This window comes from Enoplosus armatus, chromosome 19, assembly GCF_043641665.1.
Source record: "Enoplosus armatus isolate fEnoArm2 chromosome 19, fEnoArm2.hap1, whole genome shotgun sequence".
NCBI lineage: Eukaryota > Metazoa > Chordata > Actinopteri > Centrarchiformes > Enoplosidae > Enoplosus > Enoplosus armatus.
The window spans coordinates 10,220,602-10,329,635 of NC_092198.1; the positions used below are offsets into that span (position 1 = coordinate 10,220,602).

At 42.1% G+C, this 109,034-nt stretch overlaps 7 protein-coding genes across 8 annotated transcripts; 3 read left to right on the forward strand and 4 right to left on the reverse strand.

Annotated features, from left to right (window-relative positions):
* Window positions 1-7,190: 7,190 nt before the first annotated feature.
* On the reverse strand, window positions 7,191-11,309 carry LOC139301933 (alpha-N-acetylgalactosaminidase-like). The gene is made up of 9 exons (XM_070925453.1): window positions 11,196-11,309; window positions 10,517-10,673; window positions 10,010-10,150; window positions 9,375-9,586; window positions 9,185-9,279; window positions 8,932-9,093; window positions 8,346-8,543; window positions 8,106-8,246; window positions 7,191-7,515 (listed from the first exon to the last, which is right to left on the reverse strand). The coding sequence occupies exons 2-9, from the start codon at window positions 10,669-10,671 to the stop codon at window positions 7,309-7,311; spliced, it is 1,311 nt and encodes a 436-aa protein (XP_070781554.1). The 5' UTR covers window positions 10,672-10,673; window positions 11,196-11,309; the 3' UTR covers window positions 7,191-7,308.
* Window positions 11,310-12,813: 1,504 nt separating this feature from the next.
* LOC139302105 (alpha-N-acetylgalactosaminidase-like) lies at window positions 12,814-16,109 on the reverse strand. Its single transcript, XM_070925695.1, has 8 exons — window positions 15,955-16,109; window positions 15,537-15,677; window positions 14,678-14,889; window positions 14,489-14,583; window positions 14,200-14,361; window positions 13,412-13,609; window positions 13,100-13,240; window positions 12,814-12,939 (listed from the first exon to the last, which is right to left on the reverse strand). Exons 1-8 carry the CDS (start codon window positions 16,107-16,109, stop codon window positions 12,814-12,816), a joined length of 1,230 nt encoding a protein of 409 aa, XP_070781796.1.
* A 5,435-nt stretch (window positions 16,110-21,544) lies between these two features.
* On the forward strand, window positions 21,545-30,800 carry adcy3b (adenylate cyclase 3b). The gene is made up of 20 exons (XM_070925281.1): window positions 21,545-22,225; window positions 22,809-22,958; window positions 23,931-24,067; window positions 24,185-24,296; window positions 24,552-24,679; window positions 24,967-25,125; window positions 25,214-25,373; window positions 25,549-25,656; window positions 25,890-25,966; window positions 26,155-26,316; window positions 26,466-26,553; window positions 26,901-27,017; window positions 27,829-28,100; window positions 28,262-28,343; window positions 28,589-28,747; window positions 29,142-29,288; window positions 29,440-29,556; window positions 29,690-29,816; window positions 29,915-30,039; window positions 30,178-30,800. Exons 1-20 carry the CDS (start codon window positions 21,545-21,547, stop codon window positions 30,358-30,360), a joined length of 3,291 nt encoding a protein of 1,096 aa, XP_070781382.1. The 3' UTR covers window positions 30,361-30,800.
* Window positions 30,801-32,445: 1,645 nt separating this feature from the next.
* wdr26b (WD repeat domain 26b) lies at window positions 32,446-46,274 on the forward strand. Its single transcript, XM_070925892.1, has 14 exons — window positions 32,446-33,056; window positions 35,096-35,195; window positions 36,759-36,815; window positions 38,521-38,657; window positions 39,631-39,728; window positions 39,839-39,995; window positions 40,378-40,516; window positions 40,766-40,906; window positions 41,320-41,439; window positions 42,158-42,303; window positions 42,668-42,746; window positions 42,859-42,988; window positions 43,391-43,585; window positions 43,837-46,274. The coding sequence occupies exons 1-14, from the start codon at window positions 32,752-32,754 to the stop codon at window positions 43,860-43,862; spliced, it is 1,830 nt and encodes a 609-aa protein (XP_070781993.1). The 5' UTR covers window positions 32,446-32,751; the 3' UTR covers window positions 43,863-46,274.
* Window positions 46,275-48,653: 2,379 nt separating this feature from the next.
* On the forward strand, window positions 48,654-58,157 carry fez2b (fasciculation and elongation protein zeta 2b). Its single transcript, XM_070926319.1, has 10 exons — window positions 48,654-48,980; window positions 52,845-52,953; window positions 53,222-53,338; window positions 54,231-54,372; window positions 55,210-55,337; window positions 55,830-55,979; window positions 56,245-56,325; window positions 56,860-56,935; window positions 57,060-57,125; window positions 58,141-58,157. The coding sequence occupies exons 1-10, from the start codon at window positions 48,673-48,675 to the stop codon at window positions 58,155-58,157; spliced, it is 1,194 nt and encodes a 397-aa protein (XP_070782420.1). The 5' UTR covers window positions 48,654-48,672.
* A 12,057-nt stretch (window positions 58,158-70,214) lies between these two features.
* Window positions 70,215-90,664, reverse strand: LOC139301853 (estrogen-related receptor gamma-like). Of its 2 annotated transcripts, XM_070925333.1 has the most exons (9): window positions 90,342-90,664; window positions 84,884-85,135; window positions 84,589-84,746; window positions 83,326-83,442; window positions 81,192-81,203; window positions 77,352-77,462; window positions 76,574-76,756; window positions 72,414-72,683; window positions 70,215-72,100 (listed from the first exon to the last, which is right to left on the reverse strand). In XM_070925333.1, the coding sequence occupies exons 1-9, from the start codon at window positions 90,395-90,397 to the stop codon at window positions 71,856-71,858; spliced, it is 1,404 nt and encodes a 467-aa protein (XP_070781434.1). In that variant the 5' UTR covers window positions 90,398-90,664; the 3' UTR covers window positions 70,215-71,855. The 2 variants fall into 2 exon arrangements, with proteins under 2 accessions (XP_070781434.1, XP_070781433.1); XM_070925332.1 differs by lacking the exon at window positions 81,192-81,203.
* Window positions 90,665-99,666: 9,002 nt separating this feature from the next.
* On the reverse strand, window positions 99,667-108,589 carry gpatch2 (G patch domain containing 2). The gene is made up of 11 exons (XM_070925828.1): window positions 108,480-108,589; window positions 107,397-107,640; window positions 106,395-106,707; window positions 106,157-106,343; window positions 105,594-105,658; window positions 105,125-105,322; window positions 104,381-104,501; window positions 103,721-103,760; window positions 103,474-103,538; window positions 103,180-103,268; window positions 99,667-101,515 (listed from the first exon to the last, which is right to left on the reverse strand). Exons 1-11 carry the CDS (start codon window positions 108,527-108,529, stop codon window positions 101,346-101,348), a joined length of 1,542 nt encoding a protein of 513 aa, XP_070781929.1. The 5' UTR covers window positions 108,530-108,589; the 3' UTR covers window positions 99,667-101,345.
* Window positions 108,590-109,034: the final 445 nt, after the last annotated feature.

Genomic DNA, 109,034 nt, shown 5'->3' on the forward strand with positions numbered 1-109,034 from the left:
TTTCACATAGTGCTACCATGAGTCATTTACAATGCCGTACGTGACAATGTTCACACATAACTACGACTTGGCCCAAAATCTCCCCTGACACTGTGACACAGAGTAGAGGACTTTTACGTCACAGTTTTGACAAGCAGATCTTTTCTTCGCCACGCACAAAGCCTCAACTGTGCTCATAATTGGACTGAAAGAACAGCTGCTCACATGTCAGCTCCAACACTGTGAACCACGCTGACTGGTGAAAAAGGCCCTGTGCTGCAGGTGGCAGCGAGGTCCCAGTGTGGATGCGAGCTCAACGGCACAGGTGGGCTCCCTGGTGCAGGTGCACATCAGCCCCAGTAGAGCCAGAAGGACTCTGGTCAGGCTCTGCCAGTACAGCAGGTGCTTTCTGCACCCTGAACTCTGTTTCTCACCAACACTGCAAGTCAGTGATTATGACATAGATTGTGGTTGTGGACTTCAGGCAGTAACCTCTTCTTCTTTCTGCTTCTGTCTCTTCACTGTCCAAAGCGTTAAAAGACATCTCTCTTTATATCTTTTCAGATGTCTTCATATAGACTTACACAACAGGGGACTAAGACCACACACTAATATGCACACACAAGTACACACACACACTCCATTAGACTAAACTGTGCCCAGTCCCCAGAGTTAATGTTTAGACGCACTATGCCTGCTGAGATATACGCAGCAGGCGGCGGGGACGCTGGGCTGAAGGTCAGCCCTACATGTGCTGTTTGATCTTTTCCAGCCAACAGCGAGCCAAATGACATGGATTTAAGAACGTCGGGGGGGGGGGGGTTGGCAAGGCAGCACAGTCCTCACAAACTATGACTGACCTACCTGACACAACGTTTTTACATAAAAGAGACACAATCACCTCAGGAGAAGTAGGTCGATGAGAGAGTGTGTGTGTGAGAGAGGGACAGACAGAGGGAAGCTGACTGGTAGACAGGCAGCATAAGACAGGCTGGGATGTATCCAAAAGAACAGGATATTCAGGATATTTGTTTAATAGCAGTTTGTGTAATTAAGTAATAAAGTCGTCATTATGGTGAGATGCAATTCATATTAACCCGATGTTCCACCTTTAGGAATATTTTGTCCTCTTCTCTAAAAATATGCAGTGAAGCAGTTAAGAGTGTACTGATCATTAAACAATGACTTCACAGTGGAACATCATGTATTTTAGTCTATTTTAATAAAACAATTATAAGGAAAAATTTTAAGGAACATTTTCGAATGTTCCTTAAATTGCTAACTTTTGCACTGTAGCTGCTAACTGCAGTCATCTTATAGTCAATGTAATGTGACTATGAGACATTTAAAAATCATAAAGAATGAATAAACTAGACTAAGGCCTTGTTTATTATGCTCATGCAAGACACTGTGACGCAGGCCTCCGCCAATGTCATGTGAGCTACGAGCTAGCACAGAGGCGTTTGTGCTTAACACGCTATCCGTATTCTACGAAACGCCAGGAGGTTTCCTCACAGCAGCTCTGTGAGGCTGTAGTTAGGCTCAGTTGTGCTTTGAGCTAAAGGCTAACATTAGCATGCTAACATGCTCACAATAACAATGCTAACAAGCTGATGTTTAGCAGGCATACTGGTCACCATGTTCACCATCTTAGTTTAGAGTGTTAACATGCTAACATTTGCGTATTAGCATTAAACACAAAGTGCATCTGAGGTTGATGGGAATAATTTAGCAGTTGTCAGAAACCAAAATATTGGACAAATTGAAATTTTGACCTCATGGTGTCGCAAGAGGAAAAGTCAGGGGATCAACAAAATAATTACAATTCATCCTCTGGGAACCATTAACGTCTGTACAAACTTTTAGCATGCTAGCATGGCAAATAATATAGTAAAACAGCCACTGTGGTTTAGCAGGACTTGTGGTTTAGCGTCTGCTAAAAGGAGCAGCAATCCAACCATGGTGATTCTTTGGGGTAACTGAAGTTATCATTGACAAGCTATGACCTCCTCTTCAGGACACCTTTACTTAGAGACAGGCACAGTTAATCACAGTGCTACTATACGAATAAGTGACAGATTGACAGGCAGGTAGGCAAAAGGGATCTCGGTGACAGCCTGACGAGCTGAGAGTGAAGAGATGACAGTAATGACAGCCGGTAAGCAGAATGATCCAGTTGTATAAAAAAAGAGAACGTGTAAATGCTGATAGACACAAACAAAAATAGCACAGAAAAGCATGCACATGTGTATTCACGGATCAGACTGAAGGTTATTAGAGGCATTGTTGACCGATCACGTCTCTATTTTTATGGGCCACCCCCACACATGACTCCTTTTTGCAGACTAATCTTGTCAGTCAAAGTTTCTACAGCATCATGTTGTGTTTCGTTATGAGGCTTTACCCAAAAATAGATGCATTATCAGCAGCGGCTCAAATGGCATCATGTTACCTACAAAATTGTTGCTGTGTGAACGCATATCAAATATCTGCTGGAAATCTGACAAGTAGTTTCTATTAGCGTGAACCTCACCACATGCACACACACACACGTACGCACACACACACACACACACACACACACATGCATACCGGCAAAACACACTTGCCAAAGATCTCCACCTGCTCTTTCCAGTCCCTATCCAACCATTCTCCTTGTAGCCGATTCGGGCCAAATCCTGCTGCTGTGTTGGCTGTGCTCTGCTCCAGCCAGTGAAAGGGAAGATGGGGTTTTGTTCTGCTGCCCACAAAGGCTTCAGGATCTGACACAGAAACCTCAGACAGGGAATAAACTGGAACAGACGAATACAGTGAGGGTGACCACACACACTCTCACAGATGTACAGTATGTCTGCAGGATGGTAAATGTGGTCACAGTAACCTGTGGGATCTAGGATATAGAGGATTTGTCTGTGCAGGAGAGGAGAGAGTGAAATGCAAAGAATATAGAGAAAATGAGACCAGGCTGAGTGTGTGTGCAAAGTATCTGCCTGAGTGTGTATGAGAGAGAGAGAGAGAGAGAGAGAGAGAGAGAGAGAGAGAGAGAGAGCAGTATTGGCTGCAGTCTCTGACTTTGACCCACGCAGGCTGCCAGTAAGCAGGCAGCTGACAGCCTGGCCAGTTGCCATGCGAACCCAACGCCTCGGCAACGTGCAGTCTGCCTCGTACACAGCAGCGTCGTGGAAACAGTTACCAGGCGCGTCTGTTTTACTGAGTCAACAGCAGCCACTGGTGGACAAATCCAGACATTCATTCATAAAAATCACGACCGCAGAAGTTAAGTGGCTACAGACATCAAAAACTGCTTGTTCATGAAAAGATTTTGCTCTGACGTAAGATGAGACGAGACATAGATGAATCAGTAACTTTCACAGTATTCCTTCACACTTGCGGACATAACCCATTTTTGCCATCATGCACATGTATTTCCACAATTCCCTGGCTATACATGTCTTATACACTATCAGATATATCCACACATCCTCACTCCAGCTGAAACAACAGCATCTCCATACAGCCAGCAGGACATCCTCTGCTGTGACAGCCTATAGAGCACAACAGTACAGAACAACCTCTACCAGACATCCAGAGTCCAAACCCGAATCAATTTAATGCCCCAGTACTTTTGGATTAAAGGAGAGATCACAAAGTGAGTCTGCAACAAGCACAGTGTCCTTTGCTTTATGGGTCACAGAGTCCAACAGAAGAGAGAAGTGTGTAATGTAAGCCATTGTGGCCAGAGGAGGGGTGTCTGGCCTTTGCCTAATGCGTGAGTGAGTAAAAGAAGAAGGGAAAAGACGTCAAAGCGGGCCTGCAACAGAGAAGTGTTAAGTAATACCTGTTAAGTAATACCTTGCAGACCTTCCATGTTTGCTTGAAACTAAACGTGGGTGTCCAGTCTGGACCGCTGCAGGAAGTCTCCACAGACAGGAAATGACAAATCAATGCTTAATGTAACTACAAACTGACTTCCAGACAGTAAAGTGTGAGTGAAGCAAGCAGGAGCAAGTGTCATATCATTCAAATGGTGCAGTGAGTTAAGACCAGAATCTTTGACCTGTTGCCCCTTTGACCTCTTTCAAGCACCTAAATGTTTTATTAGATTTTATAAGTATGTAAAGGAAAATCATGTGATATTCAATAGTATTTGGGTTTAAAAGTTTTAAGATTTGAATGGCTATGGGGGTCAAACAGCAACATATCATTACAGAGGGGTTAGATGACAGTGTGTAACACCTTTTCTGCTTCGGATCAGACCTTGGGATGGTGATGTCATCAGTCAGCAACCAGCCATGCAGTCAGGCAGCACTGGAGTGTGTGATGATGTCACCAGGATGAGCTGCAGAGCACAGTGTGTTTGTCTGTGCATGCAAGAAATCGTGCTACTAACATGCTCACGAGACTCAAATGCAGCTGCATGCGAAAGATTTTCCTGCAAAACTGCAGTTTTTGTGGCAATGAACAAACAGGAATGGAAAGACACCAAGGCAGACTCAAAAGAGACACAACTCAATTACTCTTCTTTTTCTGTGGCAGCAGCTTTGGGGTTTTGAGTGTGTGTGGCCTCCTTTGAGACCATCCATATATTCTGACCTATATGTGAAGCCCTGTGTGCATCCCATCCACCCCAGTGCCGCTGTGACTGTTCGATCCCCCCCTCATCTGGGTTGGATTTTAGCGGCGTGAGGCAGAGAGTGTGACTAGCAGCGTGACAACAACGTGTGTTTTGAAGGGGGGATCAACCCCTGAATCAGGGGCGTGCTGGTGTTGCTGTTGGGGGGGGGGGGGTACAAAGACAAGAGTGGCAACTGCGCCTCTCTGCAGCTGTGGGCCTACGTGAGCATCAGCAGGAACACTCTCACTCCTCGTCTCACCCCCCTCCCTCACTCGTTCCCTTACGCTCTCTCATCTCTCACAGTCCCCCCCTTCCTTTGCTCATTTGCAGCTTCTAATAGACTTCTGACAGCCCCCCACCCCCCTTCCTCAAATCCTTCTTGCACTGTTCTCTCCTTTTCTCTATCATAACTCCCTCACTTCTCTCCCACGTCATGTTCCCAAACGGCGGGACAGTGAGAGATGTGTCGTGTTTGGCCTGCCAACCGATATCTGAGACGTCTGAAAGGGATAGAAAGGAAGGCAAAGATCCTCTTTCCCACACACACACACAGACACACACACACACACACACACACACACACAGCCGATCTGGCCTGAAATGACCTAGAAGGGGTGTGTGTGTGTGTGTGTGTGTGTGTGTGTCATGCAAAGCAAGTTTACCCATGTCAAGCGTACGCACATGCAGTAGCATGCATGCCAATGCACACACTCATGTGACTACTCCAGTATCTTGAGACTGTGTGCAAACACAGGGCTTTAAGGCCAAGGTCGGAGGTGATACTATGCACAAGATTTAGTAGAAGGAGACAAGGAGGAGGAGGAGAAGGAGGTGGAGGAGGGGAAAAGGGAGGAATGAAGATGAGGCATAATTAATGAAGAATGAATAGGTGATGGATAAAGGATAGAAGAGAGGAATGAAGGACAGAATAAATTACAAAAAGTTTAAACACTGTTGTGCATGTGTGAAAATGGGAGGTGATGTCAGAGGAGGGCAAATCATAACAGAGAGATAAAGGACTGAGCCGAATGGGCTGACTGTCCTTGTGCTCTTCAGCAGGTGCATTTTTTGGCAGTGGATGGGCTGGGAGGCCCGCATTGACACGTCCTTACAGCCTGAAGAGCAGCGCTGACCTCTACTGGCTCAATGTGGATGTGCACCTGTGGCTAAATGATTAGGCTTCCCCGTCTCTGTCTTTATTTTCTGTGCGTTAGGCTAACTAATCTGTGAGTTGCGTTTCTGCTCACTCTGTGTACAAAATCATTCTGTATCTTTGCCTGAAGAATACATAATCAGCCACTCCTCACATGGCATCATGCCTAACAGGCTGCTACAATAAATCGTCAAGTTATTGTGATGAAAAGGCCATTTATTCTAAAACAAATGAACAGTGCTAAGACCTAAAGAATAAAGCTGAAATTGGTGAGGATAGTAGTATTGTACTTCCTACAGTTAAAACACAGCAAAGGTGCACTTCTGAAAGGATCTGCAGCTGTGTGTTGATTAATAATAAATGTGTCTGAGACAGAATCAAGACTTACTTAAGTGGGAAGTGAAAGCTAAAAGTGAATAACATCCTATTACCATGAACCTGGAATGTTATTAGAAGCTGAACTGAAACCATTTCGGTCACATACTAATAAACTGCTGAAACTGCAGTATATTCATGTGTTTGTATGAACTGTACGAGCCTCAACTGTCTCTGAAGTAGACTCAACAGGATCCTTCTGTGTTGTTGGGCCTTTATTGCCAGGTTTTTGGGTTAAGGCCACTTCAGCAACACATGTATTTGTCCGTAGTAGGAGTGCTAACGTGGCATGTGATCACAGATGGGAGACTTTCTTGCAAGAGTGCAATAGCAGCACAGTGTTGCTCTGTGTATACATTTATTTTTTTATAAAACCCTGAAAAATAAAAGTGATCCGAGAACAGTGTTTTTAGTCTGATGAGGTCATTCTAGATCAACATGGCCTTTTGTCTAATGAGCACTGCAGCACCTAAATTACTCCAAACATAATGAAACACCAACTTTTGCCTGATTGAAAAGTGAAACTCATCATTTATTTCAGTGAAGACAAAAACACAAAATTCAATGAATCATTTCTTATAAAATCCTCCATTTCCAAGTTCATTACAGTTATCCTTAAACAACCCAGAATTTAAATGGTCATGGCCTTTATCATTCTTCCTTGTGCTTTTTTGGAACAGCTTAAAAACAGAGTATCCTGCTTCCTTAAAAGGAGAGACTTCTGAGTTGTAGTGCTGATCTATGATCAGTTTATCAGCTTTGGCGATCTCAACTGAGATAGTAAAATCAATCATCAGCTCTCATGCACTGTGAAGTACAGACTCACTTTATATGTGTCCCAAATCATTGCATTTCTCACTATAATATGAAGTGTGCTTTGTTTTGAACCATTTCACTTCATCAATATTGATGCAGCAAGTGCAGAATTTGAGAGAAGGATCGCATAAAGAATTTCAGATTAGTGACATGTCCTGATGCAAAATTAGCTTGAGCCCCCTGAGCTTGCAGTGATTTCATTACCTGGAATAGATTGTGCCACGTTTTTAAGATAACACAATTTAGAACTAGTCATCGGCACTTCATGGTTAAGTCGAGAAACAAGTCATTTGAGCACCTGACAATGCACGTGCACTGAGGAAGAAACAGTGACGTGATTATACCATGATAAAGTTCAATCAGTGAGCTGTCAGAGGAAGACACGAGGAATTGTGTTTTCATCATCATCATCATTGTAGGCTGATCCCTGAAGTCTGCCACCTCTATAGAACTTGTGGAGATTCAGTTTGGCGGGCGCAGAGACGTACCACATGACCACACCTGTGGGGTTCACTGACACCACAAAGTCAGTAGAGTCTTTGAGCATCATGGTCTTCTCAGTGAAGACATCAAACAGCTGAGGGAGAGTAGAAAGAGAAAATGTGACCTCTCCTGCCATATTCACGTGGTTAGCAAACTCCAAAATACAACAGTTATTATTAATCATGTGGGTCCAGTGCCACAAATCAATTCAGCCTAGAGAGGTGCTTCAAGTGTTGTGATCTTTGGAGATAGCAATGGCCAAAAGAAGAGAAGAGAAGAGACACCGTTAGGTCTGCTACTAGTTGTATAATTTCCCCCCGGGGATCAATAAAGTATATCTGATTCTGATTCTGATACTAGGCCTGGGCAGACAGTCAGTATTACAGATTACAGAAACAGTGTTTAAAATGACTGGGACAGGACGGACGTCACATAACATAATTGCATAATGATTTACATACATTCCAGCTGAGCTTTATATTGTTTGAAAGATAGTGTCAGGGTGTATTCCATCATGTTTAAAAAGTGACAGCCTATCTAAAAAGATGGAATTCCAAGGACAGCACAGTATTCTTTTAGCCAGATGAGCAATTTAATTTAATCATCTCTGGTCCACTCCCGGTGGGGAGTGGACCAGAAATGATAGACTGCCTGTCTGAGTCTAGAAGACTTCTAAAGACATACCTTGTAGCTGCCGGTGGTGTAATTGAGTTTGCTGAGGGAAGTCAGGTAGCGGTATGGCATGTCATTACGACGACTGAAGAATACCAATGCACTGGCATTGTTTGACAGCGGGCGCCAGAACACTTCAATGCCACTCTTCTCCTGGTAGAAAGAAATGGACGAGAAAATGTGAATAAATGACACGAAGAATGAGAAGACTGTATATATGAGGGGAAAAAAACAATTACAAAAGTGTGTCACCTTTACAATGCGTCTTCCCTGGATGCCCATGGGGTCCTGGTTGATGCTGATGGCCATTTTGTTCTGCAGGATGCTGCGGGCCCCACTGCTGATGGTGCGCAGGTCATTGGACATGAAAAGAGGAGCAGCCATGATGGCCCACAGAGCCATCTGAGACCGAGACTGCTCCATGCTGAGGCCAAAGTCTCCAACAACCAGCTGTGGAGGTCAAAATCACACAATCAAGGAAAATGAAATTTCAATTTCAATGAAGAGATAGTCAAGATAAACCAAATATTTTCTGCATTTCGGCAGTCAAAATGGGTTCTAGTATTAACTGAGGGTCCTAGTCTAGCTCAGTCTCCAGTAAATGTCCAAATTATACTTTTATCTATTAACTTTATAACATTTTATGAAATTAGTTTGCTTGTCTGTCCGTAATGAGGTCCTTGGCCATATGCTCAAGGATTATTGTCAATGACAAAGACAGTGAGTCCCTTTTCTTTAACTTGTAGCATTGATGCTTCCTAACATTACGGACAGACCATACAGTAAACATATGTAAATATGTGAATTTAGCATCAGTTATTATGTCAGTTTAACAAACCATATCAGGGTCGTTCCACCTTCCAGGTCCGGCTGCAGGTGTCAGGACATCCTGGTTCTCAAAGAACCAGTCAATAATGTTCAGGACACTGTCCCAAGAGTCCTGGATGTCGCCATAGTTACGCCACAGGTTGCAGATCTCGCCCAACTGAGTGTAGTTTACCTGAAAACACAAAATCACATGATGAAAAAGTAAAAATATTAACTGTGGACTGAAAGTAGATAATATGAACTTTAAGACATGCTGATTATACCTTAGGTGGCAGGCCACCCTGGTAGGCAGGCCAACTGCAGGAGTAGCCAATGGGACGGCCTGTAGCGTTTAAAGCCTTTGACATGAGAGGGTAACCTTTCCAAGAGAAACAAGGGGAAGAAGAGTCAAACAAGACCAAGTCAGCAACACCTCAATAACCACAATGTAATAGTCTCTTGTTCCTCTCTTACCCTGCTCTTGCTCTGTGGCATTAGAATAACAGCCGTCAAATTTAAACATGTCCACCTCCCAATCGGCAAAGGTCTGAGCGTCTATCTCGATCTTGTCCAGCGTGGTGCCGGGGTAGCCCCCACACGTGTGTGTGCCCATGTCCCCATAGATCCCCAGCTTGAGACCCCTGTCGTGCATGTAGCGTGACAGTTTAGGGATGCCTCCTGGGAACCTGAGGAAGAGTAGGGATAAAGGGCAGTTAGTACAGTTCACCATATGTGTGCACTCAAACAGTGAATAACAGTAAATCAGAAAAGCCTGCAGTTGTTTAGTTAAGATAATAACCGTAGTATGATTTTTTTTTATTTGTTCAGCACTCTTTTCACTTCCGCCTACCAGGGAAGTCATATAATGTCGATGCTGCATATAAACCAGTATACACGGCACACTAGCGAAGGTACTACTGTTTTTTGTTGGTCACATGATTTCATGACTGTCACATTGTAATGTAATGTGACAATTGCTTAACGGTTTTATTGACTAACAGGTTTAGAAGTTACAGTTTAGTGTTTGCACTGAGGAACAATAGCTTCTTTGAGTGTGTGTGTGTGTGTGTCGGCCTTTGTGAGCATTCAGTATATACTGCACCTTTTACCTTTTAGGATCAGGCTGCAGCCGTCCCTTCTCGTCTCTCTCCATGGAGGACCAGCAGTCATCTATGTTCACATAGACGTAGCCAAGTTCCCTCCAGCCGTCCTCCGAGAGTCTGTCTGCCATGTCGATGAACAGATTCTCACTGGAAGAAGGACAGAAATCTCTCATTGGAAGGCGGACTAAAGAGCCAACACATCTGAGAAGCAAGTATTTGTATACAACAGATCTGATTCAGACTCGGTATTGGAAATATTAGATATTGAATAGGATTATTTTTTACAGGTGAGACATCGCATGAAGGGCATGTTCATAGTGGCTTGTTCCAATGGTGCAATGTTATTATTTGACACATTGAGGTGTACCAGCTTAATGCTTTAACAGAATTTAATTGAATCTTAATAATTAATTCCTGTAACAGCAAAATCCACCCCAAGACTAGACAAAACTTCTTTTAAATAACACCTGCTGAAAAGCTTGAGTGAGTAATATCCATGTTGTGTTGGCTTGCCTGATGCAGTTCTTGGGGTCGTGTTCACAGTCAATGTCACAGCGGAATCGCTCCCATGCCAACCAGCCCATGGGAGGGGTCCTCATCACTCCGTTGTCGAGGGCGAAGGTGGCCGCGGAGAGCGCAGAGGCAAGTAGAAGCAGCGGCAAATGCATTCCTGCAAAAGGTAAAAGCTGTTAAGTTGAATCAGACGTCTGTTCTGTGTGCTGGACGACACAAGGTGCTCGGACTGTGCACAAGGTTACAGCCACTGCACTGTATACTCAGAGCAACGAATGACAGGCATCTCTCACACGCATGCACCTCCTGAGTCTCACCTGACTGGGTGTGTCCTCACTGAGAGGACTGAACAACCTGCCAGGTGACTTCTCCCATCACACAGTCTTAAAGTGTCAGCTGACTAAATCAAACCCCAGCACTTATTACACACAGGACATGAAGTTCTTACAACATGGCACCTACAATACATGTGGAAATAAGCATGCATTACCAGAAAGCATCACATTAAACCCATCTTCTTCTGCTGGAACATGTATATTGGTAATTCCTGGTACTAAACCATTGTAATCCTAAACTAAAACATTAAAAACAAAAAGGGAATCAACATTTTATTTTGTCAGCCAGTGTTTTCTGGTGTACATCCACACATATAACACCGTGCAAAGACAAACGTACTTACTGAAGTCCAGCTCTCAGTTATGGGAAGAAAGATGAAAGTCTCCTCGGCTCCGAGTCTCTGCTCTTACCTTGCCTCCGCTCACTCTTTCGAATAAATCCCGTGATAGACACCTCTCTGACCGACTGTCAGGAAACACTCTGAGCTTCGGGGGCGTCACGTGACATAGCGCCTCAGTCAGCTGACCTCAGAGCAGGAAGGAAGCTGGAGGGGAAAGACCCGGGCCGTGTACCATTATTTATTTTTTACTCACCTCAGCTCCTTCCCTCCACTCACTCCTTTACCTACTTTGTCCTTGCAAATAACTTTCAATTACAACAATGAATGACAGAGAGCTAGCATTAGCATTAGCATTTGTCATGATCTGAAAAAAAGACATTGTGCTACCACTTTTTGATAATTCACCATTTATAATGGGTTGATAAGCTGTATGACCTTATTGATGGTTGATAAATCATTTACTAATGCTTTATATATCAGTTATAAACCATTCATAAAATACACTTTTGGGATGCCAGGTTGTGGAAAATCCTCCTCCAGCATGACACTTTGCATGTCTTTATTTAGCTCTTCATCAGTTATTAAGTATGCAGGTTATAAATGTTAGTAAGTCATCTATAAAAGGGTCCCATGTTTCTCACTTTCTTATAAGTCATCTCATTTGAAAATATGTTAGTAATTAATGAAAGGACGTGGGTTTCTCAATTTCTAATAAGCCATCTGCAAAATTAGTCACCTATAAATGTTAAGAAACCTTTAATAAAGGGTTGTACAATCCATCAAGTCTGCAGTTAAAAGTGCTGATTATTGTCTATAAGGGGTCTTCCTCATGAATATCCCTAACAACTTTAAGGGACAGCTATAAAAGTGTAATTGTTGAGAATTTTCCACAACCAGGCAACCCAAAAGTTGTTTTTATTATTGGTTTATAACTTATCTATAAAGCATCAGTGAATTATTAACCAAGCAATTAATTACACCTTGTAAACAATCTAAAAATGGGTCATTAGAAAACCACAACATTTTTACTTTCATCCTCAGTTTTGTACATAAAAGCTGGAGTATGTGGCGGTATTGCACTTCTCACTGTAAAACAGTATTCATGATAAAAGTACAACCAATTTAAGCAATAGTGTGTTATTATGAAAAGTATTATTATAAATGTGGCTGGTACATAACATTAAACCAAGTTATCACTGCTGCTCATTAGTGATGATTTCAATGATTAAAAAATAATGAAAACAGTTGCCTGATTGAAAAAGTGAACATTATTTATTCATTCTTTCATATGAAAACGAGGAACAGCAATCTTAAAAAAACCCAACAATTATTTAATTTAACACTTTACATGTGCCCAAAATCCCTTTAGACAACGACGTGTGCTTTCTTTTGGACCCTTTCACTTGAATATTGATACAAGTGCAGAATTCAAGCAAAGGGTCAGAGCTTTGTCCTTTGAGCACCTGATATACTGCATGTGTGAGGTCACAGTAAACGCATGAAAAGCCACTGCACTAAGGCAGAAACAGTGATGTAATGAGATGATGAAATTCAATTAGCGAGCATTCAGAGGACATGAGGCGCCATCAGCAGCTCCCTGAAGTTTGCCACCTTTATAAGACTAGCGGAGCTTCAGTTTAGTGGGCACAGAGACGTACCACATGACCACACCTGTGGGGTTCACCGACACAACAATGTCAGCAGAGTCTTTCAGCATCATGGTCTTGTCAGTGAAGACGTTTAAGATCTGAGGGAGAGTAGAAAGAAAAGTGATTCTCCTGCTACATTTATGCATTTGGTTAGCAAACGCCAACACAAGTCAAGTATTATTATATGTATATTCAGTTGATCAAATCTGTAGTAAAAGTGCAACAAGTCAGTTCAGCAAACAGATGATTAAGACATGCCTTGTAGCTGCCAGTGATGTAACTGAGTTTGCTGAGGGAAGTCTTGTAGCGGTATGGCATGTCATTACGACGACTGAAGAATACCAATGCACTGGCATTGTTTGACAGCGGGCGCCAGAACACTTCAATGCCACTCTTCTCCTGGCAGAAAGAAATGGACGAGAAAATGTGAATGACAAATAAGACTGTATATGATAAAAAAAGAAAAAAGAAAAAAAAGAATTAAACCCAAAAGTCAAAGCCAGTTCATTTCTGTTTTGTTTATCATAAGAACTCGCAAGAAGGTGGAAGATCCATGCAAAAGTGTGTCACCTTTACAATGCGTCTTCCCTGGATGCCCATGGGGTCCTGGTTGATGCTGATGGCCATTTTGTTCTGCAGAATGCTGTGGGCCCAACTGCTGATGGTACGCAGGTCATCGGACATGAAAAGAGGAGCAGCCATAATGGCCCACAGAGCCATCTGAGTCCGAGACTGCTCCATGCTGAGGCCAAAGTCTCCAATAATCAGCTGTGGAGGTCAAAATCACAAGCAAGGAAGATTAAATCCGAGTACAATTTTATACCAAACCTTTAAGACTAGCCGCCGTGTCCCAAATCTGTACTACATTAGTATACAAAACACTTTACCATTTTATACCAACAGGAAGTTACACAAAATGTCCGATGTTGGATGTCAAACTGCAACGTTGAAATGTCACTGCTCCCAAAAAAATGTTCAATTTAATATACAGTCTTGTCTGCTCTCAGTATACTTTCCAGTGTGAACACACTGGATACTTAAACTTGCTTAGAATCAGCGTAGTATGGATTCGGGACACAAGAAAAACAGCTCAGGCTGATGGGAATGTCATGACTGTTCAAGAAGATCTACAAGTCTAGTTTACTCTCCAATACTGAATTACACTTTATTCTTAAACTTCAAGTTATCATTGATACCTAATGTTTATTTGGATATCCGTCAGTAAGATTCTTTACTGTTGAAAAATGCTGGACAAGCCTTTTTCCTTTCACCGTTAATGCTTCCTAACCTTACAGACACCATATAGTAAATGATAGAGTAAATGCGTGAATAAAGAAAAAGGGGAAGTCGTTACACACCATATCAGGGTCATTCCACCTTCCTGGGCCGGCTACAGGTATCAGGACATCCTGGTTCTCAAAGAACCAGTCAATAATTTCTAGGACACTGTTCCAAGAGTCCTTGATGTCGTAGTAGTTGCGCCACAGGTTGCAGATCTCCCCCAATTGAGTGTAGTTTACCTGAAAACAAAATCAGTTTCACATGGTGCAAGCTAAAGTGTGAATTTTAAGAGAATCTATTACAGTTAGGTTTCAGTTCAAAAACAAAAACTTAAGCCATCAAAAGTTTCAGGCATCCTGATTATACCTTAGGTGGCAGGCTATCCTGGTAGACTGGCCAACTGCAGGAGTAGCCAATGGGACGGCCCGTAGCGTTTAAAGCCTTTGACATGAGAGGGTAACCTGTCCAAGAGAAGAACACAAGACAAGAGTCAAAACAAGTCCAAGTCAGCAACATCTCAATAACTACAATCTTAAAGTTTGTCCTTCCCCCTACCCTGCTCTTGTTCTGTGGCATTAGAGTGACATCCATCAAATTTTAACATGTCCACCTCCCAGTCAGCGAAGGTCTGAGCGTCTATCTCGATCTTGTCCAGCGTGGTGCCGGGGTAGCCTTCACAGGTGTGTGCGCCCATGTCCCCGTAGATCCCCAGCTTGAGACCCCTGTCGTGCATGTAGCGTGCCAGTTTAGGGATGCCTCCTGGGAACCTGAGGAAGAGTGAGGGAAAATGATAAATGAAAAGGCACCGGTCAGAGGTCAATTTATCGCCTATATTGTGCTGATGCTGCATATAATATACCCACGGCTACTACCACTGTAACATTAATCACTGTTTTATTGACTTTAGCTGAGAAGTTTCATTTAAATGTGTTTGCACTGAGAAACAGGTTCTGTATGTCCACACTAAGATTTGTTGTAAGTAAATATAAAGTAATAAAGTACATTTACACATCTTCTTCCCCCCACCCTCTGCCCAGACTAAAACAGTCTAGTCCAAAAATAGAGCTTTTCAAAACGGTTTCCAGAATGTAAATCTTAAAAATGCCAGCTTGGTGTTTAAGTGGGTACAGGGAAAACTGAGCTTTTGCAAAACAATGACGTAAGCTGCCCAGTGAGGGTCAGGGACTTTGTGCCAGTAAAGTTAAAAACCTTTAGTCACTTCCTACTTTCTCTGATCGGTCATTTTAAAAATGTAAATATAGCCAAGAGATTTATTTTTGTTCAGGTGTTTTACTGTGGACATAAGTCTCTACTAAAAATACCTGGAAATGGGCGCATGTCATTTTCCCACGAAAGTGGTGTCCTATAAACTAGACATTGTAGTGCACACGTGGTCTGTGTGGTTTCAGTCTACCTCTTCGGGTCAGGCTGCAGCTGTCCCTTCTCGTCTCTCTCCATGGAGGACCAGCAGTCATCTATGTTCACATAGACGTATCCAAGTTCCCTCCAGCCGTCCTCTGAGAGTCTGTCTGCCATGTCAGTAAACAGATTCTCACTGGAAGGACAGAAACACATTTGGTCATATAGATAAGCATTTTGCAGAATGTGGTCTTTGATTTATACCAAAAGCTCATATTGCATGAGTTGAACGTGGGTAGACTGGTAAATTTGCTTTTCAGCTCAGTTGCCTCTTCACCGCAGCAGTCCGGTACGACGCCCTCATACACTAGACTGTTCTTGTTTTACATACCCTTTTTCCAAATAAACTGTATGATTTAAAAAGGGAAGCTTTAGTTATATTACAGTGTGTGACACACAACATTTTGTCTTGCCTGATGCAGTTGTTGGGATCATTGTCACAGTCCGTGTTGCAGCGGAATCGTTCCCATGCCAACCAGCCCATGGGAGGGGTCCTCATCAGTCCATTGTCAAGGGCGAAGGTGACCACGAAGAGCGCAGAGGCAAACACAAGCACCACCAAATGCATTCCTGCAGAGGAAAAACACAGGCGGCTGAGCCAATCAGTGCTCGTGTTCGGTTACACCTCAGACAAGATGATGTGGGAAAAATTAATGAAGATGTAATTTTACCATTTCTGTGTATTTAAGTCCTCCATGACCTGCAGCAAAATCACTTAACCACATCCTTTGTTAATGCGTTTTCTTTAAAGCTGCCAAGTAAATACTGACAATATACAGTATATTGTCAGTGACAGACAATATTTGCATTTGCAGCTCTCAGTACAAAAAGAAAAGAAGTGTCAAACCACAGTACTCTACAGACACTTTTGCTGAACTGTATATGAATGAGCAGCTAGTGGGAAAGCAAAAACATTCAAAGTTTTAAGTTTTCTCCGGTGTCAAAGTGATCCAGTGATGGTTGTCTGTACATTCATGGGGACACTGCATGCAGGAACCGCTACCCAATTCGGCACACTTTGAATGGTGTCAATCTAACCAAAACGTAAACATGCAGTTTACACAGATGTCTGTGTAAACCCTGGTCCAGGAGATTAAATTAGCATTAAGCCTGAAGGCTGCGCCACCAGACCATGAAAGGATGTCTTACTTGAACCCCGGTGACCTCAACTAACTTTCCGCAGTCGCTTCACTCGTCTTCCGCAGCGATGCTCGCTCGCGCACACTCGCCGCGTGGTTAAGTCGGGGGGTTGGGGGGGGGGGCCGTTACACCAACTCTTCTGCACTGTTTCTATTCAGCAGTTTTCCCCTGATAGGCTTATATTAGCTAAGACCCGCCTTGAGGCTCGGACACCAATGACTGACAAATGACCATCAGCGGGTGCTTCTCATTTGTTTTAATTGGGTCCATCCCAATTCCCTTAATTGCATCCACGTTTTCCTGTTTCACCTCCAGCAGCGGTGGAAGAAATACTCAGATCATTTAGGCTTACTTAAATAAAAGGACCAATGCAACATTGTAAACATACTCCATTACAGGTAAAAATCCTGCATTAAAAATCATACTCTAGTAAAAGTAAAGTATTATCAGCAAAATTGACATACAGTATAACCCTATTATTTATACTCTATTCATAAAAAAACAGTGCAATACATACATATACATGGTTGTATTGGTTGAGGTAGAGCTAGTTTAAACTACTTTATATAGTACTTACCACTTCCAGAGGGTCACAAGAGAAATATGAGGGGTCGTGAGAAACAAAAACAAAGTTCTGCCACACAAATTTGTATGTCTGCTAAGTATACGTTGGGCGTGATGTAACGAACCTGTCAAACGACCATGCAGACGTCAATCCTTTATGTAAATTCCTGGAGGAACTCCAACAGAGATCATCTAGCAGAGTCCAGCAGAGTCCAGCAGGAGGCGCACTAAGACTAGAAAAAGTCAAGTTATTTCAACCATTGCAAACGGTTTAACTAGTCATACTATAAACTTGCATTCAGTTTTTATGACAATTAAAATGGAACACAAGAAAAATATACTTAAAGTACCAAAAGTAAGAGTACTCATTATGCAGACTGGCTCATTTCAGAATGAGGGAATGTACATTACATGATTGTATTATAATTATTGATGCATTAATATGTACATCACTGTGGGGTAACATAATATTTAATTTGTTGATTATATTTTTAATCTGCAAAGTAACTAGTAACTTAAGTTATCAAAGAAATGTAGAAATGTAGTTTGCCCATAAGTGGAATAGATGCATAAAGTAGCATAAAATGGTAACACTCAAGTAAAGTACAAGTACCTCAAAATTATACTTAAGTACAGTACTTGTCCTTAGTTACTTTCCACCACTGTATATAACCTTAAAGAATAGGTCACACCCCTACTCTTATGTTTTTTTCTGGTTGGTTCAGCACACTGTGGGTTAAAGGTGACATCAAGCAGGAAAAGGTGGAGCCTACGAGCTGGATGCACAGGCAGCCACAAGCAGCCATGGCAGAAACAAGCCTTGGTAAGATGTTTTCAGTGATACACTGCAATAAAATGTCCAGAGAAAAACTAAAGTTGAGATTTTGAACACATCATGAGATAGCAGCTGCTGTCACGTGATGGCCAGAGGACTCAGAGTTGATATCTGAACAGGGTCTTCAAGCTGCAGCCATGTCACAGAGTTGCTGTTGTTTGCTGTTATACCTAATACTAACCAGAGTACAGACAGAGCGGAAATAACTATCTTTTGCAGGGAATCAACTTGCACTGACACAGATATGTAGATTTGAAGACGGTCTGTTGAAATGTTTGCTGTTCTTTCGTAGTTCAGACAGACTTCCTGGTTTTAAGTTTCAGCATGGATCCATTCAAGTGGTTTCACTTTCCTCTTAAAGTGACAGGAGCAATTCACAGTAGTCATGTGGTGGAAGTATTCTGATCCTTTACTTAATAAAAGTAGCAATACCACAATATAAAAGTACTCCATTACAAATAAAATCCCTCCATTCAAAATTCAAGCTTTATATTTTATCATTTGATCATGTGTTTTGTTTGAAAAATCTTAATTTACAAAATATTTAATAACTATAGCTGTCAGATACAAGTAGTGGAGTGTAAGTGTACAATATTTCCATCTGAAATGTAGAGGAGTAGAAATGTAAAGAAGCACAGAATGGAAATACACTTTTAGTTCCTAGTATACTACATAACTACATAATAATATAATAATTATAATAATGTTTATTTATATAAACATTTATATAAAAATCGATTACACATTTATTAAAGTGCTTTCCAAAGGTCAGGAATAAGGAAATAAGATAGTTCAAGTGAAAAATTCAAGGTCAAATAGTAAAAACAAAGAAGAAAATTAAATAATACTCAATCATCAAGCTCCAAAAACACTGCATCCTACATTTCCCATAATGCAACTCCGTACTATCTTTTGTTACATGTGTTTTTATCCCTCCCAGGTGTTTTGGGTACGATGAAGACTGTCCTACAAAGTGCAGCAGCGGGTTTTGCGTTTGGAGAAGCTGCATTATTTGCAATTGAGCCCTCGCTGACTGAAGATGGCGTCCTGCTGACCGCTGCGACTCGGGCGGCTGGCCGAGCCGGTTCCACGGGTGTCGGGGTGGTGACGGCATGCCTCGTGTTTACCTCAGCGCTCATTTCTCTGGGAAGTGGTTTCCTCCTCGCTGCCGTGGTAATGAAGCTGTGGACCAAAGTTGGAATAGGGCTGCCGTGGTTAGTGGAGGCCACAACAGGAGCCTCCATTGTGGTGGGCGCTGTCAGTACTGGAGTGTTAGCGGGCATCCTTCCACCATGGATCTACATGGCTGCCCAGGGCACTCTGGTCCTTATAGTCTACTCATACTCCAATATTAACGACATGACCACGGCTTTGTTGATCGTCTTCACCACTCTCTACCTCAGTGTCGTGTATGGGAGAATGGGTGCCATGGTTGGACTCTTCGTCATGGGATTGACCATCTCTGTGCTTTGTGCCCTTCAAAAGGCTCTGACAGAGAGGGTGACACAAAGATCAAAATCTCAAACCAGGTGCCAACTTTTGGAGAGGATATTCTTCTACTCTGTTTTTGTGGGGATACTGGGATTTTCAGTTGGTTTAGGGGCAGGTGAAGCAGGAGAAGGGTCTGAAGCAGAGGTGGTTTTGATGCTGCAGTCGGTCCTCTGGGTGGCGTTTCTGTCTGCGGGGCTGCTGGGAGCTGGTCTGGGAACAGTGACCACTGTCGGGCTGGGGCCAGAGGTGGCTGGAAAGGTCTCTGTGGGAGCTGCTATAATATCATCAGTTGCCCAGAGAGCCATTCTGCAATCGAGCTCTTCTCTGGGGAGCCGAAGCAGCATGGGGGGAACGTTAGGAGCAGCTACAGCTGCGGGGGTGTCAGTCGGAGCTGCAAGTGTTGCAGCAAAGCAGGCGTTCAGGTCTCAAAATTCAGCTTTAGCAGTTTTAGGTTCAGTGGTTGTTGGTGCAATTCTGGCAACACAAGGTGTAGCACTTAAAGCAACTCTGCTGACAACATCAGAACTTATAACAATCTCCCTTGTTGCAGTAGGGGCATTTGTTCTGGGTGCACCAAAGAGCCCGTTCCACACTCAGGTGAATCTACAAAGGGGCCCTCTCACGGGGCCAGAGCTAATAAAAGGAATCGGCATGGAGACGGTCACCGCAGCAGCAGCACCCATTGGAGCTGGGGCACTTGGGGCCGCAGTGTTGGGCACCGCAGCTCTGGGGAGACTGGGGACTGTGGGAGTTCTGGTGGCTGTATTGTTGGCTTTGGGAAGTGCTCTTAGCGGCATGATAGGAAAATCACCACCAACAACAAGTGCACACAGAGACTGACTGACCCAAGTTTACATCTTGTGCTGGTCACCAGAGTGTCTGAGCACTATAGAAGGACTATTACTGTGTGCATTTGCATGTGTGTGTATGTGAGTAAATAGATGTTCGCATTATTGTAAGTCTACGCTGACATAAAAGTGTTTGGTTTTTTTTACAAAAAAAGCACATCTCTTTATTGACCCAACCTGACAGTTGTGTCATAAATATGTATTATTGTGGCTACAGAGTGTAGAATAAAATGGGTAATGAACACTAACCAAGCCGGTGTTTGTGTATTTAATCACTGAAATATTGACATCTTATTATTCTCTGAGGAAATGTAGTACTGATTACTGTAAAACACAGCTGTTTGACATTTTGCAGAGTAGCTTTAATGATCCCTTTCCCTTTTCCTCACCTCTTCACACCACCATTGCCACATTTCCCAAGACATGACTGCATGCTGGCAGTTACTTTGGTTTCATCTTAGCAACAGTAACAGAGGGCTGTTTAGAGAGGAGGGGGAGGAGAGCGAAGCACAGAATGATATCAGAAGACCGAAGAGCATCTTAGAGAAGAGTCTGTTGTGCATGATTAAGGGAAATATGGATTTATACATCAAAATATGTTGTCCTTCTGGCTATATATGCTCATATTGCCCTCTCTGAAAAGATGATATGTTGCATGCAAAAGGATGTCCACCTGTGGCTCAGGGTTTTGTTGGTCTGCCATGGCAGTGCGCAGGACTTCAGCAGGAAGAAAGAGGTTGGAAGAAGTTTTTCCACTGAAACAGCCGGGGGACAAAGCAGCAGACTGTGAGAATCTAATATACTTTTAATGAATTTAATGGCATATTAAAATGAAGAAACATGGTAATAATTTCAAAAGTTAAGCGAGTTTCCATGGTGGATATAGCCAATGGTGACACTAGTCTTTGAAACAGCTATAATTGTTACTTGACATCATGGGATGGAGTTGTTTTCTTCTCTGAAATGCACAAAATCTAAAGTTTGACAATGTAATTATCTCCCAGAAAGTAGCACAAAGATGGGACGCATCACAACTTCCTCATGGATTTTGGCAGTCTGTGCACTTCAGGAATAATCTCACAGTATTACTTCATGAACCGAGAGGATCACCTTTATTAAACCAGCATGTCTGTGAACCGGGTCCACGCAACAGGCACGGAGCAGTCTGCAGAGTACTCAGTGGAGTATTCGGTGCAGGTCCCCAGTGAGCCAAGTCATGGAGCGGGTCGGACGCGCGAGGTGACCGTGCTGCAGTCGAACTGCTGCCGCTGCCTGCCGCGCGCCGTGCGCCTCTCCTTTACGCCGGAGTCGCTGGAGAGGCTTTACCAGAGCTACTTCCGCCGACAGAGACAAGAGAACCTGCTGCTGATGGCGATGTTTGCTGCTCTTTTCAACAGCTTCATCATCATCATGTGCGCGGTGGTGTTCACTCGGGACAAACTGGCTATGGTGGTGGTCGCGGCTGTGGGGCTGGCTGCGGACGTTGTGCTGTACGCGCTGTGCCGGCTACAGAAGCTCCCCGCGTCGGCAGTCTCACGCGGAGCAGTACCCTACATACTGTGGCTGATGATCACCGTGCACGTTTTGTGTTACATGGGTCTGAACTACGAGCGCTTCCCTCAAGCCAGTGACTCAGTGGGCTGGCAGGCCTTTTTCAGTTTCTCCAGCTTCCTGACACTGCCGCTGAACCTGGTGCCGCTGCTCCTGCTCACGGCCCTCTCCTGCGGGATACACACCCTTGTGCTGGGGGTGACTGTGGCTCAAAGGTTTGAGGATAACCTGCAGGGGCCCATGCTGGTGAGACAGGTAAATGTGGCCCTCAGTAAAGTGATGAAAGACAAAGCACCTGCAACTTGAAGAAAATTATAGATAATAATATGGCTACACAGGTGGAGGTGTGTTGGCCTTGTGTCACACAAAAAGTTCTTTGATTTTGTGCACAAAATGTGTTTTGTCCATGTAACCTATATCACTACGATATAATGAAAGTGAAATTTGTCACAATTATTATTACATTTATTTGGTAATGATATTTTAATTACACTACAATTAGTCCAAATTAATTGCCTTAATTTTGTGGCAAAAGTAGAGTGTGAAATAGAGACAAAAAAGAGAAGAGTAGATTTTGATGGACCAATTTTTACTTGCACTAGCTAAATTAGTCACTGATTGTGGGTTGCTTTTTTTTCAACTTTTCCACTCCATAGGACCCATCTTGAGGATGGGAATAATATGAGTCCCTCATGGCTCCAAATGTTGAATGATCCTGTGCATGAACTGAGAATTACAGATGATGGTTACAAAGTGACAGTATGAGGAAACTAACCACCACACATATACACACACACAAACACAAACATACACACACATCCTCTGTCCATCTCTTCAGCTCCTAGCCAACGTGATGCTGTACCTGTGCGCAGCCACAGTGGGTGTGATGTCGTACTACATGGCGGACAGGAAGTACAGGACAGCTTTCTTGGAGGCTCGTCAGTCACTAGAGGTCAAACTCACGCTGGAGGAGCAGAGCACCCAGCAGGTAAGTGGATCACACACACACACACACACAATCACATGTATACTTACTTGCTTAATGAGATAATACATTTTCTTATTTGGGGCAAACACACACATACACACTAACACACAAACACACCTGTGAGGTAGAACACCCTGTGCTTCCTAATTACAGCGTGTTTTGCTCAGCTCAGGACTAATAGGTTGATTAGAGAGACTGTTGTTTTCACCAGTGGAGCCACCGTCAGGGACCTGACTCAATACGGTCAGATGAAGCTCTGTGACAACCAGCAGGACCTCTGCCAAAATTATGGGAGGATATGAATTTAAAATAAGTATTTTTATTGTATTTGATTTGCCCCTTTATTGCTCTTAGTTCCCTTTTGTGTTAACCTCTTAACCTCATCTTCATTCTACTACATACGTTACCATTGTATATCCTTTAGTATTGCTTTTCCTAGTATTGTATTGTTTATGCAGCTACCCTGCTCTTTCACTGTAATTACAATGTTGTTTATGGTCCATTGTCTTCATTGACGAGCATGTAGGCTTTCAAATATCAGTGCAATCAAATTGTGAATAAACTGGCAATGATACGGAGTTCCTGCAGAGCCAGTGTGTGCTATTATTTATTTCTTCTCATGCCACAAAGGTTGTGTGTGAGAGTTGTTTAAATAGGGGTGGAAAAGATGGTGAATAGTGGTGACATGTTGATGGAGAAACAGAAACAAACAGAGAAAGAAAGCAGATATAGAATTCCCAAAGTGCCTGTTCAGTGGGGCTTTTGGTAGAAGACATGCAAACCCAGCCAACCAGAACACATCTGACCAGTTGACAGGATCTCTTGAGGCCTGCTAGGATGTGTTTACTGCCTCAGTCATGCTGTGCGCACACACATTCACATAGGGACAATTAACTTCTTTTTATATATATATATATGTGCCATTACTGAACATGACAAAACTCACTTTCCTCCACCTGTGTCTCCATATAGGAGGAACTGTTACTGTCCATCCTGCCCAAACACATCGCCGATGAGATGCTGCAGGGCATGAAGAACCAGGCCAATCAGAACGAGGTCCAGCAGCAGCAGTTCAACACCATGTACATGTACCGCCATGAAAACGTCAGGTCAGGATCACAAAATCAAGAGTTTTCGAAGCTTTTCGAGTCATGATGATCATTGTCCCTGGAAGCTTTTTACAGCTTGTTAAACGTTACATTGCGACCTTTTCGTTTCTGTTCCAGTATCCTGTTTGCTGACATAGTGGGCTTCACCCAGCTGTCCTCAGCCTGTAGCGCCCAGGAGCTTGTGAAGCTGCTTAATGAACTGTTTGCCCGCTTCGATAAACTGGCAGCAGTGAGTGTCTGTTTTCCTTCGTCTCTGTTGTAGTTTACTGGGTTTTTACTCCATGTGCTTGTTTCTCTTCCTCTATCAAAAGGCAACACACCCTAACTCAGATGTACTGTACGGTATATTGTTGGTAGGAGTACTGGTAATATTTTCAATGGTTTTATATTTAGAATTCTTTCTTTTGTGCTATTGCCAATGTTTTCCTTTGCTAGATTTTATTTAAATATGCACCATTTCTCTTGCTCTGGCCTCATCCTGCAGCAATATCACCAACTGAGGATTAAAATCCTCGGAGACTGTTACTATTGCATCTGTGGTCTTCCTGACTTCAGAGAGGACCATGCCGCCTGCTCCATAATGATGGGTATAGCCATGGTGGAAGCCATCTCGTAAGTAGTGATTTCACTCTCGCAATTGAGAAAAATACAAGACACAAAAACTTACTCACCTGAAGAAGAGCACAGAGAGAAAACAGGTATGTTCATGGGTGAGGGGAAAGGATAGTGACAGTGTAGTGGTGACAGTCAGCTTATTTGTGTAGCTTGTGTTTAGGACAACAGGGAATCACAATAAAGAAAGATATATAAGTTCACACAAGAAAAGGTATGAATGAAAGGAAGAAGTGAAGACAATAGAGGAGGACGGTGGGCCTCAATCTCTTTCCCTCTTGCTGCAGGTATGTGCGAGAGAAAACTAAAACCGAAGTGGACATGCGTGTGGGCGTTCACACTGGCACCGTGCTGGGAGGAGTGCTCGGCCAGAAGAGGTGGCAGTTTGATGTCTGGTCCACAGATGTCACCGTAGCCAACAAGATGGAGTCCGGAGGGATTCCTGGGTAAGAGAACAATACTTTGTTTCACTGTTATGGTGAGCAAGCAAATTCTTTCATGCATTTTATTTTAAGAGGTCTGCATGCTACACAGGAGGGTGCATATTTCCCAGACCACCAAGGACAGCCTGCACGGAGAATTTGAACTGGAGCCGGGGGATGGCGGAGAGAGGTGCGAGTACCTGCTGGAGAAAGGCATCGACACTTACTTGGTTCTTGTGCCTAAACAGGTGGCAAATGCACTCAGTGGAAATGTGAGTGACTTGTGTCTCATTTTATTTATCAAAAACATTGTTTCTTTCAGGCCATGAGTTAACTGACATATCTAGATTTTCCTTAGTAGCTGAAATTATTAAGTTTCAACAGTTTTTCTTTACATGTTTATTTATATCTCATTAACAGATGTTTGTCCTGCTTGTCCTCCCTCAGAAACCAGGCACATTGTCCAACAGAAATTCAAACCAGTTGATCAACACTACAGCAACCAATGGGAACGCAGCCTCACCCCAATCCACGCCCACTGAATCTAAACAGGAGGTGAATTGTGATAAAGGTCTATATTCACTGTCAACCATAAACCTGGGTCCAAAGTAAACTTCTGCTTCACAGATTCACGTCTTCATATCTATGCGTATATAGATACCCATGCATAGAAACACACACATAATCCTCAGTACCATTAAATGCACAGACAGTCTTTGAAAAATCTCACAAGTGCACTTGATAATCTTACCCATCTAAACTCTCTTTCGTCTTGCTGACAACCTCAGAGGAACAAGATGGTTGAGGAGCAAGTGATCAACAGACGACTGCAGCAGGAGCTGCAGGAGAGAGAAACTCAGCAAATGTAAGAAAATGAGACAAATAAAAACTGTTATTTCAGAGTTAGAGGGATAACATGAAAGTCCTCAATCATTCCATCACCCACCTTAAAGGCTTTTTTGCTTCCGTCTTGTATCCTTCGTTTCGTCTGTCCTTTTGAGCCCTCATGAAAGTATTTTTTCCCTTTGCCATATCTCTCTGTGTTCCTCCCAGAATGAAGGATCATCAGATCAACCCCGCGTCCTTGCGTTTTGTGGACGGGAAGTTGGAGGAGCACTACTCCTCAGAGAAGGAGAAGCGGAGCGGAGCGGCCTTCTGCTGCTGCATCATAGTGCTCTTCTTCATTACAGCAATGGAGGTGTTCGTAGACCCACTGTGAGTTCACACACGTTTGTCTTACCACTTCTTGTAAAATGCATTTAATACACACTTTAACACTGTGAATTCACACATGAACCAATAAAAACGTTACATAAAAATGTTGGAGCAAGAAATTGACTGAGGATGTGTTGTTCTCGTTGTAGGTTGGCTGTGAATTACGTGACTCTCGCGATAGGAGAGGTATTGTTGCTTATCCTCGCAGTGTGTTCCCTGGCTGCCATCTTCCCCAGGGTGAGAAAACAAAATGAGTATCCATGGCTGTGGTGATGGGAAACACAATCTATTGAACAATGTCTTTGATCAGAGCTTTCCAACCTTTTCGGCTCACGACCTTTAACAACCAAACTTTCACCCACTCTAACACAGAGAAATTGTTATTTTCAATTTTCAATGAGTCAAATTTTGCTGATTTCTGAAATTTAATTTGTGACACAAGACTGATAAAATCTCATGAAGTATATAGAGACGCTACATGAAGTCTAATTTCCCCACGGGGATCAATGAAGTATTTCTGGTTCTGATTCTGAAGTAAAACGCTTTTTATGGGGGGATAATGACATCAATATTTCTTCTCACAGATGTTCTCCGAGAGGTTGGTGTCTTTCTCCATGTGGATTGATCGCACACGGTGGGCGAGAAACACATGGGCCATGGCAGCAATATTTGTTCTTACCATGGCTGTGATTGCTGACATGGTATGACTGCAAAACACTGTGACACAACTCTGATACATTGCACGTGTGTGTGTTAGGGGTGGGCGATATGGCTAATAGTTTCTCTGAGTATATGTAATTTTATAACACAAAAGCACATTTATTGACAAAATAACTAAATACCTGAAAGATCAAGTTACTTCATCCTGTTAATCGAATGCTACCATCACAGTATATATTCTCATAACACCCGACCCGACTGTGTGTGCGTCTCTCCATTTGCGTGTTTCCACTTTGTCCTCATCAAACTATCACTGCCTTTTATGTGTCTGACTACATGTTCCCAGTGGGGTCCATTAGTTGTCTGTCTCACTGCCTGCTGGCTCATTTGTCACGGCCCCACAGGAGCAGCCTGTTACACACACTGCTGCCTTCAAGATCTGACAGGAATAGAGGACGCTAAAGTGAACATTCATTTTTTTTTTTGTCTTAGCTGTCATGTGGAGGTAACAGTCACACTTGGAAAAAATGCTTAAATTATTGTATTTTACTATTCCTATTGTTGCTACAGTAACATATAGTCCATACAGAATATTTAATGTAGCTAAATAATAAGCAATATGACACAACTGTGTTCACTAAATGCACAGTTGTAAATATACATTTTCATCTGAAAGCAAGGATTTGAACTCCATGTTCTCCAATGTGTTTGTGGCGCCTGTATTTATAGACAATGAATCCCATTTCCCACACTTACGAGAAAGGTCGCACATCACGTCTTAGCCATGAATACTGGGCTACATGACAGGTGTTTACTGAAAATGACTCATGCCCTTCATCCCTGATGTTGCAGCTGAGCTGTGTCCCGCCGTCCCTCCGAGTCTTCAACAGCACCTCTGGCCCCGTGCTGGAGTCACTCGGTGACAGAGGCTGCGCTGAGAATCCGAAGCACTACAGCTTCATGGCTGTGATGTCACTCATCGCCACGGCCATGTTGGTACAGGTCAGCCACCTGATCAAACTGGGACTCATGGTGCTGGTCGTCACAGCAACAGGAGCTGTTAATATCTACAGCTGGCAGGACATATATGACCTGTATGACTATATACAGTTTGCTTCATACAGGTGAGAAAAACTGAACAATGAACAGTGTAATTTTATTGAAAATTCATAAATAAAGTGTGATAAGCCAATAGAGAAGGATTCTGCTATCTGCTATGTTGTTTTTGTTGTTTATAAAATACAGTTTATAAGTCCAGTGGACATACTCTGCCTTCTGTTTCCAGAACATCCATAGTGCCATCCAAGTACCTCATGACCATGATGATCATTGTCATGATGATTGGCTTCTACTTCTATGCCCGCCATGTGAGTCACCTCCTCATGCACACCCACACTTTATTACCTTAAAGTGCCTTGTAAGTCAGCACCTACAGAGGAAAGCTTCCTGTAACAGGGCAAAGCAATTATCAAATTCTTCTTCTCTCCAAATAACTTACTTACTTATATATGTAATTATAATTTCCACCCGGGATCAATAAAGTATTTCTGATTCTGATTACTTAGTTAATCTTAATATTATATGACTTTCATTCCTTCTGTGGTGTGTGCAGTTGGAGTGTCAGTCCAGGAAGCTGTTCCTATGGAAGATTGGCGTGCACGACCAGAAGGAGAGGGTGTTTGAGATGAGACGCTGGAACGAAGCGCTAGTCACCAACATGCTGCCGGAGCATGTGGCCAAACACTTCCTGGGCTCAAAGAAGAGAGATGAGGTACAGTTGCAGTGTCTAGATGGGTGTTTTGGGTGCAGTGAGAATAGAAGAAAACAACGTAATGACGAGTAATGTCAGGAAGGAGCAGGAGAATGATGCTATTGAAAAGCCTTTCATGCTTACACCTTCATCATGGAAATAACTGGTCAAAAGCAACTTAATATAACTTTGTTAATTGCGTCATTGAATGAAGGTACCTTGATTGCATTTCAGTTCACTGCATATCAGTGCCATCTTGTGGTCTATTTCATAATTACATATTAGTCCTCTGGTGTATTCGAATAATCAGTGATGATGAGCTGTTTGATAAAGAAAACTTTTATCAAAGGAAGAAATGAGCCAAATAAAATCAGAGCACAGTAACATCAAGTCATTTGTCATATGTCATCCGTAGGAGCTGTACAGCCAGTCGTACGGTGAAATAGGTGTGATGTTTGCTTCCATCCCCAACTTCTCTGATTTCTACACTGAAGAAAGCATCAACAATGGAGGCATTGAGTGTCTCAGGATTCTCAATGAGATCATCTCAGACTTTGACAGCGTGAGTCCCAGCAGTGTTTGCACAGCTGGTCGTATGTACATATAGATAGATAGATAGATAGATAGATGTGACATCATGGTGTGAACAACCCGCAGAGATTTTAAATGCCCACGTCTCCCCTTGACTAACTGATGTCCGCTTTCCCCGCTAGTTACTAGACAGGGATGAGTTCCGCTGCATCACTAAGATCAAGACAATAGGAAGCACCTACATGGCCGCCTCAGGACTCACCCCAGAGAGCAACACAAACGAATACAGCAACCGCAAGGTGCGATACTTTAACGTATTTTATATCTTATAAATGTACCTTGTACAAGTATCAGGTGTGTCACCATTTTATCCTAATGGGTGCTGCATATGGTGATGGTAGTAACTGTGAAAGTTGTGCTGTTTTTCCACAGCCAGAGGACCAGTCACTGATTGAACGCTGGCAGCACCTCGCTGACCTGGCAGACTTCGCCTTGGCTATGAAAGTCACCCTCAACAACCTCAACAAACAGTCCTTCAACAACTTCATGCTCCGAATCGGTTAGTGTATGTGTGTGTGTGTGCGTGTGTGTGTGTGCCTGTCTTGTGTGCACATTTGCAAGCGTGTATGTTCATGTTTCCATGTTGATGCCCTTCAGGTCTGAATAAAGGGGGAGTTTTGGCTGGAGTGATTGGGGCTCGTAAACCTCACTATGACATTTGGGGCAACACAGTCAATGTAGCCAGCAGAATGGAGTCCACCGGAGTGATGGGAAACATCCAGGTAGCACAAACACAAAAGCAGAACACACTTGAATGTCTCCTGTTATTACTCTCTTTTTCTTATTTCATGCTCATTTTCAACTACTGATGCCTGATTTTCTCCATCTTCTTCAAATGTTATGTCCTGCTCCTCCCTCAGGTGGTGGAGGACTGCTATGACATCCTGAAGGGGTATGGCTTTCGCTTTATCCGAAGAGGGCCCATATTTGTCAAGGGGAAAGGGGAGCTGCTAACATTCTTTATGAAAGGAAAAGACAAACCCAGTAGCAATGGCGGTCCCGTGACCACTGCCCTTCCACACCAAGTTGGAGAGCTTCCTTGACTGTGTTTGCCCAGTAAAAAGCCATTAACACAAGGATAAGCCTGGGCAGAATGTCCATTTCTCTCATATACACAGTTTATTTATGTAGATGTTTTTCATATGCTCTGTAGCAATGTAAAGCATATGGAAGTAGACCAACACAACAAAATAATACTATTGTGAGCATTAAAAGTGTGAAATACCAATTCACCCACAAAGGAATGTAAGAAGAGAAACTGATTCTGTATAGTTGTACATAATTCAGGAATACAGTTGACAATCACACAGAGCTCCTGCGTTACAGTTTTTATCACTTTGCACTTGATTCATAGAGTGCTATCCGAATTAAAAGCTTGGAACAGACATATTAATCCCTTTCCTTTGTTGTTTTACCTTGAGCTCAGGTTTTGTAAAAAAAAATAAAATAAATCACACTGTATTTATACTGTGTTAATAAAAGATGTTTGCACTACATTTTTGCACATGCAGCTTTTATGGGGAGGGGTCTTGTTTTGCTTAGATAAATACTAGAGAGAAGGTTTAAAGGCCCTTGACATCCACACAAGTCAATCAATTATTTTGACTGATTAGACTTATGCTCAGGGTGAAGGTGAGCAGAGCTATATGGTCACCAAATTCAACGAACCAATAGGAGTGGAAAGTTGTCCCACCTTGGTTATGACAGCAGCATAGTCTGTCCACAACCTCACAGTCTTGAGAATCGAGTGGGGATTTCATTTTATAGTTGCTAATTATTTCCAGATATTTCAAATAAATTCCAATTTATATTTTACATAATGATGCCAGCTTCACTGTTTTGTAGTAAAAATAAGAATGAATTATCTATGCTAAATGTTAGCATGTCAGAATGCTAATGTTATTATGTTTCCATGCTAAAGGTATGAACTGTTACAAGATATTTTTAATTCATACATTTAGTCTAGTAATTAGATCTAACAACAGTGATGTAATTATGAATACAATGGACATTTCTCTGGCCACTTGTTACTTGTTTATTCATTCATTCAGTGATTAATTCAATCATTGTTGGGAAAAATAGGCTTTGATTGATCAGTTACAGGCACAGTCTGTGTTTTAAATGTCTACAAGAGCAAGGCCCCACTACAAAAAAAATCATAGCAGTTGAAACCTGACTCTTGTGCAGGCTGGTTCACTAGAATGGCTTACTAGGACACTTGATGGAACTGAGCCATCTATAATGTTGCACCTGTGCTTTTCCTGCTGAGACAAGTCAGCATGTCTGATGTGGTCTATTTCTGTTGTATTTTTTTGTATATTAATAATTTGCTGAATGAAAATAATCATGGTGATGGTGATTTTTAAGGTTGTTAAAAGTGACTGGAAGGAATATATAGATGAAGGTGGTATATACTAATGTGGTGACATATGTGTGACATATTGTGTGTGTGTGTGTGTGTGTGTGTGTGTGTGTGATTTATGTTTTTATGTGAGTTTTATGGTTAGTGTTTTAAAGAGGCGTTCAAAGTAGTATATTTCTCAAAATATAATAATCATCCTTACTCTCTATGATATATTTAAATGTGGACTGGTAAGGACAACCTATTGCTACTTTTATTTTATTTTTCTGTTTACATAATTGTGTATCTAATATTTTCCGTTTAGTGGTCAAGTTAAGTCAACTTTAGCCTAAATAAAAAACCTTCTGCCAACATTTTACTATATTTTTGGAGATAATTAATTTTGGGCTACGTGATTTGTTGAGATTTATTGAGCTGTTTAGTTGGAAATGTAAAATCTAGACACCTGTGGAAAGTCATGCGGTTCAAACATTATGCTAATTTGGAATTCCGGATTTATTCAAGTGAAGTCTCTGGAAACATTCAAATGAATTTTAATGTGATGTGTTATTGTTGTCAGTTGATTATTATGCTAACTAGGTTCTCATGCGCAACCCATGGATTATAATTCTACCCGGAAGCCTGGTAGTGTAGGAATTTCCGGTTACGTCAGGGCGTCAGGACTCCATTAGAGCTGCAGCTGTTTTGAGAGAAACAACAACAAAAACGGGCTAACTGACAGCGCTTCCATAGTGACAGTCCGCTCTGAGCCCGACAACGAGGCCTCAAACCTGGAAGCTTAACCTTCATTTCCCACCCGGAGCTCCGCCGGCTTCTAACCACGGCCGCTCTCGGTGAGGAAACTCTGGCCTCCGCTTCCTCCTCCTCCGACTCGGACACCGGCGGAGCGTCGCCGCCCCCGCGGAAGAAGCACCGAGCCTCGGCGGCGGAGGGAGCAGGAGAGCCCGGGGCTTCAGCAGTTGTAACAGGCCTGTCCGGAGTTGTCTTAGGACTTGCTACACACTCTCCACACTCTCAAGCCACTTCTGCCATCCACTTTAACCGAAGTGTAGTCAACAACCTCAGCAGCAGCATGCAGGCAAACGGAGCAGGACAGGGACAAGAATCCTCAGAGCTCTCCTGCCTTAACAGCGCACAAAACGGGGAGTCATCCTCGGCCGGTGGAACCCACTCCAATGGGCTTCTCTCCAGCACAGACAACGGGAATAGTGTTGGTACCAGTAACGGGTCTGCAACCGCGCCCGGTACGGGGACTTCGGCTGCTTCTACGGCTTCGAGCTCGGAGGTCGGCTCGTTGAAAAAGAAAAAACGACTTTCGCAGGCGGAGGAAGATGTCATACGATTAATAGGGCAACATCTCCACGGACTAGGGCTGAAGTAAGTTTATTCAAAGTCGAGGAAAAACCCACAAAAGCATCTAACGTTAGCGTTGAACATATGAAGTGTAATCTATATTACTGGCGTTTCGCGTGAATCTGCTACATAGCAGCTGGTAAAAGCGCTATTAGTGCGCTTGACAGACACAAACATGGGGGGATGGGGTAGTTAGCCTGTGAGCTCGGCAGTTGGTAGAAAGAAGGGGTCCATCTTGCACAATAACAGTTAGCTTGATTGCTAACAGCACTAGCCTGCGCTGAGGTGGTGTGTCCTGACATTAAACCTTCATACAGACATAAAACACAGTCAAACATTTGGCTGCTTTACAAGTCTGTCGTGAGATGAAGTATGTTTTAGATGCTAATACCGCCATGATGCGTTCATTAACCTTATAGATTTCGCACTGAATAAAATGCATTACATCATCCAACGTTAGTAACGTTTATTTCGAGATCCGCTGACTTGTTATGGTTTGCAGAGCAGAAAATCAATGTCATGGGAATGGAGCAACTTGATTTAGCTTCTTAATTAAGTATACAAGCAGGATTAGGGAGTTTGCAGTGTACATTTTGCGTTTCAAGACTATTACGAAAAAAGAATGCGGAGGAAATGTTAATGTGCGGGTTGTCAACGTAGGTTTTCGCCAGGATGGTTGGTGGTTTTCATCATTTTCCAGCCTGGCTGCCTCGGGAAAAATAACATGGTTTTTGCAAGACCGTGTAGGAGGAACATTAATAGGTCGGCCACACTGTAATAACTATCGTGGTTATGAAAACTGCCCTGGTTATTTTAGTATTCCGAGTGCAACCTTTGCACGTCTTGAGCTGTCATTTCGAGCCAGTCTGTTTATTTATCAAATTAATCACAATTTTATACAGCTACCTCATGAACATGATAACTTTCTTTGTATGTTAATGTCTTTATTTTTGTCTGGGCAATTTGTCAACAGTCGGTCTCAAACAGTGACGTGCATATATTATAGGGCATGTATTTATTTAAAGACAGCAGTCAATACCGTGGGCGACAGTTGGTCCTGAACTGAACAGAATCGGTTGCTTTCATGGCGGCTGAAGAATGCGCTTTCTACCAGCTGTGTTAGATGGAAGCGCTGTGTTTGAATCTAATTATAGCATAGTGGGCTTTTCAAGAAATGTATGTCTCCTCTTTTCCAAATTGGCTGTGGTAGCCTCTGTTGGATAGCTAGACATCCGCAGATCTCTGGTATCCAGCTGAGGAAGTGCAGCTGCCATTACAAGGCATTATAAAAGATAGCCTAACATCGCAATGTTTACAAAGAGGGTGGGTCAGGGGGGATACATGGCATTGCCTGGTATGAAACAGAGCCCCTACGTTTCAGCTGGGGAAATGCAAGAGAAATCAGTATAGCAGCCAGCTGGATGAGAGGCTCAACACAGAGCTGCTGCGCCACTCCATTGATACCTGAGAATGATGTCATCATGCTGAAGGTGTCAGCCACCCCCATCCCACAACCCACTTTCATGATCGCACACACACGCATCTCAGCAGACCTGTTTGTGGTGGTGGTGGTGGTAGTGGAGGAGTGCGTTTAGCAGAGAGGTGGTGTTTGGACAGATGGTCATGGGTCATGGTTGACAGGCTGAGAGGATGATGTCAACCGCAGTGGAAGCTCGCTTCATGTTAGCGAACCTCACACAGTCCACAAACAATGCTCTGCTGACACAACTGCTCTGGGCTGGCCTCCTCCAGACATTGATGGCCATGAAATTGCCTGCATCCTATTGTCAGCCAATGACGTTAATGTTGTCCCTGTGCTAATATTATTGTTGCAGATCTCCCACTTACATATTTGCTATCCTTGTGAACATGGTGAAATGCTATAAGTGATTAGATAATCAAGAAAAGTTGAAACAGCCTAGAAATGCCAATTTTTCAACAACATACTCTGATTTGTCATTATTAATACATTTTAAAGTTGTCCTCTCCTTTCTTTTATTCCATCTGTCTTGTGTCTATATGTCCGACTAACTTTGTCTCTCTCTCTTTCTGTGTGTCTGTAGTCAGACAGTGGACCTGCTGATGCAGGAATCAGGCTGCAGACTGGAACACTCCTCAGCTACCAAGTTCCGCAACCATGTCATGGAGGGGGAGTGGGACAAGGTTGGTCTTGGGTTACCATGGTTACATAATAGCAAGCACTTTGATAGACAGGGAATTGGTGACCTTCCTAGTGATCTGTTGTCCGTATTAGTGCTGCAACTGACTATTTTCACAATTAATCGCAAAAGCAGCAAATCCTTACATTTAAGAAGCTGGAACCAGCAAATGTTTGACATTTTTTCTTAAAAAAATGACAAACGATTAATTGATTATCAAAATAGTTGGCAATTAATGTTCTTTTGATGGACTAATCGATTAAGCAACTAATCTAGTCCATATTGTGCTGTAAGATGAAGAGCTTGTATGGTCAAGACACCAGCAGACATATAAATTTACGGATCATCTCATTTGACTTATTGCAAATATGATTCCTGTTAGAAATTGTTGAAGAAAGCATAAGCAAAGTGCTGAAAGCAGTATGCATTTGGGCTGCAGTTGCAGAAGCTCAGCAAATTATTTGTTACATATCGTAAAAGTCTTATACACATTCCTGACAAGTACCAATTAAACGCTCTTCTAGACCAATAGATCTTGCTATTAGGCTGTTATTTGACTGTGGAACTGGCAATTTTAGGGCACACTCTAACTATAACCGTCAAGCACAGAATTCATGTATTTTGTGTCATGGATTGTATTTGTCAGGGCAATATTTCATCTGCTTAAAATGATTAAATATTGAGAGCTCAGGGAAAATCTGACTTCTGGTGGTTGAGAAGAATGTTTGGTCAGTCAACTGGTCTTGAATTTTTAAGAGTAAATGGTAAAATAAAACTGCTCATTACTATTATGCCTACTGCAAAGTCTAGCAAATCATTTTCTGTCATTTTTATAACAAAATAACAAGGAACATGCCCCATTATGTACTCATTGTTATATTAAAATATCAAACTGAAGGTTCATCAGAACACCAAAAGCATGCCAGAGCATTACTGCCGGATGTTGAGGGCTCCATTAGGCCCGGTAATGTGGAATTTGAAAACATTAGGTTTATATTAGCACATTTTATGGAGTTTTCATGTAATTTGTTTTTAAATCACACTCAGCGGTATTACCCTGTTCTCACTGCTAACTAACTCACCGTTTTAGAGCTGAGGCTTATAGAAGCACACATCTTATTAAAAATGGCCTTGTGAATCTTCTGGAACCGATGTCAGAACTGCAGGATGGGAAAAAAAACACCAGCCTTGAGCCAAATGGTGGCACATTTTTGGATGTGGTAGGTTTGTACTCTCTACAAGCCAATCTGCAAACCAGCCACTCATTTGACTTTTGTTTTGATTCCAGAAGTCTAGTTTTTTCTACTGGCAAATAGTAAAAGAGGCCTGTATTTTTTGAGAGACATAAATGTGTTATGTTGTTTTTTACAGATATGATCGCAGCATGTAGACATCAGCTTCATTGTTAAAGCCTCAGTTTACTCATCTTAAACAAGAAAGTGACTATAAGATCTGTGTTACTGCTTATATGATTAGTTTTTTTTTGTGTGCACGCATGGAAACTGCTGAGCTAACCATTTCTCTCTCTGTCTCTCCCCTCCATCACCCTCCCTTTGTTTTGATCCAGGCTGAGAATGATCTCAATGAGCTGAGAGCACTGATGCATTCTCCCAATGCTATTGTGGTAAGCTCCCCTTTCCCAGACCTGAACTGGGCTGAATGACAGCCAGTCAGTTAGGAGGCACGACTGAAGGTTCTCGAATGGTACCTTTTTTTTTTTTAAAATGCAGGTTTGCATTGCAATGCAGGCTCTTGTTGTGGAACACTGAAAGCTAAAATGTTCTGGATGACTAATGGAACCCACATTATATTTAGGGTATGGGTGCATGATTCTGTTGTTTTTAAGCAAAATGTGAGTCGACTTTGCAAGCATGATTTTTTTTTCTTGGTCTTTTAGTTTGTGGTTAGATTGATTAAAACTAATAGGCACATTTTTGTTGATTTGATGTATGTATTTCATAAAACTAGAGCTCTACTGATTGGCGGGGCTTGCTGATATGAGCTGATATTAGGCTGTTGCAGATATATCGTATTGGTGTGTATGGCAGTAGATAGACAACAAGAAATTACACTACAAAAAATAGTTTAGTAACAGTTCTTCATTATTAACACTTGGGAGTTTATTAAAAAACAAAACAAAAAAAACAACTAGATAGATAGATAGATATGTTCATTTATGGTACGTGTTTATGTAAAACAAAAATGCTTATTAGCCAATATAGCTCAGATATCAATGTCAGATTTAAAAGATAGTTTAATTCAGATGTTACTGCAGTATAACCATAGCTGTGTTAAGGAATAATGGATGGTGGAAAGATGGCTTCAGGGGCATCCTTGGAATAAACGTAAATATAACATTTTTCAAAAAACTTGAAATTGGCAGTTTGATTGATGTCTGTAAGTCTTCTTGGATTATTTCTTGTTAATAGAAAATGATAAAAGTACATGTATTGTATACTAGCCATATGGTACACTGTGAAGATTTGTATGATAGTGCATACTTTACAGTATGGAAATGGGAAATGGGACTTAGCTCCGGCTAATTAGCTCCAGCTAGCTTGCAAATTAGCAGACAAGATGAGCTTCAAAAATGGTCCCGCGTGTCTCAGCCAACTGCCATTACCAGTTGAGTTATTGAGATAATGGCTGTAGCTGTTGATTTTCAGCTGTATGTGCAATGTGGGTAGCCATTTTAGATCTTGAGTTGTTGCAGGTTAGTGTTGTCATTTTCAACGTGACTTTCACTGCGGCCCTAGAAGGCAGTTACCTCATTTGACAGGCCTAGTTGGGAAGTTAGGAGATGTCTGTGTGGGTGGATGTTTTCTTGAATTTATGTGTAGTAGGTTTAACTGTGCTTGCACCGGTTGTCAGAGCTGCAGCTCCTACTGCATACCTCAGATAAGACAGAGACTCTTAGAAGCGACTGGTAAACACTTGCCAGTGGTCAGTATGAAGGAAGTAGGCTATTGATGTTGATTACCATATGTCTTTGGCACATCTATGAATATGTTCTGATAATGAAAACATATGCAATATGCTACCACCATTTTGAGTTTTAATGACATAGATTTCATATGGGGATCTCTTTTTATATATATATGGTGGTTTATTTGTACGGGCTGCACCCCTAGAAATGTTAAGCTTTTTATGCCCTTCTATAGTCATGCAGACCAGCTGCTGTTGGCTCAGTGGTTGAAATCGCTTGCTATCAATGTCAAAGGGAAACCTGACGCAGTAGTTTAAGAATATTTGTCATTCTTTTCTTTCGGTCTCTTTTCAGTTTTTATAAAGTATCTCCTCCGTGCCTGTGTCTCTCTTCTTCTCCTCAGCGTATGAAATTCCTGCTGCTGCAGCAGAAGTACCTCGAGTATCTGGAGGATGGCAAAGTCCTGGAGGCTCTACAGGTGCTCCGGGGAGAGCTGACGCCACTCAAGTACAACACAGATCGCATCCACGTACTTAGCGGGTACAGTTACAAATCTAATATTGCATCTGTCCCTTAGCAGTCATCAGACAGTTCACCCCGTCTACACAAATACACACCTACAAACAGCTATATACCCATTTAGTTCTGTAATTAATTATTTAAGTAGTCTTCAATGTTGTCACACAGCTACGGTTTATCAAGTTACACAATAAATTGTAGGGTAGGATGCCTCTTTTTTTGTAGAGATGTGTATTTATCTTGAATAGTCAAGGAAAGTGTGACTATTGACAGTAATAATGAGGCCTTTAAACTAGTTTCAGTTATCACCCCTGATGTTTTTAGTCTTGTGGATTGCTTTCACTGCATGTTAAAAATCAGTGGCTTAGATTAATATTCCTCAATGATCTTGAGTTTGTTATTAATTTGGTTCATTACTATAAATGCCATAAATTTCTTCTGACATACAGTTCAAGAGTGTCAGTAGTTATAGGATCATTTAATCAATGGTCCGATCAATGCATAGTGCCCATGTTCTCAGCAAACACACTCCTCTGATCCATTACCTAATCAGTTAGTGTGCATTGACCACTCAACACTGCCTGCAAGCCTGTTTGGCTTAACAGTCACTCAATCAACAGAATCATTTATTGATCTGTCACTTGTCTTAGCTCAATCAGTTGGCTGTGTCCAAATGTGTCCTTGGCTGTCCATTCGTTCCTCAAACAATACCTGTGTTTCCTCATTTTAGGTTCTACAGCATATTATATTTCTCACATCACAAGTTTCATTCAACAGTTGTTTTTCTTTTGCATTAAATCTGTACTGTAATGGGTTTAGTAATAGTAGGAACTGAAGTGACCCTAATTGTCACGGATTCCCACCATACTTATCGCTATTTTGTGACAGGTATAACTATTTTGGGTTGTATTTTTATTGTACTGCTCTTACTTGTATGTTATTATTTCTTGTGTATGTTGTTTTGCTTGAGCCGTGTGCTTGTGTCTTCCTGCAGGTACCTAATGTGTAGCCATGCTGAGGATCTGAGGGCCAAGGCAGAGTGGGAGGGCAAGGGCACCGCCTCCCGCTGCCGACTGCTGGACAAACTACAGAGTGAGGAGACTATGTCTATACAGTGACCATGTAGAGCTAACACACATATTGCAAGACTACAACGCTACTACACGCATAACCCATATGCTGCTTTTATCTCTCTCTTGTAGCATACCTGCCACCTTCTGTGATGCTGCCCCCTCGGCGGCTGCAGACCCTGCTGCGGCAAGCAGTGGAGCTGCAGAGGGACCGCTGCCTCTATCACAACACCAAGCTGGATAGTAGTCTGGACTCGGTCTCTCTCCTCCTCGATCATGTCTGCAGCAGGTTGGTGCTACACAGCTAGCATGCTGCTCAAGCCCCTCGAGGCTCGAGAGTTATATATATAGTTGTGATATTTAAGTATCATTTGACCTGTTGTTATTGTAGATCTATAATGTTGAGGCAGAGGCACTGAAAGTCTTGCTTTGTGTTTCCAAGTCTCAACTCATTTACCCTCTTTTTATGTCTTGCCCCTGAGCATCTTACTATCCTACTGTGGCTGCACTACTCTTGTTTTTACCGTATTTTCTCCCTCCTATCCTTGCCCTATATTATATATTTGATTTGACTGTGTGATTGGAACATGTTGAGATATAGACAATATGAGGTAAGATTTGCTGACTTACACAACAAAGATTTTAACCTTTGGTCTTTCTCCATGTCACAGGAAGCAGTTCCCATGTTACACCCAACAGATCCTGACAGAACACTGTAATGAAGTGTGGTTTTGCAAATTCTCAAATGACGGCACCAAACTAGCCACCGGCTCCAAAGACACTACTGTCATAATTTGGCAAGTGGACCCGGTGAGTGTGAAAAATGCCTAAATAAACGCATGCTACCTTTTTTTTTATGATTTAGTCCACAGCTAAAATGACCCTGCAGGAAAGTAGCGGTCAGGGCTTTTACATTTGCAGGCTTGGCATTTTTTAACATGTATCTTACAGTCACTACTTTCATGCTAAACCCTTATGTGCATATTTTAAGCATATAAACACATGTAGCTCTGTGAGGCACTTTTGTGTTTTGATGTCTTCATCCTATCTATTGTGTAGGAGAGCCACCAGCTGAAGCTGCTGCGGACCCTGGAGGGTCATGCATACGGTGTCTCCTACTTAGCCTGGAGTCCCGATGACACCTACCTGATCGCCTGTGGACCTGACGACTGCTCTGAGCTGTGGCTCTGGAATGTTCAGGTGACATTTCCACTTGCAAGCTTCAGACCCCACCGTTTTTAGCTTTAGCTTATAATCCCATACGTGTGAGGCCTCTTAACCAGCTGTTTCCATATGCCAGCTCCTGTTTTTGCATGTGAACATGATGAAAATTTGTACAAAAGCCTTGATCAGTGATGTCAAAGACTTGCGATGTCGCATTCAAATTCAGTAAACAAGTGGGAAAGAAATCATCTCCCATAGATACTGTGTAGGCTGTGTGTACTCAATGACCTCTCCTCTGCTCTCATCTCTTCCCCTCCCCTTTCTTTTCTCTCTATTCACCCCTCCCCCACTCTTACTTAATGTTTCTTTTCGCTGTCTCCCTCCCCCCCTATTTTTCTCATCCTCCTCTGTTTTTCCACTATCTCTGTGCCATTCCCTTTGGTGACCAGACGGGGGAGCTGCGGACCAAAATGTCCCAGTCCCATGAAGACAGTCTGACCAGTGTGGCCTGGAACCCCGATGGCAAACGCTTTGTGACTGGAGGACAGAGGGGACAGTTTTATCAATGTGTAAGTGAATGGATAGTTTTTCCGCTTTATGATAATAAACCGTAAATTAACAGTATTACAGTATTGTTTTCATGCTTTATTTGTCCATTTTCCTCTCAAGAATGATGTATCTTCTCTGTAATCATTATCTGTATTCAGTCAATTCTGAATGCCTGGTGTGTTTGAAGGTGAAAGAGGTTTTGCAGGGGAGGGGGTTAAAGAAAAGGGAGAAGTACGTGAATCATGGTATAAGTATAGCAGCTGTTGTGTTGCGCTGACCTTAAACAGGCAGCTTAAAGATAACTGATTTTCCAGCCATGAACCAGATGAACCCATAAAGATGTGTCACATTTTGTTGGGAAGATGGTTTATGTGTCTATCTATGTGTGTTGAGCAGGTCTGTGTGTGGTTGATAATGTATGTAAATGTTAGTATGTTTAGAAATGAAAATTTGAACTTATTTCACATTTATTTATTTCAGACATTTTAAAAAGCTGTCAAACTGCAGAAGTGGCTCAGAAATAAGTAGAGTAGAAATGCCAAAATGTACAGCTATTTAATTGGTGTTGTGTGTGACAAACCATATTATTCTAAAATAGATAAGCCTATATTTGCCAGTAATCCACTATCAAATCACATGTTGAGAGGAAGGAAAACATTCAGTATCCTCTTGTTAAATGAGGTTGCTATGCTCTACTATGCTTAGTGACTATGATGGGTCTGCTGTCTGTGTTGTCAGGACCTGGACGGTAACTTGTTGGACTCCTGGGAGGGCGTGAGAGTGCAGTGCCTGTGGTGCCTGAGTGATGGCAGAGCAGTGCTGGCCTCGGACACCCACCAACGTATCCGGGGGTACAACTTTGAGGACCTTACAGACAGAAACATGTATGTGTCAGACCTAATAGTCCCTGTGCTTGTTTGACATCTCCCTGACCTGTGTGGGTGTGCAGGGCCTTTTAATGTTGTTGTAGCTGTCATATTGTTAATACATACAGTGCTACTCAGAGGTTTGGGCCCACTTCAGGTTTAGTAGATATGTATGTACTGTACTTTCAGTGGAGTTAATGTTTTCTTGTAGCACAACAAATTGTGCAATAAGTCAAGGTCTGTCCAAATGTTTGCATACTATTGAATTGTTAGTATCATGTCCTCAAGATACCAAGATTTTCATATCAGCTAAATCTTTGTATATTTGCATTGTTCAATACGGTGCCTGACTGCCTGCGTGTTGTTCACATGTCCATTACAGAGTTCAGGAGGACCACCCTATCATGTCTTTTACTGTTTCAAAGAACGGAAGATTAGCTTTGTTAAATGTAGCAACTCAGGTGAGCTTTTTGTGACCAACTCCACCATTATCCATGTCAGTTTATTTGCTGAGAAATACTATGCAGGACGTTTTCAGTAGTTACAGGTTGTTCTTCTGCAACCTTTTTGTAGGGAGTACACCTGTGGGACCTTCAGGACCGGGTGTTGGTGAGGAAGTACCAAGGTGTGACCCAGGGCTTCTACACCATCCACTCCTGCTTTGGAGGACACAACGAAGACTTCATTGCCAGTGGCAGCGAAGGTACAGTCAGAGAGCACTGCAGAGTCAAATATGAGTGGTAATAATACCATGGCTGTTGTTCTTGTGATTAACTGTAGTACTTAGACTGCCCCCTGGCCTGCACTGTAAGCCTTCTCTCAGTGTGGCGTGATATGGTGCAGATTTATGGTGATCTGAGTAATATCTTTACTTCCTGTTGTGCAGGATCACTGCTGATTTAGTGCAGTTGTGTTGACTCATATAAACAGACTTGACAGAAATCCTGCTTTGGCAGTGATTGTTCAGTGACTGGCTTTTCTCTGTCTTCCATATTTGTGCTCTAATCTTTAACAATTATCCGTGTGTTCTCATATTTCCTTTTGTGTACTGAATATATTTCCCACCACCTGTTTCGTTGCCTTCGTCTTCATCCCTTCTCCACAGACCACAAAGTGTACATCTGGCATCGGCGCGGTGAACTTCCCATTGCTGAGCTAACAGGCCACACACGCACCGTTAACTGTGTGAGCTGGAACCCGGCCATCCCAGGACTTATGGCTTCCGCCTCAGATGATGGCACAGTGCGTGTCTGGGGTCCTGCGCCCTTCCTTGACACACAAGAGGCGGACGGACTCAACGGTAATAGCCATATTTGCAAATATATTTATTTGTTCTCTTCATATTTTACAGATTAAGAGAACAAAGATTTTTCTGTTGCTGGTCCCTAGTATTGTTACTGCTTAGTTTCTACTACTTATTTAGTCATTGCAGCTTTATGTTGACTATTTAAAACTTGTTATGTAAAGAGTTAGGGGAGAGCGTTGAATGTTCTTGAATTACAAGGTGTTACATCTCTATATTTAACTGATCTCTTTTTGTTTTTTCCTCAGAGAACTGCAGTAACATGGACAGTTGATGGTCACTGTATGGACCAGATGACATCTCTCTTTAACAACAATCCAAGAATCCCACAATAAAACAAAATCCAAACGGGCGATTAAAATCTAACACCGACCCTAAAGCAACAAACCGAAGCCACCAAGACAAAAGAGAAAAACAAAAGTGAGAAAAAATTGTCTCCTGACTGGCCTAGACAAAATGGTGGAGTTGATGACGGACAGTCTGAAAATTCAGGTCCTCATCCACAACCTGATCCTGACCCAGAGGAAAACCAGTCAGTACCAGCGGGATACGACCGCCATCCACTGGTGAGCTGTAACAGCTGTTCTCCTCCTCCAACTGACCCTTCTTCCCCCATCTCGCTGTGTGGTCATTGGCCATGCCAGGTCCTCTCAGAGTTTCCCTGGAAACCAACTTCCACCTTGAGCTTGGAGCACATCAAGTCCCTGTGATGCCTCCAGAGAGACACCGCAGACCAGCCGTCTACTCATTGGACTACATCTGTCTGCCTGTTTGTCTCTCATATTACCTGTATAATGTCTCCATGGACACAGGTGGGGTGTTGTTGGGGGAGGATGGTGCATAGGGGGGATATAGCAACTCTTCTGTATGTATTTTCTCCTCTTCCCCACTCTCTTGCTATATTCTTCGCATTCGATCTGCTGGACAAAGGCTGAAAACCCACCATAAAAAAACGCTGACCGACCAGCTGACAAAGAACACACAAAAAAGGCTATGCTAAATGTCGGATTTTTTTTATGATAGTCATAGCGTAATTCTCATTTAAGAGGTGAATCTTAGCTCAAGTAGTTCCCGTGGAAAGCTTTTGCGTGAAGATTCCACTTTCTGTTTCTTGACATTAGGAAAACAAACTTTTTATTCCTTAATTTAACTTCTAACAAGGACAGTTGCTGTAATGTTTCCAACTGACAGCCCCCCCCAAACCCCCTCTGTCAAGCTAGCTACCGCACAACTCCATTACATCTGCCTAAGGGGGGAAGGACAGAGGGATTCACAGGTCACACATCAACGGTGAGGGGGTCAGACGTTGGTGCGGTGGGGTTTCCTCTGTCAGGACATGTACTATGACCTTTCTCAAAAGACATGCTTTCAGATGTGAAAGAGTTCAAGTGCAACTCGGATTGCACGCCAGTGACTGCTGTCCCTCCTCTGTGTGTGTGTGTGTGTGTGTGTGTGTGTGTGTGTGTGTGGTTGTGTGTGTGTGAGAGTGAGTAAGTGAGAGAGCGGTTATGCATGCACACATTAGTGTGAGAGTTGACATTTGTGGGTGCAGGCTTAATTGGTGAGTGTTTTTGTATGTGTGCTCAATTCACACCAGCAGAAGACCCCCCCCCCTTCCCTTCCCTTCCCCTATGCTCCTAATCCCATAGTAAAATTGTAAAGAGGATTTTAAACCAATTCTAAGTTATCCAAAGCCCCATAGGGACCTCTATCTGTGGAACAAAGAATACTTGAGAGCCATTTTGTAAAAGAAAACCTTTTCTTTAATCTGGGGCTTTAATTTTTACATTAGAATTTTTTTCTCCTTACCATGTGGCATTCAAACAGCACTGAGTTATTGGCAGTGAATCAACTTTGTGGGGAAAAGAAAAGGAAATAAAAAAAAAACAAAATAGCAATTTGAATGAGGCATGTTTCAAGAAGCTGTAAAGTGTTGTGTTATTAGCAAAGGGTCATTTCATATGAGAAGTTAAATGATTGTAATTATTGGATGAGTAGTTAGCACGGGAAAAGGCACCAATAACCAGATCCACTCTCTGAGCCCACGGTGTTAGGGAGGCACTCCTAACACACACACACACACACAAAATGCCTTCCTGTTCATACAGTTGCACACAACCCTTCAGTATGTCTGACACCCCACCCCCTCTCCTCCACTGCACTTTGAGTGCTCTCTTGCACCTACTGCAACGGCATTAAATCCATAAGGTTCTCATAGCCTTATGGTCACACTTGCCGTTCTGATGGCTTAATAGGTTACATTGGCAAAGACTCAAAACCCTAACAGGAGAATGCTAAAGGAATTGAGCCCTCACTATGCCTCTATGCACCCAAAATCAGTGACTGATTATCTATAGACATTATAAAACTGAACCTCGCAGATGTAAGGCATAGCAGCCTCATCTCGAGGGCACCACTCTCGGAGCTTAGAGAGAATTCAGCATTAACACCCCCTTTTGCTCTCCAGCCAAGTTATTCAGTGGTCAGTGCACCATTCAAAGCTTTCTTCCTCCCTTTTTTCAGGGTATGTAATGACTATTTGCTACAAACTGATATACAGTAAAACATGTTTAAAATCAGTGCTTTTCTGTCTGTTTTTATTGAACTTTTTTGTTACTTCAGTTTTTTGTTGACATTATATCATTTTTGGTTGACCTCTATCCCTGTATGATCATATTAAAATATAACCAGACATTTGGAGTCCTCTTTTTTTTTGGTAGTCTTTATAACCCCGGTTATCTTTCTTTTGTATTTTTTTTTTTTTTTTTTTTTTTTTGTTTCTTTGTATTCATTTTATCTACCACTACTATTACAAATGAATATGCACAGTAACACCCATGCCAATTGGAGTGGGAAGAGTTTTTAGGAAGTGTGTTACCTACAATCAAATCAGGTTTGAACTATCCACCCCTCGCCTTTTAAGAGTTTCCTCCATGTGAAAATCTACTTTATCGCATGTCTGTGTAATTGACCGAAAGCTCTCTCGGTGTGCCATTGTTGATCGGCGGTTGTCACTTACCCTTATCAAAGCCAAATCACGTGAGGCACACTGGTGTTTTCTCTAGGTTACGTGTGTCATGGTCTAATATGTACACTCTGGAAACCTCTATCTCAACTCCTGGATTGCAGAATGGACTCCTCCTCCCACACCAACATTATTTCAGAAGACTCGAGGCAGATCGTACACACTAAGAACCCAAATAAGAGTTTCAGTAAAGCCCATCATTCACCTGCTGGTGGCAAATGCTATGTCTGTATGCAACCTGGTGTCTACTCTTCTTTTGTCTGAGTTTACCGAGGGAGTTGTTTCTGATTTAACTATGTCTTATTTCTCTCTCAGAGGTGATGGTGGTGGTGCTGGGTAGGGGCTGGGTGGGGAATACTAAGGGCTTACTGTAGCATCTCTAAGCTTCTTGGGCTAGGGCGGGAAGGGGTGATGTGTGGCTTTGCGTTCAATGTGTTATTTACAAAAGTGATTGTACTGTTTTGTATTGTTGTGTAGGAAAAGTGTTATGTATGCATATTTTCAATAAAGCATTCAGGGTTTTGAAAAAAAAAATAAAACAGGCCCATGGAAGTTTGATGGGGCAAGAGATTGTGACGGCCCCGAGAACAAAGTTACAGACACCCAGAAAACTCATCTCTCCCACCCTTTAACACAGAAAGGGGATCCAGGTTGGACCTGAATCACTGCTTTTGGCAAAGCATGTGTCACAGGGTCTGTTGTGGAAAACACTGGTTTGAACTTCTGTCAAAATTCTACTTTGTATTCAGTCATTTATTTCTTGAAAGCAATGTCTGGAGCCAGGCCATCTGGTGAGAGGCTATCTTCAATGCCATTAGGAATAATAACAACAATTGCCAATAAAGTGACGTTATTTTGAGTAAGCCTTGTCGTTGGCTGTACGTTTCTATACAAAATTTGCCATTTACTTTAGGAAGTAGGTGCACAAGGCATGGGTGCTGGTAAAATGTGTGAGAATATCTTCTTTGGGATTCCAATGTGTTCAATATTAAAAATATAAATGAATTATGAACTAAATAATCATATGAATATAGACAATATATAATAAAACCATAAAATTGTGAAATAATCCAACACAATTTGGTTGTTGCTTTGCAGACAACATAACTGGCTCTGCCCTGTCTGTCTTGATTGACAGATAACGGCTTTGTGGTGACAAGTGGTATTATGAAATAAATATAAAAGAAGAACTTGGAAAAGGGACCTTCTGAAATAAAGATTGCTGGATTGAAATAAAAATGACCTGCCATAAACTCTGTTATTGGGGGGGGGAGTGAAATAACATTTCATAATAACGAGATGGATTTTTAAAATGCACTGGATTATTTCACTATTTCATGATTATATTATATTAAATATTTTGTGTCTATTAATTCATACGATTTTTTTTATTCCATTCCATTTATTTAAATTAGACCACTGTGGGTCTATCTGGAACATCAGACTCACTGCATCACCTGGTGTATGTTTCTAAGTCTAGACGACAAAAACTAAACATTTAGCCAAATATTAAATTTACTGCAAATAAAAGATGAAAATAAAATAATAATAAATACAAAGGCTTGGTTAACCTTAAACATTTACACTTCACTCAGATCTGACTATTGCAGGTACGGGTATAGTGAATGGTGAGCTGGAAAACTTTCAAATTAGCCACAAAAATCAGGTGATCCAACTTCAAATCCTGCTGCAGTTTATTCCACCTGAGTGGAGTAAAACATTCAGTAAAAAAGGCCTTTTTACTGAGCTCTAGGCTGTGTTGAATAAAGGACACTCCTGACATGTAGGAAAGCATTTTGCCTTAATGAATATGCAGTTAGAGTGCAGGTCTCAGTGATATAAACATCATATCCAATGTAGAATAATGGATGATATGGGTTTGTTTTGCTCCATCTGAAGGGGGAGGGGCGTCTAAACTGACGTCATCCTGCTCCGCCCACCCCCCTCTCTCTGTCTCTCTCGCCCTCTCCGCCTCACCGTCTGGTCCAGTGTCTAGAAGCCGAAAACAGAGCAGCATTCAGGGGTCTAACTGGCTGTCAACCGAGCTCCTACGGCAGTCATGGCAGCGCCGTTAGCCCACTTCGACGAGGACTGGCAGGACTTTAACGAATTCAAGCCGTCCTCGGCGTCGGCCGAGCAGCTGGACCAACTGAACTCCAATGTGGGCGATTCGTCGTCGGGCCTAGACGATTTCTCAGACCTGGACAACAGTTTCTCCGGGGAGATCTGCAGCTTCAAATCGATGGAGGACCTCGTCCATGACTTCGACGAGAAGCTGACAGTGTGTTTCCGAAACTACAACACCGCGACGGAAAACATAGCCCCCATCAAACCCATCACAGAGGATAACCACTTGAAAGATGACGAGTGAGTGGGCATTTTATGCGGGTTTTTATTTACGCTAACTTTTAATCTCTTAGCTAGCTAGCCACTTTAGCCTCACCAGGCTAACCTAATGTTGATGCTACCCAGTGAGGGAATGTTAGCTTAGCTGCAATCAGTGTCGTCCAAAGTTTATCCAGCTAGTGCATGTTTGTTAAACGAGATTATACTTTCTGTCGTATTATAACAAAATGTGTTCCATCTGTTTCATTATTTTCAATTTACACTCTTGAATTTAAGTTGACATTCAGAAGAGGAGAAGCAGCAATACGTTATAGTGTCGCAAATGACAAATACATTAGATTAACATATTTTGAGTGTTTGGTCTTTGAAGGGACGAGTCAAAAGTTTGTATTTTTCTGCGTTAGTGATGTTGCTTGTGTTTGTTTGTGTGTGTGTGTGTGTGAGAGGGAGAGAGAGGGGAGCGATCATGCCACGTTACCAATACTTCATTTCATGCTAGATTGGTTGATTCTAGCTATTAAACCACTGATCCATAAAGTGTTATTTAGAGGAAGTGAGTGAGTGGCTGCTGACCCCTGCTCACTTGCTCTTTATCCTGTATTTAAATGACCTTGATCATACAAGACAAAACATTTTGGATTTTTCCCTTGACATTTAGGAGCCCCACTGTTCCCTTTTACTGCAAACAGATACAGCATGTCATGTTTCCTACATGTAATCGTTACTTTCTGAAAAGTTACACTGTCGGCATCCGTCCTTACCACCTTAACAGCCCCTATCTCAGTCGGAGGTCCTCTCAGCTGTTGTATCTCATACACATTCAAATGTCACAACTACACATTCACATGACAACATGTTATTGCTTCCCAGCAGCTAGTCGCATCAATCCCACACATCACTGTAACTGCAGAGCTGTGTAGGCTGCAGAAATCACCCTCCTCTTGCCTTCTGCCTTCTTTTTCTGCATGTAACATTGCAACACTGTGACACTGTTAGATATAATCACATAATGTATGTTTGTATTATGTGCCTCCCCTGCTTTACCAAAAGGGAACATAGTCATGCATGCACATGCCCACACAAAAGTGTTGCTTCTCCTGAATCTTGGACCTAACTGAACTAGGACTTGAATATTAAGTTTGTCACCTTAGACAGTGTTGCCCTATGTTATCACTCATTGTGTAATTGGTTAACAATATAGACCTATATTGTATACCAATATATTTCATTAACAGGGTTGAAAAGTATACAGTTTTTGAAAGCATAATGATGGCAGACGCCACCAAAAATGTCAGTCGTCATCAGTATAACACACACTTTAAAAAGCAGTGGTTTAGGGCTGCAACTAACATTTTTTTATTTGAGCTTTTTTCTGTTTATGTAGCTTTTTCTTGCTTTATGTTATTGTAAATTGAATATCTTTAGGTTTTGGACTGTTGGACTAAACAAGACATTTTGTCAAGACGTCATCTTGGACTCTTGGGAATTGCAATATCCAATTTTTTCACATTTCATAGACCAAATGAATGAGTAAACGAGATTTGCAACAGTTGCAGTGCTAATTGGCTAACCTGCTGATTATTTTCTCGATTGATGGATTCATTGTTTATTGGTCTCTGAAATATATTCAAACTGCTTTCTTTGTTCATCCAACATTCAAAAACCAAAGGATATTCAGTTTACTGTCACATCTGACAAAGAAAGCAGCACTTTTCACATCTGGAACTAGTGTTTGTTGGGTATTTTTGCTTGAAAAGTGATTTTAACGACTAATCCTTTATCAAAATTGTTGCCAATTACTCGTTTCAGGTGTATGAACTAGCTAGTGTATTAACATCATGCTAGCTAATTAATATTGAATCTAATATTTGATCAATATCTAGCAGGTTACGTCACAGATATCAGCCAGTCACTTGGACATGAGAGCTGAGGACTTGTGACTGGACTCAAACAAGGACATTGAGCTTTTAGTTGGACATTTTGTAACTTATCTGCGACTTTGCCGCACACTGACAGTCGTAAATGCAGTAGTGGAGAGCTCCTAACAGCAAAGAGTAGGAACAGTCTTGCATTTAATGGTGCTCTAAATGTTTATGGGAATGTAGGAAGGCTGGTCAGACAGGGAAAGAAGCATGTGTGTTTGTTGTAGGTAAAGAAAACAGAGGAAGGAGGGAATAGAATAATTGGACAGCAGCCTGGCGAAGCCCAAAGAGCAGTGCCAGGCTCAGTGAGAGTCTTTTCTGGATGACTGCACTTTGCAGGACGTGCCTAGGCGCTTAACAAGTTCTCCAGCAAGACCATGGCTGAGACGAACAATGGGGATGACAGGGAGGAAATGTGTGTGTATGTGTATGTGTGTGGCTTTCGGTGAGATTGAGAAATTGAGAAAAAATGTGCTTGTGCTAAAGCCAAGTCGTGCATGTGGATTATATGTGTGCTCGTGTATGCAAGATAAAACAACATCCGCATAAATATATTCAAGCAAGCAACTGTGACAAATTGGCACAGTGTTGAAGTAGAAACAAGACAATTGGTCCCTTGAAATCTAGACTGGCCTCGTTTTTTAAATGTAAATGCTGTCGGTGAAACGGAAGCTAATGGTGTGTTTTGGCTTTCACGTGCCCGAGACAGTGTCTTAGCTTGAGGCACAACAAATATTTCCTGACAGCCTTTGCCCTATTTAGAATAACCCCTCAACCCCCCCACCCCCCACCCCACTCTCCAAGCTGTGCATGAGCACTTCAGGGAGAAACATCCAAGTTACATAAACACTTTTCTCTGTGTGTGTGTGTGTGTGTGTGTGTGTGTGTGTGTGTGTGTGTGTGTGTGTGAGTGAAAGAAAGAGAGAGAGAGAGGGTATGACGATGCAGAGCTACTCTGACACATGGGTTCACAGCATCCATCCTCGCACTGCTCGCAGCAGTTGGGGCCAGGAATAAAAACACAGTCACTTGCATGTGCGCTTGAATTTTATGTTTCGCTGCACCGATTCAATTTTCTGTCACAGTGTTTGAAAACCTGCATAATGCCTACGATTGTTAGTTTTGTTTCCAACGGGGACCACATGAAAGTGCAGTTTTATTTAGTATTCATGACATTGCATTCACACCTTTTTAATGAAGTCTCCTGAATAAAACACCTACGCAGCATCATGTGTAGAGCTTTACTAACATTGGATGTTTTGTGTCGATACCAACATTTGGCAAAAAAAAAATTCAAGGATCCCTCAAATCTGGTAACCAGTACATTTAAAAAAAAAAAAAGATGTTGGATTTGAGTTGAACAGTAAACTTTGTTTATTGACTCTGCGCCACCATCTGCTCGGCCGTGAAATGTTCTCTGCCAACTTGCACGCTGCAGAGAATTGTAAACAGTGTGTTGGTGTAATGATGACACTGTTTCTAAATCAACCAATATGTTGTCAGCAAACTTTAAAAAAAAAAAGGTCTAATGATCTGAACACACAGTTCTTACATTGTGAGTTTACCATATTCCATATGGACTGCCTGACCTCTGCTTTAAGGTTGAACCATCGTATATGCGTCAATGTTTTTCACCAGGGAATGTTTACTGGGGGTAAATGATGTTTGACTAAGTTGCTGTTGCATTCATTAGAGGTTACAGGCAGCTGCTGTTAGACGCAGCAGCAGGAACACAGTGAGCTGGTGAGGGGGTGGACAGACAGCAGGACGTACTGTAATACTGCCAAGTAATGCTGCATCACAGTAAAAAGAGAAGGAAACAGGGTTTGTCTTATCTACTGAGTTGAAAACTCTTTACTTCCGTCCTTCACTCACAACTTTATTCTGTTTCTCATAACATCATTATTATTATTATTATTCTCCTGTCCTAGTGAAATCATGAACCCCTCTTGCTTCCCTCCAGGGTGTGGAACGCTCTGACAGATAATTATGGCAACGTGATGGCCGTGGACTGGAAGACATCGCACACTCGCTCCCTACACCTGCCCACCCTCAACCTCACTGAGCTCGAGGTACCACAGAGACACACACAAACACACACACAGTTGTTGGTCTAGCGTAATATTTGAAGCACACAGTAAATACACAGGCTACATTTCCTTAATCCTGCTCTGTTGTTGAAATGTCACCTTGCAGGAGAAGAGCCGAGACACAAATGTAAGCAGTTTGCTCCCCTGCCTTCAATCTGCTTAACCACCTGTTTTGTAGTCTCATCCAAGACGTCTCTGTTTCTTTCTCTCCTTCACAAATCTTTCCCCTCCCTCCCCCCACGATGGACAGAAGTTGGACAACCAGTCTCTGGATCTGTCAGACGACGAGGAGCTGAGGGAGCAGATGGATATGCACTCCATCATCGTCTCCTGCATCAACGATGAGCCTCTCTTCACAGCTGAGCAGGTAACTTTTCACGCTCACAGCGGTGTGTGTTGCTCGGTTCTTTTGGAGCCTGTTCTTTGGAAAACTCTTAAAATGTGAACACAGCAGTATGTTGATATATCACAGTTTACATCAGTGTTTTTCCTAATGTTGTAGGATGTTCGGGCGCTAGGAGCGGCCAAGTAAAGAAGTTATAAATCAAAAGTCTGCACTGCAAATTCTATATTTTACGGGAAGCTGCTTTGTTTCCTGTGTTTGGGTCTTTTCATATCTGCAACATACTCACATAATATGCAAATTACTGGTTCGTATTAGGTCATCCTGTTTGTTCACTAATGTTTTCTGCACTCAGCATGTCATAATGTTGTGAACAGTTGCATACACACACAAATACACACAAACGTCAGGTTCTGGTCAGGATATTTCTTCCCGGGATGCTTTTATAAATCTCGTGATGATCTAAAATAGTTTTCAGAGGAGCGAACTACAAACAGACTGATGTAAGTAGAACCAAAATAGCTGAGCTACTTGAAACTGTTGTATCTCTAAACATCTGATAATTTAACAGCATTACAACAGACTCTTGTGCTGAAGTGTCACACATACATTTGGCTTGACCGCATCCGTCCCTGATATTATTTTATGCGTCTTACACAAATATCGGCAGTGGCGAGACACGCAGGTCAGACTGGGAACAAACCTTCACCTGCCATGCTGCTCTGTTGTTTGTTAAAACCAAACAAATGACTTTGATCTTTACATTAACGTGGAACTCTGGCAGGGGAGCAAGTAGCTTACCAGACACCAAACATAATAATATTAGACAGGAAAACACTGTTTCCCTGTGTCAACTGCAATACCAGCTGGAAACACTGCGTCATGTTTGTGTCTGTTTTCTGGGGTTGTTGTTTAGGTGATAGAGGAGATCGAGGAGATGATGCAGGAGTCTCCAGACCCAGAGGACGATGAGAGCCCCTCACAGTCCGACCTGTCCATGCTCTCTCAGGACCTCCACGCCCTGAAACGCTCCGGCTCCAACACCAGCTACGAGGACAGTGAGTGCCACTGTGCTCTGGGTTACATTTACAACAAGAGAATGGATAACATAAAGCTTTTAATGGCGTTGTGCTCAGCCCCCTTGTGAGACAGCAGTGCTTTCTCACACTCCACTGCCATTCGACAGTTATCTCAATCACTTAATGAGGTGTGATCAGTCGCACAGTCTGGCACATGAAGAAACAGCCACACAGACATGCGCACATTCTTATGTAATGTGCAACAAATACAAACAGACAGCAATTACGTTGTTCCTACATGTTATATAATCAACAGCATATATTTGGCTTGAACACAAGTTTTGGTGCAGACTGGTGCAGACTGTTTGCCGTGAGGCTATAGATTTAGTTTTAGATATCTGCATATATTAACTACAGTATGTGGTGTGTTTTGCATAATGAGTGTCACAAAGTGTGACTGAGCTGGTTACTCTCACTTTAAATTCACATCACTTCCATCTTTGATCTTTGCCTTTTATACCTTAGGATGCACTTCATTATAATGTCTTTACCGTTGGCATTATAATAAAAGTACATTGCATTTTAAATGTACTTTAGAGTTACAAACGTCAAAGAAAGCTCTTGTGTATTATAACACAAGACTGGGTCTGGATGCGAACATTTTGTCGTGAATGGATGATACATTTCTGTCTCTCTGATTGTGATCTTGTATATTCAACATTATAATATTTTGTATTTCATTCAGTCAAAATGAGTTAAGTGTCAAACCACCATCCTCTCATGCTCAACAGATCTGCCATGCTTTCACACAACAAATACATAAGTATACTCTACGTCACTTTACTTCTTCCTAATCTGTCTGCACTCCATCCTCAGGGCTGCGTCAGCTGTCTGTGTCTGAGCTGACCGAGACTCTGGAGGAAGTGGAGACGGCCATTCGCCGCTACAGCGAAGAGCTGATCCAGGCTCTGGCCCTGCGAGATGAACTGGATTATGAAAAGGAGGTACTTTGATTTCTTTTCTTTTTCTCTTGTTTTTTCCTCAGCATTACCACAACAAGGCAACAACACAAACTGCATTTGTTTTTCCAAAAATAACCAAATTGTTAAGTAGACTGATAATAATTCCACAGTAATACTTGGTTGTGAAGAAGCTTTTAAATGTTAGAAACTTGATTTGAAGAAAAGCATTTGAACATCTGTTGTGCAGTGAGAACAGACTGCAGCGCTCACATCGTTCTGTAGTCCGGTGACAGAGAGAGAAAGAGAGATGGCAGTGAATCGCTAGCAGTTTTATTTTTACAATTAAATTTGCTTCAATGTCATGACTCTCTCAGTGTGTTTTTAACAGCAGATAAAAATAGACTACATGTATAAATAATACAAAGTAATATAATAAATAATAATAAAGTAATACAAAAAATAAATAACACTTGGATCCTAAAAACCAACATGAATAAAAGAGTTTTCTATTAAAAAAAACAAACAAAAAAACAGGTGAAGAACAGCTTCATCTCGCTGCTGATCGACGTGCAGAACAGACAGAAGGAGCACCGCGAGCTGCTGCGGAAGAAGAAGAAAATCAGAAGTACGACTACAACTGGGCCCAACGGCCAGAGGACGGCCAGCACGCACATACCAGGCACGGTGAGTCATGTGGTGGTGCAGTGTGGGAGGCATAAGCAAAGACAAACACACTGTATGCATGATTATAATGACGATCAGTGAAATGGACACACACACACACACACTCTCTTCCTCACATTATACACAGAAATGCATGATGACAGATCGTTTGCATGCTTTCATACTAGCACCGAGGGTTTGTGCTTTTTCCTTCTTTCCCTTAATGCAGAGGCCTCCTTATCTGTCTTTACTCTCTGTTCTTCCTCCTTCCTCTCACTTCGTGTAGCTCCTCACTCTGGAGGGACTCTCCAATGTCATTCAAAATGGCCTCCGTCAAACTTTTGGCAACACAGGAGGGGACAAACAGGTGCCCCTGCTCTTTCTTTCGACTCACATCCTTTTCCTTTGCAGATATTTTTCTGTCCTTTTTTGTTTTCCCTTTTTACCACCGCCATGTTTGTTTCCTTCTCAACAGCCACCTCTGGCATTTATTTAGCATTTATTTATTCTGTTTTCTCTGGTGGTTGATTTTAATTGTGTCTTTTGCTTTATTTCAGTCGTGCTTTATCCCCTTGTTATTTATTTCATTTTATTTTATCATATTCTACAGCTTTTACGGCCATCTCATCATTTTTTTGGTTTTAAGCCAAGAAGACACTGTTGCATAATCATCATAAACATTTACATTTACTGTATTAAGTCTCTTGACAGGTTGAAACCAACTACCTGTTCCACACAAGCCTGCGCTTACTTTTCATATGTTCTCATGTCAACATCATATTTTATCACCATCTTACAACACTGAAGCTTTTTTTAAGATTAAAGTAGAAGGCAGTAATTGATTTTTATTGTATTTGTGTGTGTTTTTTCATTGTGTCTTACATGATCTTCTCTGTTTCAGTACCTGACCACAGTAATCCCGTATGAGAAGAAAGCTGGCTCCCCATCAGTAGAAGACCTCCAGATCCTCACAAAGAGTGAGTGCACCAACACCCTCACAGAAACACAACAGCTGGACTGTAATGACAAAATTCAATGTGGTAATCTCTGCAGCTAGTTCCAGTGTTAATGTTTTCAAAAGTGCTGCTCTCTCCCCGCTAGTCCTCCACGCCATGAGGGATGACAGCGAGAAGGTGCCTGCCCTGCTAACAGACTACATTCTCAAAGGTAAACACACAGCCGTCAGTTTTAACTGCTTCTCCACACATTTGGTGTCAGTGATGAAAAGCTGAGCAACTTAAGTCATTTCAAGCTGTAAAAAAAAAAAAACTCAAAGCGATGAAAATGGTTCTAACAGCATCTCAAAAGTGACTTATATTTAGAGATGGGTGTCACAGCCAGGTGAGGTTTGTTTGTGTCGGTTCCACATCAGACATCCTGCCCCCTGTTGCTTGAGAGAGGAAGTACAAATTCATTCAAATTCCAGAGAAGCTGATGGTAGAAAGACAGGATGCCATAGAGAAAAGAAAACTGTAGCACTCGGCACAAACATGAATTAAAGGGAGGGGGAAATGCCTTTCTTGCCACCCTTCACTGTTGACCTGTACCTTCCTTGTCTTTCGTCTGTGCTGCATTGTCCTTTGGGTAGCTCTGGTATGAGAGCAGTGGAAACTTGAGGTTTGTGAGGCACTGACACATTAATACAGATTCTTCACCTCCAGCCTTTCTCTTCTGAGCCCCGTCAAACGCCCTCTCTCTCTCTCTCTCTCTCTCTCTCTCTCTCTCTCTCTCTCTCTCTCTCTCTCTCTCTCTCTCTCTCTCTCTCTCTCTCTCTCTCTCTCTCTCTCTCTCTCTCTCTCTCTCTCTCTCTCTCTCTCTCTCTCTCTCTCTCTCTCTCTCTCTCTCTTTCTTTCTTTCTCTCAGTACGTCTTTGTAGTATCACTATCTTCCCCCCTCCTCCACAGCAGCAGCCCTCCCTCACTCGCTCTTCGCTGTAGTGCCTATCGCGCTGTGCGGCTGCACTACACCTGCCCTGAAACACATGAACACACTCATGCACATGATTCCCCTCTACTGCCAGCTTGTAGTAGCAGCTGTCTGCTTCTCACCTGTTTTTTCTTCTCTCTCCTCTCACCCCACATTCTCCCCTCTAGTAGTTGCTCTTCCATCATTTACAGCTCTCCTTCATGTGCCACGGTGGGTATCAAAACAGCATTGAACTGATCTGCTCTTGTCTCCACAGTTCTGTGTCCCACGTAAAGCTAAAGGCGAGCCTCCTGTTTCCAGAACCATTCTGTGGACCATCACAAGAGGGTTCTGGTAATCCAGGAAGAACCTCCATAATGGATTAAAAATCCAACTCTTCCTTCCTTACCTATTTTTCAACACATAGACTTTCTTTCCTCGTGGCATTTTTTTTAACTCTGCCACTGTTATTGCTCCTAAGATTTTAACTCTATATATAACTCCTCAGTCTGTATAGTTCTTCTCATTTGTAATGTTTTAACTTTTTAATGCCTGAGTGCTACGGCCCTGTTATATCCTGACTGCATGATGACTTGTCTATGGATGCCAGTAATCAGTATTAGTCTAAACACCTCCCCTCCTGATGGAGGAATGGAGAAGGGTCAGCGTGTATTTCATTCATCAGCAGGCCCGTGTGAGGGAGATGCAGTTCAATCTGTCTTTTTTGTGAAATGCATTTGCATCCCTGTAGTTCCTGCCTGATGGGGGGGGGGAACAAATCCTGGCTGAATCTCTGAATCTCAAAGTGCCAGGCTGGTCGTGGTACCGAGCATAAATCCTGTTTTTCCTGTCTGGAAACCTTTGCTTTTTTTGTTGATTGATTGCATATAATAATGTCTTGGGGTTGAAAACTCTGCTTGCTTAAGGATCAAAGAGCAAACCCTTTAATTTGAATCCCAAATCATAGACTCACCTGTCTTTGCATGTTGGTTTTGGGTTCATGCTCAATATTTGCAGTTAGCTGAATGTTAAAATGAAATATTTTGTATACGATTTAAGAGAAATTGCACAGTTTTGGGAACTTTTTACTTTTTTGAAAAAGGGAAAAAAGTGTAATGACTTGAGAAAGTAATAGCTGGATGAACAAACTTATAAAGCATATTTTTTTGGAGAAGGGGTTGTTTTTAGTGAGATTAGGGACTTGCCAGTTTTGCAACCACATTTCAACATCGTTTTGTAAATGCTGTCCTTTGACCTCTGAGCCCTCGAGTAGGAACCGCCACCCCCGACAACTTTATCACTTCCCCAGGAGTCGTCTTTACGCGAGTCTGCAAATACCTCGTATATTTTCATCAGTAGAGAATGACTGAACTGGTCATATCATTAGATAAATAGTGGAGTTAAGATTATGTTAAGTTTGATAACCGTGTAGTTAAGCTTCTATCATAAGTTGTGGGGTTTCTCTCTATCTGTTAACCCTTTAACTGTCGTGTAACTTTTGTGGTAGCACTTTAGTCTGTCAGTGATCTGGTCATGTAGTAGTGGAATATATAGTGGATGTACCTTAAGAGTACATCATACTAGATTAGCGTTAGATGAAGCTTAGAAGCTTAAACTAGTGGTGCCAAAAGCACGTCAACATGAAGACTTGTTGTCATGCGTCCTGTTTCATCTGTTTAGCTTATTGGTCATCGTTAGCGTTTAAACAACCTTAAAGGGGCACTCCACTGATTCAACACATTACAGTCAGTTTGCACGGCATGAGAAATACTGCTCCGCCTGTGAAAACATTTGTTTAATGTCTTCTCTGGAGCAGCTTTGTCAAAGTTGAGAATGTAACCCTGATGATGTCATCAGCGTTAGGGTCAAGTTGCGTTATGGGAATTGTAGGATCCAGTGTTTTTGGAGCTTGCCCCACAACAGAGACGAAAAGTAATTGTATCTCAGCCTCTGCCTCATTGATTTTGACATTGAATGCGTCTCTTACAAGTCTCCCAACTTCATGGTAGTACAATACTAAATCACTGGAGCACCCCTTTAAAACCATGTACCTCCAATCTAACACTGCACACCATCAGCAAGTTGGTACTCTAACGTTCAGATCACCAGCTACTACAGGTGCACCACACACTGTCGGATCAGGTCTAGTCTAGCTCTCAGGTACGATCACCAGTGTTAGTAGTTTAAAATCTCGTCCCGAAAGGTACTGACATTCCTGAGTCTTTGTATGTTTCTGGCAACATTTTTATCAGCTAGACTTACACTTGCTGCACTTTTATCTTCTCCCACAAAAGTCTCTCTAAATACTCGGACGAGCAAGTGGAGGTGATCGTGGTAGCCTCTTGACTAAATCAGGGTAGCATTATAGTTGTTGTGATTTGTTGAAACACAGTTTAATGTTTAAAGTCTTAGACTCTGCTAATAGTAGTACGTGTAGCTAGCAATTAAAGGCTGCAGTAGCATCCGTTTGGTGTAGCAGTATATTGACAATAGCGTAGAGGCAGTTGTAACATCTAGTGGCAAACTTTGGTTTATTAGAAAATCAATGGTTAATATGTAAGAGAAGGTGAGACTCTCTTGAAAAAAGGAATTTACTTTTATTGGTTCATTTTTTAAGCATGTCTCTCATGCATGTGGCCAGAATTAAAAAGACACAGGAAGATGATGAGGGGTGTGATAAAGTTCATGGATGTTGGGGAAGATTGCACAAAGGGTTGCTTAAATTCGAGGGGTCCATTTTATTCTTTTGTAAAAGGAAGACAAAAGCTTGTAGTGCTATATTTAACTATTTATATGTAACTGATTCTACTGTTCCCAGCTTTCACAGCCTAGCATGTGCTACGTGCACTTTACTGCTGCAAACACATTTCTAATGATTAGTTTGTTTATGGACATATTAACATCACACTAAAGGGACAAGTGCATGTTGCAGTGGAATGCAGAAAAACTCAATTCATTTAAACTGTTAAAAAGATATCAAAAGGGCAAAGTTAAACTTGTGGCAGTGAAACACATGAGCCATCTGAAGAAAAAACATCCCTCAATTGATTATAATCTTACAAAAGCTTAAATGAAAATGACCAACTGTGTGAATCTTTTGTTTTATAATGAAATGGCAGTCGGACGTTACTGGAGGATCTCGTCTCAGGCCAGAGCCCCTCGTCTGGTCTCTTGTTAGCAGACATATCAGTGTAACTACAATTTAGAGATTTATATTTATATATATATATACAACGAAACAAGCAACAGGAAAAGAGGCTGCCTTTGTAAATGCCTGATGATTTTTGTACATTAAACCAACTCCTTTTTGTTTTTAATGCAATATAATTCCCCGGTTTGGGGTTTTGTGTTTACTGTCTCATGTGGTACTGCAGTACAGTATATTAATTTATTATGTAAATGTTCATTTTGTAACCATATTATTGACTGTAATGGTACAAGTGTTTTGTGCCCACATTGCATTGCAACTCATTTCAAATAAATTAATATGTGACGACTTTTATGTGGTTTCGGCTGACTGTGAGGTGTGTGTGTGTGTGTGTATGTGTGTAAATTGTGAAATGCATTATTTTATCACAGTTTTATTCTGTACTCACAAACGGATCATGCATATCAAAAAGAAACATTGTCGCTGTCCTGTAAAAAAAAAAACTGCCAAACAAACCTTTTGTGAGCTAAAAGAAAGGCCTGTTTTTTGCTTTGTGAAAAATTCAAATAACACACTGGGTTTTATTATGAATCATTTATCTTAGGAAGCGAGACATTGTCTCAACCTATAAAGGCGTACTCAATCCTGCAGAAACAAAAAACTAGTAGTTTAAAAGTTACTTCTTGATAGTTGCTCTGATATATTTCCCTCTCTGTTCATAACAAACACGTTAATATGAAAGTGTCTTAACTACCGAATATTTGAATAATTCAAAAACTGTTTGCTTGATTGTCGAGGTCAAACTACTGCATTGAGGACAATGAGGCCTGAAGCTGGTTGCATGAATCATTTGCTGGATTTAATGGAAACTATGAGCCAGTAAAGTAGCAACCAACCAGTCCCTGTCCCCATTTTTAAAACTATTTTCATATAAAACAGTACAAATCAATATTGAATTCAATCTGGTTTTTGTGTACTACATAATCTCACCGTAATTTATTATCCTCATCGTTCAGATTTGGGCAAAATATCTTAAAATACAAGAATAGAAGACAGGAGGGAAGACAGTCTGTTTTGTGCATGGTCCTCTAATGTCCAACTTAGTGGCACCTACAAACTGCATCCACCAGACTGAATAAAGTTTCCTTGAATTCACCCGACAGACAGTGCAAGTTTTGCTTATTCCATTAACCAAAAGGCAAAAGTTTCCAGTCATGGAGAACTGATTGAAAATGTGTCTGTAAAAAAAAAAAAAAAAAAAGTATGCCTCTTACAAAAGTACTGGGTCTAAAGGGAATAATATAGACTAAAGCTGAAACAGATAACTTCGTTCTGTTGCATCACCATACAGCTATCTTTGGTTTCTTTTGTCTTTTTCTCCATGTGTTGAGTCTGTATTCAATTTTAATGTTCAGCATATCCTTTCAGACTTCATGCTTCCCACTCAAAATGTATCTTGTCCAGTTGTGTTTCAGTGTCAGGGCTGTGACATTCCCACTTCCTTTCCTCTCCTAGCTGCCACAGTTATTCCAGTGATCTCGTCAGCTCTGAACCGGCTACAGTGTCACTTTAACGAGTCAGGACTTCAGACGAAACAAGGTGGGTTTTTATGTGAGCGAGTGGCCTTGCTTGTCAAAGTGTTAAACATCCAGGGCCAGTGGTCCTGTCAGGTTAGAATAAAAAAGGTCATCCCTCAGGTCACAGGTTGGTGTCAGTGAACATGGTGTGCTCCTTCCTCACGGTGCTGAAACCTTTGATGGTGTCAACAAATTCCTCGTCGTCCATAAACTGGAAGGGAGGAGAACAGCTTGTTAAAACGAGGATACAGGACTCAAGTGAAGTGTTTTGGCTTGTTTAAATAGCTCCGTCTGCATCTGTGTAAATGTCCAAGTGTGTTAATGTGTAGTTGTCTCACCTACGTGTTGGTGCACAGCTGTGAAAATGTGTGCAATGCTTGTGCTAGATGTTAATAAGACACAATCTTTTCTCAATGCCTTGAAACAATAGCCGACAGTTCATCTCTGTGATGCCAGAGTGGTCTGAACAGGTTCAGCATACGTTTTTGGGGTCTCTCACCATCCCACTGTCATGGCCTGAGATGTTCGGGTCCCACGCCTCGTCGTCTCCTGTGAGGGACTTCCCATCCAGCACCTGGCTGACACTGCGCCTCAGGGAGTTCACGCTGAGGATCCCCAACTCACCCTGCGGTGGGGCCTCGTCGACGGGCTCACATTTAGCTTCCAGCACTTCCTGGCGGGAGGGGAGGGAGAAAGATGTTTATGCCATGCACATGAGCAGCCATATTTCTTTTGTATGTGTTGGTGGTTTTTTTTTTTTTTTACCTCTATCTTCATGGTGAAGCCCTTGAGTGTTACACTGTTGGAGAAGCCTGTTGTGTCAGGTACAGTGTCAAACTGAAAAGAAGAGTAATGCAATGTACGATAACACACTGTAAGTAAATTCTCTCTCACATTGTTATTTATGGCTTTGCAATTGTGTCTGGGACATTGTTTTGCAAGAACATAAGTTACATTTTGTAGAGATTTTTGTTTGCTCAAATTAAATCACTCTTTGCATGATTATAATTCCTCTAAAAAATCTAATTATTGCGTTCAAAATGGCCCATTGTGGTCAGGAATGACTTAAATGAGCCCACATAGATGACTAAAATTATCCCACAAGACAAAGTAAAAACTAGTGAACAAGATGGTTCATAATTAAGTGGCAACTACTATGCATCATACGTTCTTTTATTATTTGTATTTTATTAGGGTGTTCTGACAAACTGGCCACAGTATATAAAATATTTGGCCGAATTAAAAAAAAAAATATATATATATATATATATATAAGAAAAAGTCAAGAAAAATATTAAAATCTGTATGTTGCAAGTAAATAAACCTCAGAAATGGTTTCACGTTCAATATACATCTTAGCAGGAAAATCAGTAATTAACAACATTAACGATGGCTGCATTCCATTTAAGTGTTCCATTTGAGGACCCCCAGTATTGTGTAATCTGGTTCACTTGTTACGTGTGCTTTCTCTGCTGTGACAAGTCCACCATTAAAAAGGTTTATTCTCCATGTAGTGAACAGTGATTAGTAAACAAACGTCCTCTCACCAGAACAGAGTTGCTGGGTGGATAAACTGCCATGGGGCTCCTCCTCTGCATGGGCAGGGCCACCAGCGGGGGTCTCTCCCTGGTGAAGGGGGGTTTGTTCAGGACCTAGTGCAGAATACATACAAGCTGAGAGTCCTGCTTTTTGCTACTGTCTGGTGGTAGAAAATGTCACCTTGCTGCAGGCTCCCAAAAGTGATGTCACACTGCACCACAGTGCAATGTAAGCAGATTTGACCAAATGTTAGTGGACTTTCAAAGGACTTTACCGTTCACTGACACTGACCTGTGATGGTGTCTCCCCTGGCTGACATACTGTATGTCACAAAATAACTGTCTCTCACCTTATGAAGCATGACACCTAACACGATGGCCAGCAGCAGCAGGGCGACACCCGCCATCACTACGATGAACCACAGCTCTCGGACAACTGGCTGGCCTCCCTGACCTCCTTCTGCCCGCTCACCTCCTCCTCCTCCTCCTCCTCCTCCAGGAGGAGTAGGGCTCGGTGAATCTGGAGGCAATTTAAACACATGCAGGTTTTTGTTTTATAGCTGTCGTTGTTTTCTTCAGCATGGTGGCCCTGTTAGTATCTGAGTGTGTTGTATCTTAGATCTTTGAACACATTTTCTGTCAAAACCTCCTTTTTTTCCTATATTTATCCAGGTTTATATTTGATAGGCGTATGTCACAAGTCAAGTCAACTCTCTGTGAGAAAGTAAGACGATGTACTGTAGAAGAGATAACACTGTAACTGGAGACACACTTGTTCTCATGGCCTAGTTTCTAGCCCGCCGATAGCACCACACTCCTTAATCAGCCACTTTTATCCATATATATTTACAAAGACTTCTATAGTCTCAAATATGTCAAGTCTCTGGATGTATATTGGTAGATTTTACAGTATATTGGTAGACCCTGAAGGCAACATAGTGCTGTTTATGCCACCTATTAGTGTCCCAAGATGTTGTAGGTTTAGACATCCTCTTTGCAAAATGGGGAACTAGTGATGGAAACAAGTGCAGTGAGAGAGAAGTGTGTCCTCCCAGAGACTCACCAGTGCTGAGGTCCGTGGTTCGGCCTGTGGCGGGGGTGCTGGCAGCCCCTCGCTGTGTGATGCATCGATCAGAAGGGCCAAGACCTGCCGGGGCGTTTAGGATCACACCTGTCGCCCCATCAATATTTTACACCTGATACTTTTACTTGCTGACTTGCCCTCTTCCACAGCACACAGATGAGGAGACGCTTAAGAAAAATGTTAGATCCCCCTATGTCTTGTTTCCTGCCCCGAGGCTGATGTTCCCTAGAGAGCACGAGGAAGAAGCATTGTATCTTGTATGAGAGCTAAAACAGCCTCAAACAAACTGCATGTGTGTTCCTCTGACGCTCCAAAACTCCCATCAACCTTTGCTTTTCTTCGGCAGTGCCATGGTAACAGCCAGGTGTCAGGTTGCAGTTTACCTGAAGAGGCATGGTAGTAGCCATATCACCCCTCTGATCCTCGGGTTTGTGTTTGTGTGTCCTTTCTAATATAATAATATAATATACGTACTCACTTTTTCTATAAAGAATATAGCAGTACTCATTCCCAGAGTCAATAGGTACTTGCCTATGTAAAATGTGTGAGCCATGTAGTGTGATGTTCTGGTATGGTCTGGTATTTGTTACAGTCTTGACTGAGATGACACAACACTATAGATATTAAATTTCATGACAGCATGTTGCAGCATAGAAAGACAAATTAGCAAAAGATGAAACATACAAAATTGGGATGTTATGGTGTTATGATAAGAAGGGAAGCCATCCTTTGCCCCACATTTTGACTTCACTGTTTCCAAGAGTCTCCCCTGTTGAAGTCTCCTTGAGCAAGGCACAGACTCCTGGTGCAGGTGACCATGTCCTCTACATTAACTCATAAAGTGTCACATTTTAGTTATTGCTGTATTTTAGCCGATGTGATAAATGATCATAGCAACGTGTTTCTGTCTGTGGTGACACTTTATTGAACACCATGATCATCTCAAGAACAGCACCCCCATCAAGCTTCATACTAAAGGCACAGATTAAATAGATGATCTGAGAGCTCATATTAATAATAACACTCTTTTGTCTGCACACAAAACAAAGATGATTTCATGAGTTTAGGCACAGCACTGTGTATTGGTTCCTGTAGCTGCACCTAAATTTATCGGAGCCTTTATATTATGTGACGAGGGCTGCAAATACTATCAGATTAATGCATTAATTATCTTAATTACCTCATTAGCAAAATCAGTCATCTTATAATGAGAGTCTAAATCTAAATTTAGAGAAGGAAATTCTTTTCTCTCTCAAACAACTTCAATGCAACTATATATCTTAGCTTTTATGTCTTTATGTATACTGCTGCAGCCAGCCAATCGTTTTAAGCCAAATCTCTAATGTTACTACAGTATAATCATGTTTTTATATATTTTATGTTTTTGCTATAAGCTTGGCAGCTATGGGCAGTTATATCAGTGTGTTTAACATGAATATTTAAACGACTTGACCTTGTTCAGAAATTTAGATTGAAAAAGGTGGACAACAAATGAGAATTTTAACTTAAAGACCTCAAACCAGAGTGTACAGTGCATAGTGTTCCTTGCAATGTGCTGTATAACCACATGATGGTGCTAAGCAGCAGCAGCTGGTTGTGTTGTTGCGAGGCAGCGTCCAGTATAATGAGTCAACAATACAGCTGCAGTGCCCATTATTCTCAGTCCCAGTTATTATTGCTCTATACTGTCAGGCGGAAAACAGCTGCACGTCAGAAGAACACCAACTAAACACTCCTTTTGTCTTCCCTATCAGGACAAAGCAGCACAGTAGCAATGAGCTGAAGGCCCAAAAGAAGGTCACTTTTCTCTGGTTCGTCCGCAGGTGACCTCTAACTGTACATGGACAGTTGTCCATCGGCTGGGGGGTAATGATTGAGAATGACAGGCAAGAGGTGGAGGAGCAGATTTAGCAACAGTTTGTCAGGGTGTTCGTGGTAACGCCGCAGGAAGGCATAAAAGTTTCAAACATGTGAGCAGGATTCCTGGGAGGATTTGAGGAGGCTGGATCAGGACCAGGTCGTATTTTGCAGCTCTGTGGTCTTGTTTTCTTCTTCTACCTCAACATTTCTAAATTAAACATGATTCTGCATGGTGTACTGGACAACAGGGCCTCCCAGACTATAACATTTTAGTATGATGTATTTTTCTATATAATATTAAAGTACCCCTCCACTCAAAATACAATTACAGTTTCCCCCTGGGGATCAATAAAGTATTTCTGATTCTGATTCTGATTCTGAAAAATGTGTTTTTCTCTTTGTGATTTCACTGTGATGTACTGAATGATGTATGAGCAGAGTTTAACACCAGAGGGCTGTTTTCACATTCATCACGTTTCTCTGTGCTCACCTTAAATCTGACTTTAAGATTTGTTCGTACAAGCAGAGGCGTAATTTTAAGAACTTACAAACAGACAAACCACATCAGAGACAAATGATCTTTTAAAGCAGACTATATATTTATATGTCTGAAAACATGGAGGGGATCTTTATGACTGAAAGGTTTGAGTTTGTAGAAAAACTCCCTGTGGAGACAGCAACTTGTGGAAAATGTGAAATAGTTTTAAATCATTACTATCAAACTATTCTTAACATGTAACAGGTGTAACATGCAACTCATATTCCCACTTATATCGCATTCAAGCCATATGACACATTTCCCAGACTCCTGGTCCAGGGACAGATATCCACTCTAGTAACAACAACAATGCTGTTTTAATTACTTTTGGATTGTTACTGACATCTCTCCAGGAGAAATGTGGTTAATCACAACAACAACACACATGAAATCATGACAGTTATAATCATTGCATAGTTTGCCTGCCATGTTTACAACATTGCCTGTAACGTTTGGGCTCAGTGTGGCCATTTCAGGACTATTTTTTGAGGTGAGACCCGGCAGTGTTAAGACGATTTTCTGCAACAAAACAAGGACAACTTAATGCTTGAAAAGGATGCTGCTACATAATAATTTCAGCCAAAAAAAATTATTATTTAACAGTTTCTCTGAAGTCATTGGTCCCCAGTTCCAGGCATCACCACTCTGTATAAGAGGGGGGGGGGGGCACATTAACTAACAGCTCATTTGATTTATTTTTACAGACGAGCTCTCCTTCGTCTAATACCCTAATCAACATTCATACCTTGCCGTGATGATTCGGGACAACGCTTTTTTATTGAGGAAGTGATCTCACCCTTGAGTGCCAGAATCAGCCTTTTTTACAGCCCATCTCCTCGGGGCCTCATCCATCACCAAGGTGTCTGGGCGACACGGCCGCTAGACACGTACTAACTCATTTAAGGAGAGGGACATACGGGGATATATCACTCAAGATCACTAACTCACTTACTGACGGCTGATGTGGTGAAACATCTCCAGCTTGTTCCAAATCCCTCGGTGCCCCCCGTGAGTTTTAACCACAGGTAAATAAAGAGATTATTTAGCTTCTGCTGACAGATAAGGAGGGATAAAGGACAAATGGGCTCCCTTGGCTTTTGATTTGTCTTTCCATCTCTTCATCCTTCTTTATTCTTCAGGCTTAGCTGGCATTGTCTCCTCTCCTTGTACATATAAACAAAATCACATGCTTCATGTCACAGAACCAATCTTGACTGATTGCCACTGAAAGCTGCATGTCTCTCCAGCTAATGCTTCCTTTATCGGCTGTAAACTCAATCAAAAACCATGTAATCCTGCACAATATCTGCTGGTTCAATCAATCTAACAAACGCACAGTGCTGCTCACCACCGCAATAATTTCCAATTCCAATTTCCAAAATGTGTAGTGTGAAAATATAATGTATATAATATAATAATAACACTTTATTTTAAACCCCTATTTAACTGGTCATACCAGACCAAGGAAGGCTGTAGCAGCAAAACACCTGAGTGTAACAAATTGAGCAAGGGTGCTTTTTTTATTGCTTATTAATTCAACTTTTCATTTGTATGAGGAATTAAGTGTTATTTCTGTTTTTCAAAGAGACATAGTGGTTAATAAACATTCTATGATGTAGCATTTATGAGGACATTTTGAATGTTTATTAATGTATTTGTCAGCAACTATAACTGCTCATGTGAAGCATCCTGTGTATAAAAATAACTGGTATCTTAACAGATAAAAGATGATTGACAATGTATGTCATACAGCTGTAATTTTATATTGTCTTCATATATTATGTTAATATGAAATATTCATTAATAAAGTACTTAATATAAAATAAAATAAGTTGTATTTATTGATTTATTTATACATACTTCTTCGTGTTCCATGACAACTGAGAAAACTGGCCACAAGATGCTGCCGAAAGCCTTGGAGGAAATCCAGTAGGTGGACCTTGAGTTAAGAATCTTTTGTCTGTTTTCAAGGTCAAGACTGAAACTTCAAGCTCAACATGTCTTTGTGAATTTTGCACACATTTATCTACACATTTTAAACCTGCAGGTGTGTATTAACAGTTAATAAATGCACTTTAACACACTATAAGGATTTGTTCTTGTGTGTTTGTTCATATATAAATAAAGTTAGATAGTTGCGGGATCCTTGGATTTGCTTACAACTACATTACAGTATGTTATAAACTATTTAATAAGTGTTTATATTCTGCTTATAAATGCTAAATATGGGGTTTAAAGCAAAGCATTACCAAAATATTATTACTTTCTACCTAAAACTAAAGAGTAGTGTTGAGAGGGAGTTTCTCTTTTTGATTGTATGATGAAGCAATGAGTCGACTGCCTCTGCTTCCATCGGCATCTGATGACCAGCACTCCCCGGAGCCACTGTTAGACTTCATTACATTATAGCTGTTAATTATAAATCTCCATCCAACTGGGCTCTGATGGCCTAAATGTGCCATAATGGGCCTTACTTGGAAATGACAGTCCATTGTTGGACTGTGCAGAATAGACTGCACCCATTTACCAGCTCTAAATGAATTTGTTTCAAAGCCTTTCTGTCCCTTTATTGAGAAAGACGACACTTGGATGATGTGAGCTTTGCATTAAGGGGATCATCTTTATTGCCCAAGAATCCACCTGAGAATGAAATAACACGGCACAGCTCGTCCAAACAAATCTTATTTGCATCTTTAAACATCTCTGTTGGCGTAAGACATGACGTATATACAGCAAAACGTACAGTACATACATTAAAACCGGCATATTGCTGCCATCATCTTGTCACAAAAATATGCACATTATAGTGTCACAGTACCTTGAGTAAAATAAGGAGCAAGACTTGGGCGTTTAAGTCACTGTACTGATATTCCTTCCGAGTTTAATCCCTTCATTTGACGTGTGCGGAAAAAAGACAAATTTCAGATATAACTACTCTTCACACAAAACACACTAACAGAGCGCCATCACCAGTTTCCCCAAAACTTTATGGCTAAAAGGAAAAGTAGTGCACAAATTTCATCCTACACATAGACTTCTACCGTAGAAAGGACATCAAATGCCTCCCTAATCCAGATTATACAGTATGGCAGCCATTTTACATAGTTAAAGTTAATCTATGGGTCTACAACAACTCTACGGCATTATTATCTTCAAGTACGTACTCCAATTATAATCATCTGGAATTTCATGATATGGTACACATAGGTATCAGTGCTATAGCAGAGAAGCTAGTAAAAAATTATCTTACAATGATATCATTTAAAAATCTTTTAAAAAATTATCATCCACTGTAATTGCTTGAATCTACTCTTCATTAATGCCACATTAGTAAATAAAAAAAACAGCAAACGAGCAGAGCCACTTTTAAATAAATATCACTTTGCTGTCGTACAGTTGTATCCTGACATTAAGTACTCTTTCCCTGAAATGTTCTTCTAAAATCAGGAGGCCGGTTATTGTTTCATAAGGTTCTGACCACTTAATCGCTTCCCTTTAATTGTCTATGTATGAGTGGAGTGAATAGATACTTTTGCGATACACAACACAGCAGGGATGCGGGTTTATGTGAATGTTTTACAGGCCACATTATATTATTGTGGACATTATGCTGGTATTATTCAATAGTAAGAGTCTTTACTCTTTGGCAAGACTTACCTCTTAGGACATGTTTACCTTTTCTATACAAAAAGGACAAATCAAATCATCAAAAGGCTCTCTAAATGCACTAGAATGCAGATTAACAGGCTTCAAGATGGATGAAATAATCCATGAGGATCTTCAAGTATCAGGTGGTCTTTTGACAAAAGAAGCTCTACTTTTGGCATGTAACTGTAAATATCTCTAGAAGGCGATTTCTTCTGCTTTCATGCTCTTTGTCCATCCCTGTTCAACCTTTCAAAGCAGGTCAACGCACTTAAATTACAGTCACAAACAGCAAAGATGACAATGTCCTCATCTCCAAGACACTAAATGCAAATTAAACTGCTTCATTGACTTGCTTCCATTCAAACTTTCATTGGGAGTAGGAGGGGAGTTGCTCTAAAAATGTTCAAGCTGCTTGCCTATAGAACGCACTTCCCGGTGACTGCAGAATCAAAACTTTATTGTCAAAGCTGAAATGGACAAATACATGGTGTCAAACCCCAACATTACCCGTTATCCTTCACTTCTTCCCGTCATCCTAACCCCTCCATCGTGGGGGGGGGGGGGGGTCAGGACGAGGCTAATGGCTGTCTGTGTTCGGGTCAGGCTTTGGCCTCCAGCAGTTCGAGGAACAGTTTGTGCATGGGCACACGGCCGTCCTGTTTGATGCTGCAGAAGTGCTGGACAGCACGAGCAGCCGTCTGACGGAGGAGAGGGAGGGTCATGATCAGCTTGCCAGTCCGCCGAGGGTCCTCTGGGTGGTGGGTGACCTCGTAGTCCTGTAGGGCCCCGTGAAGGACGTCCTGGAGTCTCTGAACTGCCTCTGAGTCCTCAATTTGCATGGAGTCTATAAAGGGAGGTGGAATTGAGGAATTATAATATTTATTATCATAATTATTTATTGATTTTTACAAAGCAAAAGCAGAATTGCAAAAAGCCTGATTCTAGATTTTAAATTTAATTGCACAAAACGTAAACATACAGAAGAGTGGAGGTAAATAGAAATGAACAAGTCTAACAGCCAATGAGTGTCTACATAATTTCATGGCAACTGATCAAATAGTTGTTGAGATATTTCAGTCTGGACCAAGCGACCGACCGACATTGCCATCCACAGAGCCACGACGCTAGCATGGCTAATCCTAAACTTAACTCAATACCTGAGTTAGCGAGCGCGATAGCCTTAAGGACCACAAACTCCTCCTTCTCCAGCCCCATGGTTTTATACTTCTTCACCAGCTGCAGGATGGCGTTGTTGAGGTCAAGCAGCCCAGCCAACTTTGACTGCTCCTCGTCCATAATGTAGTCCTCAGCGTACACCAGCTTGTCCTCCAAGGCCAGCGAGCGGAACACCACTCGAAGAATCAAAATCTCCATCCAGCCGCTCTGCAGTAGACTCATCTGGTCAGCCAGAGAGAGGGAGGGGAAGCCTGGAAAGACGAGATGATAAAAATGGTTAGCCCTACTAGGCCTGTAAAAACAGCTGTATAATGTCCTCTGCATTAGCATTAGTGTAGTAACCGTCTAGTAGAAATGAGCTTTGTCACTTATTTTAAACCAATTCCAGTAGCTGCATTGCATTCTAGTATGACTTTTTGGGAAATATGCTTATTCAATTCTTGCTGACAGATTGTTAGTTTGATACCACTCTCATATCTGTCCAGTAAATATGAAGCTACGGCCAGCAATTAGCTTAGCTTAGCATAAAGACTGGAAGCAGGTGTAAACAGCTAGACTCACCTCCAAAAGGTAACAAAATCTGCCTATAGCAGCATTACAGGTGCTGGTAGGTGGATTAAAATCCTTTGTAGCTGCACTGAAAATGGAAAGTTTCTATTTTCTAGGTTTTAAGATGGGCCTCTCTGTCTTCTTCCCTTCTTGCTATAGCCAACGGAGGTTTAGCTTAATGAAAACTACAGTGAGTTTAAACAGTGGTCTACATGATAATAATAATTTATATACGGTATAATAATAATAAATGATGATACAGAATTTTCTTGCAGCAAAATGATGCCCTCCACATTGCAAAGGGCATAACAAAGGACAGAGGGAGTGAATAGGTGGTGAATTTAATTACACTCTGTTGGACACACCCACTTTGATTGACAATTACACCCCACAGGAGCATGATTAAACCTGCTCACGTCCCCCACATAAACCTGCATGCACACACTCACACACACGTTTACTGTCATTAAATAGATGATTTTACAGAGCGAGGGGAGGAAGGGGAGGCGTTTGTATTTTTGACACCATCAGTGATTGTTATCAGGATCCATTGCTCTTTACAATCACCGTGGGGACGTCAGTGGCGCCCCTTTCCCCACTATCGCTCCCTGATTGATTGGAAACGCTGTCTGTGCACAATTTCATTGGTCGATAGGGATCAGTATTCTGGCACTGGATCATCGATCAGGGACAGAGACCTGTGTGAGTGGGTGTGTTTGGGCCTGTGTGATGAAATCTCAGGCATTATATTGATAGATTTTAAGGACAAATACAAGTTAACCCTTCAATAAAGAGAAAAGACCACGTTTTAAAGGGACAAATGATTTTTTTCCCTCAAAGCAAAGGGCACTGAGGGCATTAAGGAGAAGAAAAATGTCTTGCCAGTGTTAGTTGTATCATATCAACAACAACACACAGCCAGTCACACCAGTCGCTCTCACACACAAATTTGACAGCCAACTTGCAGCATAGACTCAAAAAGGCCAAAAGCAAAGAGGGCAGTTGGTCTTTAGCCAGCTCATCTGCCAGTCTGGCCCTCAGACTTCAGACCACATCACTGTCAATCTGCCTGATAAGAGCAGACACGGAGGAGGGGGAGCAGCCAGGACAGTAGCCCCATCACACTCACCTCCCCCTGGGCAAAGAACTCAGATGGCCCAGGCCACTTTGCCCAGGACCCTGGTTCTCCCAGCGATGGGGGCCGTGTGGCCTGCCACTCATCCAGAGCTGATGTGACATGGCCATTACGCTGCTTGGAGGGGGCAGCCTGTTTTTTTAATATCCATTCTCTCTGTGTATGTCTCGTCTATATACCTTTCTTTCTTTGTCTCTTTTACCTCCTCAACCTGTTCCCTGAATGATGCTATTGTCCCTTCCTTTCATTTTGTCTTCTGTCCCGTGATCTCTGTCATCTTTTTTGTCGTCCTTTTTCTTTTATTTGCCATTTTCTTTCTCTGCCTCTCTGCCTCTGTCTGTCTGTTTTTCTCTCCGATCAAATTAAATTATTTTCTTCTTTGATTAATAAAGTTGTTGCTGGATCCAGCTTCATATTTTTATCATACAGACATAGGAATGGTATCGATTTCTTCATCTAACTCTCGGCAAGAAAGCAAATAAGCGTATTTCACAAAATTTGAACTATTGCTTTCAACACATGTTGACTGTTTCAGTTTAGAAAGTAAAAACGCGCGAGAAACACGTGTTGAAGATGTCTCATGAATTATTCCATGTAATCAAAAAACTGTTTGAAAGTAGTCAAGTGAATGTGAATATGTATTGTTTATTTGCCTCAACTCGCCTGATGGAGGTTCACCTTTTGTTAGTTATTTTATTTAGCTTTTTGTAAAACGTGAAATTAGTTTGACAGCTGGATGAATACATGGCTCCCTGTCTTTCTCTCTCCCCTCAGGTGGGTATCTGCTGTGTATACAGCCGCCTCTTCCGCTGCTCCGCTTTCTCAGCCAGACCCTCCACTGGCAAAGGGCTACAAATACACCCATCAGTCGGACTCCGTCTGTCTCGTGCGCTGACAGTAAAGAGCCGACAACGGGAGAAAAGAGGCAGACAGCAGCAGCCCGGGGGGTGAGAAGGGAGGTGAGGGGGGTGAGGAGGAGGAGGAGGTGATGCTCTTCTTCCTTTTCTAACAGAACAATGGAAATGCTGATGAGGGACACCAAACATCAACACACACTCAAATGGCTGCTTCACGTCCACTGCGTAGGAAGAAATACAGGGACAAATATAGCAGAGATATACTCACTCACACACACACACACACACACACACACACACACACACCTGCTTTGTTTGTTATGTAAGCATTTCAGAGACAAGACATCAACAAAAAGCCCAGGTGTTTCCCTGGTGATGTTTTGGGTGTGTATAACCACGGCTGATAAAGCAGTCAGGGCTTCAGTTAGAGGAAGAAAGACGATAAGAAAACAGAAGAGAAATCGAGACAGATGATAACGCCTCTACAGTCCAGCACAGACAGAGACAGATACATAGATACAGTCCAAAACTCAATTTACAATAATGTAAATCTGAGAAAACAAGCAAGTCTTCACATCTGAGAAGCTGATAGCAGCGAAGAGGCAACAATTTTGACAACCCATTAATCATTTAATTAATTTTTCAAGCATAAATGCCAAAAATGATCTTGTGAAATGTGAGAATTTGCAGCTTTTCTGTTTTACATTGTTGCAAACTGAATATCTTTGGGTTTTGGACTGTTGGTCGAATAAAACAAGCGATTTAAAGACATCAACTTGTGCTATGTGAGATTGTTATTGTAATTTATCACTATTTTCTGATATTTCACAGATTAAACGATTAATTAATTACCTCAGAAAATAATTAGGAGATAAATTTATAATGAAAGTAATCGTAGGTTGCAGGCCTGTCTTCATTTACTTGAATAAGATCACAACCAAGAGTGGCCCAAAACACACGTTCCCAAAGTGTGAAAAGTGCTTCTGAATAAGTGCCATTTTTCATTTGGGAGTGTTGTAAAGGTCTTCAAAGCCAAGCATCAAAAGCAGACCTGCAAACCTGCTGTTGCCAGTGCATACGATCACAACCGTCAACATAGCTGCATACCAGCGTTTTAATCCCACTAATCTGTCAGAATGCACTTCCCCTCTCCTTTCCACCCTCTCATCCAAAGGGGAAAAAAACTCTTGACATCCCTTCTGCTGTTCCTGTGTCAGAGGAGAAGCTAAGTGTGCTCCAAGTGTCAGGAGGATTTCCGTAATTCAGAGACGGCCACGGCCCAGGAAATGAATTAAAACTCTCAGGTGGCCACTGGTCATCTGGTTGATATATTAGGAACACACATTGATCAGCAAGGGCATGGCACACACACACACACACAGAGGATGACTGACAGATAACACACAGCCGCACCAACATGCCCTCTCTCCTCTGGGCATCCAGTGAGTGTCTTGGCAACCACAAATCACAACAATCTCCTCCTCTGATCTGATTATAGACTTAATGTGAGCTAATGTGTGGGGTGGATTGCGTGAGCGGACAACTGACTGACTGACTGACTGACTGACTGACTCTGGGGGGTTTCAGCCTGAAGTCGTACCTGGGATGTGTTTGGCCCAGCCGATGTTGACCACCAGCTCCCTGTCAGCCAGGTCACACAGCGTGGTCAGAGCCTTGATGTCGCTCTCGGGTACGGTGGGGTCCGGCATGGCGAAGATGCCCTCCGGCTCGGCCACCAGCAGCAGAGACACGACCTTGTTTTCCACCACGCCGCCAACAATGACTGACAGAGATGGAGAGAGTGAAAGTAGATTTTTTTATGATCATAACCGTCTCTGTTTAATCAGGTAATCTCATTGAGATTATATATAATACAACCAGTTAACATAGCACTGCTGTCCAGTGAAGACCACGTATCTCTTTTCCTTTAAGGGTTGAGAAAGTGGCCCTACTTCTGAAGCTCAATAAACCATTTGAAACCCCCACAGCATGATCTGAAAACTGCATTGCATTATGGGGTTGTTTTTCTGAGCTCGTGAAAACTTTTGAAGTTACATGGTTTTCACAGGATGGCAACAAAGTTCATTACAGCCATTCAAAGCTTCCCTCTTCGCCCTTCAAAAACTACAGTTGGCATTGATTAACAGCATTGATTGATGCCAACTCATTAGCAAATACTAGCTATAAAAATGATTCAATGCAGTGACAGACAACATCGCAGAGAGCACGATTTGACTGTTTTGAACTCGCAGACCTCAACACAGGTAAAATCAGAGCCTCTACAATAAAGGGATCCATTAATATACACTGACTACTTAACAATCATGTACTAGAGTCGTGTTCATGTAGTTTATGTGAGCTTGTGTTTGTACACTCACATGTTCTTTTCTGAGGCAAGGCATTCTGTGGGTGCAGATACGGGCTGTTCTCAGCGTCTATTCTCCTCTTGTACTTCTGTCTGCCGCCTCGAACCCGGTCCAGACGCACACCTACAGAAACGGGACAACAGTCACACTCATATAACAACATATACCCGCCTGGGTGTCCTCCTTATATCACAGGGTGAAGTGCCAAATGCCAACACTCACTCACATACATACATAAAAAGATACAGAAAGAAAAAGTTGCTGAAAATTAAAATTCAGTGATTTCATTTTGACTCACAGTAACTGGTGTTTCAAATACTATTGACAAATGTCATTTCTTGTTTGATTTTATGATTGAAAAGGGCATCTAGATTGTGAGTTCACAGAGTCAAATCATAGTAAACTTCTTTTAAATAAAGGTTCAATTATAATGTTAATTGTTGTTAATGGATTTTGGAACCAAAGTAATCCAAACGTAATCATATTAGGTGATAATTCATATCACAATTCATCGTATTTCATTAGCATTGATGAAAACAGCATTGATGAAAAGAGAGAAATGTCCGCACAGTGATTCCAAACAACAGACTTCTTCAATCAGTGTGCAGACGTTTGTCATCAGTAGAGTATTGATGACACTGACTACAGTTCAAACAGGTAATCAGTTATCAGAAAGAGGCTTCGTGTTGAACCATCAGGACGTTGCCCAATCATCTGCTCACATGTCTTAACGATCCCCAAGGAGACTGAACGGGGGCATGTCTAATGCCAGCGCAGCAGCACGCATCCTGTAACGCGACACCCAACAACTTTAGAGCAGCCGATGACAACTGCTCATCTTAACGAGCATTGTGGCAACCTTGTCACCATGCCAATGGGGATTTAAGAGAGTGTGTGTGTGTGTGTGTAGGGGGGCAGTTAGATAAGGAAAAGCTGATTGGATTCATGTCCATGGAGGAGAAACACACATACTGAGAGTAACAGTCACCAGGTGTGTCTCTGAAGAAAATGTGTCCAGCGAGTGTGAATGTGACTCAGGAAGCCTTCAGTAGTGGTGTTGGGTTACCTGCTCTACAGTACAGTGTGTAAATGGCCACAGTGGCCCTGAATAGATCTATAATGGCACTCACGCCTGAAAGAGACACTCTTGAGGGTATTATTTGCCCACTTGACAGCTCACGGTGTTGCTTGTTCCTGCTCCTGCCTCCTGTACTTATTCTTACTTATGCAGATATTTATGGAGAGCATGCATGAACATACACGACATTGAATAAAACAATATCCTCTTTATCATGTAAAATGTGTTGTAGGGTTATATCAGTTTATGGAGAGATTCTTAGTTTTTGGCATCATTGGTTTGTAAATTTTGAATTTTATAGTTAAGCTATTACCATAACAACAATGTGATACAATTTCTGCTTTATTAGTTAATGTAGCATGAACAGAGACTGGAGAAAGGTAAGGTGGAAAGAGGGGGCCACTCATAACAAAGCGATGGTGTGAGAATGTGGCCTGTGACGGCCGCTGTAAGCCAACAGGCTCTTCCATAAGACTATTATGAAATATCATGCTCAGATGTTGTATGACAGTATACGTCCACATTTACATTTTTTGACACCCACCTCCTTAAAGGTCCTAATACAGTACTGTACGTAAGCCTACGTCTCAATCAGTTTCTCACCCTGAGCGATGGGGTCCGACATGAACTCGACACTTTCTGTTTTACATAAGGGATTTGTGTATTTGAGTTTTTCTTTAAGCTCTTCTGACTGGTTTGAAGTGGACGGGGCTCAATCGAAAAACAAAAACGAAAGGTGATACGACGTATTTCCCTGCACTAATCGAGGTTCAACAGTATTTGAATCAAAATTTTTTAAAAAAAGCCAGTAGTTTGTCAATCAAATCAGATCAAACCACACCCATACAGTCCTGATGAAGCAGATTAGCTTTTTTTGTGTGTTAAAATCTTGATAAATAATAAGAAAAACTAGATGGATGGCGTACCCTTTCAACTAGGCCTGGACGATAAACCAAATTAATTGTATTAAACATTGTGATCTGTTACCAACCCAAATGTACTCTTATCAAAGCTTTTGATGAATATGTTTATGACTGTCAAAAGAGCTAGTTGTGGATCTTAAGTTGGGATTGTTTTGTCAAGGTCAAGTCTGAACTTTGATGCAAACCCCTAAAACTGGATGAAGTTATATCAACTACTGAGCTCAGATGTCAAAAGATTCATCCCCCTGACAACTGAGCTGATGAAGACTGTAATATGGTTGAGAGCTCTGGAAAAAGCTAGCACGTGGCCATTGAGGTGGGATTGTTTTGTCCCATCCATCCATCCATCTAGTTTTGAGGAAGAAGTGAAAAGCTCCTACTCAAGAGGATAAGTGGGGAATGAAAGAGATTGTTCGGGTAAACTCAATGCCCCGTCAGACCCTTTGGTGATGTCATGAGGGGCAAATAATAAGTGTGGATTATCCCGAACACTTGGCAGGTGCCACTCCGAAGTGTGAGATGAGGGATGAGGGTGTTTACATGTGTGTTGTTATCAAATTTAATAAAAACTGTTGGCAAACACCAGATTAAATCAAGCGACTTTGATTGTTCGATATGTAGGAGAAGTGTATATTTGTGTGTGTGTGTGTGCTCGTGCTCAGATCTGACAGTTATTCAAACACACACATCAGAGCTAAGTGTGACTCTTCACAGTGGAATGTGCCGACAACCAAAAGGCCAAGAATAGCTTTGGTGGATAACAGGACACACACACCTCCTCCCTGTTCGTCTTTGCAGCCCATCAGAGTTCGATAAACACGGACTACTCAGACATTGATCTATTTTTTGCTGCTTTCATCACTCAGCCTTCTTTTGAGGGTGTCTGGATCCTCACATGAGAGGCTTTACAGGTTCCCAAAAGGCACACAGCGCAGCAGGATCAGAAACAGGGACATCCAGCCCTGATCCAGAATGATCCAGGTTACCGTGTTCTGTGGCAACACCCCCACCCCAACGCCTCCATCACTGCTGCTGTCACCACCAGCATGTGTTCAGTATAAACAATCCCTCGCTTCTCAGATACTGTGACAAATGTACACATGGCTGCCTCCTTTATATTCCCTGCACACTGCTTCTCGTTACATTTCTGAACGATCCGATTCTTCTCAACGGCTCCTTGGTACGAATGAAGGGAACCGAGTTGTTCTTGGTGAAAGCCGTTCTTTTTATTGTTGTGCCCAGATTTCACTGCCCTACCCTAAATCCACTCCCCTTCGCGTGAACAGCACTAAGTTTGAATCTGATCATTATCCCAGTGAAGAAAAAAGAAGGACCAGCGGCTCTCGGAAAGGAACGGAGCCGCAAGATCCGGCTCCCTTCAAAGAGCCGTAATTCTCATCAGCTTCTCATCAACAAATGAAAAGGATTTAGAAAATCGCCATGCACAGTCCCTCCGTTCCGTTCTGGTGCTTTTCTCAGAATGCAGATTAACGCAGCATGATTAACACACCTGAGACAAAACAAGTTCAGCCGGCAGGAAGCGGCGAAGAAGAGCCAAAGAAGGAGAGGAAGGTGCTTTGCAGAGGCGCTGCTGCACCACTGGCCTTATTTCTTTGGAACATAAGCCATTAAAATACAGGGTCACACAATTACATTGGTATGATAAATAAAATATTGCACACATTTTGCTAACATGCATGTTTTTACTGCCCTTAGAAGCGACAGCAACTGCAGAATTGAGCACTAAACAGGGCTTAATCAAACCCTGCCCGGGGTCTATATGTCTTTTAGCTGTGTGTTTAATACGGCTCTGACTCTCCCCGTTAAACCTCACAGCTCCTCTGTCTCGGCCTTTACTGCGGCCTCTCCGGGGAAGAGGGGCATTACGAGACACGGTGAAGCGCGTTACGAGGGCGCTTACGACGGGAGTTACGAGGGGCAGTTCGCATTTCACGGAGGTCCAGGAGTCCCACAAGGCATCTGGAGGAATTTATGAGGGGGGAGGGAAAGCAAAGGGGGTGGCGAGAGGAGGGGGCGGCTGAGAGGCGGACTGGGATGCTGTTGATGCCTCTGCCCTATTAAAAGCAGCTAATTTAGAAAAAGGACAGACACACACTCGCTCTAACAAACACACAGAGGTGTGTGCATAAACGTGAGTGCAGGCCGACATGTGTTTACACAAACTGATGCGCGCGTAAAGATGCTGTAATGCTGTGTATCCATAACTCACACACACACATTTAGGAACACACACACACAGTGCTGCTGTGTGTTTAGAGATGAGTAGGTGGCATTAAAGGATCATTCCAGTTTATTACTGGGATCTTATTTTCATAGTTTTGGCCACCATCTCTATTGATTATAATAACATTATACTTGTGAAAGTAATTGCCGAGATGGGGGAATATGGGGACATCGCGACAACAAAGTCAGACAGGGCTAGAAAAGAGCGGTCAGGCGATCGCACGGGTCGTAAACAAGTCAAGAATTTAGCCACATTATCACTTTATTTGGAGGTGAAAGCAAAAGTGAGAGCATCCAAAATGATGGCAAGAAGCACAGAGAAACAGTGTGTGCACAGCCGCCTTGACAGTGCTGCCGGAGCAAGTAAAAATGGAGGAAGCCATTGTAGCTTGTCGTTTTGTGCCATTTTAATTTAACCTCCTCTGTCGGAGTATAAACTGCTCCACAAAAGAAGCAGGAGTCGAGGGCACAAATACGTTTTTTGAATGAACTTGTGTGAACTTATTGTCCCATTTGTGACCAAGCTAACAATAACTCTTTAATGAATGTAATGGTGTACGATCCTGAGAACAATTAAATGCTTCTTTACATTTACTATCCCTCGCTCCACCACAGACGCACGTTTTATCTGCTCTCCCCTCTTTATTATCATATCTTGGCCCTACACAGCATGTAGCAAGCGGCCAGTACAGTAGGAGGTCGCCAATGTTTTCCTTTTTGAGTCACTTCTAAATCTGGACAACAATATGTCACCAGACAGGCACACAGTCGGACCAAAGGAGCACCTGGCCGCTGTCACAGGCTCTCTGTGTGGTATGTATACGTGTCACCACTCCATGTCCATGTTTTTGAGCGTACGTAATGAAGTTCTGCATAGTAGAAATTAGCTTTATTTTAAATGTATTCAACCTTAATTTAACCATGAAGAGTCTGTCCATGGGTACAAATACACTATAAGTTGCTTGGAGTGTAGTAAGGCACCACTCTGTCTATAACTGAGATTCAGACTCAAGTAAAAAAAACTTGATCGTCCATCACAAAGCAATAGGCTGAGTTGGGAAGGTTACTTGTCACATTCTCATTAAATTCCCCACTTCTAAAATCTAAAAAATATCTCAAGTTTAAAAAAAAAAAGTCCCTACATTTAATTTTTTTTTAAAGCCACGTCCGAGGAGCCCTTAGCAACGACTTGCTCCATTATCTCACTAGCTGGTGCAGTGTTGCACACACACCTACACACACACACACACACACTGGCAGGTTTCCAGAAGCTATTTCGGAGGAAGGCTGGTGAAGCAAAGACCGACACATCTGAACAGTTAGTAGCCCTCTCCTCCCTCTCAAAGACACGGCTATGCATTGTTCAGCGCCTGTGTTTACTACACATACACGGACCTACACACACACACACATCACAGCTGGCATGAAGAGGCTGAAGTTTAACTGTCAAAGGTTTCAGGTTTCACAGGAGTCTACAGAACTACAGTACACGCCATCACCAGTTTACCAGGTGAGACATTGAGGGAATCTCAGCTGGTAATCAGGGTATTGTTTCCAGGAATGCACAACAAAGAAATGGCAGTCAGACTTGTGTTAGCCGCCACGCTCCAGGCGCTTTTTTTCTACCTCAACTGTGGTGGATGTGGTTTGAACTTCTGCCAAGTCGACCAAGCGATCAGAAAAAGCAACTCAAACAATGATTTGACGCAGGTCTTAAAGTGATTTTCGGTGTATAGCTGACCTTCTCTCAACATGCCCACAGACAGACATTTCACAAATCGACAGGCCTGGCAGGATTTCCTCCTTCTCTTGGTGATCTCACATTCATTGGACGCTGGGCAGCTGTATTCAATGTTACCTGGAGGAGAAGAGAGAGGATAAGAAACACGTTTTTTTAAACTGCAGTGGAGATAATGGAGTTCATCAAATCTTCATTTAATTCTGACAAAATGTCTCATATTGAGATTCAAAGTTCTCATGTCAAAAGTTAAATTTCATTAAAACGTGTCCCAGCACGAGATCTTGAAGGGCAGCGATTTAGTTTTGCACTTCCATAAAGTTGGGGGACTCAAGAGAGACACATTAAGAAAAAGAAAATCAAAATCAAAGCAGTAGAGGCCGAGATATTCCGAATTTTAGTTCTTGGTGTGGGTGACGCCCCCTAAAACCTACACTTCCCACAATGCAACTGGAAAGAGTATTTCATCAGTAAACTGAGTGTGCACCTTTAAATTATTGTGACATTCTCATTAATTTTGGCTTTATCGCTCACAATCAGTGCAACCACATACCAAAAAAAACGTGTTCTCAACACCTAACTGGGAGTAATAGCCATGGCAGCCAAATGTGCACGTTAAGCCCGATGGCGTTTGGCCAGTTGCAGACGCTCTCAGCTGCCACCCTCGATCAGAAACAGGAAGTATCTGATGAGCCAGACATCAGATCTCCGCATTTGATCTGACAGCCGCTCATCCTGTTTGCCCTTTGAACCCGTCCACAGTAGCCAACTTTTCGAGGCCTAAACACAACGCCGCCTGCCAGGACCTCGACCTGGGCCGTGAGCCGACAGAGCACAGGACAATCCTTTTAAAACACCCACACTGCATGCCGCTGGCTCTCGTCTCTAACGGCTTTCAGGGTTGAAGCCAACGTGCACACATTCAGCACCATATGTTATCTGAAGCTTTAAAGCCTGAACTCAAACATGTTGACTATATACACCGTGCGCTGTAAGTTTAAACGCATATCAGCTGTTTGCAAACAGGTCTTTATTTAAAGCCTTTCTGCAGTTTGAGATGCGGAAGCTGTGCGCTGACTAATCAGGGCTTGTTGATCCCAAAACAAATGCTCAGGGTACAACTGCATCTGCTCCATGTTGCTTGTAAAACAGGTTTATATGATGCAGGACGGCATTATCAGCCATGCACAATAAACTCTGTTACTAAGTATAAAAGTGAGGATGTTCCTGTGCATGAATGTGTGTGTGTGTTTGTCTCTCTCTTACCCTGGATGGTCCTCTTGAAGAAGGCCTTGCAGGCCTCACAGGAGGCCACACCGTAGTGGTAGCCCGAGGCCACGTCTCCGCACACCAGACACAGCCGCTTGGCCACCGTGCCCAGCATGAATTCACACTTCACTTGGCTTTCTTCCTCCCCAAATCTCCTGGATAGAGGAAGAGAAGAGAGAAGAAGAGGAGAAATTAAGAGGAATGTGCTCAGATAGTCATCGTGCTTCTATTCTCTATATCTCAAGTGGGGTGAAACACAAACAATAAGGGCCAGTATAAGGCATACACCAACCTGTTTGTTCCTACATTGTTGGTCAACCCCGCTGTGTGACCGTAGAGGCCTGGCGAGTCCAGCCCATTACTGTGATTGAGGCCTTTGGTCAGGGGCCCGTAGCTGGAGTTTGTGTCCGAGGAAGAGCTTCCAGGGCTGGGCTGGGCCGGGCTGACGTCGCCCTGGGAGCTGGGGCTGGGACTGGAGGGCTCACGCTTTATGGTGGAGGGACAGGTGGGGTCCAAGCCCCTCACTGACATCCTGCTGAGATGTCTGGAGAGAAGAGAGATAAAAAGAGGATAAAATGCATTATATATGATTGTAATAAATATTCATGATGGGGAGAGATTTGACTTTCAGGTCAGCTTTATATTATGAGTCACCTTGGTGTTGTTATTAATATTAATGACGGGTAATTGACCTTCAGGTCTGTGGGCTTTGATTAGTTTTATTAAGTCAGGCATCATTTACACAGATGGTAATCAAGCAATAAGCAGCTTGGAAAAATCATTACCATTAATTTATGTATTCATATATGTATTTTCAAACCACACACAGAGCTACAGAGGCTCAGAGAGCACATGCTATTTCTTTCAACTACACCCTATTTTTCCCTCATGAGTTCTCCGATGCTCCGACTACCTCCGCCCGTCCATCTCCACGCCCCTTCATTCATGCATCCATCCATCCCAGTCCTATCTAAACCGGCCGTTTGGGATTACCCACATATGCAAAGCTGCTGTCTATTACACTGCTTTGTTTTCAAAGAAGGAAATTGCCTAAGCAAACTTAGGGAAATAGCCAAACCAGCAATCATCTGCATTATCATGGCCTTTATTTTTTTTTCTGCCTCTTTACCTCTCGCTATTGTCTCTTTGTGTCTCTCAGTTACTCATCATACTCCACCTGTCAAACACTCTGTAGCTTACAACAGTTAACAGGCTGTTACAACATTAAAAGAAAAGACATTAAAACAATCTATTCAATGAGACATGAACAGATGCTTTGCAGTGCAATAACAGATATAAAATGTTAAGATTTATGGAAATACAATCCAAAACTCACTAAAAAAGACAATAATGAATGGTTTCAAGAACAGCAGACTTTTCCTCTTTCTGCTTATAATTATTATTTAATAATAATAATAATAAATAAATATATTCTAATGACAAAAATACAGACATGTCTGGGGTTGTAAGAAGTACTTTCTGTGAATACCTCCATTATAACAACGTGAATCTTCTTCTAGGCCTGCATGTTAAAGTGTGTATCATTACTTTATTATTGGATTACTATGTGACCACAACAGACTCTCTGTCACCATGCCGAGGAGAAAAAAAACACACACACACATCCTGAAAACACACACACGCGCGCGTGCGTGCAAACTGACATCGTGGCGTCAGGCGTTCATGTGTGGATGTAAAAATAAAAAAAATCATAGACAGGTTCCGACTTCTCTACACACACACTTCAGCTTCACGTGATCAGGAACATGTTCACGCTCCACGCACACACACTTACAGACACATTTTAAAGCAAGTGTCTTCATAAACACCCCAACACATACTTGCATGCAACTGTTTGTCGCCAGGCCAACTTTAAAAAGCGCTCTGCTGTCTCGCTCTCAGCTGCATACTTCCACCAGCAGAGAAACACACACACACACACACACACACACACAGTATCCACACAGCCGTACATCTCTTCCACTCTAATCTTGGCCTGATGAGGTGGATGTCAAAGCCAGTCTGTTTCCTGCCATGTAAATCCGTGTACCCTTGGCCACAAGTCATTTGGTAGGCAAAGAGAGTGGCTGCTTTTAACCACCCCCAGAGTAAATCATGGGCACGCGCTACTGACCCCTCTACAAAGCCACAAAGACAGACGCATGGACACACAGCAAGAGACAGACTGACAACAAGTGAAGATACCAAGAGAGCAAACAGTGGACGTCTCTATAAGAAAACCAAGTGACTATAGCAACGTTGTCACAGCTGGCTGGGTATCAGATAGAAATATCCATAGCACACAGTATCAAAAACTGTCAGAAAGTTGGTATTAAACTGTTTTTGATCAAAATCATAGTCATTGTCTATTTTAGACTGTGGTTTAGGTGAAGTTCTTGTTTAACTGCTTGTTTAAATTAAACCTGAATCATTTTATGTTTTTGGTCACTTATGGGCAGCGCAACAACTGACATATTTCGCCTTATAAAGGTGTTACGGCAAACATGCTATTAAATATTTGACTATTTACACACCCAGCAGACACAGAGCAAATTTATCATTTATTTGGAGTCGTGTTTGTGGTCATCTGACGAATGTAAGTCCAGTATTCATCCTGCTTTTAGCTCTGCTTTGGTCTCCACCAACTCCTAAAAGTAATATTTGGCTCTTTAGCTGCTGAATGCTGCACTATGTCAACTAGCCAGTTGCTAATTTTGTCTGTTTGCCATTTGGTGCTTTGCAGTTAGCGTACCGTGGGTTTATCAAAGAAAAACTACGTCAATGAGGGCTGGTGAGAGGGAATCAAAACAGTAAAGCTGTGGGGCGTAAAAACCAAAACAATTAGCCGTTAAAAGACTTTAAAAAGCTCCGTAGAGTTGCGGGGAACTGCTGTGACAATTCTCTGCGGGTTCATCACTACATCACATCTAGTTATTTGATCCATTCTTAATATAAAAATATTGATTAGTGCAGCTTTAAACATTTGAGAAGCTTTTGTTAAATGAAAAAAAGGATTTTGCGGGAAGACATTCTTTTGGATAAGGTATCCAAAAAAAGATTATTATGTTATCTGTACTGAAATTCAGGTATTGTATCAGCACTAGTATTGAAACATTTCCAATAATACCCAGCTCTAGTGTTAAGCCCCCAAATTTTACCTCAATCAACAATGAACAAGACCATTATGACTCCCCCCTCCCCCCTTGCCGTCTCTCACCTCTCCAATCCACTTTGAAGACTATAAACACAGAACAGTGAAGAGATTTCAGTTTCCTTTTAAAATGACTCTCTGGTTTACTTATTGGCTATCCATCACAGGCGTCCACATTGCTCTGTCAAGTCTTTGACAGGTACAGAGTGAGATACTCCTTGAGCTCTCCCATTATAATGCATCACAGGGAGGAAGAAGAGGAGGAGGATGAGGCTTTGGTGTTTTGCTTTCATAATGAAATGGCATTAGAGTGGGGTGATCAGATGTGATGTAATATTCACTGTGACAGACTACTAATCTACAACTCCACATAAAAGCCCATCAAAAGACGGTTGGTGCAGCTCCCACAGCGGCATGCAGCGGGTATAAATCAGAGAGGATGTGTGTGTGTGTGTGTGTGTGTGTGTGTGTGTGTGTGTGTGTGTGTGTGTGTGTGTGTGTGTGTGTGTGTGTGTCAATGGGTATTCAACGTTATCATACCTTACCCCTTTGTGTCTCGGTATCCAAAACAACTCTAATTGCACCTTGGCAACAAAGGCCAAAATGCAGCGTGAGACGACAAGGAGACAAAAAGAGAGAAGTAGAAGAAGAAGAAGAGAGGCGGGAGGAAATTACAAGAGAGGCAGACAGATAGAGGGAGTGTGAAAAGACCGGGAAGGGACAGAAAGAAAGGGGCAGTCCTGTGGCTCATTAACCTGGGGGTGTTGAAAGAAACGAGAGAAGGCAACACTCACTTTCAAATGAGCAGGGTCATAATGCAGACAATGACCCGACGGATGAAGGAGGGAGGGAAGGAGTGAGGGTGACAAGAAAACAGAGAGGGAAGGAAATAGAGAAAATAAGAGGGAACTGACCCAGAGATATAAAAAAAAACGGAGTAAAGGCACATCTACAAGCCTTAGGGAAGTGAAAACAAAATGCAAGGCGACAGAGATTCTCCCTGCAATACCACAAAAAGGGCCTGTTGACTAACCTTTTAGCTCTAACCCCAACCCTGAGGAGCAGCTATTTAGGTCAGTGGGGTCTCAGTAGTGTTTTTTTACTAATGAGCCAGTAGGAGATGAGCAGGGATCAGTGGCACCCCCAGCCAACCATAAGAGCCTTAGCCAGGCTTTGGACGAAGCTGCTAGCAGGGAGATGAGGTGCCTGTGGCTGGAGCTTCGTTCCGCAGGCTCCGGAAACAAGGATAGCGTGCCATACAGGGGATCATCTGCGGCCATCGCCGCCTTTTCTCCCATTCTTTATCTGCCTGCGTCTGTCACTAGCAATCAGCCAACCTGTGCATCCACATGTCTTCTGCCTCACTGTCTTTTTGGTCCTCGTCTGTCTGTCTGTCTGTCTGTCTGTCTGTCTGTCTCTGAATTCCCTTTATCTTTCTTTGCTGGGGAAAGTTAATTTCAATCCTAAATTGCTCGATGAGATGTGTTCTCAGAGCAGAGTGATTATGCCACAGCTGATAAAAGCGCAGCGGTGATGATAATGAACATGATTTTTTTATGATTACAGAAAAGGAAGGCAATCAAAAAGCAGTCTCGGGGTAATCAAACAGCTGCTCCGCACATCTCTTCGCAGGCTTTCATTTGTTTCGTTCGTTGTCGGCGTGTCCGACGGGGGAAGATTTTCAGCAGCCTTGTATGATCCAGGCTGTTCTCAAACTGGTCTTACCGACTCACCCTCACTATCAACAAACAAACAAGCTGAACAATGACAACTGTAAGCCATGCAAACAAACCTCCACACCTGGGAAATTTTCATCAGAACACTTATTTATGTAAAGCTTTTTCTATCACACCTCTGTAGAGCTGAGGTTAGTCAATCCACAGAATGTTTTTCAGCAACTATTTTGATCATCAACTAATAGTTTTAGGAATTTCTAAGCAAAAATGCCAAACATACTTTACTCTACTTTCATACACTAAATCATGAGGATTTTCTGCTTTTCTCTGTTTTATATAATTTCAAACTGAATATCTTTGGGTTTTGGACTGTCAGTTAGACAAAACAAGCTTCAGGAAAGCATGATGAGTATTAATTACTATTTTCTGAAATTTTATAGACTTCACTAACTGATTAATCGCTAATGAAAAAAGAATTTCTAGGGTTATTAGCAGTAACTCTACGGGCCTAAAACTGGTCATTAATGGCAAATATTTACTCCGACTTAATTCTAAGGAAGATAAATGGCAAAGATAAGGATCATTTTAAATGTTTATGTCCTAAAATACTTGTGTTATCCACTCTGATTCTCACACTCCAGCTCTCTAAATGTGCTAAGTAATTTTATTTCAAGCTCACAGACGTGTCACAAATGAAACTGATTCTCTAAAGTATTCAAATCAACTTGAAAATCAAAAGCTCACAGTACGCGACACCTGTACGGCACCAATGGAGTGTGAGTCATAAACACACACTTAGTCATTATTACTAGAACTTTCACACACAATTTGAGCTCAGTTTGTTGCTACGCCCGTGTGACACTTGTTCATTTTGAGAGCAAACACTCCTCGGTACAGTCATTTAGCAGAGTGAGAGTACTTACTCTGTGTCAGAGTGGTAGGTGAAACACTCTGGGAGGTAGAGGTCGACTAAATCCATGTGCACTCTGCCAACATGCTCCGAAGAAGAGAAAGATGTTCTGTTCCTGTCTGCCTCTCCTTCTCTTTATCCTTTTTTTTTTATAAACGGTATCTCTCACTGCACTGTTTGCCACTTTCTCTTAATTCTGCCTCCAAACTTTGTCTCCATCTACTGCCCTGTCCTCTGCTGTGTCACACTCTCAGCTCCTCTCATTGTCCCTGCCTCTGTCTCCCTGTCACTCACGCTTCTCACCAACAAGCCCCTGGCAGCCGGCTGCCTTTGAAGTCCTGACTGTTGTGACTAGCTGGCAGTGTGTGACAGGGGTCTCCGAGCAAAAAGCTGGCCCCTCATGAATACTCAGCCGCACATTTGAATGGCCTTCCCCCGGAACACTGAGCTGGCAGCTGATTGGCTGTCCTCTGAGCCAATGAGAGCCAACCTCTAGCTGGGGCAGGTGGATATGACAACAGAGGATGTTGGGGATTTCACAGGTTGTAGTTGTTAGAAAAAAACTTCATACGGGAATGTGGAAGGTGAAGTAGTAGCAGCAGATTTTGTTTATATCATAGTGGTTGAGAAAGAAAGGACAAATAATGAATTGTATCTATGTGTGTATGAATTGAGTGATAACCTTTAAACTCATATACTGCCCAAAAACACATCCATCTATGATACACAGTTGTACGGTCTTAATCACTTTATCAAAAGAGTATAATGATCTATGCAGTGTTTTTGAGAAAAGTTTGTTCAGTCAACTAATCACAAATCCTGCCAGCCTATCAGACAATCAGTAATATGGTCTTCTAGGGGGGAAAAAGTGAAACACAGCAACATCAGAAATGTGTTTCTAGCAGTGAAATCAGATCTAATGCTCAGTTGATTAACATTAATAGAGCCACAGAAAATGTATCTATTTCAATCATTAATTGTTGGCATTTATCAAGGGAAACTATCTGGTTCCAGCTTCTTAAATGTGTGCTTTTTTTCTGTTTTATATCAGTGTAAATTGAATATCATTGAGTTTTGGACTGTTTGTTGGACAAAACAAGTATTACCTTGGGCCCCAGAAAATTGTGATGAGCATTTTCCTCTATTCCTGTCATGCCAAAAAATGCTGGATATAATGAGCTAAATAATTTCCTCCAAAATCTACACTTTTAAAGACAATGCCATGTCTAAAATAAAATCAGCATCTTCCCACACAGATATGAATAAACCTATGGACCTCCACACATGGAGACATGCACGCACATACAGTATGTTTGTAGCCAAGCCTTAACTGACTTACTGTGGGTACAGTACTTTTATCTGTTCTAATCAGCTATGGCTATGTGCCTAATGTGATGCTTTTCACCTTTTGCTGACAACACACGTGCATGCACAATGAGAAGCCCAGTAAGTAGTGTTTGGCACACAAAAAAAGATTAGCAGGTGCAACAACCTATACCGAAACTACAGCGGAAAAATGTACAAATTTAATTTAAAAACATTAAAACTCACTATGTCCACATGACTATTTTCCTTGTGTTGTTGGTGCAGTTTTTCATATGTCTGGTGTTCAGGTCCTACAATTTAACCTGATTAGATTTGATGAGAATTCAGTAAATATATGATCTATGAAATAACACCTTTAATAACAACAATAATAAAACTAATGAATCCTGTCTTTTTTTCCAGTGAGAGTTTTCATGAGGAAAACACAGATTTGTACACACAGAACACAGGCCCTACAGTGTGTTTGTCTATGTGGAGATACACACGGATGATTGAAGTATTCTCCATCAACGTACAAGCACAAGAACACACAGATCACTATTCAAGTCCCATCCAGAGTCTTCAAAGGAACAAAACATAATAGAGTGGGTTCGTGTTTTGTGAATTAACTTCCTCACTAAACATAGAAAAAGCAGAAAATGAACCGTGTCTTTTAACATACTGTGATGGAAGAACAATATAATTTCCCGCCACAAATGATGATGAAGTTTTAAATAATATTGTTGCATCAAAAATGCACAGATGTCAAAGGGAGTTTGGTACTTGTAAACATCAGAATTTCCGCTCTATTCTCGTCAGTCTCGGCCTGTCTCTTCCTCTCTCGTCGACGTGACGTTGTGCTCGTGCTCTGAGCTGAACCCTCGCCCCAACCAATCTCCACCGCAGGAATGAAATCACCTGCCCTAATGTGTCTGTTGCTCAGATAAAGGCCAGACAGCAGACTGCATGGAGTGGGCCTTATCTCATTATGCACCACATGAAACAGCTTGCCAAACAGAAACACACACTGCATTAAAGCTCGCCACTTGTATAAACAAACATGTGGACGCAAGCACATGCAAAGCACAAAGGAGAGAGTACATACAAAGACCCATAAAAGATAACGAGTGTGATTTCTAATGGTAGATAATTTTATCTCAGCCATAAAACACAAAAAGCCAGACACTACTATCGTATCAAATCTCCTAAAGTTAATGTATCGCATAAAACATTATCTACACAGAGAAATTATCTTTTATAAACCATTTAGGAAACTGAATGTTGACGTTAGGGTGAAGTGGCTCTTATCTCTCAGTGGCTTTTAGTTTGGCAGCAGCCGTCAATGGATTCTTTATTCGCTCAAACAAAGCTGAGGAGGTTTTTTTCCGCATATTCATACAGAAACCGAGTACGGGTTGAAATTAAAAAGCAGAGATTAATAATTTTATCAATGGTTGATATTTTCTTTGGCACCATCTGAGTGGTCTTGGGACGGACCACAACAATAGTAAGGCACACTTGAGTCAGGCCAGAGTGGCGTCAGGTGAGCCACTTGAAGGGCAGAGCGCCCCGGAGCAGTTTATTCTTTCTGATAATTTCCTTATTACTGTGCACCAATGTAAAAAGTTTTTTGTTTCACTTTGCAGTTGCTCTCTGTCAGTGTTTGACGTCGGTAATATGACTAAAAAGGTTACAGACTGAAAAGAAGCTGCACTCATTGAACTGAATCGGTGGATCGAGCAGTTATCATCAGGTTCAACAGGTTCAGAATGAATTCAGATTAGGGCTGCAGAAAGAAGATTATTTATGTCACATAATCTATCAAATTAGCTACTGGCGTGGCTCTAGGCATGGCAATGTCGATTTGTGTCCACCATTTTGCTCCAGACTGACATATCTCAACAACTATTGGATGTTTTACAATGAAATGAGGATGAATCTGGCTTTGACTTTTGCTGACATTAGCATTTAAATCAAAGCACCACCGTGCCAATGTACAGCTAGCTTGGCTATAGACTCTTAGTCTTGTCTTATTTGATTGCTGATTAAACAGAATCCAAAGTACCATCTTCAATTTGCTTGTTTTGCCCAAATAACAGTGAAAACTCAATTGTATTCTATTTAAAATGATATGAAGCAGAGAAAATCAGCAAATCCTCACATGTGAGAAGCTTTCTTTTTGCTTGGTAAGTGGCTTTAACGGTTCTATTATTGCTGTCGATACATTTTCTGTCAATCAAGTAATCAATTGAGTATCCAATTCAAACTGCACAATACATTTTGTGGGATCTTACATAAAGGAGAGCTAGACCGATAAATCATCCATACCAATATATCAGACAGTGTTAGCTTAGAGCAGATATATATTTATTGGTGTATGTGTCAGTCAATGAGTAACAAGAAATGCCAAAGACGTGTTTGAGATCATTTAGAAACAGCGTCTCTTTTATTCACCAGAGAACACTGATAAGTTTATCTTTAAACCATAAAAAGGTTGGATGAAAAGACTATCAGCCAATATATCATTTTCTTAAACATTCAAATATCAATATTGGCATCAAAAATCAACATCAGTCGGGATGTAAGGAGTCTTACAGTTACTGAAACCGACTGATACCTCCTGGATGTCAAAAATGTATTTAGTTAAAAAGTAAAACGGCAGCTTGTACAGTTCAGATGAAACAAAAACCCAAGGGGCTCATAAAAAACAAACTCACAGAAGATGAATGACAAGTAAACTGAACAGAGGGGACAATGACATCAACCAAGGCAAAATCCAGACGTAACAGGAAATGGAAACAAGCCAAATGCAGCAAATGAAATCGAACACGTAGGCTGCAGTTAAACATCAAAAAACATTTTTACACTGCAGAGGCCGAAGCGAAGACAGGAGCTCAATAGCTGCTCCGGAGGGACGCTGCCTGTAACGGAGCACCCAGCTGCCAGCTATTGACCCCACACACCAGATGCATCCCGTTTTCTCTGAAGGAAAGGAAAAGTACGGGTGAAGCAGAAACCCTCACACATGCATGTGTTTGTGTGCGTGTTCACCCCTTTCTCCTCATCCCTAAACTCACAGCCACCAAATGTCAGCCTCCAGGGACAGCTGTCGGATTGACTTCCAGCACTGGACAGTCACTCTGCAACTCCAACCCCCATCACGCACACACACACACACACACACACACACACACACACACACACACACACACACACACACACATTAGTATCAGCCCTCAGATCTAGTGAGTGTAATCTGCTTAGTTTATGCCTGACTCACAGTCATCCATCAATTACTGAGACAGAGGGAAAGACTATTGACACTGTGTACAAACACCATTGTCTCGCTGCCCCGACACAGTACCTCTCAGACACTTAAATGGTTTACAAAAGGGGAGGGGGCGTTAGTAGAAAGTAAAAGGGGAGAAAGAGAAAAGGAGGAAAGGGGGGAAGAAATATGATATAGAAATGGAAGAATATAGCTATGTTCTATATGTATGCTTTACAGTTAGGTGTCTTCAAATAGATGTATGCGAGGGAAATGATACATAAAAATGATGGACTGACTGACAGATGAGCACTTGGAATAGGATCAGTTTCAATGTATTGATCTCTAGCGCACTGTACAGGGATCAGAGGTCACACACACACATCCAAGCCAGAAACCTTAGAAAGCCTCTGGGAGAAGCTTAAAGCAATGTAACCATAGAAATGTCACTTAGAGCTGCTGGGACCTGCTGCTGCTGCTATATCCTCAGAGGGTCAATGGTTCTTTAAATGGTTTTCACTTATCTGGAGATGCTACAGTCCCACTGGGGAGGAAGTGAGTCACTGCTGGGACACATATATGCACAGGAAGGGAGTCAGGCAGGCAGGATTTCATTAGAACTAATTTGGGATCATTTTATGAATATTTGAGACTAAATGCACAGAGAAAAACTGTACAAATGCAGGCTCTTACATCCCCTAATAACTTGGCTGGACTGCCCCCTAGTGGACAGATTGCTTTGACATTCACAGCAGCTTTTCACAGTGCAGCATCTTGCCTTGGACTGACCACACGCTTGATAAAGGCTGATTATTTAGAAGCACGGTCAAGGACTTTAATGGAGCTCTAATGTGAAACATTAAACAGTTTACCCTGACTATAGAGCATGCTCAGGGTCCAGTACATTTTTATTGTTTCCTCCCGTCCCGTCATCACGCCATGTTGTCTTCTGGCAGGTGCCCATCTGTAGATTCTTAGGGTGATTATGTAACCAAGCCTCTCCTAACAACATAATGTGGATTACCACAGCAGGGCCTCTTCATATTCTCAATAAGCAGTATTGGATTAACGGGTCAGCTTCTGGTCTCCGGCTCTGACATTAGCCTCAGTTGACCCACGTCAGTTTCTCGGTTTGTCCTCTTTCCAGGAGGTTTGCAGTCTGGCTCCAGCCGGTGCTTGGTGGCACCTCTGGAGGTTTACTCAACATTTTTTCTGATCCATGTTTTTCATGTTTGCACTTTGTTATGTTGCTGGTTCTTGATAATGCAATATTACATCTGTTTCTGTTCCCTCTAAACTTCTCAGATGGTTTAATTTAAAGAAATATTTGAGGCACAAAGAGGTAAAATTATCCAATATTTCACAAAACAAGACTAAGAGTCTTCAGCCATGCTACTGGCTCTGTGAGGCTGTACTTAGGCTCAGCGGTGCTTTGAGCTAAACGCTAACATCAGCATGCTAGTATGCTCACATCAACAATAAATACAAGTAGATGTTTAGCAAGTATATTGCTTACCATGTTCAGCATTTTAGTTTAGCAATCTAGTATGCCATATTTGATAATTAGCAGTGAATACAAAGTACAGCAGAGACTGATGGGAATGTCTTTAGTTTTACAGCTATTTGGTCATAAACCAAAGTATTGGACAAACTTAAATGTGCACCTGATGATGGCGCTAGAGGAAACATTTAGAAATCACCTAAGTTGTTACAATTCATCCTCTGGGGAACACGGCTGTCTTTACCAAATGTCGTGGAAATCCATCCGATAGTTGTTGAGATATTTCCGTTTGGATTAAAGTGGTCGACCGACCAACATTGCCATCCCAAAAAAGTTAATTTAATACAAATAAGAATACAGATTTGTGTTGCAGCACTTTGTTTTTTTCTTTTAAAACTATGTAACTGTGAATGAAGTAGTTCAAATCAGCTCCACTTCAACCAGCTACAACAGTGAAATGCTGCTTACACGTTGTTACATCAGTTTTAACAGTCTAATATAATGTATCAGTCAGAGGGACTATTTTTTGAGTGATTCTTACTTATGATTCTTTAAATCTTTACATTTAGCTTCAGAAAATACTTCTGTACAAAGTAAGAGTACTTTTACTCAAGTAAAGGATCCGAGTACTTCTTCCACCACTGGTGATTTGTGATTTTAATCTATATAAATACAATTGACTTTACTTGAACAGATGTGGTTCATACACACGTTTTATCACAAGTTAACCCCCCTTTTATACACACACGCACACACACACACCTGGTTCCCAGACCCGATGGTGCGGGCCCAACACACACAGATTCCTGAGAGTCAGCACCACACACCGACTGCTGATGTCAGGAACTATTATACACACTTTCACATAACCACACACACAAAAAAACCCAGCATGCAGTCTATCTCATCATATCACTTTTATCTCCACAGGTGGCAAATTTGGCCCTCTGGCTCACTGTCAGCATGTCTACAATAAACAAATCCACACGGACAGTAAAAGAGTTATCCTATCATGTTAGTTTAAAAAAAAAAAAAGTCCACCACAGCTTTACGTATTCACCTCCCGGCTTTCTTTCTATCTGCCTTTACGTATTCACCTCCCGGCTTTCTTTCTATCTGCCTGTCCATCTAGCCACCCCTCTAACGTGGCCTAATACATTCTGTCAGCAGCTCCACAGGTGAGCCAGTCTCAGCTCACGACGCTGTCTCACACCACGGAGAGCTGATACCAATACTCGTCTACCTGTCTCTGATTACTTCGCCTCCTTCCCTTCTTCTTTCTAATCCCTCACGCTGTGTCGCCATCCTCTCCTTCTGTCCACGACTCCCTCCTGTCCTTCCTCATCTGATCACACAGATGCACCCAGGGGCACCGCTGGGACTTCCTTGCTTTCAGGCAAAATGTGACACCAGGCCCATTTGCCTCATGGCTCTGCCCCCCCCCCCCCCCCCCCCCCCCTTCTCCAGGCTTTGGGGTCCTCTTCTGGTCATCCCTCAGCCAGTAAGCCCGTTCTGCACAGTCCACTGATTCCTGGCCACGCCAAGGTACACCAGTCAAAATGTAATTTTCTGCAAGATTACACATGATAATGACTCGCTTTGGAGGGTCGCCATAAATGATCACTTCCAATTATAGATGCATAACTATCGATCTGTCAACAGAGGCAGAGGGAAAGAAGAGAGAGGAGAGAGGAGAGGAGGGACAGAGCTGTAGAGATGTACCGTAATGTTGTGTTTACTGACATCTTTCTGGACACAAAGACACAGCGGATGCTGCTGCAGACACACACACTGAATAGCTGAACAGTTACTGAACTGCTTACAAAGTCCTACATAGCTTATGAAGCAAGTACTGATGGGAGCCAATAAAAAGCCTGAGAGATGAGTTCACCTGGGAACAAAGTAGACCTTCACCTAGTCACACACACACACACACACACACACACACACATATATATTGTACACACCTCTGTTTCCATTCAAACACCACACTGGACTGTTTCTAAGCAGACAAGGAACAAAAACACATTTGCTGCAATTAAAAGAAGCCTGCGTTTACTTCTTCCCTTTCGCTCGTCTTATTGCTTTCGCTCAGTACTCACTGTCAGGTTCATCCACTGGCTGGATGGCTGGTCCTCCGCTCTACAGCTGCAGTCAGTCAGTCAGTCAGTCTCAAGGACAAACGCTCCAGCTCTCCTCGCCTCCGGTCTCTGTAGCTCAGCGATGCAGCAGCGCACACACACATACACTCCCAACACACACAAATACAATAAACACACACTCACACATTCCCCTCTCCCTCTTTCTCTCCTCTCAGCGTCTCACTCTGATCCAGTGCTGAGTTTACCTACCTACCTGCCTAGCTTGCTCGCAGGGAAGTCCTGAGAGAGTGTGTCAGACAGAAAGCGTGTCTAAAAGAAGGGGTGATGAGGGGGGGCAGACTGCGAGGGGGGGGGGGGTGGAGGACACGGCCAGCGCTCCCTTATATGCAGAGGGAGGTGGTGAGTAAAAGGGATGGTAGAGGACACACAGCGCTCCTGTATTCCCATAGATACAGAGGAGGGATTTCTATTGCAGCCTTGCAAAGACGGGAGAGAAAAGAGGGGTGGGAGGGAGGGAGGGAGAGAGGGAGAGAGAGCATCATATTTCAGCGATGTTGAGTCAGCATGATGTGAATGTGATGCATGTGTTGATAAAGTTGGAAATATTTAGAGGGCATGTTCTTATGGGAAGTTACGGATGAAAGCTCTCTTCAAAAGGGAGCCGCGAGTGTGTTTGTGCATGTGCCATCTAAGAAACATTGAGACTAGAAAGTTCTCCCGGTTGGTATTTAATCAATGGAGGTCGTGATTGGGGAGGGAGAGGCTTCATGTACAGCCATGAATTGGCTTCATTCACACTGCCCACTGGACTTAAAATATATTTCAATGGGTCTGATTTTACAGCTGTGAAAAAATAATTTCAAACAATAACAGAGGTCTCTGTGACCCAAACATTTTGCCCTGTAGCTTCATATTTAGCATACAGACATGAGAGTGGCATCAACCTGTTAATCCAATTCTCAGCCAGAAAGAGGATGAGTGCATTTTCCAAAATTTCAAAGTATTCCTTTACGGGGAGCGTATCAAAAATGTTTATATATTCATCTTAAAAAGGCAAATATTGGCCAATAATTATCAAATAGTCAAAATGAATGATGATAATTTTTGTTCTGATGAATTGGAGGGGTGGGATTGGCCTCATAGGACAATAACTACCACATAGTTTAGGCAGTCTCAGAGTTTAATATAGTTTCTGTCACTGACAGCTCATCTCACACTAACAGGCCTAGTGGGGTAAAAGACCATCCACCTGGTGCTCAATGGTTACAACAGAGTACATGAAAGAAATATTGTTACAGTACAACTTCCTGCACATTTTTAAATTCATACTTTCATTTTTTTTCCCTCTAGACCTTAATCTCTCTACCTGCACTTAAGACCATTTCAAATCTGCATTCAGGACAATCTAAGGTTGCAGGTGAGCTATATTACCAAATAGCCTAAATAAAACACAGTAACACAATTAAGTAAATGACGATGGGTCTAAAACTAATTTAAAAAACATAATTAAACTGCCTCTACAGTTTCTTATTTTAGTTCTGTAGTGGAAGGCCCTGCAGTCACACAGGTGTCTTCACTTCTGCCTGATTAGATCTCAGACAGTCTACACTCAGTCCTGAGAGAAGCTCTAATCAGGCTAATTAAGTGAAAACACCTGTGAACCAGGGGTCTGTAGGACCTTAATGTCTGTATTATGACAGCAACATTCCTTCAATTTCTGAAATTCTGAAGATATTGAAATGAGCTAAATCTATTAATCTTCTGTATTTCACTGGAATTTCCAAACCTGTATGGAGACACTGAAATGCTCGTAACCGGACAATCATATAGCCACTTGTCATATACTGTAAGTCATTGAGCATGGCTATGGTCGGCTAAATACTGCAGTCTGCAGTCCAACCATTTGTCAGGATAAAATACCTAAACAAACTGAGTAAAATAGGACAGTCAAGCACATTGTTGGCACGAGTTTACCCTCACCTGTCTAAACGTGTGTTTTCTTAGTAAATGTCAGCAGAACCTGCAGCAGCCACAGCTGCACATGCATACATAGTGGTGGTGCTAAATGAAGGGAAAATTGGGGTTTTGATTTTGATCTTTTTTTTTTGTTTTTGGATAGATAAAAAACATTCCCATGAAATGACTTCTTCCATTAAATGAACAATAAAATGGATGGGAAAAACACCCAGATATTCCAACACACCTCCATACAGTGTACCCTAACCTAAAATGAATCTTGAGGTATGGCCTACTCAAATGGTCTTTGATTGATTCCAAAATTCTTGTGCAATATCAGATAAAACCATTTATCATAAATTCATTAACCGATACCACTAATTGGGGGGAAAAAAACAAAACAAAACACACCGTCTTCATTTGCACACTCCGTATATGGTCAACATTACCCCAGTTTTCTTGCCTGTAACAATGGCATCTGAGGTAACAGGGCTGAGGCAGCATGCCAGCTTAACACACTAACAATGAGGCATCAATGTCATTTATTTTCTCCAACATGAAGTTTCTTGAGAGGACATGTTTGCAAAGTCTTTTCTGCAGCTCAGCTTCAGTCATTCACTTCCGGGGGTCATTCTGTCCATTTGAGGGAACAGTCTGTGTGGATATCCCTGGCTTCTTGAAGTTTCCCCAATATGGGAAAGTTTGTCTTTCATCACAGACTGTTGCTAGGACAAGCCTCACTCACTTCCCTTCTTATGACTCACATTCCTGGATTATTCTTTATTCTTCATCGCCCTGGACAGCGTTTCATCTCCCTCACTCCTTGTAGGTCTTGGGGCGTCTTGTCCCGGCCTGCTTCGGGTTCAGGATCCAGAAACCGGGTGTTCAGTTGAATCCTAGACCTGTGCCTTTGGGTCTCTGTGTAGCCCGGATGGGCTCGGTCATGCCCCTGCCCTCTGGACCCAGGCCCATCCCCGGGCTCCAGCCCATGCTCTGCAACATGCGGCTCCCCATGTTCGTATCAGGGATGGGCGGCGCGTTCTCCCCGACCACTCCTAAAGAAAGAGGTCACTTGTTAGAAGAGAGGGAGGTTTCAACAGCTTCTGTGTAAATCTATAACATGTACAGAGACAAATATGCCAAAACTAATTTAATTTAATAAAAACCATTGTGATTTTACATCATTGTAAATGGGATATGTTTGGGATGGTAGAAACAATTGATCATGAAAATAATGAGTTAGGAGCAGGTCTACTAGCAGTGTTTGTAATTTAGCCATTTCAAAATTAACATGCTTATTCACATTTCACTCATTTGTGATTCAGTCTGTCGTGTCTATATAAACTCCTGTAAAGCATGTTGCACTGAAGGCTCTCCTCCTCCTCCTCCTCCTCCTACATCATCTCTCCATTAAAATTGTTAAGCTACATCTAAGTAATGTAATCATGTAATCAACTTAGCCACGTTTCCAGTCGTGCAGCACACCCACGTCTGTCTCACACAGACGCTGGTCTTTTTGTCCTCACTCTTCCTGGAAGTTCACGGTCCAGTCACAGACACCGACACCGACCTATTACCCTTTTTAATCCCGTCTTAATTTGTATGCAGCACAGGGCAAAGCCACACGCTCGCTTACACACACGTTTGTCGAGTCCCAGGTGGGTTTCAAGCCAAATTGTCAGGATGTGAACTTGGCAGGCTCTTTGCCGTCACCCTGCTGTGAGGTCGGCACCTGCTGTTCCCAAGCGCCGCACCTGTGTCCGGGGCAAGTATCAAATGTGTTTGACATTCGCAACGCATCGCTGATTGTGTCACTTTCGGCAATAAAAATTCTGAAATCTATAATACATGAAATTTACATGTGCCTGCTGCACAAGTGTTGCTGAGAGTTTTAGTTGGTTTCTGTTTTACTGTTAAGTTGCACTTTTTTTGCCTGCCCACTCTCCGCTTTCTCTGTCTCTCTTTCTTATACTTTCAACTAGCAAATACTTATTTGTGTGTTGGGTCAGGGGATGAATAGAGAAAGGGAGTTCACAACTAAAACAAAACATGCACAATTTTTGAACGAGAAGGTGTACCCACAAAAGACAACAAACTGGATCATGTAATGTCCTTAGCTGGAACTCCATTGTGCATACAATTGTGGCATCACGGTGTAAATTATGATCAAAAATTTGGAACAGTTTCAGATAAAATATATTATAATGGGAGTTTGACCTCACAGCTTTAGGCTTTGCTAACTCGCACTTCCTCTTCCAAAAGCATCAGCTGGCCCAGAGGTAAGAGGAGTGGTTTGGGGGGGTACACAAGTGTTACTGGCTAAGAGCTAATCCAGTATCTCTGCTCTGACAGCATGCCTAGCCAGCTGACTCTTGTCCAACAAAGCTTAGGAGGAAAGGGGGTTAAGAGCTAAAGCAGGGTTTAATGATGGGAGAGAAGGAGAGAGGGAGCAATATGAAGGATGAGGGACTCCCTTCTCTCAATCATTTTTTTAAAATGTGTAGTGAAAACCTCGCTTTTCATCCCAGTCCCTTGTGTTTACATCAGTGTATGTGCCAGACAGAAGGCAATGAGGAAAGCAGGCTGGTGAGCATACTGAGCTCAACCAAGAGGGGGAGGAAAACAAGCGAGAAAGTGAGAGCCAAAAATACAATAAAAGGGGCAGTTGGTAAAAAGCGGCAGATGGTGTGTGAGGTGTAGCTAGGTGTGCGTCCAATACCTGAGGGGGCGGTGGAGCCGAGGGGGGCTGCTTTTCGCCTCCGCTTGACATCCCCTGTACATAGAGAGCCGAGGTGCCCGCTGGTCTGTCTGCAAAACCAGCCAAGCAAGACAAAAATATGGGAGCAGTCGTTTCATCTCAGATAACACTACAGAATGTATTTTTATTCTTTTGAAAAATACCATTAAACATTGTGAAACCAATGCAGCAGAGACAAAAGCAGGAACGAAGAGGAAATGAGTCTGGGTTCTGGCCATAAATCACAGGTGTTTCGAGTTAAACTGTTGTTCTCACCTGCTGGCTGTTTTTACCGAACAGCTTCTCCGATGCCCCCTGTCTGACCGCGGGTCCCAATGCAACTGAAGTGGCAGAGGAGGAAAAACAAAAGTGAATGTTCAAGCAGTTAGCAAGTAATCCTTGCAATAACACAACGCTGGTGCGTTGAACACCAACAACATCGAGTCCTTGAAATATTTAAAAACCTAAACTTTGCATTTCAACCCATTTACAGGGAATAAAATAAAAAAGAAACACAGCTCACCTGTCCATGTTCTCTCCTCGAGCCCGAGCTGAACCAAGGCCTGTTGGAGATATAATGGTGTCATTCAAATTCCCATCAAGGCAGCGTTCCAGAGACAGAAACCAAACTACAAATTCATCATCATCTCTTTCCCTAAGTGAATTGTTGGCCCTTGTCCACAACAGAAACTTTTACAGAAACCCAAGAACCTTTTTAAACTTTTACTGCTGAACCTTACTTCCATTTGGATGGCAGGAACTTAGTTACAGTTTAATACTTTTAACTGATTAGTCTGCACTCAAGCAAAGACTGGGACAAAGGCAGAGCCAGTAATACAAAAATAATGAAATCAATATTACTACAAAATAGACTAGAGTGACTGTCTGCTCTCATCTTGTTGTCAAATAACACGTGTCTATATAGTGTATGCTATCCAGTTTACTTTAGTACTTCCAGTTTTTTAAAATCTGAATTGATTTTAGATTTTAGACCGTGGCTCGCAGGTGTCAACCACTTTATTTGTACCTTTTGTAAAATAAAATGCAACTTTAAGTGCTTCACAATTATAAGAGCAGATTAAAGAGAAAAAACTATATGAACAATAAGAACAAGACAATACACCAAAAAATGGCTAACAGAACAGTCAGAATTAATGTTAATTTTAAAAAGATGGGGACTCACTCATGGGAGTCCTGGCTTTGTCTGCCCAGTCTGTCACTGAAGCCTTGGCTGGAGCTGCCCTGCAGCCCTGCCTCAGATGCCTGCTGGTTTCCATGGAGACGACTCAGTCTGGCCTGGAACCCTGACAAACACAGCACGGGTTTGTCAGCAATAAAACTCAGAATGAGTGATCATTGAAATGATAAGCTTAGTTTGATCATTTTAACACGCAAGTGCAGCAGGCAGTTCAGAGGCAACTGAGCCCAATATGTCCCACCGATCTCGACGGGATACTACACAGGGAGGGGTCCTTTGGGACATCAGTAAACAAGACAAAGGCAGCTTTCATTAATGAAAGGCACAGGATTGCTTGATTATACCATGCCTACTGGTACACAACAAGGGGACTACTGAAGATGGACTGTACTCTGTGAGCTACTGGTATATTTATGTAAAAACTGATCAGGGATGTATTATTTGTATGTATAATTAATCTTTCTATTTAGTACTGCTTTTTATTCCCTATATTTACTATATAACAACTCCTTGTTACTACATACTCAGTATTTCCTTTATTTGTCTCTGTGTGAAGTGTTTGCCTCCTACTGGTGATGAGTGAGACTGCAACAACATAGTAAAGTGTATGTGACTGTTTCCATTTGCCCCAAAATCATCATGATTATATTGTAAAAATTAACCATATAGAGTTCAATTGTATTATATAGTTTCTAAACACTTACACTGCTGTTGTTATTTCCAGCCTACCTCTCTGTGCTCCAGGGCTCATGAGGGGGAAGGATCCAGTGAGGATGCTGTTGAAGACGGGGTCAGCTAGGTCCAGCTCCTCTGACCCCGTCTCCCTCTCCCACCAGGGAACCACTCCTGCTATCCCACACGCACCTCCGGGCCCTGAACCGGAGCCCAGATCGCCGTCATAGAACCAGTCGCTCTGCTCGTCATCAGCTGGAAGAGAGAGTACAGAGGCAGAAGTGACACCAGGTTCATGAGCATTGCTATGTGTATTCATTGTGTAATTCCACATTGTTCTTCATTGGACACCAAAGTTTTCCAAACAACTCCTGTAAAGTGACATGTCTTGATATTCCACCAAATGTAGAAATAACAAGGTGTAAAGTCCCTATTCCTTTACTTACATATACCAACATGGTGTATACCTACTGTGTAACCTTCTTTGGGCTTAGACCAATAATTTCAAACATATCCAAGTATGTACCTTGCCTCCCTTCATCGTTGGTGTAAAGGCCTCCGTCACTGCTGTTACTGACACTGCTGGTCTCACTGAGACAAAAGAAGAAGATGGACATGAACATTTTTTAAAAAGATTAAAAAGACTTTTCACGCAAGAAAGTGGTCAACAAGAAGTCAAGTATTGTTTACTAGATTAAAAACTAGCTAGCGCTCACACACACACACACCGTGGGGTATTACTGACGTTTTTTGATACTAGTACCAATGAGCTACCTATGTTTCGGTATCAATACCAAAATTATACTTTTTTTTTTATTTTTGTGTTGAATAAGTAAACAAGAAACTGTCCAAATATTCAAAGCCAGCCTTTGGTATTTGACAGTTTGATACTCAGTGCAACAGAGCCCTACACAGAGCAGAGTTCTTGCTTACCTGTTGGTCTACAGTGTCACACACACACACACACACACACACACACACACACACACACACACACACACACACACTCAGTATACAGAAGCAGAGACAGAGGAGTTGTAACATCTGGAGGCACAGGACACGGAAAAAGACAAAAGTCAAAACACTAACCACCTGTCACTCATGTCTTCATCCGAGCCCTTCTGCTCCTCCAACTCCATCTTGTCCTTGGACATTTCTGTTGGAGAAGAGATGGGGTCCTCACTCTCTACCACCACCCCTTCATCTGCAGCCTCCACTCCCAGCCTGTGGGGAGCCAGTTTCCTCTTCTTCACCCTGTTCTTCCCTCCCCCTGGCCCTAGCAATCCACCTCCACAGAGCTCCATGGCACCCCTGCCCTCACCTACACCCAGTCTATGCGGCCGGCCACCAGCACGGGCTTTAGGGACAGGTGGGGGCCCTAGCATGGTGGAGGAGGGGGGTTCTGGTTCTTGAGGTGGGTCCACAGCCATACGTTTAACCTTACGTCTGCGCCTAAGGCTGCGAGTTCCCTCTGCAGACCCCAGGACACCCAAGTCGTCCGGCCAAAGCGGCCGCTTGCTTCGTCCTGTGTCAGCTGTTAAGAGGGTGCGCCGTTTGGGGCCAAGTTGTTCATCCGAGTCGCTGTTGTCACGGGCATGGCTGTTGGCAGTAGAGACACCCCCTGTACTGGCACGGTAGTCCTGCAACAAACATCAATGTGATAAATACCTGACTGTGATTCTGATGCTAAATTGAGAAACTTGAACTTGAGGATGTTAATTAGGCCAAAGTGATATTTGAGTGAGTGCTAAACTTATGCAACACATAACACAACAATAGAGGAAACTCTACATGGAGTATACATAATGGTCCCATACATGATAACTGCCACTTGCACTGCAAATAATCTGTACTAAGTGGTCAATTCCAAATTCATGTGGAGCCCAGTAGATTACAATTACCAAAGTATCAGACCAGATTAAGGGTTCGCTGCTCTTGCAACAGTGAGCAATATCTATCAAGATGAAGGGAGTAAGTTGTGAGAGTATAAAGACAATTGCCTGGTTCCAGATCTCAGAATTTTTGCCAACATAATCTTTGTCAATGATTCAAATTCAAATCAACAATCCAATTCAAATAAAGTATACTATTTATTAGGGTCCAGGTGAAAGAAGAACAAAGAAAAATGTTCCTTGTGAAACATTCACAGAGTCAGGTTCAATGTTTCCCATTGCACTCATTAAAATAACAGGTTGAGCAAGACCACATTTCTGGTTGTATTAAGACTGTTGTTTTGCAGGACCAGTCAGTCACAGTTTTATACTGAAAGTGAAGAACTGTCTGTGTAACCACCGAATCATTGTCCTGCATCCACTCAAGCCCAACTGACCTTGTGTTCTTCCACACTGGACTCTGAACCCTCACTGAGGTGGCCTGTCTCCCAAGGCGGGTGTGGGTTGTCCGAGCGCCGTTTTCTACCCCTCCGCTTCCGAGCCTGCCTCTTCAGCAGACAGCCCACGGCCAGCGCATGGTCCCCTCCATCACCAAAACCACCACGCGCAGCTTGCTCAGAGCTCTCCTCCAGTGCTGACACCAGGTCGTGGACAAGCTCGTCCATCGTCCGGCGAAAGTGCCTGAGGTGGAGGGGGAAAGGGGGATTATTTACTATTTTACACATTTCGTTATGCAACATGTGTTTAAGGGAGCTATCAGAAGTGTGTGTAGACAGCTACGGGTGCTATTGGGATACATATAGGCATCACGATAGTAGGCCGTAAAAAGTCTGAATAGGTGGAGGCACGATATCTAAATTGCCATTGGTGGTGGGCGACAGGCAAGAAATCCCAGAAGACAGACCTAAATCCCAGTGCCATGGCGTTATCTAACTTAGCTTTTGAGATGGCTAACTGACAATAACTGTGGGGATATGGGCAGCTATGACACTCACATTAGATAGTTATTCTCATTTTATACATTATTCATTTTGGTCGAGCAAAGTTGGATACAACGCCAAATGAGTTCGTTGCATAATACTCACGATCATAAACCTTCAGAGGTCTGATTTAAGAGCCTGCGACGTCGTTTGCAATCGCCTCTGAAATTAGCATTGACATTACTCTGCTTTAGTTAGCTGTTTTGGTTGTTATTCTTCGCTTCATGAGCCATCTAGCAGAATGTTTTCTGGCTAGTTAGCTGGCTAAGTCAACTAGCATTAGCTACACCGAATATCCAACTATCACTAAATACAATTAATTACCGTTAAGAACCAATGGTCGCAGCTTTATATTGTGGTAATTTTCACGACTGTCGCCGGAAGATAAGCAACAAAGACACCCTTTGATATTCACATTAGCTTTGTTGCTAGGAAGTTAGCATAGCTAACTTTAGCTCTCTAGCCGGCTGATTCACGAGAGTGGAGTAGACGTGAACAATATGTTAACGTTACGTCTCAGTGGTTTCAAAGACAACCTACCAGCCGGTTCCCGCTTTGCCGATGGTTTTTAGATTAGCTGCACGGAACATTAAAGCCGCCAAATGCCAGATACCTTTAGCCAGAAACAACGGACAAACATTTGCACACCACAGACACCATTCTGACACAAAAGCTAGCGATTAGCTAGCTGGATCAATATACGTCAAGTGGACACAGTGAAAGCAGCGAGAGGTACTGTGATGCCTTCAAGTGCTGCAGAAAAAAATGGCCATGGGGACATGAGAGCACAGCAGCATAGCTAAATAGTTAATAATGACAACAACAACAACAACAATAATAATAATAATAATAATAATTATCATTATTATTATTATTATTATTATTATTATAATAACATTTTTGCTTTTTTCTCTCTGATTAGGTGGTTGTTGTCATTATTTAGTGCATATTATACAAAGGTTTTTTAACACTATGTAGCCTACTGCACCACTGCTCTTCAGCCTATAGACGGAGCCCCTGAAGGGTCCTGGCAAGAATATTTGTGAGGAATACTTTTGCGTTATCTCGCAATATTTTGCGTTCCCTTCCAATAAC

Excerpts from the sequence above, each read along its gene's own strand:
- LOC139301933 (XM_070925453.1), bottom strand. The coding sequence starts at position 10,671 with ATGCATTTGCCGCTGCTTCTACTTGCCTCTGCGCTCTCCGCGGCCACC. Across the intron at positions 8,544-8,931 it reads GGTGGAACGACCCTGATATG|CTGGTTGTTGGAGACTTTGG; the intron begins GTTTGTTAAACT and ends TGACCTCCACAG. Across the intron at positions 8,247-8,345 it reads AGGGAAGACGCATTGTAAAG|GAGAAGAGTGGCATTGAAGT; the intron begins GTGACACACTTT and ends TCTTTCTACCAG.
- LOC139302105 (XM_070925695.1), bottom strand. The coding sequence starts at position 16,109 with ATGCATTTGGTGGTGCTTGTGTTTGCCTCTGCGCTCTTCGTGGTCACC. Across the intron at positions 15,678-15,954 it reads GATCCCAACAACTGCATCAG|TGAGAATCTGTTTACTGACA; the intron begins GCAAGACAAAAT and ends CTGTCCTTCCAG. Across the intron at positions 14,890-15,536 it reads CTGCAGCCTGACCCGAAGAG|GTTCCCAGGAGGCATCCCTA; the intron begins GTAGACTGAAAC and ends ACTCTTCCTCAG.
- adcy3b (XM_070925281.1), top strand. The coding sequence starts at position 21,545 with ATGTCTGTGAACCGGGTCCACGCAACAGGCACGGAGCAGTCTGCAGAG. Across the intron at positions 25,967-26,154 it reads GAGAGAGAAACTCAGCAAAT|AATGAAGGATCATCAGATCA; the intron begins GTAAGAAAATGA and ends TGTTCCTCCCAG. Across the intron at positions 26,317-26,465 it reads GAGGTGTTCGTAGACCCACT|GTTGGCTGTGAATTACGTGA; the intron begins GTGAGTTCACAC and ends TTCTCGTTGTAG.
- wdr26b (XM_070925892.1), top strand. The coding sequence starts at position 32,752 with ATGCAGGCAAACGGAGCAGGACAGGGACAAGAATCCTCAGAGCTCTCC. Across the intron at positions 36,816-38,520 it reads ATTCTCCCAATGCTATTGTG|CGTATGAAATTCCTGCTGCT; the intron begins GTAAGCTCCCCT and ends TCTTCTCCTCAG. Across the intron at positions 39,729-39,838 it reads ACTGCTGGACAAACTACAGA|CATACCTGCCACCTTCTGTG; the intron begins GTGAGGAGACTA and ends TCTCTCTTGTAG.
- fez2b (XM_070926319.1), top strand. The coding sequence starts at position 48,673 with ATGGCAGCGCCGTTAGCCCACTTCGACGAGGACTGGCAGGACTTTAAC. Across the intron at positions 48,981-52,844 it reads AACCACTTGAAAGATGACGA|GGTGTGGAACGCTCTGACAG; the intron begins GTGAGTGGGCAT and ends GCTTCCCTCCAG. Across the intron at positions 55,980-56,244 it reads GCACGCACATACCAGGCACG|CTCCTCACTCTGGAGGGACT; the intron begins GTGAGTCATGTG and ends CACTTCGTGTAG.
- LOC139301853 (XM_070925333.1), bottom strand. The coding sequence starts at position 90,397 with ATGGATTTAGTCGACCTCTACCTCCCAGAGTGTTTCACCTACCACTCT. Across the intron at positions 84,747-84,883 it reads AACAATGTAGGAACAAACAG|GAGATTTGGGGAGGAAGAAA; the intron begins GTTGGTGTATGC and ends TCCTCTATCCAG. Across the intron at positions 72,684-76,573 it reads CTGGGCCAAACACATCCCAG|GCTTCCCCTCCCTCTCTCTG; the intron begins GTACGACTTCAG and ends TCGTCTTTCCAG.
- gpatch2 (XM_070925828.1), bottom strand. The coding sequence starts at position 108,529 with ATGTTCCGTGCAGCTAATCTAAAAACCATCGGCAAAGCGGGAACCGGC. Across the intron at positions 104,502-105,124 it reads GAGCCCTGGAGCACAGAGAG|GGTTCCAGGCCAGACTGAGT; the intron begins GTAGGCTGGAAA and ends TGTGTTTGTCAG. Across the intron at positions 103,269-103,473 it reads TCGGTAAAAACAGCCAGCAG|ACAGACCAGCGGGCACCTCG; the intron begins GTGAGAACAACA and ends CTGGTTTTGCAG.